General features: G+C 35.9%; 19 protein-coding genes, 1 long non-coding RNA gene and 1 other non-coding gene across 25 annotated transcripts in view; 7 read left to right on the top strand and 14 right to left on the bottom strand.

Annotated features, from left to right (window-relative positions):
- Positions 1–596: 596 nt before the first annotated feature.
- LOC125200956 (uncharacterized) lies at positions 597–8184 on the top strand. Of its 3 annotated transcripts, XM_089064671.1 has the most exons (10): positions 598–985; positions 1084–1478; positions 2184–2372; positions 2952–3044; positions 3398–3580; positions 3663–3765; positions 3854–4039; positions 4497–6898; positions 7089–7752; positions 7828–8184. In XM_089064671.1, exons 2-9 carry the CDS (start codon positions 1251–1253, stop codon positions 7674–7676), a joined length of 3972 nt encoding a protein of 1323 aa, XP_088920797.1. In that variant the 5' UTR covers positions 598–985; positions 1084–1250; the 3' UTR covers positions 7677–7752; positions 7828–8184. The 3 variants fall into 3 exon arrangements, with proteins under 3 accessions (XP_088920798.1, XP_088920797.1, XP_088920796.1); XM_089064672.1 differs by having other exon boundaries at positions 597–1478; positions 7092–7752; XM_089064670.1 differs by having other exon boundaries at positions 598–1478.
- An 11239-nt stretch (positions 8185–19423) lies between these two features.
- On the top strand, positions 19424–20479 carry LOC125186049 (uncharacterized). The gene is made up of 3 exons (XM_048082367.2): positions 19424–20008; positions 20075–20107; positions 20279–20479. Exons 1-3 carry the CDS (start codon positions 19553–19555, stop codon positions 20474–20476), a joined length of 687 nt encoding a protein of 228 aa, XP_047938324.2. The 5' UTR covers positions 19424–19552; the 3' UTR covers positions 20477–20479.
- A 6916-nt stretch (positions 20480–27395) lies between these two features.
- LOC125224406 (DEAD-box ATP-dependent RNA helicase 31-like) lies at positions 27396–32256 on the bottom strand. The gene is made up of 10 exons (XM_048127805.2): positions 30969–32256; positions 30417–30523; positions 29993–30048; positions 29579–29803; positions 29212–29418; positions 29060–29146; positions 28874–28969; positions 28168–28383; positions 27903–28085; positions 27396–27824 (listed from the first exon to the last, which is right to left on the bottom strand). The coding sequence occupies exons 1-10, from the start codon at positions 32141–32143 to the stop codon at positions 27597–27599; spliced, it is 2580 nt and encodes an 859-aa protein (XP_047983762.1). The 5' UTR covers positions 32144–32256; the 3' UTR covers positions 27396–27596.
- Positions 32257–48256: 16000 nt separating this feature from the next.
- Positions 48257–52661, top strand: LOC125200994 (uncharacterized). 2 transcript variants are annotated; one of them, XM_048098852.2, is made up of 9 exons: positions 48257–48563; positions 49674–49738; positions 50051–50203; positions 50320–50425; positions 50523–50705; positions 51007–51172; positions 51286–51611; positions 51716–51805; positions 52286–52661. In XM_048098852.2, the coding sequence occupies exons 2-9, from the start codon at positions 49724–49726 to the stop codon at positions 52354–52356; spliced, it is 1110 nt and encodes a 369-aa protein (XP_047954809.2). In that variant the 5' UTR covers positions 48257–48563; positions 49674–49723; the 3' UTR covers positions 52357–52661. The 2 variants fall into 2 exon arrangements, with proteins under 2 accessions (XP_047954809.2, XP_088921467.1); XM_089065341.1 differs by having other exon boundaries at positions 52289–52661.
- A 101-nt stretch (positions 52662–52762) lies between these two features.
- On the bottom strand, positions 52763–56272 carry LOC125200993 (long chain acyl-CoA synthetase 4-like). Its single transcript, XM_048098850.2, has 17 exons — positions 56093–56272; positions 55958–56021; positions 55780–55869; positions 55583–55688; positions 55371–55447; positions 55253–55292; positions 55081–55175; positions 54833–55000; positions 54621–54731; positions 54445–54532; positions 54305–54371; positions 54124–54199; positions 53925–54042; positions 53586–53831; positions 53344–53483; positions 53095–53277; positions 52763–53013 (listed from the first exon to the last, which is right to left on the bottom strand). The coding sequence occupies exons 1-17, from the start codon at positions 56245–56247 to the stop codon at positions 52858–52860; spliced, it is 1980 nt and encodes a 659-aa protein (XP_047954807.2). The 5' UTR covers positions 56248–56272; the 3' UTR covers positions 52763–52857.
- Positions 56273–56842: 570 nt separating this feature from the next.
- On the bottom strand, positions 56843–57255 carry LOC125202634 (non-specific lipid-transfer protein-like). Its single transcript, XM_048101080.2, has 2 exons — positions 56930–57255; positions 56843–56849 (listed from the first exon to the last, which is right to left on the bottom strand). The coding sequence occupies exons 1-2, from the start codon at positions 57253–57255 to the stop codon at positions 56843–56845; spliced, it is 333 nt and encodes a 110-aa protein (XP_047957037.2).
- Positions 57256–58478: 1223 nt separating this feature from the next.
- On the bottom strand, positions 58479–62950 carry ATG6 (AUTOPHAGY 6). Of its 2 annotated transcripts, none has more exons than XM_048100446.2 (10): positions 62667–62949; positions 61836–62200; positions 61503–61673; positions 61049–61173; positions 60827–60875; positions 60459–60617; positions 60292–60377; positions 60007–60078; positions 59448–59597; positions 58479–59064 (listed from the first exon to the last, which is right to left on the bottom strand). In XM_048100446.2, the coding sequence occupies exons 1-10, from the start codon at positions 62815–62817 to the stop codon at positions 58830–58832; spliced, it is 1563 nt and encodes a 520-aa protein (XP_047956403.2). In that variant the 5' UTR covers positions 62818–62949; the 3' UTR covers positions 58479–58829. The 2 variants fall into 2 exon arrangements, with proteins under 2 accessions (XP_047956403.2, XP_047956404.1); XM_048100447.2 differs by having other exon boundaries at positions 58880–59064; positions 59448–59524; positions 62667–62950.
- Positions 62951–69725: 6775 nt separating this feature from the next.
- LOC125201403 (Ubiquitin-like superfamily protein) lies at positions 69726–71996 on the top strand. Its single transcript, XM_048099489.2, has 3 exons — positions 69726–70611; positions 71032–71593; positions 71706–71996. The coding sequence occupies exons 1-3, from the start codon at positions 69869–69871 to the stop codon at positions 71850–71852; spliced, it is 1452 nt and encodes a 483-aa protein (XP_047955446.2). The 5' UTR covers positions 69726–69868; the 3' UTR covers positions 71853–71996.
- A 252-nt stretch (positions 71997–72248) lies between these two features.
- On the bottom strand, positions 72249–73402 carry LOC148931510 (uncharacterized). Its single transcript, XR_016135903.1, has 2 exons — positions 72722–73402; positions 72249–72598 (listed from the first exon to the last, which is right to left on the bottom strand). It is a non-coding gene; the product is annotated as an uncharacterized LOC148931510 (long non-coding RNA).
- Positions 73403–73636: 234 nt separating this feature from the next.
- Positions 73637–74981, bottom strand: LOC125186057 (putative RING-H2 finger protein ATL21A). The gene is made up of 2 exons (XM_048082376.2): positions 74271–74981; positions 73637–74152 (listed from the first exon to the last, which is right to left on the bottom strand). Exons 1-2 carry the CDS (start codon positions 74959–74961, stop codon positions 73710–73712), a joined length of 1134 nt encoding a protein of 377 aa, XP_047938333.2. The 5' UTR covers positions 74962–74981; the 3' UTR covers positions 73637–73709.
- Positions 74982–75499: 518 nt separating this feature from the next.
- Positions 75500–76910, bottom strand: LOC125186068 (putative RING-H2 finger protein ATL21A). The gene is made up of 2 exons (XM_048082386.2): positions 76254–76910; positions 75500–76100 (listed from the first exon to the last, which is right to left on the bottom strand). Exons 1-2 carry the CDS (start codon positions 76867–76869, stop codon positions 75640–75642), a joined length of 1077 nt encoding a protein of 358 aa, XP_047938343.2. The 5' UTR covers positions 76870–76910; the 3' UTR covers positions 75500–75639.
- A 3681-nt stretch (positions 76911–80591) lies between these two features.
- LOC125186078 (putative RING-H2 finger protein ATL21A) lies at positions 80592–81748 on the bottom strand. The gene is made up of 2 exons (XM_089064812.1): positions 81133–81748; positions 80592–80812 (listed from the first exon to the last, which is right to left on the bottom strand). Exons 1-2 carry the CDS (start codon positions 81746–81748, stop codon positions 80592–80594), a joined length of 837 nt encoding a protein of 278 aa, XP_088920938.1.
- A 596-nt stretch (positions 81749–82344) lies between these two features.
- On the bottom strand, positions 82345–84754 carry LOC148931511 (putative RING-H2 finger protein ATL21C). The gene is made up of 4 exons (XM_089064813.1): positions 84145–84754; positions 83997–84062; positions 83370–83450; positions 82345–82763 (listed from the first exon to the last, which is right to left on the bottom strand). The coding sequence occupies exons 1-4, from the start codon at positions 84752–84754 to the stop codon at positions 82345–82347; spliced, it is 1176 nt and encodes a 391-aa protein (XP_088920939.1).
- A 1149-nt stretch (positions 84755–85903) lies between these two features.
- LOC125186098 (putative RING-H2 finger protein ATL21A) lies at positions 85904–87697 on the bottom strand. Its single transcript, XM_089063555.1, has 2 exons — positions 86980–87697; positions 85904–86442 (listed from the first exon to the last, which is right to left on the bottom strand). The coding sequence occupies exons 1-2, from the start codon at positions 87695–87697 to the stop codon at positions 86012–86014; spliced, it is 1149 nt and encodes a 382-aa protein (XP_088919681.1). The 3' UTR covers positions 85904–86011.
- A 1750-nt stretch (positions 87698–89447) lies between these two features.
- LOC125213201 (putative RING-H2 finger protein ATL21A) lies at positions 89448–91445 on the bottom strand. Its single transcript, XM_048113608.2, has 2 exons — positions 90722–91445; positions 89448–90036 (listed from the first exon to the last, which is right to left on the bottom strand). The coding sequence occupies exons 1-2, from the start codon at positions 91443–91445 to the stop codon at positions 89624–89626; spliced, it is 1137 nt and encodes a 378-aa protein (XP_047969565.2). The 3' UTR covers positions 89448–89623.
- Positions 91446–92273: 828 nt separating this feature from the next.
- On the bottom strand, positions 92274–94613 carry LOC125213208 (putative F-box protein At3g61730). Its single transcript, XM_089063650.1, has 5 exons — positions 94470–94613; positions 93599–93912; positions 93158–93321; positions 92606–92776; positions 92274–92461 (listed from the first exon to the last, which is right to left on the bottom strand). Exons 3-5 carry the CDS (start codon positions 93216–93218, stop codon positions 92307–92309), a joined length of 387 nt encoding a protein of 128 aa, XP_088919776.1. The 5' UTR covers positions 93219–93321; positions 93599–93912; positions 94470–94613; the 3' UTR covers positions 92274–92306.
- Positions 94614–102708: 8095 nt separating this feature from the next.
- Positions 102709–115999, top strand: LOC125201394 (protein REDUCED CHLOROPLAST COVERAGE 1-like). The gene is made up of 25 exons (XM_048099480.2): positions 102709–102929; positions 103243–103349; positions 103482–103543; positions 104000–104092; positions 104445–104517; positions 104611–104970; positions 105487–105554; positions 105626–105757; positions 106194–106235; positions 106356–106880; positions 106973–107130; positions 107365–107893; positions 107972–108034; positions 108114–108215; positions 108626–108943; positions 109569–109661; positions 109766–109867; positions 110129–110233; positions 110363–110496; positions 111148–111331; positions 111697–111828; positions 112065–112177; positions 112772–112862; positions 113114–115406; positions 115737–115999. The coding sequence occupies exons 2-24, from the start codon at positions 103289–103291 to the stop codon at positions 115280–115282; spliced, it is 5709 nt and encodes a 1902-aa protein (XP_047955437.1). The 5' UTR covers positions 102709–102929; positions 103243–103288; the 3' UTR covers positions 115283–115406; positions 115737–115999.
- A 2724-nt stretch (positions 116000–118723) lies between these two features.
- On the top strand, positions 118724–118796 carry TRNAA-CGC (transfer RNA alanine (anticodon CGC)). The gene has a single exon. It is a non-coding gene; the product is annotated as a tRNA-Ala (tRNA).
- A 373-nt stretch (positions 118797–119169) lies between these two features.
- LOC125201377 (dynamin-related protein 5A) lies at positions 119170–124524 on the bottom strand. Its single transcript, XM_048099459.2, has 16 exons — positions 124222–124524; positions 123403–123466; positions 123213–123317; positions 122861–122962; positions 122550–122600; positions 122371–122432; positions 122109–122199; positions 121859–121923; positions 121479–121673; positions 121227–121346; positions 120928–120998; positions 120599–120824; positions 120307–120357; positions 119910–120138; positions 119697–119836; positions 119170–119493 (listed from the first exon to the last, which is right to left on the bottom strand). Exons 1-16 carry the CDS (start codon positions 124348–124350, stop codon positions 119365–119367), a joined length of 1830 nt encoding a protein of 609 aa, XP_047955416.1. The 5' UTR covers positions 124351–124524; the 3' UTR covers positions 119170–119364.
- Positions 124525–132050: 7526 nt separating this feature from the next.
- On the top strand, positions 132051–136043 carry LOC125202267 (uncharacterized). The gene is made up of 12 exons (XM_048100636.2): positions 132051–132490; positions 132804–132932; positions 133103–133195; positions 133298–133377; positions 133746–133859; positions 134061–134134; positions 134274–134350; positions 134447–134530; positions 134618–134710; positions 134798–134905; positions 135014–135088; positions 135452–136043. Exons 1-12 carry the CDS (start codon positions 132101–132103, stop codon positions 135869–135871), a joined length of 1737 nt encoding a protein of 578 aa, XP_047956593.2. The 5' UTR covers positions 132051–132100; the 3' UTR covers positions 135872–136043.
- Positions 136044–136240: 197 nt separating this feature from the next.
- LOC125200846 (putative linoleate 9S-lipoxygenase 5) overlaps positions 136241–139594 on the bottom strand; it is a 5484-nt gene continuing 2130 nt past the window's right edge. Inside the window, exons 2-8 of the mRNA XM_048098644.2 lie at positions 138923–139459; positions 138416–138757; positions 138250–138335; positions 138022–138129; positions 137640–137944; positions 137282–137545; positions 136241–137186 (exon numbers count right to left, since the gene is read on the bottom strand). Of these exons, the coding sequence (XP_047954601.1) occupies positions 136433–137186; positions 137282–137545; positions 137640–137944; positions 138022–138129; positions 138250–138335; positions 138416–138757; positions 138923–139459 (2396 nt within the window). The 3' untranslated portion in view covers positions 136241–136432. The remainder of the gene's footprint in view (positions 137187–137281; positions 137546–137639; positions 137945–138021; positions 138130–138249; positions 138336–138415; positions 138758–138922; positions 139460–139594) is intronic.

A 139594-nucleotide genomic window follows, 5' to 3' on the forward strand; every position in this document is an offset into this window, starting at 1 on the left:
AAAGTCAATGTAGCAGATTACGAATTTAGGCTTGGTACAGTTAAAGAAAATTGAGCACCTAAACATTGGGCATCCACATCCCATTTTAGATAAGCACTACGAATTCTTATCTCCATTTCTTTAATCCTTGTCCATTAAAAAACACTGAAATACATTGTTGAAATTATAAATACATAATTTCATAAATCTAGATTTTTTTTTTAATGTTAAACTATTTTTGACTTAAAAATTCCTTAGTTGGTTGTAAAAGAAGGACAAATTTGCATCCTTTTGCATGCACACAGAACAAAACATTCTTAGGGCTGTCGCTGGCCCGCAATGTTGTGCTTAACTGCTATCGATGTCCTTACAAATTAAGAATCACGAGATTGATCCATCCAATTTAGGATGATTGTCAAATGCAATATATGAACTATGAAGGGAAAATAAGAAAAAGTTAGAAAGCCCATCCCAATTTTTTTTAACAAAATAGTATAACAAAAGAAATTAAATTAATTTTGGCAGTAAGTATTTTTAAAATGCAGTTAATTAGTTTAACTATATATGTGATATGCAGTTAATTATGATGTTATTCTATCTCAAACTGTCTATACGCTTCTCGCCATAATTTTACCAAAAATTGTTCCCCCATTTCCACACGCACATTCAAAAAATAATTAAATTCCTCACAACGTCATACCAGTTTCAACAGTTTCCCCTCGTTAACAATTCCCAATTTTACACACACCTTTCACAATTAAAACATCCAATCCAATCCAATCATTTTTCATCCGTGTTCGATGCTTCCTTTTTCTTCAAATTAAGTATTATCGAATGATGTTATTCGATTTTTCGACCGCATTTCCGGATTTTATGTGATTCCGGGTTTGAATTAGGGTTTTGTTTCAGATTACTTGATCCACTTTATCCTTTTCTTTAGCTTTTGGGTAGGGTTTGGTGTTTCTTGAAGTAATAGCTTTTTGGGGATTATGATATTTGCCATACGGTATTGAATTTCTTGTATCATTTATTGAAATTTTTTCCAAGTATATACAGTATATCTATCATAAAGTTGACGCCTAGAGCTGCTTATTTCCACATTAGGGTTAGATTCTGCATTCTGCGGGAGAAAAGCTCCATTTTTGTTGCTTCAATTTCATTGGTGGTTTGAGGAAAGAAAGGTTGGCTCAATATATATATCTGAAAAGGGATTGGTGGTCCTTGTTTTTGTTGGTGCAAATATTAGTTCTGTTTTAGAGAAGGTGTTAGTGATGGGAGAACATGAAGGATGGACTGAGACAGATGAGCAATTGCCCAATGGGCTCTTACCCGGGGCGGGGTCTGTTATGCGTGCCCTGGATACAGAGCGGTGGATGAAGGCGGAGAAGCGGACTGCAGAGCTCATTGCCTGCATTCAACCCAACCAGCTATCCGAGGAGCGCAGGAATGCTGTTGCGGATTATGTGCAGCGGCTCATCATGAAGTGTTTCCCATGTCAGGTTGTTGGAATGAATGCAGAGTTCTGTTTTGTTGTATTGCAACTTAAAGTTTAAAGCGGTGCTAATCGATAAATGCAGTTGGTTGTTGCATAATTTGTTGCATGGCACCGGCAATTCATAATTTGCTAGTCTTTACCTTGCAACGTTTTCTATTTTGCATTTTCTTATGTTGGTCCAAGTATTTGCTGATATAATTTGATACACGTTCTCTGAAACTAGGTTAAGTTATGAGTGAGCCCATGGTTATCAGGTGAGGTAACTGATATAGGAGTATAAAACAAATCTGTTATCTTACTGAGTGTCTCTCTGCTGGAGAAAATAGGCTCAGGTAGATTTACAGCACACAGGGTGGACCTGAACTTCATCTTATCATTCAAATAAGCTGCTTTTCTAGATGGGAAAAGCAACAATATCTGATGCTGAATTGATAGAATAAGAGGTGTACAGTATCAGAAACCCAGGGTGACTATTTAGTGTGTCCCAAGAGCCATGAAATATAGAAGTGAAATGCAATTTTATTTCTTTCATGATTCTGACAAAGTATCAGCCTCAGGATACTTTTATGATTCTGACAAAGAGTCATTCTCAAAATTTCTATTATGACTCAGACAAAGTATCATGCTCAAAATGCCCTATGTTCTCTCTAAGGATATTTGTAGTTTTTCCTTTGTTTAGGTCTTTTTTAACCCTTTTCCTGCTCCATAGGTCTGCACCTTTGGTTCTGTCCCCTTGAAGACATATCTGCCTGATGGAGACATTGATCTGACTGCTTTCAGTCAGAATCAGAATTTGAAGGATACGTGGGCCAATCTGGTTAAAGATATTCTGCAGAGAGAGGAAAAGAATGAAAATGCTGAGTTTCGTGTGAAGGAGGTTCAGTATATTCAAGCTGAAGTACGTGCTCTTTCTAATCCCTATATACTTTGATATTTTACTTTTTGTCTTTGCTTTTGATAGTCAATTTCTTGCCCTTATCTAAAACAAGTAAAAAGAATAGTTTGGATTTTTTCTAATTCTTTCCAACTCTCCAAATCCTTGCTTGCTTTGTTTGAACACATTGTATCAGACATGTAATGGAAGATTCGCACAACTCGCACCGCACACATGGATTCGGGGCCAGGGTTAATCATCTAATTTTCTCCTGATGGTCTGGTGATCTTTTGGTGCATCCAGAGTGTTCCTAATTCAGTCTTTTTGTTGGGGATTTGTCACTGTTTATATAATGCAGTGTGGAGAATGAGCAGTTAAATGGGTATAGACTTTTAATTTGCCTAACACGGAGCCAATTTAATGAGTGGCATATGATGATGGTGGATGTTATATCAGTTTAGTAGGTTTATAAAGATGGAACTGGTTATTGTACTGCGGTGAATATTTTCATGTCAATGCTGTCTTAAGTTAGTAGTTGCTATTCTGTACTAATGAATTTACTAATGAATGTCCTTTTCTTTTATGTCCCCTTCTGCATCCTAGGTCAAGATAATTAAATGTCTTGTGGAAAATATTGTGGTGGACATATCTTTTAATCAAGTTGGTGGCTTGTGTACACTCTGCTTCCTTGACGAGGTAAGTATTTTCCGATTTACTAACCGTTATAGTACTCCCTCCATCCCTGAAAAGATGTCACACTTTTCTTTTTGGTTTGTCCCAGAAGAGATGGCACTTTTGTATATATGGAAGAAAAAAACATCATTAATACATCCAACTACTTTCTCCCACTCTCTTCATTATTACCTCAAATTACTTTTTTCTCTCTCTGCATTAATATATTCAAATATCTTTTCTCTGTACACTTAATACACTAAACTACATCTCTTGAAATCCTGAGCCATTCCTCAAGTGTGACATCTTTTGACTGACGGAAACCTCAAGACGAATACTTGTTGTCTCACCACATTATTCCATGTTTGGTTTCCCAGATCGATAATCTGATAAGTCAGAATCATCTGTTCAAGCGTAGTATTATATTGATCAAAGCATGGTGCTATTATGAAAGCCGCATATTGGGCGCTCATCATGGACTCATATCTACTTATGCCCTGGAGACTTTAGTTCTTTACATCTTTCATGTTTTCAACAATTCCTTTCATGGACCACTTGAGGTGACTTATTTCTTTTGTTTGTTTGTATCCAAGTTTATTCTCTCTCGATTGTTCTCCTGAGCACTTATGTAAAACTTTGCAGGTCCTATATCGTTTTCTGGAGTTCTTTAGCAATTTTGACTGGGAGAACTTTTGTGTTAGCTTATGGGGACCTGTAGCTATTAATTGCCTACCTGATGTAACTGGTATTAAAAATTCAGATTTTTTTTATAATTCATGCCCTGTACGCCATTTCTTTCCTTGGTACAATGTCTTGTGTGCTGTATTTTGCAGCGGAACCTCCTAGGAAGGATAGTAGGGAGTTGCTACTTAGCAAGTTGTTTCTTGAAGCTTGTAGCTCTGTGTATGCTGTTTTTCCTGGTGGCCAGGAAAGTAATGGTCAGAAATTTTCTTCCAAGCATTTTAACGTGATTGATCCCTTACGAGTGAACAACAACCTTGGACGAAGTGTTAGTAAAGGTAAGTTCGAGTAGTTTTAAGGTTTAATATTTCCTAAGTTCTCTCTCTTTTTTTTTTGAAATGTATATGACCATTGCAGTTGCAAAGAGTATGATACTTATAAATATCTGTCCAGTAATATTTCCTTGGAGCCAGGCTGAATCTGTTTGTAACCTGAGAGAGCTGTATCTGGTATATAATAAAGAGTTAAGGATGAATTGATTTTTTTCTTAATAGATGTACGCCACTAAATTAGGGCACTTTTAAATAAATCAGTTTTCTGATACAAATTTTCTTTCATATTGGGTTTATTGGAGAATGAATGTTATGTATAATTTGCTTTATTGTGATCCTTAAGTAAATTGACCTCTTAAAATCTTTTGTGTACAATGATGGCCTCCAACAGTTAGCAATGTATTGATATTCGTTTTCCTGACTCATTATAATTTCATGGAAATGATACGCTGTCTATTTCCAGGTAACTTTTTCAGAATACGAAGTGCATTTGCTTTTGGAGCTAAGAGACTGGCACGGTTACTTGACTGCCCAAAAGAGAACTTAGACTTTGAAGTCAATCAGTTCTTTATGAATACGTGGAAGAGACATGGAAGTGGTCATCGCCCCGATGCACCAGGAGTTGAGTGCTTGATATTGTCAACTCCAGATAGCCCCCATGAGCTTCGTAATTCCAATAATGGGAGGAAGGCAAAAGAAAGATCTAATGCTCATGGGGTAGAGGTTCGGAGCACTCATAGTCACAATGTTTCCTATCAACACGGTGAAAACTCACATAGGATGTTTCCCATGACAAGTGATTTGTCTTCAGCTTCACACTCACTCGGCTTAAAAAGTCAATTCAATTTAAACAGCTTGCAGGTCACTGATCATACTGGAAATAATACTGTCCCTGATCAGGTTGTACTTACTGATAAGAACCAGAGAGTTCTAAGTGCAGATCATTCGGCAAATGACACTGAGGGAAGGCGTCTTTTTGCCCGAACACACTCTAGTCCTGAACTGACTGATAACTATAGTGATGTCTCATCACAAGTACAACATAGCAGACATGGAGAAAATACAGATGCTCGTGCTGCTCATTCTAGATTGGATTCGAGTTGTAGGAGGAACGGGTTTGGACCAGAGACTTTGTTTACCCACAACAATCATACTTCAGTTGAAGATACAGTGGCTAGATCACATCAAAGTCTTGATGCTTCTGCCGCCAATAGTGTTTCAAATAGCTACGCCCTAAGTGAAGAGTGTTCAACCACCTCTGGAACACAGCTGATGCACCCGGAAGATCAAGATATTGTGAATATGATGGCGTCTGCTTCACTTCAAGGGTTCAATGGCCAAGTTCAAGTTCCAGTTAATTTAACGTCAGGTCATCTACCTTATTCTATCCCTCCATCCTTTCTTGCTTCTATGGGGTACAATCCACAGAATTTTCCAGGATTTGTCCCTGCAAATATCCCTATGATGGACCCATCATTCACACACTTACAATTTCCTCACGGTTTGGTATCACCCCAATTGACTCAATATTTCCCGAGCATTGGACTTAATTCATCTGAAGAGTCACTTGACCGAATCAATGAGAATTTTGGTCGCATAGACTCGGGAGAGGCCAATAATGAGTTTTTGCAGGAACAAGATTCTAGATCGTCTTGTCCGTATGATCTCGAGAATGGAAATTTAGAGACACTCCAAATTCAAGAAAAACCATCAGTGTCACCGTCGGGTTTAAAATATATTCCTCCACAATCTCGAGTAACTGCCTCTAGAACTCAGCAAAGGCATGTGAGGGAAAAACGGGGAGCAGAGAGGGATAATATTGACAGTTCTCTGGAGCAGGATATCAATGCTGGTGAGGTTCATACTGATGAAAAATCAGGCAATTCAAGGTTCTCATCAGCTGCCCATAGTAATTCTTTGAGAAGTAGAACTTCTTCAGAGAGCTCCTGGGATGGATCATCAGGGAAGGCACCTAAATTTTCGAAAGAGAAAAGGGGAAAGAAAATTGCGACAGATCTAATTAACAACCACGTAAAAGGTAAAGTTATGTCTGAGCACGCATCAAATGACACAGATGATGACCAGGAGCGGGGTTCACTGTCAAATTTGGGGACTGAAGTCACTGAAAGATACCCTGAGTCTGAGCCGGATGTGTCTTCGCATGTTTCTAGGCACCGTATGCCCGACTCTGAGGTTGCTCAGACTAGTGGATCAGACTCAATGATGCCCTTTGCCCCAGTATTGATTGGTCCTGGCTCAAGGCATAGAATGAGTGAGAATTCCGGGGTAGTTGCATTCTACCCGACTGGTCCTCCAATCCCTTTCCTTGCGATGCTTCCGGTTTATAACATTCCGCCCGAAGGTGGTATAGCGGATGCATCAAGTGGGCATTTCGGAGGTCATGAGACTGTGAATGATAGTGAATCTGTAATGAACATCAATCCCAAGGGATTAGATCAATTACAGGAGTTACATTACTCGAGATCCTTACTAGGAATCTCAACTAATGAGGCATCCAAAGAACGGAAGCCTGATATTCTTAATAGTGACTTTGTAAGCCATTGGCAAAGCTTACAATTTGGAAGGGTCTGTCAGAATCCTCGGTACCAAGGGCCTTCTGCATTTCCTTCACCTGTCATGGTTCCACCATCTTTTGTACAGAGTCAACTTCCATTCGACAATCTTGGTAGACCACTTTCAACCAATGCAAACTTGTTCTCTCAGCTTATGACAAATTACGGCCACCGTATGGTTCCTATTACTCCCCTTCATTCAGTTTCTGGGCGACATCCCAATATATATCAAAGCTACATGGATGATGTGCCAAGATATCGTAGTGGAACCGGAACATACTTGCCTAATCCTGTAAAAAACACTTCTTATTATGATTCTATTTTTTTTTCCTTTTTCTTATAATTTTCACTGATATGTTGTCATTAAACAAATTGCTAGAATATTATCATCTTGGGTACTATTTTAGGTCCTTGCTTGCTTCTATGTTTTAGCACTCCCCATCAAGTATAGTATTTTAACGGTTTTGTTTTCATTGTTTCAGAAGATTACTAGTAGGGATTACCACTCGTCAGGCAGCAGAAGAGGGAACTATAACCATGACAGAAATGATAACTTGGACAAAGAGGTGAAGTGGAATGCTAATTCAAAATCAAGGGCTGCTTCACGTAGTCACAACAGAAACCAGACTGAGAAAGCTAACCCTCGAACTGAACGATACTCTCATGGAGAGGCTCGAGGTGACCGTTTTTTGAACTACAGGAATAACTCAACCCCATCTTACCAGTCTCAGAATCTTCATTTGCACTCAAATTTTGGTCAAGATGGTCCTCAGAATGTGGCATATAACATGTACCCTTTGGCAGCGATGAATCCTAATGGAGTTTCAAACGGACCTTCGGTTCCACCAGTTATGATGCTGTATCCATTTGATCATGATGCTGCCTATGTTTCTAATAACGAACAGCATGATTTTGGTTCTCTTGGTCAATCCAGCTTGCCCGATGTAAATGAGCAATCCCAGCTAAATGATGGCAATCGTGCCAGAGCATCTGAGGATCGTAGACTGCATGGGAGCTCTGCACACTGCTCCCCCCCAGATCAACCATCTTCGCCTCACCATCATGGGTAATGCTGCACAGGTTTTGGTGTTCTTTTAACTCCAGAAGAATACATGTTTCGAATCACTGCTACAAATTAATAAACAGGTTAGCATCATTTAGTATCCAATATACATTTATTCCCTATGTTTTTGTGGTTATAGATCTTTCCTCTCCTAACAGGAGGGTTCGATAACGCGCCCAGCTACACTGTCTTTAAGGAACATTCTGTTGAAGGATGATAATATTCCAGTCTAACTTTGGTTCCGACAGCAATGGCTGGAACGGGTGCAGCTCCCGTATTGTTGCTCATGTACAGAATGCTGCTCGGCTTGGACCTCATGTCTCAGTAATTGTGCTCAAGAATGGGCCTTCGATGTGGTTCTTGTATGTAGAATAGAAAACCAACTCTGACCTTTACCAATTTGGTAACTGGAGCTGTAGTTAGTTACCAACACATTTTTGCCTTTTTTCGGTTTGCTCTGCCTTAGCGTATCACATTATTATTTCATATAAAAGTGATCTAGAATTAGAGTTCCATTTTTAGACTAATTTTTTGTTTTATGCCCCTAGGTTTTCCTCATACGATTTTAATCATAAGTTCTGTTTGTATCAGTTTCATCTCCAATACCAGGAGTAGTAAATTTTGGACGACATTTCCTCTCTATTTTCAACTCCAGGTTCTTGTAACTTAAAACGCGTATTATGAATTATAATTCCATCAAATTAACTCTTTTTCACTTTTCTGCAAAAGAATGGGGATTAGAAATGTTTCTCTACAAATAAATGAAGTGAAAAGTTCCCTGTTGAGATTGAATTTACGACCTCTATCAAGAATTCAAAAGTTCTGCCACAAAAATATGGATGTAGGTGGCCATTATTCATGATATTATGCAAAAAAAGAAAGACAGAATTCATATAATTATACAGAATAATTAACCTAAATCAAAACTTATAGTATTAACAAATTTGATTTACATAATTATGCAGAGTAGCTGTTAACTAATACTACCTCTTTCTAAAATAGCGGATCCTAAAATTAAGCTTGTTTCTTTGCTATTAGACCAAATAGTAGGCCTGCTTATTCGGCCGGTTTCGATTTTAACCGGATCGGTTAATCGATTTCACTTTTTTTTTCATAAATCTTAGAGCCAAAACCAGGACCGGAACCGACCGAACCACCACAAAGTTCATTATTAAATAACTGAGAGTCCATTGTAAGATCGTTTTAGTTCATTCTTTCTAGAATGAACTTAAACGGAATGAACTAAAACGATCTAAAAATAAACTCCGTCTAAAAATGAGCCGCACAAAATTAAGATTTGCTTGATTTATTTTATCCACTAGATTAGAGAAATGGACGACTGAGATTTGGTATCTAATTCAGCGTTAGGAATTAGTTCTGCATTGATCACTTGTGATCATTGTTCGACTAATTCCTAATGCAGAACTATCATTATTAGATAACATTAAATTCATTCTTAATTCATATAGTTAATTTTAGAAAATCTGATTATAAAATATGAAAAACATTTTAGATTGTTTATTAAGGCCATTTTGCGTCAGTTTTTAGTTTATTTTGGAAAGGGTAATCTAAAACAATATAAAAATATTTTTCTTATTTTTAACGATTAATTTCATTAAATGGTCACCAAATATCAAATTGGTTATTAAAGTTTATTTGTATCAAAATGGGGTACTAAACTATTACTACTTTATTTAATTTAATTATTAGCTCCATGCACAATTAAAATGAGAGCCATCATTCTTTATTGGACGTTTGTGTATTCGTAATCAAAATTTTCTCTTTTATGTACGCAAATAGAAGAATCTCAAAGGGCCACTTCAAAGAATCTACTCCAAGAACTGACCTATCTCTCTCTTCAATTCCAACCCATCAAATTCAAGTACTTGGACCATGCGTTAATAGAATTGAGGACATCATGTCAAAAAAAAAAAAAAAAAACAATAAAAAAGAATTGAGGACATAAGTTTGAGACTAAATATAACTAAACAGTTCATGTTATATAATAATATGAAAATGATCAAGAAACAAACATTAAAATCTAATGTCTCAACCGAGTGTAGGAACAATGTAGAGTACTTTAGCTTCATTTAAAGTCAAGAGAATATAAAAGCAACTCATTACTAGTATTAGGTATGAGTTTGATGGCCGCATTGGTTGCATCCACATATTCTCTCAAATTTCTGAAATATAAAGCTTAAGAGATGTTAGAACTGTCTTTAAACACAAAATATAGGCTAGAATGAATGATACATCACCTTGAGTCGATGAAGAGCGACGCCCTCTTGATAGCGAGCAAATGCCAAATCATCAATATTTGCCTTAATTGATTTTGTACGCGCTAAAGCAATGGCAGCATTTGCATCCGCTAAAGCAAGGGCAGGGTATCCAAGATTAATCAAACATTGGCTTCTATTTGAGCGATAGCTTGAAGAAGTTGGGTCGAATGTAATTGCCTTGTGAAATCAAAACACAATGCAAACATAATAAGATAATGAGGTAATGTTCACAAGAACTAAATATGCTATGATTAGCAAAACCTGTGTCCAACGGATGTAAGCTATCACAAAATCGTTTTCCCGGAATGCAGATGTTGCATTTTGTGAAGTTCTAAAAGCAAAATCCTTAGATCCATGTATCGTAAAAGAAGAGCATGGTATCCAATTCTTCTCCTTCTCTACAACTTGTTCTTGTAAGTGGACAAGATGATGAATATTCAGCTTCTGCTTCTCCTTCTCTGCAGCTTCTTCTATCTGGACAAGATGATAAATCTTAGGATCCGATTTTATCTTATTGATATGAACAAGCAAACCTCTAAAGCTTTAAGTTCTCTTTCCCTTCTCTTCCTTTCGAATTCCTCCATCTTCCTCTGGAAAAAATGATAGTATTAAATCGCAGCAATTGGGATATACTCCATACCAGATTTTATCTTAATAATATGAACAAGCAAACCTTTAAAAATTCATCATAAGTCTCTCCAACTTTCACTATCTCCTCCTTCTGCACAAAATGATAGTAGTAAATCTTAGCAATTGGCATATACATACTCTATATTTTATCTTAATCTTAATGATATGAACAAGATTACAAGAAAACCTTTAAAGCTTCAAGAGATATTTCCCTCTTCTTCTCTCCAGCTTCCTCTATCTCCTCCTTCTGCACAAAATGATAGTAAATCATATAAATTTAAACTTAATGAAGTGAACAAGCAAACCTTGTCTGCTATCGGAATGGTCACTGGAGTTTCTATCTGAATTTGAGTCGAGGGCTTGCTCTCGGGCCGGTCAAGTAGTCGAATAAATTCAATAACTTTTCGGGTCCATCTAATACTTTTCTGAATTTCATGCACATCAAACAGATTCATCCTCACATATATCTCCAGCAATGCAAACAATACAGTAAATAAAAAGGGGCCTGCATTCTTGAAGAATTGTGCAAATTCATCGTTAGGTTTCTTAGATGCAATCACGGTCGGAAGAATAACAACAAGGCCGAATAACAAGAGATGCATCAATCTCATCATCTTGAATACGAAACCATATTTCGCTATCTTGCTCGACACATTTATGGCACTTATATGCTCTATCTTCAACTGAATTTGCTCAATCCGGTAGTCTGAATCGTCGGAGACGCGTACATCTTTTAAGATATTTATGACAGAACGGATAGTTTGAGTATAAGCCATTTTGCACTGAGATGGAACGGCGTCGTAGTCCATCGTCCGGTCAATTTTCAACCTCTCTTCAAGCAGACATATGCCCCTCTCTATCACTTTATTTGTATCTGAACATGTAATCATCGGCATTCCGCCGTCAAAACGCACATAATCTTCGAATTCATCTGCCAAACTCGAATGAGCCATTCTGCAAAATCGTCGTAGGGTTTTCGGAAGGAATTAACATATATACTTACATTTATTTATTTAATTAATTAAGAGAGTATAATATAATCAATGGGGAAAGCCCATAAGCTCCAAACAGTCATAAATGTTTCGCTGAATATTCCTATTAATTAGCTAAATGAATTTTTTTAATAAAGTTAGTTAATCCCTTTGTCCCAATAAATATAAAATATTTTATTTTCGACACAAGTTTATGTAGGGGAGAATTACAAGTCTATCAACATAACTAACAGTTTGTGACCTATTTTTCGAGTGTAAAACAAGTCTCACTAGCATACTCTTAATTTGTAAAATGATTTTACAATCCTCCGGTGACAAACTCTTGATCTACGTATGACTTCAACTCATTGCACAATGGAGTGATCACTTCTACAAGACATATCAACGTAGTCAATGAAAAAATATACATGCAAATCCAAATTAGTTTCAAATTGGAACTACATACACTAGCAACTATGTTAACTTGTATCTATAATATACTCCCTCCGTTCCATAGTAATGGAGGCAAAACTTTTCGGCACGGAGATTAAGAAAAATTGTGTTAGGTGAGTTAAGTAAAGAGAGAATAAAGTGGAAAATGAAAAAGGTAGAGAGATGAAAATAGAAAAAAGTAAGAGAGAATAAAGTAGGTGTGGAAAAATGTGTTGACTTTTACTAAAAAGGAAAATGACTCTATTACTATGGAACGGGCGGAAATGGAAAAACGCCCCTATTACTATGGAACGGAGGGAGTATCAATTATGCACTAATAAATATAATGTCAACCCCGCTATATATAATTGTCAACTACATCTTGAGTGATAATGTCAACAGACACTAGCAACAATGTCAATTTGTATCAGAGAAAATATCAACTATACCCTAACAAATACAGTGCCAATTTCTTCGATGTATATAAGTGTCAACTTCTTTAGTTATTCAACATACACGAGCAACAATGTGAACATTATACTAGCAACTATGTCTACTTGTATTTATAAAAATATCAATTATGCACTAACATACAGTACAATGTCAACTCCGTTTATATAAATGTCAACTTCTCTAGCAATCATGTTAACAGATATACTTGAATATCGTATTGACATTTTCAATTTTGTCATAATATATTGACTTTATTTTTATTTACACACCAAGAAAAGCAAATGCATGGTTTAATATTATGTCAAAATGTATTAAAATTTAAGTAAATTCTCATATCACTTGGGTCTATATTTTTTTTTTATTATTTCTCATTTTCCATAATGGAGTATCATATTTATTTTTCTCTACACATATAAAAATCGATATTTATTGCTACTACAACAATTCAACAAATGTGCCGTGAGAAAAAAGTATGATCCAGTAGTCATTAATATTGCATTGTGTAGTATAGAAATATGACGAGAAATAAGATAAAGAGAGAGAAGGAAATTCATGCAACTGGGTGGACCCAAGTAGTAGTAGGGAGGGGCTTAAGCCCTCATTAAAATTATTTTTTCAACTTTTTTCTATTAAATTTTGTTAAAATTTATTCAAATTTAATGTAAATATAATTATGTGTAAAAACCCCTATAAATAATCTAAATCACCTAAAAAATACTTTGAAATAAAATTTTATAAATTATAGCCCCTATTGATATTTATTTCTGCGTCCGCCCATGCCGATGTAAGTGATAAGAACCCCTCTTCCTCCTCAAGCAATAGTAATTGCGGAGTAAGCCAAGCAGCAGCTTCTTTACAAGAAAATATTGCAAGTTCTAAATTCAGTTAAATTAAAATCGTTTAAAACAATGTCGTTAAGTTTCAAATAATTACACTAAAGTAATTAATCGAATCGAGAGAAAATGAAGAGAAATATTGTTTCCATAATCACCAATCATATTGAAGGACCATAATACTCTTTTCTTATTTCTTAAGTAGTTAAAATTCCATTTCGAAAAATTATGGACTACTAGATTTTAAATTAATGGTATAAGATTGGTAGTAGTTAGCAGTTAGTTAGCAATTGATCACATATATATTTATATCCTTTTTATTAATATATATCCTTTTTATTAATTTATCATGTTCTCTACTAATTCACTCTTTCGCATGCTCGATTCTCGTGGTGTTCAAACATTTCAATTGGTTGTTCTTGTGATTATTGTTCAAATTGTTGTAGAGGGTGAAGGTGTCTATTGCCCCCGACCATGATCGTCACTATCTTCTATGGGCTAGATTTAGCCTTATTTCGAATTAGTTGCTTTCAAATTGAAACTTGGTTTGTAGTTTACATATAATTATTTTCTTTAATTTTACTTATCCTATTATTATTATTTGTAATTTTTGTTTAAAAATGAAAAGATTTTAAACTTTTTTTACCAATTAGTCTCTTAAAACACCACAAAGTGTGTTTGTTTCCGTTTCTTTCGAATCCATGCTAGAACCTCAAACTATAAAAGAAGTGATTGGCGAACAAGAAGCTATTGCAAGGACTCAGCCTTTTACTTATGTTAAAAACCTCCAATTAGAAAGATATAAAATGACGGAAATGATAATTGAAGATAAAGATGATGAACAAAATATAAAATTACAAGAATATCAAGGGCCAGATATAGAAATATTTTATTTTTCAATTATAGATTATCACCAATTCAATCTCTCAAGATCCCAATTTTACTTATAATAGGAAAAATTATCCGGATTAGGCAATTTTTATGGATTTTGTAATTTTTAGTTTTGAACTCACACATACATGTATTATATATTTTTTTAATTTTTTACATATAATATTTTAGTATCTCTTTAGATATATAAACTATGAAAAAAATTAAATCTAGCCCAGCCCAACCCACATACCATGTGGGCTTTGGCTGACTTAGATATATATCTCACCAGGGTTTGGCTCGGACCACAAGCCCACTTAACATATATTTCCGATGTTTTTGCCAAAGTTATTTCTTGTGTTTTTGCCAAAATTATTGGTAATAAAAGTTTCCATATTCAACTTCTGAATCACTCTAGACATGTACTAGAATGAGCCTATATCTCACCAGGGTTGGCTCGGACCACAAGCCCACTTAACATATATTTATGATGTTTCTGCCAAAGTTATTTCCGGTGTTTTTGCCAAAATTATTTGTAATAAAAGTTCCCGTATTCAACTTCCGAATCGTTCTAGACATCAACTGGAATGGGCCTATATCTCACCAGGGCTGGCTCGGACCACAAGCTCACTTAACATATATTTTTGATGTATTTGCCAAATTTATTTCCGGTGTTTTTGCCAAAATTATTGGTAATAAAAGTTCTTGTATTCAACAATTATTGTTGGTTGAGAATTAATTAGAGCAAAGTGAGTTAATATAATTATTTCAACATAATAATTACATTAAATGGGAAACATGCAAAACCAACAAAATAAGACCAATTGGACTTGATAAAAGAGCACGTTAACAAATAAACTAAAATAAAACTCACGTCGGCTCTAACAACAAAAGGAGCCAAGTCCAACAACAGTAGAAATTTCACATGATCTTTGATTTTGGTGATATTATTTTCAAACCTCTCCAAATGAAACATGGCAATAAGTGTAACCTTTTCCAGTTTAATATGATGCATGGCGCCGTCCTCACAATTTTCACATCGATATTGATCTGCTCTTGATAGTGTATGAGTTTCCAGAGCTATAGTGAGATCATGACAACCTATAATAGATAATTCCAGGCCAAGCGATTCATCACCCCTCCGAGAAACCCTTTCACATGAACAACATTCGAACTACAAGTAACAAAACCATGTAAATGTTAGTGCTTCATGGAAACTTGTCAAACAAAACAATGCTAAAATCATACACGGTTGACATCAATGCTACCAAAATCACAAAATCTGTGTATCATGCATTGCAAAATAGCATTCATGAAACAAGAGTGATTTAAATTGTCCAACCTTGCTCCCTCTAAATAAAATGTACTCATTATAACCAGATAAAACAGCAGAGCTAATATTATTTAAGAAATTAGATTACTGTAAGTGTGTAATCAATGTGCTCATTTTTCTTCACGACGGATTTGTTACTGTCGTCGGGGCTCTCATATGGAACGCATTCCCAATAATCATGTAAAGCAATTTTTTATTATTCATCTTAAAACCAAAAAAACAAATGGCAGATTGCCTAAAAAGTCACAAACTTTGGGGAAAGTTTGGTTTTTCCAACAAACTATAAAACTTTTGCCAAGTCATGCATTTGACATGCCACGTGGTATATGTTTTTAGCAGAAATATGTTGTTGGGTCGGGTATTTTGGTAAATTTGCACGACTCGGTAAAGTTCGTGACTTTAGGCGCAACTTTTATAGTTTGTGGAAAAAACCAAACTTTGCCCAAAGTTGGTGACATTTTAGGCAATTTACCTAAAACAAAATAATTTCAACAATATTCAATGCATTGCATTTTCAACTACGGCTATGGATGTCAATTGGGTTAACCCGCTCGGGTTCGGGCCAACCCACTCGGGTTGTCGAGCTATTTGGGTGCGAGTTATTTGAGTTGTGAATTTTTCGGGTTATAAATTTTCGACCCTAATCCTAAATCTTCGAGTTTCGAGCTAACCATGGGCTATTAGGGTCAATAGTGATCTTATGTGTTACTTTCTATCAAATCCAATATTCTAACTTATAAAAATATATATTGTCGCAATAGTAAATTATTATCAAAGTTATCAAGAGAAAGAAAATAATAACAATTGAAAAATGAAACAAAATACATTAACATATCGTGAATCTGACAACAATTAAATGAAAATCATGCATTTCAAAGGAGTTGAATGACATTCTTAAATTGTGTAACCAAAAATAAATTCAAGTAGTTAAAAAAGATAGTATATAGTAGTATTTCAAAGGAGTTGAATTTCATTCTGAATTATGTACCCAAAAATAAATTCTAAGTAGTTAAAAAGATATACTCCCTCCGTCCCGGCTAAAATGACACATTTCTTGGCCGGCACGGGGTTTTAGGAGTTATTGGTTAAAGTATTTAATTGGAGGGAGAAAATGTGAGTGTAAGAGTATCCACAATGAATGCCCTAGTAGAAGTCCTAGTGAGAGCCCTAGTGGTTGCCACGTCAGCATACACTATCTTTCTACAATGGTGGAGCCCTAGTGCATGCCCTATCTCTTATCCACTTTTCATTTCAATTTTAAATCATTGTTTTTTAATTTTGTTTTTATTTAAACTAAAATACCAAAATATATTATATTAAACACCACAAATGCAAAAAATAAAAAACTACATTACTTAATTTAAAAGTGAAACTACATCATATACTTAGCTTAAAAAACAACTACATTAAAACTAACATACTAAATTAAAAAAAAAAAACCAAACTAGTCATCTAAATTTGGTGTGTGAAAAGTGAAGAAAAATGGAGTATTTATAGTGTTTTTAATTAGGATTTATATAATTTATATAAAAAAAAATAAAAAAAAAAAACAGAAAATGATAGGGCTCGGGCTCGGGCTCGGGCATCGGCCTGCAATGGGCGCCCGATCTCACTCCCGACGGATCGGGCGAGAGATGGGGCGCGACCGAACTTTCGGTCGTCCTCGGGCATGCCCGAGACTTGCAATGGATGCCCGATCATGCCCGAGCCCGATCTCGACCGATCGGGCGTGAAATCAGGCATCCATTGTGGATGCTCTAAGTATTAAAATAGAAAGATAAAGAAAGATGAATATTTTAATATGAGTGAGAAAAAGTGGTTGGGTGTATTAATTGGAGAGAGAAAGTTTCCAAAAAAAGAAATGTGTCATCTTAGTTGGGACAAACTAAAAAGGAAAACGTATCATCTTAAGCGGGACGGGGGGAGTAGTATAGATAGTAGTATGTCAGAAAATAAACTCTATGGAGTTGAGTGACATTCTTCTACATCAATAACTTTTGAAGCTTCAACCGAATCATTGTCTTCGAGAGGAAAGACGTAATGCAACGTTTAATATGAGTACATATTAATAACATCTATATTCCATAGAACCCTAACTTTCAATTTGAGAGAAAAAAGACATAATTACCATATATACTTCGTATCAATGTTGCTAAGCATATAACCCAAAATTTTAATTATATTTTTATTTTAAATGCTCAACCCATGGGCTAACCCGCAACCCACCCGGGCCAGCCGGCATAACCCGCCAACCCGAACGAGTCAGCTCGTGTAGCCCTATCTTGCATTTGGGTTGCGATTTTCCTGCCCTTACTCTATGATTTTACCGGGTTATTCGGATCAACCCGCGGTTTTCGGACTAAATTGACATCTCTAAGTCTACTGCCGTGGAAATAGCTTGAAACTTGAATAGTATATTGAAAACCTCTTCAATTTTTTCCTTTTCCTTGAGACCGTAAATAACATGTTAATAAATATTTGTTAGTATAAACTATAAAGTAGTAATTAATTAAGTATAAGTAAAAGGAGTACACTCTGTACTCTATTTTAATTACTTGGGGTAACTGCTTTTAAAATAATCAATTTTCCAAAAATTCTGGTTTTTCCCACGAACTTTAAAAAGTTCGTGTAATATCACGAACTTTGTCGGGCGTTGCGATTTTCCCATTTGACCCGACCCGGGATTTTTCCGGCAGAAATAGTGCTGACGGGGCATGCCTGAAATCTGATGTGGCAACCGTCTAAAATATGTAAAATTTCAAAGATTTCAACCTTTAAAACAACGTCGTTTCATAGATTCAACCTTTAAAATTTCATAAGTTTTATAATTAGATTTCAACCTAATTTCTTCAGAATCAATCGCGATATTCAATCGCGATATTCAGAATCAGAGATTCAATCCCGCTTTCACTTCAAAGATTTCAGAATCGCACAAACAACGTTCCGATTTGGCACCATGGAAGGAGAATGGCTGCTGCGGTCTAATTTCAGTGAATGGGGGTAGGAGAGACTTACGGGTTTGGCACCATGGAAGGAGAATCGTTGCTGCTGATGTCTCCTGTGCAGCGTCTCATGTGTTGCTGCTGCTCGTGCGGCTCGACGGCGGCGAAGAGTCGTCGGTTAAGCGGCAGCGTGAAGTTAGGCGGCTCTCTCTCTCTCAGAGTTAGGCGGCGGCGTGAAAGTTAGATTGGGGATTGAAGAGGTAAAATTGGGTAAAATTATAATTTAGGTTAAGTTAATTTTGCTGTAAAAAAAATAAAAATTTAACATGTCATTGCCACGTAGAAAAATAATCCACGTGGCGACCTACTCTGCCGGAAAACCCGATATGGGAAATCGGCAACCAACTACAAAGTTCGTGATATTACACGAACTTTTTAAAATTCGTGGGAAAAACCGGAATTCTTGAAAAGTTGATGATTTTAAAACCAGTTACCCCTAACTACTTTAAAATTTGTTGAGATTAGTCCATAACAGTTTATAATCAATATATTAATACAAAAACAAATATCTTAAAGGAGATTTATTATTATTATTATAGTACAGTAAAATATTTTACTTTTATCTAGTTATAGTGATTTATCTATCTTTTCCTATCCATTTGAGATGTGTTTTCATGTTAGGATTAGTATATTAGTATTTTTTTGATACCACTACTTATTTTGTTAAAATTTCAGAATATATCATTTAAATAAACTTAATTAACTCATTAATTAGATGGGCCTAGTAAATTAATCTGATCATTCGGTAAACTTATTCAATTATGTTTATTAGCGAGTTAGTTAGTAACTAACTTTATTAGAAAAAATCATTTTAGCTAATTAATAGGAATATTCAGCGCAACGGTTTTGACTGTTTGGAGTAAATAAACGTAAGTATAGTAGTAATAAATAAACGGTTTTGGCGAATTTGCAGAATGACTTATTGGAGTTTGGCAGATGAATTCGAAGATTATGTGCGTTTTGACGGCGTAATGCCGATGATTACATTTCCAGATACAAATAAAGTGATAGAGAGGGGGATATTGTCTGCTTGAAGAGAGGTTGAAAAGTGACTACGACGCCGTTTCATCTCAGTGTAAAATGGCTTATACTAAAACTATCCGTTCTGTCATGAATATGTTAAAAACTGTAAGCGTCTCCGGCAATTCAGACTACCAGATTAAGCTAATTCAATTGGAGATAGAGCATATAAATGCCATGAATGTGTCGAGCAAGATAGCGAATTATGGTTTCGTATTCAAGATGATGAGATTGGTGCATCTCTTGTTATTCGGCCTTGTTGTCATTCTTCCGACCGTGATTGCATCGAAGAAACCTAACGATGAATTTGCACAATTCTTCAAGAATACGGGCCCCTTTTTATTTACTGTATTGTTTGCATTGCTGGAGATTTATGTGAGGATGAATCTGTTTGATGTGCATGAAATTCAGAAAAGTATTAGATGGACCCGAAAAGTTATTGAATTTATTCGACTAGTTGTGGAATATGACCGGCCCGAGAGCAAGCCCTCGACTCAAATTCAGATAGAAATTCTGGTGAGGTTTACTTGTTCACTTCATTAAGTTTAAACTTATATGATTTACTATCATTATTTTGTGCAGAAGAAGAGGGGAAGAGCTCTTGAAGCTTTAAAGGTTTGCTTGTTCATATATATCATTAAGATTAAGATAAAATCTAGAGTATATATGTATGCCAATTGCTAAGATTTACTAAGGTAGAGGAATTTGAAAAAGAGATATTGAATCTTTAGAGGTTTGGTTGTTCATATGAATAAGAGATTTATCAGATTTTATCATCTTGTCCAGTTAAATGAAGAGAAGGAGCAGAAGTGGAGACCATGCTGTAATTTAAGGTTGGTTGAAGCATACAAAAGTGCAACCTGTTTTTTCAGGAGAGACGATTTTCACTGGACAGATGTTATCCCAATTTTAATTCCTGTCCTGTTGGTGATTCTTATTTGTTTGTATGTTGTGGAATTTTGGGATATTGCAACACATCAATAATTTAATATGCATGGTTATTTTTTAGTTGCACAATTAAAGTGGTTCATTAAAAAATAATGAATTTGCCTTGATTAATGAATTGGGAATTCTGAATCAAGTTTATATATGCAGACTTATGAGTCCAATTAATTGATGAATTAGTTTACCAATCCAGATTGTATGTTTTCGTTAAGTTTTCTTTTGTCAATCATTACGTGAATTTTTAATTTTGTTAAATTAACTGTATTGAGTCAGGTTTCTTAATGCTACTCCTATATGCATATTGAGATTTGAGAATTGCATACGTACCTAATTACTAATTTGAATGCTTTTGCAATGCTTATAGTAGTAACTTTAAAATTTGATAAGGAAATTCGAGAAGTCAAATGAGGGTTTGTTTTTTGCATACCGACTTACGGAGCCTATAATTGGCTGATAAATTCGTGTTCGCATATTTTGCCAAAAAAGAAATATAAATCCTAGTGTTTGGTTCATAATAAATAAGTTCATTACAAAATAGAAGAATTCTATACCCCTAAATGGGAAGATGTCAAATTTGTAGAATGACATAGATTTTTTGAGATTATGTTTTATGTATTAAATGGGAAGAAAGTATATATTCCATATTAATGTGAGATATAATTTTGGCCAAAAGAGTGTTATGTTGTCGATAAACATATTAATGATGGAGTGCATTAAAATGACAACACCTCTTAAAGTAACATCATACCATCATTCCTAGGCAATCATTTGTCATGTGGACGAATAATCAGCTGTCATGTGGCAATCATAAAAAATACTCAAGGGTAAATTTTCTCGGCCAGCAATATCCACTACGCTAGACAAATTTCTTTTCGACCAGCAATATCCAATACGCTTGACAGCAATATGTAGATTACTGTGTAGCATTTATAATATTATTAGATACGTGGTGTCACAGTGTCACTTTAAGAGGTGTTGTCATTTTAACACAAATCTATCCATGAATATACAATTTCAATACAATCAATAAAGAAGTCAGCGTATTGCTTAGATACCTGATACACGTTGAAAGAGTGAGAGTGAGAGTGAGAGTGTTCATTTGTAAATTTGCATCCTTATCAATAAGAGAAGCACCAAAAAGGGACATTTATGCCATGAAAGAATTTGGAGCTCAATGAAAGTATGAATTTTGCTAGGATGTATACATGAAAGATTCCAAATAGTCCAAAATTAGAAAACGAAGAAAGAGTACTAAACATAAACAAAATTAACAAAATTCAAAATTTAGTACTTCCACTATCCCCAAATAATTATCCAATTTAGTTTCAGGGTGGATTTAAAAAAATATTAAAGGATGTGAATTGAAAAGTTTAGTGGAATATGATGAGTCTCAATTTTATAATTATGATTACATTGTGAGTGAAATGGAATAAACCTACTTAACATTTATATGGCAAAATAGTGAACATGGATAATTAATGGAGGACGGAAGGAGTAGTATTTTATTTTTAAAATAAAACTAATCAAAATCAAAAATAATATTGTCCCCGTCTATCAAGAAGTCATTTTTTTTCCTTTTTGATTCATCAACCAAAATTAGTCTTTATCTATATATGGTTTCGAATTTGATGCCTAGCATTTTTATAGTTCAATCATTTTCATAATTAATATTCGACCTTGTTTAGAATTATAATTATAATTGAATTGAATTTAAAAATGAAGGTTCCAATTCATAATTCGCACTTTCATGGTACGAATGAACCCACATAGTAGATAATTGTTCCAAACCTCGTAATTAGAATTTTTCATACAAGAAACTCCTTTGTCTGCCCATTTTCACTAATGTTTAAAAATATTTACTTCAATTTGATTTTTATACTTATTTTTCAGTATTTTAGAGCCCTAACAAGTCTTATATATGTATCCCTACCCTAATGTTAGAAATTAGAGACCGGTCACACATTCATTTTATTCCCTAATAATTTTGTGCTTAACAATACAAGGGTATACAACAATTAAATTGATAATGTACGTATTTTAATTTCTTGGACGGGGGAGTAAAATGGATTTGCATCTTTTTATAGTAAATATTCTCTCTTTTTTTCCTTTCCTTTGTATTATATGCAATATTATCCATAATTGTATTTGCATTATAGTAGTAACTATAGTGGTCACCTTATTCATTCGGAAACCTACAGATATTATAGATAATTCATTATTAAAATATATTAATATTAAGGATTGAATTTTGCACCTGTTCATGAAAATTCTCTGGAAAGCAAGCTCGTCTTTTAAAATTTCTTCAATGTGAATTGCTTATGCTAATCTTATTGAAATAAATACCCATACTGGGTTCAAACCCTGCCACCCACTAGAGACGAAAGACTTTCGGCTTTAATCCACAAGCCTAATCGAGCAGGATTAGTTGGATTCTGCCAAAAGGCGGATTCGATACACCCGTGGTTAAACAAAAAATAAATTACCCACACCACCTTTGGACAAATATATATGTGGAAGGTTGGAGAATTATGTAGCAACTAGATATTAATAAATAATCTAGAAACGTAGCTTTAATTTTCTAGTCTTTTTTAAGTTGATTCTTAACCGACTTAGACTAGCTATAAATATTGGAAATAAGTGCAGGAATATGCAGAAGAGAGAAATTAAGTAGATGAAGTGAGTATAGCACTCATCTAATTATTGCAAATTGAAATATAGAACTTGGAAAAGTATATTTTTCAAGAATTCAATTCAAATATTGAAATCAATTGACCATCATTCACTATAGTTAGTAAAAGATTCTAGATATACGAAAAGTAGTTGAGTAACTCGAAAAATATGATCATGTCAATGACAATCAAATGATACACATCCCACCCTACATACCATTACCTAATGTTATTATTTCCCATGGCCTCCTTTTCTTTCTTAAACATAAAATCACCTTATGTCTTGCTTTTGAGTTTGATGTCATTAGGTTTGAGTTAGACACGCTTAAGGTATCATTAGCTATATTTTTAAACTAAATAATTTGAAGGATACAAATGGTTAGAGCATCTCCAACCATTCCACTAAACTCAAACTCATTTTAATGTAAATCTCACACTAAATATTGATTTTACTCCAACCATTTACATTAAACTCAACCTTAAAAGAATATTCTCTATATTATACTTTTTTTACTCATAAAATTTGAAAAACTTTTAGGTATTGGTTTAGTGTAAACCTAAAGATAGATATTTTTTTTTCAAAAACTAAAAATAGGATTGGTTTTTTAGTACTATTGGAGCTAAATACCTATCCCAAAAATAGGATTGGTTTTTGAGTACCCTTGGAGATGGTCTTAGAACGAACTAAACACAAAAAAGAGAAATTACCTCAATCGGCGAAATGCAGTACCCTCACAAAAGTATGCCATCGCCCAAGTAAATTATTTATAAGGTTTTTCAAGATAAAGCAAATAAAAACTTCTGTTTACATATAAATTTGGAGAAGTTTGGTCTAGTCAATTGTCTTCAATCCAAAACTAAAAAAAAGTACTACTATCTTTGTAAACAAAATGAACAGAAAGTCAATCAAAACACAATTTTTGCAAACAAAATGAAAACATACACAAGAATTAATAACACACAGACATATACAAAAGAATTAAAAATATGCAACAGACACATGCAATATACACAAGTAGCTAGTGGGTCAATAGAGAACTATAGATGGCATAAAACATACCAGATGCTCCAAACTTATACACTATCCGTCCCTGAAAAGTATGAATTATTTCATTTTTAGTCCATCTCTGAAAAGTATAACTTTCTGATTTTGGAAACTCATTTTCTCTAATGAAGTATGACTCATTCTCCACTAATTTTCTTTCTCTCTCTTATTTTTCCAATTATGCATTAAAATGTGTGGCAAACTAAATGTTCATGCTCTTTGGATTATGGTTTGTGCTACCAATTCAACCACTTCTCACACAAGTATACTCAAAGAATTAGATACATTCAGTATGGGATGTGTTAAAATGACAACTTCGCTTAAAATAACACTATACCACCATTCTTAGCCAATCATTTGTACACGTGGACGAATAATCAGCTGTCATGTGGCAATCATAAAAAATTCGCAAGGGTAAATTTACGCGGACTGCAACATCCAATACTCTAGACTGCAATATCCAATACTCTAGACTGCAAGGTGACGCGACCTGCAATATCTAATACGTTAGACTGCAATATCCAATATGTTAGACTGCAATATATAGATTGTTGTAGATTGCTGTCTAGTGTTTATACTATTGCAGTCTAGCATATATAATATTGCAGTCTTGCGTGGTGTTACAGTGTCATTTTAAGAGTGTTGTCATTTTAACGCACTCTCATTCAGTATACATGAAGAATTATGAGCTAAACTTTAACTATGGTAAAATAATACACAAACTTAGTTTGTTGTCAATTTACCACGATTCAGTCGGTGAAATTAAATCCAACATGGCACGCCATGATGTATAAATAGTCGGCTGCATAGGATTTAGTTTAACGGAAAACTAGATTGTGTTAAATTGACTACAAGTTAAGAGTTAGTGTACTATACATTTCACCACATTTAAAGTTCATATATTTTTTGCTATTTGCCCAAGAATTAAATATGTCAAGATTAGCAAACGAACTGAATTGGTGTCAAGATTAACAAACAGACTGTGCGTCATCCCTAGAGTTGGTTGGTCATGTAACTGTCGTGGAATGTGGTCACCTTCCGGTTCACTAATGTTATAGATATGGTAGTTTCTAAATGCACTTAGATTTGTGCAATCAACTTTTTTGTACGAAATGATTTTAGTGTACTTGGACCTTTTAAGATAAACTGTGCGCACACTTAATTGATGCCTTGGCAATACTAATTTTGTTAAACTTATATTTTCTACAACTATCTACAGTGTACCAAGTACTCAACCATGCATATATTTTAAAGTATGTAGGTTGAGTCAGAGGCGGATCTAAAGAGGGACATGGGGGACCCATGGAACCCCCAACTATTTTGTGAGTGAGTATATATAATTCATATTAATGATAATGCTAAATAGTTCAGTAGCACGGTTGGCTTCCTTCACAGCCATAACAATGATATGTGCGACGAGTTCGATTCCCAGCAACACAATAGTTTGGTGTTTATTTACTTTTTCTTACTGATTCTACTTACAACTTTGTTTTTCCCTATTTTTATTATTTACAGTTAAACTTGAGTTTTATCTTTTTTTTTAATTATACTTGACTATAACAGAAATTACTAATTTTTTTCTTACATTTTACATTGAATTTTGTATTTTATATTTTATGTGCTGATATTTATAATATCACTTTTTTTTTCTATGTGTTACATTGCTACGGTCTAAAATTTAATCAAGTCTTTCTTTTTTTTAATAATTTATATTTTATTTTATTTATTTTTCAAAACTCACTTTTCCGACAATGTTTTTTTACGTGGGCATTGCATCTATCAACAATAACCTTACACATATCTCTATTTTTTATAATTGATGCTCTAATTCGTTAGTGCTAAAAATTACCACAATATTAGGAACACTAATTTGGACCCCCCACCATCAAATTCATGCGTCCGCCACTGGGTTGAGTAGTGATGATCTTAAAGCTGTTGAGCTGAGAGGTGAGTGTCTTTTAAAGCTGTTGAGCTGAGAGGTGATTTTAAAGATGTCATTCATTTTTATGAACTCTTCTTCTGCAATTTAAACTCAAACTTATGTTCGATCTAGTTATGTACTGATAAGCCGATACTATGATACTTTTAAGTCTAGTCCAATTTATTCCAATTTATGATAAATTATGTTGATATTCTTCTTTCTTCCTTGTTTCTTTAATCCTTTCTCAGTCACAGTAACACAAGCTTACTATTTTTTGTAAGTACAGTAGAGACAAGTAAATCTATCCATGGTATTATAGATGTACGCTCAAATGATACCGCCAACCATGATGTTTTGATGTGGCAAATTGAAAATTGAGGATAGAGCATATATAAATGCCACGAATGTGTCTAGCGAGAAAGGGAAATTTGGTCACTCATTCTTTACGTGGAGTTGGCATTTGGCAATACCTCTTGTTACTTTGTTGTGTTGTTATTATTCCAATTGTTATTCAAATGAAGATATCTGATGACAATTATGCACAATTCTTTAAGAATTTAGGCCTAAAATATTTACAGTGTTTTCGTTATTTTTGTTGATGGAAGGTAACGTGGATAATAATCTACTGAATCTACACCAAAATCAGAAAATACTAAGAGAAGCCAAAAAGTAGTTGCACTTACGACATACTTTTGTTTTGTTAGATACCTGTTGGTTCAAAGTAGTTACTGAACCAACAAGAATTCGACAAAAGTTTTGTGTGAATGCACCTACTTTTCTGCTTATCTTAATAGCTTTCTTACTATCTCCGTTCGCATTTGCTTTTCTGCACTCGTTTTGTAAAATTGATAATAAATAGCTAAAGTGGACAAATAGTAAGAGAGAGACTATTTCTCCACTTTAGCTATTTATTATCAATTTTACAAAATAAGTGCAGGAAAGCAAATGTTACACTTTGTGGGACAGAGGTAGTAACTTTCATGCAAATTATTATTCACATAAACCTCCAACAATAGAAATACTACTATTATACTTCCTCTGTCCCATTACGTCATTTTAAGTAACTTGTGTGTTATAAAATTCTAGTGGGCTTCACTTTGTTGGGTTGTTGCTTAGTTATTTATTTTTGTTAAAGTGGTTTATGGTTAGAGTTGTTTAGGTGTAAGCCGTGTAATTTTGTGGATTATGATTGGTGTTTATATGCATTTTATAACAAATTATTATCTGTGATTTTTGGGATTTAAGGAGAGATGAAGCTTTTAATTATGTTGTAGACAATATATGTAATTGCGGGAACCGGGGAACGTGTAATATTAGGCTAGATTTCCATCAAATTATCTTCGTTTACATTTTTGCAAAAGCATATGCATTAGAAATGTTTCTCTACAATGAAATGGCCTACAAATTTCTCCGCTTAGATTGAATTTACAACCATTACCGAAGTTGTGCCACAAAAATTTAGGTTAATGGTGGTCAGTCTCCTCGCATAAAACTAATGTAAAATGAAAATTTGTCTTTCACTATCTACTTCGATCTCAGCCCAGGGATGTTCTTCAAACCCATCTTCCCGAGGACTAGCTTCGGAATGGCCGGAGGGTTGTCCAGACACATGCTCCTGCTGAACTCATTTGCAAGCTCCACGAGCTTATATTTGTCTCGACCAACACTTTTGTTAGAGTTGTAGTACCCGAGCCACGCCTGGTATGCTGATTCTTTGCTCTTCATCTCAACTTGGCACAAAGCACGTTCGACCTGCCACACAACACCAAAACTAAGAATAAAGAATGAAAAAGAAATAATTCTATCTACGGTTATGAATGATTTACTTACCCTTTTCGTAGTATCTGGATCGACCATTGGTTCGGATGCCTTCGATATTGGTAAGTCTTTGATAGTGTTCAAGAAGAACTCTTCCCAAGGTGCCAACAACAGCACACCTTCCCCTTCTTTTCCTTTTCGGCCAGTTCGACCCAATCGGTGGATATACTGCTGTTTATCTGCTGGAACACCGATCTAGACAAAAGCAATGACAATTCAGTCAACCTGTACAATGAGGAATTTAAAACCAAAGGAATAGGATCGAGTAATGAATAACCTGTATAACGAGGGTGACATCAGGATAATCAACACCACGCGCAGACACGTCAGATGTGACGAGAATTAGGCCAGTCGACTTTCTAAATTCATCCGAGACTCTAGTCCTGTAACTTTGTGGTTTTCGAGAATGTATCTCTCTGACATTCAAGTTAAGCTCGTTGAGAAGCTCAGCAACGAGCTTTGTCATCATTGCAGTGGTGCAGAAAACAAGGACCTGATACACAATAAAAGGTTGGACCACATAAGTAAATATTTTCCACGGATTTAGTAATGAATTACAGAAAAGTGTAATTAGGCTCCAATCTTCTAAGAATACATCACGACCAGTAGCTCTCTCTTGCGGGTCATAAATCATAACTCAAACCTGTCTTGTCTGTCACTTTTTTGGATCAGAATTATAATTAACATTCCAATCATGGAGATACAAATAGATGCTAAGAATTGTTGGAGATCTCCATCTCATAAGAATTCTAGAGTTATTCCATTTGACAACAAAGTGATTTTTATTTATTTCACAATGGGCTCTTCAAAGAACTTCAAGGCCTTACTCCCCCAAAAAAACATGCTTTAATTCCTCGTAGAGAATACCCCGTCACACTCCATTTCTAGGCTCGCTATTCTAATTCTTAATGTGATTTGAAGAATACCTAAATCAGAGTGAGGATGATTAAGGAGAATACTACAGAGTTAGTAGATATGGATACCTTGTAGTTAACATCATCTGCAATATGCTCTTTCAGCATAGTGTAAAGAAGTGAAAAGTGTTTGTCCAAAGGAGCGACTAGGTGTGTCTGCCTGACCTGAAAAGGTTGGAACGCTACAAATCATCACGACTCTGATTTACAAAACATCAGATATAGCAGTGAGAAGAATAGCTCACTCCAACAAACCTGTGCATGTGTATCTTCACTTCCTTCTTCTACTGTATTTATGTACTCATGGTCGCGTTTTAGGGCAACATGGCAGATTTGACGAACCTGCGTGCTATAAGTTCAGAATTCACCAATTCACAAGATACCACATGACCAAAGATAAATATTACCTCTTGTGGAATTGTTGCAGAAAATAGAAGTGTCTGTCGTTGTTTTGGGACAGCAGCTATTATTTTCTCTATTTCTTTGCGGAATCCCATATCTAGTAAATGATCAGCTTCGTCAAGGACCAAGACTTTAACTCCCATGAGTCGAGTTGCAAATCCAGCTGTATTCTCTACATGGTCCCTAAGCCTTCCAGGTGTTGCCACGAGTATCTGCATTTTCAAACAGAAAAGATGATTGAGCCAGACATAGCGAGATCTGATAGAGCCTTACAAGCTCTTATGTATTATATGACCAACTGAGAACAATATAGAGTTAAAACAATAATAACTAAACCAAAGGATAGCACACACAGTGACATAGAAAAATCACCTGGCATGCATTTGCTTGCATCTTTTTTTGCTCCATAGCTAACCGGGTACCTCCTATGACAACTTGAACACCAATAGAGGAATGATACTTCAACAATTTGTTGGCCTCGGCAGCAGCCTGAGTAGCAAGCTCTCTTGTTGGGCATATAACTAGCACGTGTATAGGGGATCTTTTTTGATCGCGGTCAGCAGGAGGTAATTTAGCTATGATTTCAATTGCAGGAAGCTGAATTGACACAGCAATCATAAGCATTGGCAATTTTCATCATTATCTACCAGCATTATAAAATGACGTAAAATTTAATTCGATAACCTTGTATTGAAGTTCATAATTTACAGGTGAAAATGTGGATCTTTCATTTATTAAAATTACTATCATAATAGAGAAACTGTAATGATAAGCCAAAACCATTACCAGAAAAGCAACAGTTTTCCCTGTGCCAGTTCTTGCCTTGGCGAGGACATCCTTACCTGGAAACAGATCATTAGAGATTTGCAAAAAAAACATACAAAAATAATAGTATGATGAATTAGTCAGACACTGAAACTATATAGTTTGCTTATGTATGTTCTCATATATGCAATATAAGTGTGCAACTACCTATTAAAATCACAATCCCTAGATGTCCTTACAAACATACTATTACAACTATAATTTTCCTAAATGAAGAATCAAATAAAGCATTAGATGATCCTTGCTTAAGTTTCAACTTGAAAAGTATATGCAGTAAACAGAAGAGATAACTGCTGGCAAAGCATAAAGACTGCTAGTTTCAGTTTGTGGGTACTTCCGGCACATGTCAGATTCACAACAAAGTAACTTCTAAAGCTTTATTAACCTTTCAAAATGATAGGAAGAGTTGCATCTTGCACCATAGTCATCCTTTCATAACCAGCATCTTTGATTCCTTTAAGTGATAAAGGTGAGATGGGACATTGGTCGAACCTGTGGAGCATACCCATTCAAAACCATTAAAAGAACACACACACTACATAAAAAGTGATAAAGATAATGCTTAGGCCCTTCAATCTTAGGCAATTTTCTTTTGCTAACTATTTTGAGAAACCGATATTTCACTATTCAATGATGCTGTGTTTTAACCTCCCAGCTGATATTCTTCTCAACCCATATACATTTTCCAAATGCCAAACAATAAGCAACTAAGTTAGTGGGATCTCTATGAATCACTGTTAACATAATTTTACTTAGACCACCCTGACAACATTTTTTTGATTTGATCCATGATCATTATACATTAAAACGACAACGCTACAGTTATAAATTATACTGGCACTATATGCTTATTTACATCCAATACTGTGTTCCCACTCGAAAACGATCATCCAACAAAGGAATTGTGTATGTACAACTGGAAGGATATAAAATTCACCTGCTTTCACTAAGGTATGATTCGCTACTTTGGGGTGAGCTTTTAGCAGAGCTCCCTTTCTCAAGCTTGGCTCTCACCACTTCCACTTCTTCATCATCTCTCCCTTCATCTTCATCGTCATCGTCATCATCTTCATCTGCTTCATCACTGTTAAGTAAATCCTTAAAACTCGTATACCCCTTATCATTTTCCTCCTCCTCAGCATCATCATACACATCCTCATCCACATCCTCGTCATCTGTAACAACAAACCCTCTTCTTTCCGTCCCTCTTCCTCCTCCTTTCGTAGCCAAACCACCTCGATCCCCACTTCTTCCTCCTCTATTTCCATATGTCATTCCTGAACCTCTCTCACTCTGTCTCTTCTCTTTCCACTCTCCACCCCCCCTGCTCACGTAGTCATTGTTACGCTCTCTCCTCTCATCCGAGACACCCCCGAATCTCCCACCCCTACTAAATTTACCAGAATCACGCCCCCCACCTCTGCCACCATACGAACTACCACCACCCCTGGTAAATTTACTCGCTTCACGCCCCTCGCCTCTCCCACCATACGAACTACCACCGCCCCTACTAAATTCGCGCTCCTCACCTCTCCCACCATACGAACTACCACCACCCCTACTAAATCTACCCGAATCACGCCCGCCACCTCTCCCTCCAAACGAACTACCACCACCCCTGCTAAATCTATCTGAATCACGTTCCCCGCCTCTCCCACCACCCCTACCACCAGAAAACCGCCCTCCACGTCCACCACCGCCTCGTCTACCACTAAAGTCAGAATCTTTATCAAATTCACCATCTCGCCTTCTCCTCCCATCCCCACCTCTTCCACCATCATCCTCACTATCGCTATACACCCGAGTTTTCTTGAATGAGCTCGAATTCAGATCACTAACCCAGTCACTCAGATCAGCCTCATCCTCAATCAAACTCTTGGAGGCCGAGGCCCGCGAACCCTGGCCCATGCCCGAACTCATCCTCTCCCGAGACGAACGAGTCGAGAATCTGATATTACCGAGTGGGACCGGCCTAATTGCTTGAACCGAGGCTAACAGCAATCTCCTCTGCAAATTTGCGGGCCTGAGAAATTGATAATGCAGCTTGTGAGGGAAAACATCGCACAAAATGGGTCTCAAAATTGGGTGAAATGGGGCAATTCGGGAAGCCATGATATGAAATTACGTGTCAGCGAGAAGGGTGTGATGGGAATTTGAAAGCGGTTTCAGGGGAAATGGAGAGAGATAGGGTTTAAGCTCTGCCTCACCCAAATCTGGAAGGAAGAGATATCAGGGTTTAAGCCTTTAACGAACGGTTGCGTCGCCCTTTCGCTTAAACGATGCCGTTTAACAAACATGACCTTTTTTTTGGGCTGGGCCTAACTGTAATTTGAAAAATAGGAGTATGTACAAAAAAAATGCTAAATTAACTTTTTGTAAACAAAATATAAATCGACGCAAGAACAAGTTATAGTAATTTACAAAACGACATTGTTAATCATAATAAAAGAAAATTAAATGTGTACAGACTTGTGTAGTTAGTAAAGTTATACATATAATTATATAAACATTTCAAATGTCTCTTTGAAATTAAAAATTCTCTTATGATTACTTTTAGATTTTTTTTTAATCAACCAAAAATATGATCAATTTGAAGGTATTAATACAAACATAAGGAACGTAATCATTAATGTCGGTTCAACATTATTCAATTTATACTATAATTTAAATTATAACAAATTAAATATATTTCGTTAATTCGTTATTATATTTTAAATGCAAGTTAATATATTTTTCTAAAATCAAAATAAAATGACATTGTTTTACCTCCACGGTTTTTGGCAGGAAATACATACCTCAATTTAGATAAAAAGCCAATAAGTATATAAAAAACACAACCTATGGATTGACCCGCAACCCACCTGGGCCAGCCCGGATGGGATGACCCGAATGGCCTGATTGTGTATTCGGATTACGAAAATATAACACTAACCCGCTAATTTTATCGGATTATTCGGACAAGCTCACGTGTTTAGGCAGGTGTGAACGCCCTCTTAGACAGCCTTTGGCCTTTATGTGTTCTTGTGTGGTTGAAGCGGGAGGGATTCGCGCTCTCCTCAATGGGGATCGGCTAGCCTGTGTTCTGACTTGAGCGTGTTCAAGTGCTTGCAGTTGTCGTAACAGTTCAACAATATGCTTTTGCAAAATGTGGCCTCTGACGAGTTCTTAGAACTTAACCAACGCTTTCAATGCTCGTAAAGTTCTTCTCCACAACATAGGTGATCAATAATGATTAACAAAAATCATTAAGAGGTACATATGTCTTTGGATTGTATTATTTACAAGTAATTACTACTTTAACAACACAATAACCATCTGATTATCCATATTCACTGAGACATAATCCGCATAACCATCTGATTATCCATATTCACTGAGACATAATCCGCATTATTACTAACCAAACTATCGAGTTGAAGTCTATATATATCAACATTTTCTGATATATATGACCACAATCTTTATCCATATTCCATTTATTGTAGATAACTTAATATATAGTCTTAAATCATTATTGATAATTTTAAAAAAGTTGTTATGCTTACAAATTATCACAATTTTGATCTTTTTTAATTGTTAGCCTGAATTTGCCTATCTCCATTGTTCATTTTATAGAACGAGCTAAATTTTTAGCCAATTAATGCTAACATATATATCGTTGAAGGGTAATGATAAAATGCAAATTCGTATATTGCACAAATTACAAACTCAACACAGTATCAATACAACGTCAACACAATGTTAATACAGTATAAAATTTCAAGATTTAGATGTCCACACAATTTCAACAGAGTATCAACCGCTGATATTGTGTTGACATTTTTTATTGCTATTATTTTATCATCTATTGATATTTTCTAACGGTTCAGATCATAGTTTAGAGTTTGTACAATATTTAGAGTTTGTATTTGATCACATTCCTATTGTTGAAAAATATCTTTATATCGTAATTCAAAACTAATGAAAATTTACCTTTTTATTTTCTCTTAGAAAAGAAGAAAATTGAATTTCAATTTAAAAATTATTTAATTTCAAGTGTGTTATAATATCTATTTATTTCGATTTCAGCGAGACCCCCGTTCGGCTAGCGGCAAACTATAACGGATTCAAGGCATACTAACATTTTTTAATGTATTTTTTTAATAAATTAATGAGGAGTAGAGTGGGGCGGTGGCTCGTGTGTGGAAGCCCGGATTTTTTTTTATTATGTAATTTTTTTGATTTTTAGTTAATGTACTTTTTTTTATTTAAATAAAATTAACGAATTTTTTCCGTATATGTGTCATAAATTTAATTCAGAATTTTGTGTTTAAATCCATTAATGTACTCCCTCCGTTCCATAGTAATAGAGACATTTCATTTTGCACACTCGTTTTGAAAAAATAATTATAAATAGTTAAAGTGAAGAAAAAGTAAAATAAGAGAGAGAATAATATAGAGAAGAAAGTAAAATAAGAGAGAGAATAATATAGAGAAGACTCTTCTATATATTATTCTCTCTCTTATTTTACTTTTTCTTCACTTTAACTATTTATAATTATTTTTTCAAAACGAGTGTGCAAAATGAAATGTCTCTATTTATAATAATATAGAGAAGAAAGTAAAATAAGAGAGAGAATAATATAGAGAAGACTCTTCTCTATATTATTCTCTCTCTTATTTTACTTTTTCTTCACTTTAACTATTTATAATTATTTTTTCAAAATGAGTGTGCAAAATGAAATGTCTCTATTACTACGGAACGAAGGGAGTAGTTGTTTTTGAATTATTTTTATTGCGGCTGGCCTAGGGCTAGCCTATTTGAGTAAAATGTTGATGTGGCAGGTGGATTTTTAGTACTGATGACGTGGCAGAGAGAGAGAGTAGCTGGTCTATAGCTGGCCTATTCTTATTTGGATGCTCTTAGGCGATGCAAATTCTCTCTCTCAAAAATTTGCATCTCTCTCAAAGACCCTTTCTCAATTCTTCAAAATTTGATTATGAATATTTTTGTCCCCTCTTAGTTTAATTTATGAGTCCTCCTATGCATTTAGGCTCTAGCTCTCGCATTATGAATGACTAAAAGATGTGAGTGCAACACATGTGCAAATAACTTAATAACGACCCTTTTGGGCATAGAGCCGCAGGAGAGGCTCGGGCCGGCGACTCTATCCCTTGCAATGGTGGTGGCTAATGGCAAATTGGAACGACTAGCGTTGTGATCCATCTATACATGTTCTTATGTAAACTTTTACTCCCTCTGTCTCGGATAATTCGTCTCATTTTGACTGGACACAAGTTTTAAAAAATGCAATAAAAAGTGAGTTTGGAAAAGTTAGTAGAACGTAGGTCCTACTTTTATATATTAGTTTTATAATAAAATGTGATTAGGAATGAGTTAGTAGAATATGTGGTCCACTACTAAAAATGATAAAAAGTGAAATTGGATAAATTATGTGGAACGGATTAAAATGGAAAAATGGGACAAATTATCTGGAACGGTTGAAGTAATAATTTACTATAATTGTTAAAAAAAGTAATTTAAAACTTAGTAACCGATATCAGTTACTAGGTCCACTCAGTTTATCTAACTTTCATCCAAGTCTATCTCATTTAATGATCTTGACCCTATATCACATGCAACTCAAAATTAAATACATCAATTCATATATCTCCTATGCCTATCAATGACAAATACATCACCCTCGATAGGTTTTCATGGTTTGTGCCTCCACTCCACACCACTTTCACAATTTAATTGAAATCCGAGTTTGATGAAAAATCCATCCTTATCGCATTAAAATAAATCCATATTTTTATGACTCAGCATATCCCCATGTTCTACATTCCACTTTTATTTACATCATATTGTATATGCAATTAACATTATGATTAGGTAGTAAAAATCTTCCAATTCACACGCAAAGCTATATAGTACCACCTTATTGTCATTAGCAGTTTCCTTTCTTTTCGATATGAAATTTAAAAAATATTAAAAATAATGAATAAAAAGATTAAGTCAAATATGAGTTCCACTTGTATGTATTAGTTTCAAATGAAATATTGAAATAAGTTAATGGAATTGGGATTCTTATTTATGGACGAACTGAAATGAAGAAATGACACTCCTATTTACATACGAATGGAGTAACAATCAGCATGAAATTGAACCTAACACGTTTGATTATAAATTTATAACGACTTTTATAATATATGACATTGATATATTTTGTAGTGTACATAAATTATTGTTCGATAATATCTACTACCTAAATCTATCATAAATAGTTCTAGTAGTATAGATGATACATGTTTTAACTTATTATTAAAAAAAATTATTATAAATAAATAGAGACTAAATTTAGTGGACAATTCAAAATGGAAATCTTAGGAATATTGTATACTCCATCCGTATTAAAAAAAATAATCCAGAAACATTAGAAATGACACAAATTTTAATGCACAGTTAGTAAAGTAAGTGAGAAGAATTGATAAAGTAAGAGAGAAAAAAAATGAGGACGGTAAATAAAAATGTATAAAATAAAATTAGTGGATTATGAGATCTATGTCCTAAAATAGAAAAATTTTAAAAGTTTTTATTTTTAAGGAATGACCGAAAATTAAAATAGTTGTTATTTTATAAAAAACGGAGGGAGTATATTTTGTGGAGGGATGTACTATTAATCTATTATTTTAATATGATTCTTTAACAGTGTATGAGGGAGACATATTTTAATGACCAAGTTATTGGTAAAATACATTCTTATTTTATAAAATAATTTTTTTTTAAAACGTCATTAGTCATTACCGGAGTTTGACTTTAGAAACTGACGGCCCAACAGCCCATTTAACGTCCTTGGACTTTTGGGGTGAAATGAGGCCCAGAACGAGAGTGTGCACGGGCGGTCAGCTGCAAGCCACGACGTACCACTCACGAATAGACACGTGTCGGGAGACAGCCCGACTGTGACGGGTCGGGCGGATTTTGACAGAGCTGTCACTGTCAGGATAAACACGCTCATTGGTTGGTGTGTTGTAGACAACAAAAACATCACCAAGTGTCACCTACTCATTATTTGTCACTCTTTTTATTTTTAATATTAAATGTGTGAAATAAAATTATTGCTCGTGATTTCTTTCTTGAGAGCGTTCCTATTCGTGCTCTTAAATAAGAGTACGGAGGTGAGACCGGGCCCACTTTTACTCCTTGTCCTTAGGCAAGAGTACGACACCCACATCTGTGTTCTTCCGTAAGGACAAGCTCAATGGTCCCACTATTCTATTATTTAATTTAAATACTTCAATTACTAAAAATATTTTTACAATATAAAAATATATTAAAATATAAAAATTACATAATTAAATCCTAAAAATTAAAAAATGCAAAATTAAAATTCTAAAAAATAAAAATACATAATTAAAAGTGAATTTTGGGGGGGAAAATTGAAAAATAAATTAAAAGTATGTAGAAAATGGATATAATTTATTGAGAAGTGGGAAAATATTTTTTTTATAATTAAAAAATAATTTTTAAAATTAAATTCGAATTTTTGAAAAAAATTACAAAAAGAAACGAAATTGCCGTTGGCCAATCGTGTGCCGTCACGTAAGGCTGCTCAGCGGCACGGACGTGCTCTTAGCTAAGAGCAGCGCCGTGCCGCTGGCACGGACGGACAGCTTGCAGCGACAGACGGACGAGCTCGTGCTCAGCGGCACGGACGGACGGAGACGGACGGTCGCCACCGCTGTGAATGCTCTGAGAAAAATTGTTTTCGACTGATTAGAAATTATAAGTATTGAAAATAATTTATAAATCATCTTTCTATGTCATGATATGTGTATTGCAGTAATTAGTGTAAGTATGAAATTAAAAGTGGATTACACGTAAAAAGAGAATAATAGAGATTGTATTTACATCATTTTGATTATCAATAAATATCATCCTGAATATTGCTGTTTCAATTAACAAGGAGGGATTCTCAGGCTACATGGATAGATTTGATGAAAATATAAAATATTTAGGCTTCTGAGAATTTTAATGTCCTATATATTGAAATCTAGAATAATAAGATTGGGACTTATATGAAATTAGGTAGTTTTATTTCTATTGGTATGGTTAATACACTTCAACTAGTCGCATGTGTTTGAACTTTGAACTTGCATTTTTGTAAACTAACCTATGGTAACATTAGCTCTTATTTTAAATGGTCTAATCCTCGACAAATATAATTATATGAGCGAGTCGGAAGGGGTTATAGAAATTAATTTATAAGCTTCGTTCGACCACCCACATATTACTATTATTAGTAGTAGTATTACTTGAGACATGTTTAGTAGGGGTAATAACTCATTTAGGGATGGAATTTTATGAACAAAAATGTTGTTATTTTACCATCGTACTCGTACTCCCTCTCTCCCATGTTATTTTAGTTATATTCTATTTTAATTGATTAATCCAAGTTACTTGAGTCAGTTCCCTTTTTAGTTAAAAGTAAAACATCTAATCTCACATAGTTTTATTCTTTGTTTACTTTACTCTCTCTTCACTCTTTTATTTTATTCTTTCTTATACTCTATTTTACTTTATTTAACTCACTAAACTAAAAAAAATGACTGATAGAATTCATGGATTTCTATCATGATATTAGAGTGAGTCGCCTATTGTAAATTAAATTTAACTAATTTTAGTAGTATATTTGGGTTGAAATTAAAAAAAATAATTGACCTAGCAATATCTCTGAGCTTAAATTTTGGTCAATGGTCCAACCAATCGGGAAAAAATTCAGTCAATCATCCAACAATCAGAAAAAAGTCCAATCCCTCCAAGGTTCATTTTGAAGGGTTTGAGAGAATGTGTTGGCAATGGACACTAAAAAATACTCCCTCCGTCCGCGAATAAGAGTCCCGTTTTTCCATTTTAGCCCGTACGCAAATAGGAGTCCCGGTTCACTTTTACCATAAATGGTAATAGGGTCCCACTTTTCATTAACTCATTCCACTCACATTTCATTTAAAACTAATATATACAACTGAAACCTCTATTCCACCAACTTTTTTCCATCCACTTTTCTTAACATTTCTTAAAACACGTACCGCTTATACATATGACTTCTAATGACGGACGAAGGGAGTAACATATAACTATTTCACATCACTTTCAAGATAAAAACTGAATATAAATTCCATGGACCCATCATAGAAGTGACCCATAAAATTTATATACAATTAGTTTTGGTAATAGGAGCGGCCATAAAATTTATATACTAATTTCAATTATTTTTAACACTAACGTAGAATCATTGTATTATAGTATTTTTTTTTAATTTTAGTTGCCAACAAAATACATATTCAAATTTGGAAAATATTAAGCTAAGTCTGACAACGGAAATAGCTTGAACAAGTGGAATTATATACTACTCCTCCATTCCATAAAAATTGTCACACTTTCCTTTTTAGTTTGTCCCACAAAAGATATTACATTTCCCTTTTCGAAAAAAGTTCTCTCTCACATGAATATAAAAATTATATTTTTTCTCAATATTTAACATATAAAATAAAACTTGCTAAAATCCCGTGCCGTTCAATAAGTGTGATATCTTTTGTAGGACGGAGGGTGTATCTCCACGTGACTCTGTGCATGATTCCATCAGCCTGTTTTTCTTTTTTCCTCTACTTTTTGCACTTCGATTTGAGAGAGGGAAAGAGAGTGGAGTAATTTAATCAATAAAGCAGAAAACGAAAAATACAATTAAGAAGAAAAAGATAATTGTGCGCAATCCCCAAAAGGAAAAAAAAGGCACTTTTTGCCTAGGCGTGTAACCAAGTACTACTATTCAATGCAACAGCGACAATCACTATTTTCCATAATATTTTTATTTGATGAATAAATGAAGTTAAAAGAAACCGACACCATTTCAATCCAAACCACATATACAATAATACAAATGCTTACAAATTTACAACAAAAAAGAAACAAATATTGATCTACACACAACTACATGAGACAGTGAATATTTGAAAATAAAATCACTTCTCATATAGTAGACATTATCAAACATAATAATATTGCATGTTGAACCGAGAAGAAAATTATAATAGTACGAAAAGGTTTTTAATTTAGCATATAATCATTGTCCATTGATTACACATCAACCTACTGTTTCCGCACATGGGATAATTAAAACTTTTCCAATTAATGTAACACGACCAATCAACGTTTCCAATTAGTATAACACCATTAATAAAATTTTCTTTCTTTTTTTAATCTTTTTTCTCAGATGCAACTAGAAGTCTAGAACAATGTTAAGACTTAAGAGTCACGATGATTAAATAATCAATCAAAATTTGGATCAAACATCAGTTTAAATTTTGATATAAATAACCATTTGATCGGATTTGGACCTTAAGATGGACTATAACTCAGATCAAGACATAGCTATAGATAAGTATGGAAAAGAGAACAAGACTTAAAGGGCGAAAAATAAAGTCCTAAGTCTTATGTGGAAAATTTCTTGCTTTCATTCTGGAAACAATTCAACTTAATAAATTTTGTCATTTAACATTAATTTTCGTTCACTTTCCTAATATTTTCCATAATATTTGTAAGAGTGAGATGCAAATTGTATACAGGCCATTATGTTATTCCCCTGTCGTGTTCTAAGCTTCTTTTTTTTTTTTTTAAATTAGATTTCATATGCTATATAGAATCACATATAGTAGTACATATCATGTGTTTGATAAAATAGATTTACCATAGGTTCATACGGCTGCATTGGACAAATTACCTATATGACATTGTCTTATAATTTTTGGTAGAATGTGGATGATACTTGGCATATTTCCAGATGTCCGATTTTGAAATCGTGCAATCTAGATGAGTTCTTGGTTAGCATATAAGACATGATTAGTATTTGAATATATAGTCGTCGGGTTTTGATCTATGCAAAACCAGATCTTAATATAAAAACGGAGATCAAAATACGGAGGGCACTTTTAGGTCATTGTTAGTGTATTTTTAGGTCATTTTAATAATGGATGACCTAAAATGAACTAAAAATGACATTAAACTCAAATTTTGTAAAATGACCTAAAATTGATTAATAATGACATTCCGTGTTTTTGTCAATTATTGGCCATTAGATCACTTAATTCTAGAATCAAGATTTGGGCTGCATTTCTGAATTTAGATGCATTCTTGTTTGGATAATCTCCCCATAGCTATATAAAATTTTGCACTTTTACGGCACCTCATATATCATAATGTTATCCTCACCGTGAGTTAGATCAACACAAATTTTACCAAATCCAACCTACGATTCTATCGTGTCCGACATGTCTATACCACTATGTCGAAAGAGAATACTATTGTATCACCAAAAATTACAATATCAGTCATTTCCACATGCAAGTGCACCCTTGATGAAATTATGCGCATCCAATAATTTTCATACCCATATTAAGTTCAAAATAACAAAAATTAACTCATCCAAAGCCATAATAAAAATAAAAATAAAAATTATACTTTCTCCGTCCCATTAAATATGCAACATTTGAGAATCGGCACAGATGTAGTGTTGTTTTGTGAGTTAATGAGGAGAGAGTAAAGTAAGAGAGATGAAAAAATAGAAATAGAGATGTTTCCATTTTAAGAAATATTTTATTTTAAATGGAACAAACTAAAAAGGAAAATATTTCATTTCTAATGGGACATAGGGGGTATTATATTTCGTATAGTATGCAAACTAAATCAAGAAATTGACTGAATACATCGATGTCACTCTTACTTCTCTTTCCCCACTCCTCTAATCACCATTATCCCCAATATTCTGAGAGTCGAGTTCACTTTTTTACTTTCATTTACTCTTTTTATTACCTGGGACATCAAAATATTTTGTATTCGATTTTATGCGTAGAAATGTTATTTCGTTAATCTATACTCTATTTTCCCCCAAGTGCAAGTAAAACTGTGAAAATGACACCTGTTTTTTGGCCCAAGAATCTGAAGTACCAATTGGGCCCAAACCGACCCTTCTAACAGATTGACGCAACAAGTTACATGACTGTGAATATGTTAGTACAATTTAATGGTAAGTGAATTTATTTGGAAAAATATTTTTACAATATTGTCTATTATTAGAGCAGTGGTCCATACATTCTGCTTTATTTCATACCTTAGGATTTCTTAATCAAAGTCAGTTTGATGGGCAATGAGATATAGAACACGGGACCACACAAACTATGGGCCCAATTCATATTATAAAAAAATTGATTGATTTTCCTATATTGTGAAGAACATTGTGAAATGCCAAGAATATTATTGGCAAACAAACAAACAAAAAACAATTTGAGATTGTATTTACAGGCTGCAAATAACACAAAGTCATTTTCTAAGACCCCTCAAAACTGAAATAATTGTGTTACCTTTTTCAAAACAAAATTATAATTTTAATTGATGTGTTGAAATAGAGGAAAAAACTTAGTTCAAATAGCTACATAGAAAGAGCTGGTACTTTCCAAACATCTATTTATATGGCCTACATCTAATATTCTTTGCCCACAGCTTTTCTTTTCTTCCTCCTTTTGTTCAAATTTGAAAAAATCTGAGCAAAAAGTGACGGAAGCTTTTCAACATTTATTTTGCTTCCCTTTTTGGTGATGCACTCCCACATGCATAAATCACTATTCTTCAACTGTTTTAAGTGATCTACTAAATGTCCATATGAGTTTCACTTATTCCAACACTTTTATTGTTTCATACTTAATCACAAGGTTGCATATAACAATAGAACCAAATAATATTGGAATAACTTAACTGTGGCCTGTGGGCATGGTCGATTTTCGATCCTATTTGAATTTGGTATTGATATATACTATGTACTCATATAGTGACATTGAACTAGAACAAAAAATGCATGTGATCGATTTTAAAATAATCCCTGCAACATGTAATTGTATTACTCATATTTATTTATTAGTCTGAATTGTGTATGGATGAATTTGGTTACAAAAAGTATTTTGTTATATTAAGACAATTTCCAATGTTACAATGAAAATCAATATGGAATAGGCAATTAGTTTCAGTGGTTTCTAAAACTAATTTTATTTTTGAGTAAAGTATACGTATTTTTAGGTTTACATTAAAATAAACTTAAATTATTTTTTTAAATTTTGTGGGTAAAAAAGGAATTCTCTCTGTTCCAGCTAATTTGAATCGTATTCCTTTTTGCCTTTGGAATATCCCAACAAAGTTGATTTTTCGGAAAAAATAAAACATTTAATCACTCTTACTTTATTCACTTATTTTACTCTGTCTTTATCTCTTCTACTTTATTCTTGTGGTGGAGTAAACCATATCCGACATCGAAGAGTGAGCATATATGGGCTATCCAAACTCCATTAGTATGAGGCTTTTTGGGGAGTATCCCAAGAGCAAGTGGACAATATCATACTAATGTGGAGTTCGAGTGTGCGCCACTGATCCCCAACAATGGTTTTAGAGTCATGGTTCAGAGGCGGGGCCTGTGTGCCTCGGGGTTCGGTGGATTGCACTTGCAAGTTTTCCAATGTCTCTATGTGAACTCGACCAATACCTGGGGTAACCTGGTGACCTGTATCATGTGTGAACGTGTGGTGTACATCGGAGAGTGAACAAGAGTTGCAAGTATATATATGGATTACCCCAACTTCATTAGTAGGATGCCTTTTGGGGAGTATCCCAAAAGCAAAACCGTGAGGGCTTTACTCAAAGTGGAAATATCATACTTATGCGGAGTTCAGGTGTGCACCATCGATCCCAAATAATTCTTCTCTCCTACTTTTCAATATGTTTCTTAAACTTCGTGTCCCAAAGTTTTGATCCAACTTAGTTGGGACGAAGGGAGTATAAAATAGTAGAGAATATTCTTTTAATTTTGAGTTTAGTGTGAATAATTAGAGTAAAATCACTATTTGATGATATTTATATTAGGATGGATTTGAGTTTAGTGAAATGGTTCGAAACGCTCAAAATAAGACATTTTTAAGTTTATAAATTACTTCCCTAGTCTAGAAGTCTAATTTAAAAGTTAACAAGATACCAAAATTTATATCTAATTTTTTTCACAATTTCAAACTTTACTTTCTTTTTCCTTCACTCTCTATATCACCTACAAGGAATGCCCATTCAAGATGGACCTAACCTAAGGTATATGTTGCGGGTTGGCGTTAGAGGTGTCTGAACACGGGCCACACATGAAGAAGATGACGCGAATCGTGTTGTGCGTGCGCGAACAATGCCTTCACACTTAAGAATGATAAGGTGGGTGCATGTATGAGTCCTGCCTTATTTATAGAACTCTAAAAAAATTAAGGAAATAAATATAACATTTACTATACTTTTAAACTTCAAATATTTACGCTAAGAAGACTTCTAATAATTAAAGATAACTTATGAGTTTACAACTTTCTAACTCTTCATTCGTATCAATTTCACCGCTATTGAAATAATCTGTCCTCAATGCTGGGTCATGACTCAAAAAATGGCCCAAGCAAACTCCCTAAGATCTGAGTGGCTTCCGAAAATTGCAAATTGATGTATGAAAAAGTCGAATTATGACTTCTAGATGGATGTCGTCAAGCTTTGCCTCTATTGTTGTTAGGCAGTTGACTTGTTCCTCCATTGTCTTCTATTCTCTCCGTCCCATTGAAGAAGACTTTTCTTTTTAGTTTGTCTCATTCAAAATGACTCATTAATAAAAATAGAAACATTTCTCTCTATTTGTACCATATCTCGTACTTTACTCTCTCCACCTTAAACACAATATAAAGTTACACAAATTCTCATGCCGCCCAAGGAAGAGTCATCTTTCTTGGGACGGATGGTATAACGCTTCTAGACACACATCCGTACTTCGCGTCACCACCATATCCACGTTCACCGCACCAAATTGTTAGAGAAAAGAAGTGATGAAGGCTGACAACGAATAATATGAATATAAATATACTCCCTCGTCCGCCATTAGAAGTCTCGATTATCTTTTAAGTTCGTCCCCTATTAAGAGTCTCAATTCACTTTTACTATAAATATTCTTCATTCATAATGTCCCATATCTGACCAACACGGGTTTTAAGAAATTATTTAACCTTTTTAAGTAAAGTGAGTTGTAAATGTTAGTGAAATGTGAGACCTATTTTTATATATTAATCTTTTAATAAAATGTGAGTGCAATGAGTTAGTGGAATGTATGGTCCACTTACCAAATATAGTAAAAGTGAAATGAGACGTTTATTGGCGGACGGACGAAAAAGGAAAAAAATGGGACATTTAATGGCAGATCGAGGGAGTAATAGGTAGACCTCACATTCCACTCACATTTTATTATAAAACTAACTCCCCCGTCCCATAAAAATAGTCTTTTTTTCCATTTTAGACCGTCCCACAAAATAGTCATATATCTTCCAATTGTTGGCAATTTTTTATTTCTTACAAGGCGGGTCTAATTTTTCGCTAACAATATTTCAATCACCTTTTTCTTTTTACCTCTTTCTCACTTTTATCAATTTTGTATTAACACTCATGTCATATTCAAAGTTCAAATTTTTTTGGGAGGGATGAAGTATAAAAAAAATGTCCAACAATTCATTATCTTTTTTATCAACTTTTCTTTATATTTTTAAAAATTTGTGTCTAACCCAAATGAAATTAGAGGACTGAAATATACTCCAATTGGAACAAAACAAACGATAATTCTCTTACGAGGCCAATATTGTAATCCTTTTATTGAATTCAAGCCTTGACCGTCCTCTCAAATCTGTAGGAATTTATGTACAGGACTCTCTAAATAAAAATAGATAAAGAAAATATTTAATAATATACTTTTAACATTTTAATACAATATATTTTATACTTCTATTTTTTCCGTTTATTAGTACATGGCCAATTTGTCTGGGTATAGGTTTTAAAAAATGTACTCTCTTTGTCGTACCCAATATCTTCATTTTTCCTTTTAGTTTGTTTCACTCTAAATTTCTACTTTCTATATATGGAAATAAATATCTCTTTCCTCTCCTTGTTGAAATATTCAATCACATTCTTCACTTTACTTTATCACACTCAATTACTCCACCTAAAATCTCATGTCATTCAAGAATGTAGACATCTTGAATGAGATAGAGGAGTAGTACAAAGTAAGTAGAAAAAGTTAGTGGAAAGTGGATCCTACATTTATATATTAATTTTATATTGAAATTTGAGCGAAATAAAATTAGTGAAATATGAGGTTCATTACAAAAAGTAGTTAAAAAAGCAAATGAGATATTTATTAATGGACAGATAAAAATAACAAAATGAGACGTTTATTTGTACTGATAGTTTACCGATTCTTCAGACCCATCATAATGTATGATATGATTTATTGATTCATCGTTGGCTAGTATAATAGGGTATCAAAATCACGTGTATCTTAATGTATGATATGATTTGTTTATACATCGTTAGAAAGTATAATCCGTTATTAAAATCACATGTATCATAATTTATCATATGATTTGTCCATTCATCGTTGGAAAACATTGTATCAAAATCACGCGTATAGTGCTGGCAAGTATAATAAGGATTAAAAATATATATAAATAGTAAATGTATACCATGAGTACACTCCACGAAATCTATTAATTTCTCCGACTCATTAAAATTGATTCGTATTTTTTTTTTGGATGTCTCATTTACATGGACTCATTTAAAACATCTTTATTACTATCTCCTATTATATCTTGACTTCTCTATTTTATTTTTTCTCCTATATTATTTCCACTTAACTTAATCTGGGTGTATAATTTTTTATAATCTCATACCCAAAAAAATGTTTCTCCTTTAATAGGACTGAGTACTAATATTAATTCTATAACAACAAAACTAGTATTCCTCAATTCTAACTAAGTTTGAATTGTATTCCTTTTTGAGATGTCCCGATTAAGTAGCGTCATTTACTTTTTCGAAAAAAAAAATATTCAATCATTCTTATTTTATCTCATCACCTACTTTACTATTTTTCTATATTTCTAACTTTATTCATTTCTTCTATTATTTAACACAATTTCTAATCTCCGTACCCAAAAACTTTAAGTCAACTTAATTAGAACGGAGGGAACACATTTTATCTCTTTTTTAATAGGACTGAGGAGTACTAATATTGATTCTATAACGACAAAACTAGTATACTAGTAACATATTATCTCAGTCCAATTTTACTAGCTCACACCTTCACTCTTTACTATTCACAAGCCTATCAAGTCTCGCTCTCTCACTCACCCAACAACAACAACTAAACAGAATAACTCCCTCAAATTTATAAGAACTTATTTACACTCTATAAATACAGATGAAATAAAGATGATATTTAATAATAGACATTTACTTTTAAAATTTAAATATAAAACTTCTATACTTCTAATAGTTAAAGATATAGTACTTAATAGTCATATAATTTACCAACTTTTCAAGAATCGTATCATAATGTACAATATGATTTATCGATTTATCGCTGATAAATACTATAGGGTATCAAAATCATGCGTATCATAATGTATAATAGTATTTGCCGATTTATCACTGGCAAGCACTATGAATATCAAAATCACGCGTATCATCACGTATAATATGATTTGTTGATTTATTGTTGGCAAGCACTACTTGGAATCAAAATCACGTGTATCATAATGTATAATATGATTTGACGATATATCGCTGGCAAGCACTACTTGGTATCAAATCACGTGAATCGTAATGTATAATATTGTCAGTTATCGCTGGCAAGCATTATAAGGTATCAAATTCACGCGTATTTTGCTGGCAGATATAATAAGGATTAAAAGTAACTGATATGCGAATAGTAAATGTATATCATGACTACACCAGGACGCAATCTATTCCTATCTCGAATTCATTATAATTGACTCATATTTTTTTAAGGATATTTCACCTAAATAAACACATAATTATTTAGCATAAAAACATCTTTACTATTTCTTATTTTATTACTTATTTATATCTCTATTTTATTTTCTCTCCTGCATTTTCTATTTCTATCATTTTGTAAAACCTTGTATACAATAAAATATAAATATCTCTTTTAATAGAGAACTGAAGAGTACTAATATTGATTTTTTAACAACAAAACTTGAGATTATCTTTGTCCAATTTTACTCTCTCCCACCTTCACTTTCTACTGTTCACAAGTCTATATAAGTCTCGCTCTCTCACTCACCTTTATGACAACAACAACTAAACCACAATAAAACCCCTCACAAGATTCAGCATATCCACCATTTTTACCAAAGGCAAAATCCTCCATGATTCTGACCAACCACTACTTTCTTAGTTTCCTCTCCCTCAATTCTAATTTTGCTTCTTCAAATTTTCTCTCATTATATAACCAATTCAAGTTTTCTGCAAGAATGCAACTTTAGATGGACTCTTGGGGACGAGATTTCTTGAACTTTTAATTTTGAATTGCACCTTCAAGTCTGAAACTTTTCTGTGACCTCCTTGCTCATCTCAGTGTTCTTGGTTCAGCTCGTAAGTTTCTTTGTCCTGATTAAATCTGCTTTTTTCTAAACTGGGTGTGCATAATTTGTCAAAAAAATCATAAAGTTTGGATCTTTTAGGCGTTTGAAGTTGAAAGTTTCTTCAAAAGGTAAATAACTTCTTTTATAATTATTTTCTATTATTCGGTGATGACATACGCCTTTTAGATTCTGTGGATCTTTTATAAGAGTGAGCTGGTAAATTTGTGTATTTTGGTTCACAAAACCAGTCTACATTTATACTTTATCAAGTAGAATCAAGTAATAGATAGGACAGATTTGATAGCCAGCTCTGGATTATGAAATTTTCTGAATTTTGCCACATCTTTTTGCTGTGGAAGTGCTATTTAATTCAGTTGCTTATTTTTTCTGGTTGAATTAATGAAAGTAACTGATTTTCATTTTAAAGTTTGAATCTTGGTTTAAAATGCGCCAAATCTTTTCTCTTAAGTTCTGCCAAAGTAATTCACCGAGGCCAATGTATATTCTTTTTCGTAGTGCTTTCATCAGTAATTTAGTTCCTCGCATAAATAGTTCACTGGCCTTTTTCCTTTCTCGATTCTTGTTCAATGATGTAATTTGTATGGTTGAAGGTAGTGGTGCTGTTAATGTTGAGATTTTCAGATGCAAGGCAGTAGTTTATTTCTTTTCAATATAGATTGGATAAATATCTTGTGTAATTTGTATGCTATAGTGGTTTGAAATCTCTGGAATTGAGTAATGGAATAATTCTACTAAGAGAATGAAGGCCTAGTTTGTTAGTATTAATGAGGATTGCCAACTCTCTTAAGCTCGGGTGTGATCTATATGGCACCAGTGCAGCTTTCATAAATTAGAAGTTGTACATCATCATGTTGATCTCATAATGTTGGCTTACGCATGCATCTTGAAATCCGAAGACCAACTAGTGAATTGCTTGAACATACTTTTCTTACTTCAGCCTGTTGTAATTTGCATAATCCTCGAACTGTATTTTGATAAAATGAGTCCTAAAAGATTCTGTATTGACCAAAATATGGTAACCGTGCATTTCTCTATAGGTGGCAACTGGCAAGTGACAATGGATGTAAAAACTAGTTAACACTTGAATTTTCTGTTTCAGGTAGATAAACAGTTTCCTGAAACACTGCTCCCGTCTTGCTTGTTGTGAAAATGAAGAACGTGCAGGTTTGAACTCTTGCATTTTAATAACGTTTTCTACTTTATGAAGGATATAAGAAGTGTTACCTGTTATTACAAAAAGTGTTTCAGATTACTATGCCATATAATGCTTGTGATGTGGTTTCTAGATTTTCACTTATTAAGTTTGAGATTGTTTTTGTTCCATTTCATGCGTATCCTCATGCATGATCTCCCATGTAAAGGTGCCTAGTCGATTTTATACAGCTTATATTCAGATTCCAATCTGATCTCAGTTAGGAAAGGCCCTAGAGAGAGAGAGAGAGAGAGCTCATTATCTTTCTCTTTTTGTCTTCTCAGGATCAACAGCAGGACATCAAGCCTAATATTATTTCGCATGATTCCCAAACTGAGCTGCCAAATAATGCCACAGAGGCGGCTATACCAGACTCAGGTTCAGTCTCGGCATCAAGCAATGACAACAGAAAAGTATCCCGTGAGGATATCGAACTTGTAAGGCTATAATTTTCTCGATTCTTTTTCCTGTCTCTCTTTTCCTCCTCTCCTCAGGGCTTCAACAATTAATTCTGAGCTGCATATTGATTTTTTGTTGTTTTATTCTTCTGTAGGTGCAGAATCTAATAGAACGATGTCTACAGCTGTACATGAATAGAGATGAGGTGGTAAAGACCCTACTCAATCGTGCTAGAATTGATCCTGGTTTCACAACATTAGGTAGGTATTCTGTTTAACGCATTGTTAATTAGACATTATACTTATAATGGCTTAAATCTATTTACTCGTTTACCAATATATTTCTCTCTATTGACAGTGTGGCAGAAGTTAGAGGAAGAAAATGCTGACTTCTTCCGATCCTACTACATAAGGCTTAAGTTGAAGAAACAAATAATCTTATTCAACCACTTGCTAGAGCATCAGTTTCATCTAATGAAATACCCCGGGCCTCCGAAGGTTCCACTAGCTCCCATGCAGAACGGAATCCATCCAATGCCTGGTAAACCTTTTCTTCTGATTTGGAGCATCATAACCTCAATTTGTGACATATTTTGCTTTAGTCCCATCAGAAAAATTCAATTGTGAAGGTTTAGAGACAAATTAAAGTTGCCCCGTTTGGTCTTTACTATCAATGATGTTTTTTTTGGAGCATGGCTAGCTTTCTGCTGGCTGTATATTCAAATAGAGTAGGATATCATACAAGAAAAAACAAGGCAACAACCAACTGGAACAATGGTCTCGTGTTGTATTTCCTATATTTTGTCGTCATCATTATTCAGTGTCACTTCTTTGCAGTGCAGTCACCAACTTGCCAATGGGATACCCTGTTATACAGCATCCTCCCGTTCCAGCTACCGGTCAACCTCATATCGACCCTATGGGCTATTCAACATCTAGCTGTCACATTGTCAATGGTGTTCCTGCCCCGGGAAATTTTCATCCTATGCGAATGAACTCTGGGAGCGAGTGAGTCCCTATTCTGAACTTCATTTTCTTGTTTGGCGTTTGGGGTATGAAAATAATTCTCAAGTTTCAGAATTTTGTTTTGATAACTTCTTGCTCTCATCCTTTCTCTGCAGTATGGTGATTGACACAAATACAGCTGATGTGTCCCCAATTATGCCACCAAACAATGCGATGTCCTCGATGTCGGATATACCAGTAAGCCCTACATCAGTGGCATCAAGCGGCCATTTCCCGTTTAGCACATCAGAAATATCAGGCATGGGGGTTGATGCTTCGGCACTTGACACAGCTTTTACATCTGATGTGGCAAGTTCAGTTGGATTGCAGCTTCCTCCGGATAATGGAGTTGGAAATTCTAGAGATTCCCTCAGATCCTTGGCTCAGATTCCCTGGAACTTTAGTCTTTCAGACCTGACAGCAGATTTATCAAACTTGGGAGGTAATTTCTGTTTAGTTTGAAATCTTATTCTTTATTACAAGACTGTAATGATCATGAGTTCTCATATTTTATGTGATTCTTGTTGCTAAAAATAATATATGCAGATTTAGGAGCTCTCGGAAACTATCCTGGCTCTCCATTTTTGCCTTCTGATTCTGATATTCTACTTGATTCTCCAGAACAAGAGGATATAGGTGAGTACCAAATCGCCCTTTGCTCTACCCTTTGTAGATCAAAACGCTATTTTCGATTACGGATGACATAGAAGTGCGACTTGATGATACCTTTTGCAAAAAACCTTAATGATCTTCAAAAGTTAACGTTGTAGACAATAACTCTTTTTCATATTCCCAACTGCATGAACTTACCTTTCTAGTCATTTCTTTTGGCACCATTTGCAAGAGTTATTTGAACCCCCAAAGTGTCCTGTAGAAAGTCTATATGTTGGTGCATTTCTAGTTTTGTAGACATTTCTTGCATATAGTCGTTCATTTGACCTAATGCTTGATACATCCCACATCGGTTATCACGAAAGTGGGTAAGCATATAAGTGAGTCAACACTTTACATTTGATCATGGTTTTGGGTTAAGTAAGGGCTTTCTATCTTATATGGCTATCATGTTTGCTTTGAATACTACAACTGGTTCCTTACTCGTGTTTGCCTTTGTTTCAGTAGAGGAGTTCTTTGTTGATTCTGATTCTGTGCCAGGGCAATGCCCACCATCAGATGAGGAGAAGTCGTAGCTGGGGACCTCAGTTTGCTGAAGTTTGCCAAACTTTAGTCTAAGACTCTAAGTTGAGGTTATGTTTACAATAAAATCATTAAAGGAAACAATCTTTATCTATATTAGGATACAACGATGAGGGCCTAGTTTATAATAACTTTTAGACACCACCAGAGATATCGGATAACATTAACCGCTCCCTCTCTGTTGGCGTTGTAGAAGCAGGCGTTTAGTTCCCACCCTTTTGTGGTGGATGTTGTTGTCCTAATTTTATGTTTTGATGGATTTTCGCACCACAGTTTTTTATAAACCAAGGTTTTATCATGCTGTGCTTACTTTATTTTTCTCTACTGGAATAATGTTGTTGCATTTTGGCCGTGTTTCATTTCATATGTTACATGTAAAGTGATGATGTTATGAAGATGTTGTAGAGGTGTAAATGCGTGGTATTTGAGATGATTGGTATGTTTTCTGATCTATTCTAAAAGGTACATAAATCAGACTCTTATCTGCATCTCTCTCATTTGGTGTTCTTGTACATATCTTCAATGGGCTTCTGGTAATACTTGAGAAACTTGTTCCTCTTCTTCTTGTAAGTGGGAGTTATAAGGTCGCGTTCCATGTCAAATGGCACCGGCTCTAGATACACGCCTTTGATAAACTCAAATCCCTTCAACTGCAAAAGAAAAAAACATCATTTTTCACAAATAAGTTTCCTAATATCTTCATCCTTCAACAATCATGGTCATAGACAAACCTTGTTCTCTTTCCCAGTCTTTGTCAGCTCTGTAAGAATGTAGTCTATAGCTCTTGTATCTTTGCATATGGCACTAACATCTCCATCAACCTTGTTCTCTTCAGCCCAACGCTCAAGGGAATCGAGGTTGGGGTTGACAACAGCAACGAGGAATGACTCGTAGCTGCTGCCATATATCCATATCTGTCGATAAACATGCATCAGAATAATCTGATCATGCAAAATACTGTGATACAGCAGGGAACTCACCGAGTCTATGGTGGACGCTAGGGAATAGATGCCTTCCAAGTTCTCGACTGACACGTACTCCCCCTGTGAGAGCTTGAAAATATTCTTCTTTCTGTCAATGATCTTTAAGCTCCCATCTGGCTGCCATTCGCCAACATCCCCTGTGGTAATGCATTGCCTTATTAGTACTAAAACGACGAGGTGTTTTTTCAAGAATCTTGAATGATTTTGGAACTAGCTAGGTAGTGAATCTGTCTACCTACCTGTGTGGAACCATCCATCAATCATGACCTCCTTGGTGAGATCTTCGCGCTTGTAGTAACCCGAGAACAAGCATTTCCCTCTTATGCATATCTCTCCACGAGAAGTTGAAGATAGTGCGTTATATTCCATATCAGGAATAGATTCTAGGCGTATGTCTACCACAGGGAGGGGAGGGCCAACTGTGGCCACCATACTTAGCTCATCGGGCCTTGCAACGAACGATCCTGCGCAGGTTTCTGTCAAACCTGCATCACATTACCACTCTTTTGTCAAAATTCTTAAACACACAAGTTTGTGACTTTTGTAGTAATCATAAACATTTTATACGCCCAATCTACCATATCCTTGTAAGACATGAGCACAGGTAACAACGCGTAGATATGTCTCCACGTTGGGAGAGAGGGGCGCTGCTCCAGATAGGATAAGGCGCAGTTTTCCTCCTAGGCCTTCTCTGACCTGTATATTAGGGTGTAGTAAGTTTGTAGAATTTGAAGGCGACAGAAAAGATTCATACGTTGCATTGTACAATCAAATCACCTTCTTGAATACAAGTTTGTCGATTTTTGGAGCTGCCTCAGAATGCTTGTACCCTTTGCTCATGTTATGCAGCTTGCTGCATTTTTTTTTGTCAAATGCAGTGTTATATGTAAGAACTACTATTAAAGTTTTGTTCAAATTCTATAAGTGGATGAATGGAGTGAGCACATTCAGTACTTACTAGGCATAGGCCGCGTTGAAGAGTGTTTGTCTGATTACGCCAGCCGAAGAAATTTTTTCCATCAATCCTAGAGTTGGTTGGCCAAATCATTCTACATGAGCTTCTACTCTTTCAAGATTTTAGGACATGATTTGTTATACCTGTGTATATCTTGTCTAGAACGCGTGGAACAGCACATAGGACTGTCGGTTTGAGCTCTTTGATGTCGTCTAGAAGCTTTTTGATATCCTGATGAGACCACTCACTAACATCAGATAAGATAATTTCAAGAGATGCTGCAGTCTATTTTGATTTTTTTCTATTTTCTAAAACTTGCCTTATGCCAAAATCCAATCGAGGCGCCCTTTGAGATGAACAGTTCTTCAATAACACGGTCAAATATATGCGCCAGTGGGAGATAGGAAAGGAACACATCTGCCTCACTGAACTGTAAATGCAAGAGAATAGGTAAATAGAAGAAGATATTATGCTATCTTCTGTACCAAATTATTTATTTTTATATATAAAAAAGTATGAAAAATGTCACACTTCTTCATTTATGCTCTCTAAATGGTGATTCACTCCAGAAATAACTGACAGAATGCTCTCATTTGAGATCATCACTCCCTTTGGATCGCCTGTCGTCCCACTAGTGTACATTATTGTGCAGATATCGGTTTTTTTCTTCAGCGGGATGTCGTATCTCTTGCTCTTTCCCTGAGAAAGCCGCATCGTATTACAATAAAACTCTTGTTTGGAAATCATGAAGAAGATTATTAGGCCTAGAGGAATTGTACCAGAAGCAAAAATTCACTCCAAGAATATATATTTGTGCCAAAATTTGCAGCAACCTCCCTTTGTTCTTGAGTTACCTCTCCAAAGCTTACAATAGCTATACGATGTTGTGAGTTTCTGATTACGTATCCTTCAAAAATCACACACTTACAAAATTCGAAGGAAAAAACTTACTTTTCAAGTATTTTTCAGAGCTGGGAAAGGTTTTCAACAGCTGCAGTATGATAGTCAAGATCAATCAATTATTTACCATAAGTAAACAAGAAAAAAGTGAAAAAAAAAACTGCATTACCTCAGAGATTTTGGTTTCTTCTACGAATGCAATTGAGATCTCAGCATGGCAGATGATGTATTCCACTGCACCAGCACCTGGAGTAAAACATAGAAGAGACGGGAGAGCCCAAAATTAGTCGAAAGTTCAATACCATAGAGTGTCGTATAATATGCAACTACTTTTCTACGTTGATTTTGGAAGAAGAGTGAAGGAGATGGAGCGGAGCTTACCTAGAGTGTCGTATAATGGCACACAGTAGAGACCGTGTGCATTGCATGCCTGCATGCTTACAACCCAACGCGTGCAATTTGCACCATAGATGCCACATTTGTCACCCTGCACATGTTTAGAAACTTCTGTCATAATTTAGCATAATTTTTTTTATCTTGAACTCAACATTTGGTAGAATATATGTAAAAATTCTTACTTGAGTGACACCACAAGAACGGACAGATGCACCGACTGCTAGGACTAAATCGTACACTTCTTTGTAAGTTAACCAAACGTATTGGCCCGCCTGCCAAAACATGCTTAAACAAACTGTGACAGTTGAAATACAAAACATTTTTTGAGAAAATGCATAAAAAATCTCCTCATGCTACTACCTTTCCATCTACCATTTCTCTTTCGCCAAGCATTTGGTTATGGGGGTATTTCTCCACAGATTGGCTGCAAAATTTGCATACATTATCAAGTAATTATTTCTATTTTCTCTATTTGTATACTGATAAAGTCCTCACCAGAAACTATCCCAGCAGCTCTCCAGGCCTTGTGGCAACGGCCTGAATCCATCTTTGACAATCGCGTTTCTGTAAACTGGCCCAATTGATGGCTTCCCATCTTTAGCTTCTCTTGCCTTCTCAATCTCTATGATGAACTTCTTATTTTCTGCCATCTCTCTCTCTCTCTCCCTATCTAGTTTTTTTGTATGCAAAAGTTGAGTATTAAAACTGCCTTCTTATAGGATGGATAAACTGAAACTTCAGTGGAGCCTTTTCAAGATTCTTGGTGACCAAAACATAAGTTTCTGTTTTTATATTTTTTCAAAGCCAACCACCCAACAATAAATTGACAGTAGTTTGCTTCAAGAAGAAGGAAACAGATGTTTCGTCCATGCATACGAATAATTCATCGCGGCTTACATGAGATAATCTAGCTAAAAAATTAAAATTAAAAATACAGCAGATATATTTGATTCAGTTCCATAAATGTTAGGTAAATCTGATCAACCCCTTTTTATCATCACCAATATTTATTCTCTTATTGGTTTACTATTTCCTCATAGTAGTATAATTCATAAGACATAAGCACTGCTTATACATGTAAAAAGAAGAAAGGAAAAGGCAAATATCTTTTATCCAAATGTTTATTCTCTATCTCAACAGGATCTATTACATCATCATATTACAACTTGTTTGATTTATTTATTCTTTTTCCCAAACAACTAAAGATTTATCACCTCCACCAAATCATATCTCCATCTTCATAATCTAGGCCCTGCAATCATCATCCAAACAAATCACAGTCAAAAGTGAAACTGAACATAGTAAAAAAAAGCAAAGAAAATTGTTGCTTACTTGGAGCAATCATAGTCTTTATCAACGGGCGGTAACTCAAGGTTTGATCCACATTTCTTAGGAAGAAGAGGGATAAGCTTGGGATCATACTTATAGGAAGAAAGAGCTTGCTTCACACAGTTACAAATGGCGGTTCGATCTTCTTTGGTTTTAGCGTGGCCACTTAAATCATTCACCCCTTGGCAGCACTCAGGGGAGGCACCTTTTCCCTGCAGGTACTCGAGGCAAGGCGCTACATCCTTCACAACCAGCACACATGAAGGAGCAGAGACGACGTATTTTGAGACGAACAAGAGGAGGCCGAGTATGTGAAGGAAGCGACTCATTTTGATGTGGAAACAGAGGAGTTTCCAGTGAGGCTTATATAAGTAGCTACATTTGTTTTAGTTAGTTGAGTTTGTTTAGTAATACTATGTTTCTTGTGCGGCTTTTTTTATGTGATATTTGCATGATCCTCTGATTGTCACTTTTTTTGCGTTGTTCCAGAATTCAAGAAAACATGGTTTCGTTTCAGTCACTAGTATCTTATTTGTAAATTTCACCCTTTTCAATCTCGACATAGTTACATATCATCAAACTTTTACTCAATAATTAATTGCTAACGTAGATCAAGTTAGCTCTCATTACAGCCTGAGCCAATCGGGATACAGCCATGCCCGGCCCAAAAACTGGCATGGCCATTTTCTGGGTGTGTAAGTCACTTATCCCGAGCCTTTTGTGCCAATACATATAACCAAGGCTTGTTGTATGGCAACAAAAACGGCACCTAACTCGGCTAATGCTAATCCTACCACATGAGGTCCGGCTAGAAGCAACCACTAGGCCTGCAAATTTAGTTCGCGGGTTTCGGGTATACCCGATCCCGACCCAATACCCGACGGGTTTTGGGTACCCGACTCGAAATTATGGGTTCGGGTACGGGGTTTGGGTAGTTATAATGTTAGGATTTTTCGGGTTTGGGTGTGTTAGTATAGGGCCTATGGCCCGTAGGGTAAATCCAGAGTAAATTTAGTTAATCACATGTAGATTTATGCCAAAAATTTCTTTATTTTAAAATTAAGTAGTGTCTATTTATCTAATTATAGTATAGTCATGGAATCATAATCTAGAGAAAGCTAAAGTATTAGAATTGAAGTTTAGACTTTTAATAATAGTCAATAAATAGTATTATTCTGTTATTTTTAATAATTTAATAATTTCTATTCTCATCACAATATAATTTATATAAAAGAACAAATTTGAAATACTAATTTCGGGTTTATGGATACCCGATTAGTTAGGTTCGGGTACCCGCACCGGGTATTAGGATACCCGAATTCACATACGGGTTGGGTATTGGGTATAATATTTTTGAAATTTTGGGTTCGTGTACCCGCGGGTACCCGAATTTACAGGCCTAGCAACCACCCTTGAAAGAGTGCATAATAGATCACCGTTGAGCATTCTTAACCCAAAGATAAACGGGATTAAGCGATCTGTGGGATGTAAAAATATATTGGTAGAGAAGCAATCTTTGAGGAAAGCTTATTAATCATAATAAGTATGGATATGATAAACAGTAAGGTAATCATAAATTTCGAGTTGAACACTTTAAACACTAGGAAAACTTATCTGGTTCCTTTCAACTATACATAACTATGTAATACTCCTACCAATCAGATCAAATCATAGCTCGATTACTAAATCGAGCATGATGAATTCAAACAACGAAAACTATTAAAATTAGAGCAATCTTATCATGTCAACAGAGAAGAAGTAAGATTACACCGTGCTCGCAACTCAGAAACTGCATTTGTGGTACAAGTTGGAGTTGCTACGCCTATTTATATAACAGCTGTTTAATCACATTGTGCACTGTACAATCATTCTGGTCTCTAACCTTTCTATATGAGCAGAAGATTTACTTTGACTGTAACCTGGTATCGGCTGGTCTTTTATTGTAGATCGACCCAGCGCTTGAGACGTCTGTATGGGTTGCTACGGAGGCAGTGAGCGGCTGGAAGTTTGTATTCCCAACAAACCAGTAGAGAGCCCATTTGAGATCACAAAGGGTGTATTTAAGAGCCTTGGTCCAATACTCCTGCTTATTGAAGCTCTGTGTTATGGAGTAATTTTCCACTTTGTCATTCTCAATTCTGTAAATACATCATGTGAAAGTCAGAAACCAGAGTAGATTGGTAAAAGCTCTCGCACAACATCATTGTTCTCATTAAGCTTTAAAAGTAATTTTAGGCCCGACTAATAAAGCTGCACCGCAACTGATTGCGATTAGTTGGTCGGATGAAAGCAAGCACAATAAACTACGTCCACTTAACGTTAACTTAAGAGAATCAGCAGAGGAAACTAGAGACAGCAGCGCTTCCGGAAGTATCAAGGAAATGCAGGAATGGTATGCGTTTCTTGAGATTGGGGATGCTTCTGATTTTACGAATTCAGTAGCTAGTAGCTACTTGCCTTTTTTGAATGAACAGTTAACTGATACCACCAATGAAAGACATGTATATTCAAATCAACTTACTTGTAAGGAAGCTTGAAACATTTCTCTGGAGGTATGTTGTTTTCCTTATCCTTTGAGTTTGCAAATTCCGCAAACTCCTGTAGACACGTTAAGAATAACGTCATAGCTTTGTCATAACGAGTGCTCCAGAATACATTAACAGGGCCAAAGCTGGTAAATAATTAACATTAGATGTGTCAATATCCAAGTAAGATCAAACAATTGTGCTTAATTAAATATACAGTAAACCACGTGTCCCGTTAATTTAAAAAAGAGCAGCAAAATTATGGCAGGCTACATCTGTTAGGTATAAGAAAGAATGAGAATATACCTAGATATGCACAAATAAATGGAACTAAAGGCACAGTCTACAATTAGACAATTAGATTCAGAGAAGGTCGCAGAATAAAGATGCAATTGGAATTATTGGATTCTGACAGCATGAATCATTATGAATTTATGATATGCACAATAATCAACCCCACTACAAAGTATTATCAATGTTTTACTTCCCTTTTGGATGTGGCCAAAGAATAATGTCAAATTTGGTAAACTGATATGGGCATCATTTCCAACTTACAGCTCATAAGTATTATTGCTGCTGTCCATTATGCGAGGATAACTTCCCATTGGAACTATTTTAATGCGATATCTGAAAGCAAGAATTAAGGAATAACCATTGAAAAGGCAGAGATTTCATTATTTCAGTTCTATGAAAATAACACTCAGATATGCTTGAGCAGAAAATAAAGGATAAACCAGAAAGGTAACATAAAATTTTGAACTCAAAGTTCATTGCTAGATACTTTTACAAAGTAGAATATCAGAAAATAATATGCAGGCATTCGATATTATAGAAGGATACAGAAACTTTGGTCTGAAGTATTGTGCCATCGTATGAAGGAGAAGGCAAGCTTGCCCCCAAGCAGCATTTATCTCATCCCACTCGACCTAACAATATTCCACAGGCCGGGTGAAAAAGGTGGACATTTAAAGAGAAAATAACATTATTCATTTACACCATTAATATACCTGAACTTTAGGAAGTCTTCCCAGGCGAAAGTTGTTAATAGTTCCAAATTCTCCATCATACCAGATCGGGAAGGCGTCATTTAGCACATTGGTGCGCTTCAACTGCTCTAGGTGAGCTTGTGAGACCTCAATCTTCGCCAGAATTGCATCCCGCTCTTCCTAGTGACCATACATTTGAAGCTAAATAATTTTACAGAACATATTCTGAGAGAAAAAAACTAGGACAGATAGGAGAAAGGGATCTTTTCTTTTCATGCATCTCTATCTTCTAATCTTAAGGAAGCATGGCAAGTATAATGCTCATAAGGAGGGCTGCGAGGAAGAGCATGAATAGAAACTAAGATTCCAGAGGAGCAACTGAGACAAACCTGATGAGAGATCAACTGAAACTGGAAGTTATTGAACTCCTGCCAGTATCTGTAAAAGATAGAACACTATATGAATAATCCAAAGGAATTGCAAGAAATATGGCAACAAAGAAATGGAAAATGAAGAAGAATGAATGAACAAAAATATGCACATTTTTCTCAGACATCACCACAGAAACAACTCAAAGGCACATGTCCAATAATGAAGTTTATTGGCATTACCGTTCTTCTAACTCTTTGAACCGGCTAGACTTTAACTCCAGCTCATTTAGTTCAGCAGTTACTTCAGCGCATTGTTTCTCTGTTTCTGCAATTGCTGCTTCGAGCTTTCGTTCTTCTTCTTCTATCTTATAAGTTAACCAAATATGACATAATCAGTCTTTGAATTCTAGTTAGATACCAAAAGGGCACACTTCCCACAAAGTTAAAACTTCAGTACCTACAGCATAAAGTGATTAACTATTTCCCCTTTGACATTGATTACATAATTTCTGGAGATACATAAGCACGAACTACAGTGGATTTCCATCATGAAGATTTAACATCAACAAATAACTTGAACATTCTGCTAGATGAAAGACAAACTGGTAAACAAATATAGCACTGAGCTCCATAAAATTCACATATACAAAACAAACATGACATACTAATTTCAATATGATCATAGAATAAGCACCTTCAGTTTCTCCTTAAGAAACTCTGGTTCGCTGAGCACAGTTTTGGCTTCTCCTTCCAATCTTTGAAGACACATTTCATAAGATTTTATGTCCCTATTCACATCTTCAACCTCCTTATCAAGTTTATCAGACAAAACACGCATGCACTCCAGGCACATAGGCTGCTCAACCTGAACATAAGATGTACAGAACATAAAGGAGTTATGGAAACTGTTAATTACATGCCACATGCAGAACATGAAATGTTTGAAGTCAGAATAGTACAATGTGGAATCTTAGACAATATGCCACAAACTTTTGCAATAAACATGAATATCATATATTATGTGGACCTGCGTTTGCGTAGTGGCAATATCAAATGCACGATTCAGGACTGTTATTGTGGAGTGGAAGCCTGAATTGTGTGGTTGCGTTGGGGAGCTAGTGGGTCCACCCTCAGGTGATGACAAGTTGGTCCCACCTCCATCACCTCCAGGTTCCGATTTATACACTGAAGCAGCTGGCGGAGGTAACACAACAAATGACTCATCTATTGCCTTCCCAGACTGGCTAGCATCTGGGTTCATTGCTCCACCTCGGGGGCGAGGAGGAACACCTGGGGTCTGATTCCTTTGCTTTGGCAACACAACAAATGAGTGGTCCATCCGTGTTGAACCAGAAACACTACCAGTTCCAAGGATTGAAGAACCTTGCATACCTGCACAACACACACCAAAAATCTCAATGCAGAATACTTATACTTATCAACTTGCACCTAAATAAAACTATGCACTTCCGATAGAAGAGGGCTTCATCTACATAGCTGACAAAAATCGAACTGGGAGAGAAAAATAAGGCTAAATTCACATATGAGCTAAAGCAACTACACATCATGCTATGCCCTAGAAGCACAATAAAGCACATACTTATACAAACAATGCACTAAACTACAAACTTCTCAATCAATCCTGCTCAAACAAAATCTCGATCACTCGAAAAAGTAAATACTAAGAAAACAACCAGTTTAGCTACAAATTAAGCATTTTTTTTCCACAAATCCCGTTCTCCATCACTGTACAATCTAAATATAATATTCCATCAACCACAATTTCGACAATCAACTCGAGTGGAAAAAAAAAACAAAAAGAACAAAAATTGAAAGGCGAGAATCATAAAATTGAAACCTGAGCCGGGGAATCTGTCGGCATAGGAATCGACGCCGACGATGCAGAGACTCTGGCGGCAGTTCTGGCAGAGAAACCGCGGGAGATTGGGGTCGACCGCCAGGATCCGACCCTTATCAGAAACGTTGCTCGCGCTTCCGTTTTTCTTCATATCAAATTGAATTTTGTGTATCCCTCGAGGCTCGATCACTTTGAAATTCTTCAATCAAAATTTGGATGATGAATATATTTGTTTAGTTCGCAAAGCAACAGATTAGTGAGATATCGTGCATCCAATGGAAATATGTTTCCCTAAAACGTGGAAATAAAGAAAATAAAAAGATAAAGTTTAACGAGTAATTTTACATTTTTAATTCTTTATTAAGAATTGTGTATATTTTACCCATTTTTAACCTAATTAAGATTTGAGTATATTTAATTCTTAATAGTAATGGGATTTAATATATTTTTAATTTATACACGATGAATCGATGATGCATTAAATATACTGAAAAATAGCATAAAGCTGGTTGGAAAACTATATGTCAATATGAAGACTCAATTATGATAGTATATGACATGAGATTTCATATCTTTTGAAATTGGAGATTAAATTTGTTGAACTTTCAGAAATTCGAGGCATACAACTTTTTTAGAATAAGAGATTTTCTCATTTTTATTTTCTTTTTATTACTATTTCCCTCGTACTAAGGGCATTGGCAATGGTTCGGACGATACGCCGGACGATGCATCATCCGTCGCATCGTCAGCCACTGCAGCATCGCGGACGACGGGTTAACCATCGTCCGCAGACGATGCGCGGAGGATATCCCATCGTCCTTTCGCATCGTCCGCCACTGTGGACGACGCGGACGATGGGTCGGACGATGCTCACGCGTTTTGTTTTGTTTTTTTTTTTTGTTTTTTTCCAAATTTTTTTCTTATTTAAACACTACAATTCTCTACCATTTCACACACTCCAATTTCACATCTCTTCAATTTCTTTTCAATTATTCTCTCTCATCGTCTCAAAAATGAATCACGACGACTACGATTTGAGTACATCGGATGGCTGCAGATGGCCTTGACTCGAGCCTTGTTCAATGCCGTTAATGAAGCCAATGCGGAATGCTTGACACAAATGCAGCGGGAGCAGGCGGTGGCGGCGGTGGCGCGGGTCCCTCGCCCGATACGACGTTGGACGTATGTCCCCCGCGAGCACGACGTAGCGCACGAACGTCTGTTTGCAGATTATTTTGCCGAGAATCCAAGGTGGGGCCTGAATATTTTTCACCGACGTTTTAGAATGAGCCGAGATCTTTTTCTCCGCATTGTGCACACGTTGGAGGGACGTGATGAGTACTTCCAGTTTCGGGAAGACGGGATCGGCGGACCCGGACTTACGCCGTTGCAGAAGTACACAGTTGCGATTCGCCAGTTGGCCTACGGCACAACAACGGATATGTTCGACGAGTACCTTCACGTCGGGGATACAACTGACCATGAATGTCTCAAGAAATTTTGTAAGTTAGTTGTGGAGGCTTTTGGCGACACATATTTGCGACATTCGACTGCTGATGATTGCCAGAGCCTGATGCGGATGCACGAGACGGTGCACGGCTTCCCTGGGATGCTAGGGAGCATCGACTGTATGCACTGGCAGTGGAAGAACTGCCCGACGGCGTGGAGAGGCCAATTTACTAGCGGTTACAAGGGCAGGCACCCGACGATGATCCTAGAAGCCGTTGCTGACCACCGCCTTTGGATCTGGCATGCCTACTTTGGTGTAGCCGGGTCGAACAACGACATCAACGTCCTCAACTCGTCCACCCTATTCGCCAATCAGTGCAGGGGTCGCGGTCCGGCCATCCAGTTCACTGCCAACAGTCGCACACATCATATGGGGTACTACTTGGCCAATGACATATACCCAAGGTGACCTGTTTTTTTTAAAGACGATCAGCTGCCTAATTGGTGAGATGAGAGTTTTGTTTGCGGCAATACAGGAGTCCGCGCGGAAGGATATGGAGCGGGCTTTTGGGGTGCTCCAATCGCAGTGGGCAATCGTGAAAGGTCCGACGCGTTTCTGGTACAAGGAAGTCATCACCGACGTCATGTATGCGTGCATCATCATGCATAACATGATAGTCGAACAAGAACGTGGACATTTCACTGATTGGGTGGATGATGAAGCCGGATCTAGCTCCAGCACGACGACCTCGTCTGTCACTCGAGGATTACCGATGGGCTTCGGTGCGGTTCTACAGCGACAGGCCTCAACGCGCAACCAACAAGACCATACTTAGCTCATGATCGACATGATTGAAGAAGTTTGGAACCGCAACCGCCGCCGTTGAGAAATTGTAGTTTTTTTATTGCATATTGTAATGTTTTAATTATAATGAAATGAAGCTTTTTTTTCCAAATTTTGAAGTATTTAAATATTCAAATAATAGATAAAATGCTTAGGGCGGGTTATAGTCCGTCCCACTGCAGGTGGAATGAGAGAAGAATAAAATGCTGACGTGGCGGTGCATAGGGCGTCGCTTAGGGCATTACACTGTGAATGCCCTAATATTTATGAATTGATCAAATTACCCACATAGTATAATTTAAAACCCCAATTTTGAAACTCTTCTACCGATCGCGTATGTGATACACTGATACTCCTTAATTCTGAAATTCTGTCGCAGCCACCCTCCTCCTCTTCCCCTTCACCGCGTCCACCCTCCTCCCCTTTGGTTCCGGAGTATGTGTGTTTTTGTTATAAGGAAAGGAAAACAGTCCCAAAAAGAAAATAACATCCACGGCAAAATCTGCAACTTCCTCTCATATAGGAGTATAAATTTTGTGGGATTATTTTTTTTCTTGCTCTAACTTGTAATGCATTTTTTTAAATTCATCATTTCTTGAATAGAAATTTAATCGATAAAAGAGTTTCAAAATTGAACGTATATACCTCTAAAAGAGGAAAAAGCTTTAGGTATAAAATATATGAAATTGTCAAAATGAAATGATGCATAATCTCGCATTCTCGCTCTTCATCTGCTCGTCTCCGGCTCTGGCTATGCTACGGTCACACTTTGTCTCAGTTTTCTTCACCGATTATGTTACCTCCATGAATTTCACCACTTACCACATTATTGTGAATTATTAAAAGACTTTATTACTCATGGAATGAACTCAAATAATCTTAAAATGATCTCATATATTGAAAATTCTAAGATTTCTAAAACACAATCTCTTCCACCCCATTTTATTATCTAGTGATTGGGATTTACTCTCTAATTATGCACTAGAGGGGTGGCGGCTATATAAAGTTACTCTCGATTTATAGACTTTTAATTATAAACAAAATATTTTATTTATTAAAAATATTTTTAAAAATAGAATAAAATTATAATTTAACAAATGGTTTATACTTAAGTTGGATCAGTGGATTAATGGAAGATTAAATTTTGTAATTTATAATCCTTTACATTAGAAAAGTGAATTTTGCATCATTTGATAAAGTCTATTTATAATTTTTTTGATTGCAACATTACTTGTGAGTTAGATATGATCAGATAAATGGATTTGCACTTGATTTTTTTTTCTTGCTTACTATATATAAATATGTTGAGTTTTGATACAAAATCAATACCTAGTTTACTAAAGCATTTTGGTAAAACCTAGTGAGTTTAAAACTCAACTTCATCAATTTTTTATTTCTGATTTTATTGTATTTGTCCATATTCACTGTCTTCATTTTTCTTTTTTTAATAACATGTTTACATTTTTATCATCATGTGAATTTCATTAGTATGAATATTAATTTCAAAGTTTAATATAATTAAATTTTATAATAAATACATTTAAATAAAAAATTATAAAATAAAAATAAAAAGGTAGGACTCATAAATAATTAAAGAAATAAATGATGAATATTGTGAATTCTGTTTTTAACTTACTCGTATAAAATAACATTTAAAGTGCTGTCGAGTTTATGAATAATGCATTTAACAAGGGTTTTAAGAACTTTTATAACTTTTAGTTTTATTACAGGAGGGGGAGGGGGAGGGGGAGGGGGAGGGGGAGGGGAGTGTTATATCGTTAACTCAATACTTAATTGCTAACTACAACTAAATAATAGTCATTAGATATTTAAATTAAAGGCCTACATCATCAACCCCGAAATGTCAATACGATCAACAAAAAATGTCAATAAGGTCATAGGATTAATTCCAAAAAATATCAATAGGGGTATTAATGTTAATTAACCACAAAATTAGTTATAACTAACTTTTAAAAGAAATCACAAAACTTTAAATTCATATAACATATATCAAATTAAAGATAATTTTGTATCCCAACGATAACTATATGCATATGTTCCGACGTCAAAATTTGAAATTTTTTTTGAAAATTTTAAATTTTTTCGTATAGCAGAAATGTCAATATACTATATAAAATATGTCAATATAATACATGTAGAATGTCAATATAAGCAATGAGTTAACATTCTTAAAGCATTGTGTTGACATTCTCAAAGCATTGTGTTAATATTTTCGAAATACTATATTGACATTTTTCATTCAAAACCCTAATTTGGAGTTTTTTTAAGTATCTTTTTCGATTTAATTAATAAAAATGAAAATTACACGTGGCAAATTATAGACCACGCGTTTTCTAAAATCCTATGGCCTTAAATTAGTTGTAGTTAACAATTAAATGATGAGTTAACAATTCATCATTCCCCTACTACATGAATATATCTATATATTTGCAATTTTAATACAACTATTTAAAAAAAAAAAAAAACTTTTAACACGAACCTAAAGATTGGATTTATTTTGGGTGAACTAATTAAAAACTAATCAAGATAGCGATTTAGAGCATCCGCAATGGTGCTTAGGCCAGCCATAGGCCAACCATTCTCTCCCCTGCCACGTCAGCAACACTAAAAAAACCACCTGCCACGTCAGATTTAGGCCAGCCATAGGCCAGCCGCAATAAAAACAATTCAAAATATACTACATTTACGGAATTAAAATTGCGATATACGGAATTAAATTTACGACACATATACGGGAAAAATAATCCATTCCATTAAAAAAAAAGTACAAAGATTTTTAAAAAAAAGTACATGATTTTTTTTAAAAAAAAAGGGCTTCAACACACGAGCCCCGCCACTCTCTACTCCTCATCGTCGTCGCCGTCGTCCTCGTCGTCGCCGCCGCCGTCTCCGCCGCCGCTGCCGCCACCCGTGGTATCTGAGCCCACGTCGGAACCCCCCAGCCGTGACCTCGCGATCTCTAAATCAGCACGCATGCTCTCGAGCATCTCGTAAAGAAACCTCTTCTCCGTGGGGTCAGTGGCGTTCTTCCACTCTCGGAAGACCTGTAACATCTGAGCCCGCGTTTGGTTACGCGAATGGAGAGTGTACTCGAGTGGGGCGGCTGGGAGGGCGGAGGACTGGACCTCGCGGGACGATAGGGGGGATCCGCCCCTCGCAGCCCGCTGCGCCCGCTTGTGTCCAACCGGGCGGGGGCGACCAGTAAATGAAGGAGGGGATGGAAACTCCTCAACATCCGGGGGGAGGTCGTGGGATCCGCCGCTGCTGCCGCTGTAGTCGCCGCTATAGTTACGTCGCTGCTTCTTCGGCCACCCAGCGTCGCACCCCGCCCGGAACTTCTCGGAGTCCTTCAACAACAAGAAGCACTCCCAGAAGGTGAACTCCTTATACTTCCCCTCCAAGGGGAACTGACTCGCGGCGATCCTCCGGGCGTCGTCCTCAGTCTGCCCACTTCTGAGCTGACGGAGGGCGTTGGCGTACAAATTCGCAAAACGGCCCACCGCGGCCCTGGTGCGCTCCCACCCTTTCCGGACCTCCTCGTTGCTGAAGTCCTTCCCGTGCGGACAGTGGCTCTTATAGGCAGCCCTGATCTTCGCCCACATGTTGACGACCCGCTGGTTGTTCGCAACCAGTGGATCGTCGCACACCTCCAACCACCCCTTGGCCATCGCGGCGTACTCATCCTCCGTCCACTTCCTCCGGCCAGTGGCAGCGGGCTGCGATGACTCGCCGACCGCCTTGCCCTTCCCCTTCCCCCTCGTCTTCTTCTTCGGCGCGGCCGGCGTCGCTGGAACGGGAGTATCATCGTCTCTGAGATCGATCCCTATATCATGCAATGACAGAAGGTCATCGCCAGAGAACTGCGTCTCCACCGGGGTCGACGTGTGAGACGAAGCCGTCAAAAAATCAAGCGAGGGCCGATATACCGCGTCCACTCCCGGTGACCCCTGCACCCCCCCGGCATCCCCCCCTGCCACATCATCCCCATCATCTGCTGCAGCATCATCTACTGCTGCATCTGGGGCATACCCCCCCACCCGGGCGCTGACTGCCCGCCGCCCGGCATCCCCCACGGCATACCCCCGGCATACCCCCCTGGTTCCCCCCATCGCCCCCCAGGCGCACCAGCCATCATCCCCATCATCTGATTCCAAGGGATGTTAAATCCCGGGCCCATCTGCCCCCATCTAGATCCCACGGGTACTGTGGGAGTCTGAGAGCCGCTCGTCGCCGGACTGGACTCGTTGTTGTGATCCATCACTCGATGATGCTCTTGAACAGAAAGTTAGAGAGAGAGAAAACTCGTTACAACAAGCGGTGCAAATGAAAATGAAACGAAAATCGCGTTTATATATGATTTAAAAAAAAAAAAAAAAAAAATTCAAAAATCGGCGCTGGCCAATCGCTGGCCGATCGGGCCTCCACAATGGCGGCTAGCCGATCGGCTAGCGCTTCGGCCAGCGACGAGCGATCGGCCAGTCCACGCCGATCCGCTCGCCGAAATCGCGTTTGCCGATTGCAATGGTTCGGCTAGCCGATCGGCTAGCGCGACGAATCGGCTAGCCGGTCGCTAGCCGACCATTGCGGATGCTCTTAGAAATTAGAACGAATCTTTTAATCAAAATTTTAAATACTGTAATGGTTCTTACTGGGCTTACAGTCTCGCTAAGAAGCCCAACCAACTATCAAGTTTTTGAGCAAAGCCCAGATATATTTTGAGTGTTCATATAATCGGAGAAGCATAAATTGGTAGCAAAATTGGGGCGTGATTTCAAGATCATTATCCAGTTTCCTCCTTCAATCAGATTCCAAGTGCGCAGACGTTAGCAGAGAAAGAACAACCGTAACCTCATCAATCCTTCGAAGATCGTTCATCACAAGTTATTCAATGGATGCGTTTGACTCCGAGATTCACCAGGTGTTTGTCAAATTGCTAGATGGGAGCCACCGGATCTTGAATTTTGACGCGCCTTCCGTCTCCATCTCCGCCCTCAAACGCCGCATCGAAGCCCTAACCTCCATCCCCTCCGACCTCCAGCTCCTCCTTAACAGCTCCCGTATCCTCGATGACCACCAAACCCTAATCCTCGGCCAGAATTTCCAATCTTCTGAAACCCTAATACCTGATTCCAGTTCCGAATTGGATCAAAATCGAGGCTTTACTCGATCCCGTTCTGATGGATTTGGGAAGTTTCCTGTTGTGGTGAATTTGTTGCTGAGGCTAAGGGGTGGGAAAGGGGGTTTCGGGTCGTTGTTGAGAGGGGCAGCGACCAAGGCTGGGCAGAAGAAAACGAACAATTTTGATGCTTGTAGGGATATGAGTGGGCGGAGGCTGCGGCATGTGAACGCCGAGAAGAAGCTGGAGGAGTGGAAGGCGGGGGCAGAGGAGAGGAGGTTGGAGAAGATGGCAGATGAGTTCCTGAAGAAGAAGGCCAAAGAGATCAAGAAGAGTGGCAAGGGAAATGGGGGTGATGGTGCTGAGAAGTATGTGGCTAAGTATAGGGAGGATTCCGAGAAGTGTAGGGAAGAGGTGGAGAGGTCGGTGCGTGAGTCGGTTAAGGGATTGATGTTCTCAAAGAGGAAGAACCAGGAGGAGGGGAATGAGTCTGCTGCCAAGAAGTTTAAGATATGGTATGGAATTTCTGAAACTCCGGATTATGATGCATTTGCTTTTTGATTATTTGCATTGGGTTGGTATGAGTAAATTTATTTCTTGAATTTCTTCAATTATAGGGCGATTAGTTAATACTAGAACACGTGATTAATATTCTGCAATGGAGTGTTTTCTGTGACCTGGGTTATCGCCTTATCAGTGAAAACATAAATTTGTTTAGTTCATTGCAGCTTAATTTTTTGGCCTTTGTTGGTTGTGTGAAAGAAGATTATAGTCTTGGTTTCAATACCATTCGTTTGTATATGAGGCTTTTGTTGTAGTTTGAAAACATATATGTTATGAATACAAAGTGTGAGGAACCATGCCTGAATATCGAGTAGTTTATGTGTTCTGTCCACAACATTGGTCATAATTTGTTATTGCACTTTGTTCCTCAGGTATGGTAAGAGAAAATTGGGTGACAGCGACAGTGAAGAGGATGAGGATGAGGACGAAGATGGTACATGCGTAAAAGAAGAGAAAAATGAGGGGTCTGTGATAATAGATGATGGGAATCATTCAGATTCAAGCAAAGAAGTAGGTGGAAGTTCAGGTTCAGTTGCCGGTGAGGAACTTGGTGCTGGAACTATTGAGCAAGGCTCCTCGGGGATTTGCTCAGAGGAAGAAGGTAGCGAGGAGTCCTTAAAATCGACAAAAGGTCTCGATGGATGTGGTGAAGATGGCGATAGTAAAAGTGGGGATACCCCTGTGATAATGATAGAGAGTCCCAATGAAAGTAAAGACAATAATGGAGTTGTTTCTCCCAGCAAATCTCACCCAAGTGAGGTACACGAAGTGGTTAGCCAACCCCCTGGTACCTCTGGTTCAGAGGATGAAGTGGTACTAGCTGCAGAAACAAGAGAAGTTTCCGCAGTGGAATCAGCATCTGCTGCTGCAAGTCTTGAAAATGTAGAGAAACCTCTTAACTTTGATGATTATAATTCAGCTGCTATGATGGAGGTGCGTTTCTGTTTCTCTTCTGCTGATGATATGTCAACCTCAATTATCATGTATTTCTGTAAGGTATAAATGTTGTTGGCAACTTATCCTTTGTTTCATGGATCCGTTGCAGGTTCTTGGCTTGGAACGGTTAAAATCAGAACTTCAAGCCCGTGGGTTGAAGTGTGGTGGCACTCTGAAAGAACGTGCAGAGAGGCTTTTCCTTCTCAAAACCACCCCGTTGGAGATGCTTCCTAAGAAGCTGTTTGCCAAGAAATGAAACCCCTAGTACTACTCCCCGTCTTTCTATGAACGGGGGCTATTCTACTGCTTGTATCGAATAGATGACGAAGTCGTCACTATTTACCGATGATGTATGTGAATTTTCTGTGTGAGCTGTTCAAGAAATGAACTTTCTTCTTCATATCTATCTTGTTCTTACAAATTAAACTTGCTAATATTTGGCTGATATAATTATTTATTATTTATTTTCTTGTACATTTTGGAAAAAAAAGGCTGCTTTTATATTGCAGCTTTGCAAAACATTCAAGAACAGGTATTAATTTTCAATTTGCTTAAAATAATGTATTTGACATTGGTCTTTCAAATGAGTCTGTTATATTATTGTTAGTTTGTTACTAGAACATCTTCAGCATATAGTTGTAGTAAACCTGTATTTAAGCAGCAGGGCTGCAATCACCAGTCACAATAGTATAATTAAATCAGAAAATAGTTTACAATTTTAATCAAAAGCAAGTCAAGTCGGATGAAGAATCATCAGAGCAGCTGTGGCTTGAATCGAAGATATGACTGAAGAGCCATCAATGGAATCTGTCACCACGAGCTGCAAGCATGCTCAAGCCATGACTGAGACTGCCATCAACTACATCTGCAGCCACACTCTGACTTGTAAGAGTGGACTGCAGCAGCGACACTTGGAGTCACTAGCTGCAGATATGCTCGAGACGAAGCCATTGGGGGCGTCTGCAACCACACTCTGAAATGACAGTTGAAGTGGGTTTGACACTATTGCATAAAAAAAGCACATTTCAAATGTTTTTTAAGGAATCGACTGTTCAAAAAGTTGTTATATGATCAACTTTCTTTCCCAAAAGAAAATAAAGACATAACTTCTTATTAAGAATTTACCAGATTGGATGCTAAAACATTGTAACACTGTTATTGGACTAACTCACTCCTAGAGTTCCGTTGCCAAAAACGTGATGAAAATGCAACAATATATCAGCAACCTCTGCTGTTTCCTGTGGAACTAGGATCAATCCATGCCAACTGAAGATCACCATGACAGCCATTGTACACAAACTCTAAAACCTGCGAAACCTGGAGTTGCAGACTGTACATCCTTGATCTTATCCATCATGAAATTTCCGATGCAGGTGCGACTGAGGAGTTGAGTTGCTCAAGCAGCATATCCCAGTGAGATTACGAGAAATTGGGCTTTCGAGAGGGCAGCTTAAGAAGGTATAATTCTGATAGCTCACGGCAACAAATGGATAAGACGAGAGGCTCAAGAGCCTCCATGGAAGGAAGTTGTTTGGATCTTAGAGCCCTATCTGCTGCTGAAAATAGTCGATATCTGGAAAGTAGAATTCCCCAGAAAAAAGGGTGGTTCAGGGAATTTCAGATCATAGGGGGTTATGTGATGAGGATTTTCGAACAGAAATCTCGAAATAGGCAGCAGAAACATAAACAACTTGAGTTGCAATAAGCCCATATTGTTAAGCCATCGGTCACATTTTGGAAAAATAGCAAAGATATGAAAGTTTAAATGTAGCACAGATTTTTAATACTTTAAGAAGAATCTTTACTATGATTCCACTAAGCTTATGCGTTAAAGCGTTCGATGAATAGAAGATAAGAGGTTTCTCCATCAGTTAATGCATTTTTGTTTTAATTTTTATACTTATCCAAAGATATGTGTAAGAGATGACCCATTTATAAAAGTTCATTTGATAAAGTTGCAAGCTTTGGTGGTGATAAAGTTACTTTCACTCTCTTAAGTGGATTTTCTTTTCAGGACCTGATCTTGGAATGCAAGAAAGCTTTTAATACAAATTTGTAGTACTGACTGTCTGATATATAACATACACTTATATAAAGAAACGCACACACAAACTTAGAGAACGGAAAGGGGAGTTCTGCAGATTGGGCAACTATTGCTTTTCAGTAGCCATTGATCTATGCATTCAGCATGAAAAAGGTGTCCACATTGACCCAAACTTCTCACCCTATCTTTGCCATGGTATTCTTCAAGGCATATTGAGCAACACATCAATGCTGTATCTTGATTCCCTTCATCAAGAACCATCACTTGTGAGAAACTTTCCACTTTGGAGGCCTCGGCGCTGGCGGGCCCGCCTGGCGGTGGTGGTGCTACGGTGGTAGCGGTGGAACCTTCTGGGATGTTTCGGGCCACTGTGGTAGTGGTGCCGCCACCGGCTATGAGCTTCAGAAGGCGAATGATGCAAGCTATGCTGAAGAATGTTGTGAGTATAACAGCTAAAGGAATGAAGACAGATGATCCTGTGATCAATTTGACCCATCTGCTCTTGGTTTCACCTGTGAGAATTATTGATTTCAAAGAAGATGATTATACCAAAACCAATTGTCTTACATCATGATAAAATTTCAGAAAAAGTTTAAGAAAGTTGAGAATAGATAATTAACATAACTTAACCTTGTTTGTCTTGACCATAAAGCAGTTCACAATGATGTTGGCAGCTAGGAAGATTCCATGTTAGTTCAAGATGATCAAGATTCTGCCAATCATTGTCTTCATCTGACAACAGGACAGGGATCATCGAGCTAACTATTGGCCGGCATCCTAGCCCTTCAAAATGTCCACTTGAATCTCTAGTCATCGCCACAGTTGCTTTAGTGGAGTTGCTCAGGCATCTGATCTCATACCGACGTGTAAAACGATTTTCGTCACACATGAAAAAAGTGTAATTCTCAACAGAGAAGGCAGCTAGAGGAGACACAGAAAAATTTGTCATGAGCATTCTTGGAAGGCAGTTTTTTGCATATGTCAGAGCTATTATTCTGAGATTGTAGTTGATATCAGTGACATAAAAATCACCAAAATGAGGGAGATTTATCACGGTGCGGCCATCATCATCACATCTCAGATTGATGGATTTGTGACAGTTCATTGGTGGCTCGTCCGTTTCTAGCTTGAAAGGGTACTTTATTGGGAAGAAACTGCTTCCACAGCTTGAATTCGGGCACGAACCTTTGGAGTGGATTATAACAGGGGAGATTATGAGAATAATGAGAAAAGTATGCTTGATTGTAAGATCCATAGTTCCAAAATCTGGAACTATTTTCTGGGTGATTAAGCTGCAAAATATGGCAGCTGAATAATGCATGTGGGAGAGAGCAAACTAGAGACAAAATAGACTTCTGGGGTACTAATACATATCATAATCTTAATGTTATATTAGAAAAAAGCAAGCATTGACTGATCATGCAGTGTTTTACTGTCATCTTAAAAAGAAGAAGACAAAAGTATCATCTTACAATGCTGATAATGCACATAAAGTTGCCATTTTATCTCAACTTTACATCAACAAATGGAAGTCAGATACTTTTCAATGCAATGATCAAATGAATTTAGTTAGCATGAAAATAATGGCGACACCAAGTTAAGACCATGTCCATCTAGAGGGCCAAATTCTTTCCAAATTTTTACATTCGGGCTGCTAACATGATGCACGGAAAGCATGAGATGCGCAGGAAGATGAATGCTTTAGTAAAACTTTGTGATGTTTTAGTTTTATAAAGTCACAGCCGACTAGTGCCCCAAACAAGGCCGCACACAGCACCAGCCCGAGCCGGATGGAACCTGCCTCAAACACCAACGGGTACCACACCAGGCTCAGGGCCAGCTGCGCCAGGGACTAGGAATGAACTGCAAAGATAAAATTTACATATCCCAAAACCAACAAAGAAAATACATGCGCAAATTACAACGTATCAAATATAATCTACATATATTTCACAGTCTCTCTCTCTCTGTCTGACACACACACACACACACACACACACTATACATCAATGATTGAGTTCCTGCAAACTGGACATGTGTTGTTATCTTGGAACCACCTCTCAATGCATTTTGAATGGAAGTAATGGTGGCATGAAGGTATGCACCTGATTACATCTTGTGGACTATATTCTTCAAGGCATACAGTGCAGCAACTACCTTGATCATGACCCTCTAAATTTCCATCATTACATTCAACAAACGTCGAAAAATTCATGGTTTTCAAGCAGGCTTGCTGACCATCAGGGATCATCATAGCTTCAACGCTAACCAATCGTGGCTGAACTACACCATCACCAGCGTTGGTGGCGGTCGTAGATTGTTGTGTCAGAGCCACATCCCTACTGGTGGATCTTGCTGCTGCTACTCTTTTGAATGATGCAACCAGGAATGCCACCACTATGGCCAAAGGAATCAATAAGACGAATTCAACGTGTTTGAACGTATTTCCATTGGATCCATCTGTCATGATTTATTATTATATTTAAATATCCCAATATAGATTTTGGATTCAGCAAAGTTAGTTGTACAAGAAGTCAATAACTATGTAAATTTTTCGGACAAAATTAGTTTATAGAAACTTGCTCTAGAAGTAATATAGATAAGAGTTACTACCTTTTCCCCGAGGTCCAAATCCTTCACAATCAGCACAACTTGGAACATTCCATCTCAACTTGAGTTCACTAAAAGTATCATTCTCAAGAAGAGGGAATTCCTCAGTACTAATTTTGCTGCAGCCATAGAATTTCTCCATTTCTGCAGGCGAAAGCTGGGAGCTAACAACAGTAACATTCGGATCGATGCTGAGGCAATTAATCACTCTAAAATTGTACATTGGCCTATCACCAGGGCAGTTATAAAATGTAAAGTTCTGGTAATCATATACAGGTGCAAAAGCAGAAGAAGAAAGGTTCAATTTCATCAGCCGCTTTGCAAGGCAGTTTTTCGGATCGAGAAGTGTGACTGTTCGTGCAGAATAGTCAACAGAGTTGACATAGAAATCTCCTGAAAAAGGAATACTCAGAACAGTGCTGGTCTGAGAAATGCATGTTAGGTCTATGTAGTGACTGCAAACTTGAGGCAGTTGGCCTTTTAATATGAAAGGGAATTGTATGGAGTAAGGATTGCTACCACAGCGAGAATATGGACAGTTTATGTCGAGGGCATGGATGACTGGATCATCGAGGAAGATGAAGATGAATACAGAAAAGGAAAAATTAAGGATTCTCATGTTGTTAACTGATCTTTTTACACTGTGTTTTTTATTGTATCTTTTTTTCTACAAGGGAAGATATGTGCAGTGCCAAAAACATTGACTGTAAAATTCCCTAAAGTCAAGTTTCAATGATATTGATTCATTACATAAGACAAAATGGTGTCATGTTCCGACTATTTTACCTTGAGTTATAACAAGGAAACATATGTGAAAGACAAAATCAGGTCTTTCTTTATTCTTATTCTTTCTTTCTTCTAGAAAATATATTATTCTTTATTCTTATTCTTTCTTTCTTCAACAATCAAAAAGCTACACGCACCATATGGTAAAAAATATATATTTCGGGAGAGATAGTGTTTTCTTGCCAATGTTACACGTGATGTTGGGAAATTTGTTGGGAAATTGGGAAAAAACATATAATCTTAATGTTATATTAGAAAAAAGCAAGCATTGACTGATCATGCAGTGTTTTTCTGTCATCTTAAAAAGAAGAAGAAGTGTGACTGTGCGTGCAGGATAGTCAACAAAGTTGAGATAGGAATCTCCTGAAAACGGAATATTCAGAACAGTGTTGGTTTGAGAATTGCAATGTTAGGTTTATGTAGTGACTGCAATCTAGAGGAAGTTGGCCTTTCAATATGAAAGGGTATTGTATGGAGTAAAAATTGCTACCACAGAGAGAGCATGCACAGTTTATGGAGAAGGAGAATTTAAGGATTCTCATGTTGTTGACTGATCTTTTTACAGTGTGTTTTTGATTGATCCTTTTTCTACAAGGGATGATACTAGCAGGCCTGGTGTTTTTATGTGCATTAATGCCAAAAGTATTGACTGTAAAATTCCCTAAAGTCAAGTCTTAATGAGATTGAATCATTACATGAGACAAAATGGTGTCATGTTTCAACTATTTTAGGTTGAGTGTTAACAAGGAAACGGATGTGGAAAGACTGATATCAGAACAAGAGGAATGTGGCATTTGAGTCTCTGCCACATCTGGAGGAGTAGCCGATAGGCATCAAGTTGGAACCTATTATTTTAATTAGTTAGGATTTTATTTCTGAATTTATTGATTAGTAATAGGACTATTTCCATAGCTCTATATATAGGTGGAAGGTATCTTCAAAATCTTTACAAAAAATTAAAATTGTTACATATTTGTCATGTTTCACAACTTGAAGAAAATGCTACAGTTTCTCATCCAAGAGAGACACTCTGCAAATAGGACAAGTGCTATTCTTTTGAAACCAATGATCAACACAATCAGCATGGAAGTGATGTTGGCACAGATTTATCTGCCTTACCTTCTCGTTGGCACGGTATTCTTCAAAGCAAATCGAGCAGCCATTCTTCTCACTCTGACCTTGAACTACAGTTCCATTACTCTCCACATCTATCAGCTCCGAGCATGACTTAATTTGAGTATCATCAAGATGTGTTGCATTAGCAGCAGCCAGAACTGCATTCAACGTTGTGGATGGAGTTCCTACTTCAACCATGATACGAGCAATTTCCATATCTATTTCTCCAGCGTAACAGTTTATATTGTGCACGAAGAGGTAGACCACCATCAAAAGGAAAAATATAACTGGTGAAATAAGTATAAAAACAAGTATTATTCTCTTCAAATTCATCACTCACATCCACCTGCAAAAAAAAGTTTAAAATACTCAAGAACATAGATTTACTTTAAAAATCCACAAATCAAATATCATATTCATAGTCAAGATTCATGGTATAACATAGAAAAATGAACGTATTAGGTGGGCTGAGCTATTTTGGAGTAATAATCACCCTTTTTATTCTTCTTGGAACAAGCTTTTTACTTATGCATATACACTTATTCTTTCAAAATCAAATGAATTTGGACCATCAAGTGCAGTTCCATATGTAATGAAACTTATTTCTCATGCCTCGTTGTATGTTTGTGAGGCTGTCGGCCGTATAGAATCTTTGGAGTGTGTTTGCATTGTTTATATCACTTTTTGGACACTGACAGTTTAAGGGAGTCTGGATGTATCATGAGATTTGAACAGCAAGGAAGGAGATTAAGCTGCACTAATAGCTCATTGCTATTAGTTGTGAGTTTTCCAATGAAATTGATACGAGGGAGAGTAGGACAAGATTACCTTGTTTGACAAATCTGATACCAAGAAATGTTATGCATGCAGTTAGCTTGTACTTCCCCAAAATAGATGAGGAAGTATGCTGCTTCATCAAATAATAATCTTACATCAAGTAGAGATCAATCTTAATTTGTTTCTTGTTCTCTACTTCAGTATAGTGAATAAACCACTAGCTTTCCTACATAACATATCCAAAATTGTTGGTTAAGACAATATGGCTCTGTCTAACACCTTCAAGAAATGCATTTGTCATTGTGAGAGTGGAATTGAAACATTTGACAGCAGAAATTGTTTGTAGTTAACATGTTGTCATGCACAAAAGGTCTGGTTGCAAGAAAACTTATTTATTCTAATATCCATGATTTTGTTTTTTAAGCACTGGAGCCTCATGAATTGATTTAACTTCTCTAAGAACTACTAATGATTCAATTCATCTAGTCCACTGTCATATCATCGCGGTGGCTCTGTGGTGGTGGTGGCAGATTCAGGCTGTACATCAGCTGCAGGGGGATGGTTCTAAGATCATCTCACATGCAGTGAGAAAATGAAAAGAGAGAGAGGAAGGAAAATTTGCTGGATTATGAAATAGTAATGCTTAACTCTTCAAGAATATGTACTAGTAATGATCTGCTAAGACAAAAATGTCCATATCCCAAAACTAACAAAGAAAATATATACACGTGCAAATTACAACGTATCAACTTTAATCTACATACACTTCACAGTCTCTCTCTCTCCCTTTCTCACACACACACATACTATACATCAAAGATTGAATTCCTGCAAATTGGACATGTGTTGTTATCTTGGAACCACCTATCGATGCATTTTGAATGGAAGTAATGGTGGCATGAAGTTATGCACCTGATTACATCTTGTGGACTATATTCTTCAAGGCATACAGTGCAGCAACTACCTTGATCATGACCCTCTAAATTTCCATCATTACATTCAACAAACGTCAAAAAATTCATGGTTTTCAAGCAGGCCTGCTGACCATCAGAGACCATCATAGCTTCAACGCTAACCAATCGTGGCTGCATTACACCATCACCAGCGTTGGTGGTGGTCGTAGATTGTTGTGTCAGAGCCACATCCCTCCTGGCGGATCTTGCTGCTGCTACTCTTTTGAATGATGCAACCAGCAACGCCACCACTATCGCCAAAGGAATCAATAAGACGAATTCAACGTGTTTGAACGTATTTCCCTTGGATCCATCTGTCATAATTTATTCTTATGTTTAAATATCACAATACAGATTTTGGATACAACAAAGTTAGTTATACAATAAGTCAATAACTATGTAACTTTTTCGGACAAAATTAGGGCTAAATTCTATAAATGAGGAGTTCTACAAAAATGGTTCCACCAATAGGCTAGTTTTTTTTTTTTTTTTTTCTGCAAATGGGTGATACGCATTCTAAGAATGCGTATTCGAAATACGCATTCTAAGAATGCGTATCTAAGTCGCGCTTTTTCGTTCGCTAAAAATGAAAAGAAAACACGGAGGGGAGGGAAAAAACGCATTCTTAGAATGCGTATTTGAGATATGCATTCTTAGAATGCGTATTCCGAATACGCATTCTCAGAATGCGTTTCTTCTCTCCATAAACTTAGTCCAGAACAGAATCGAGGGCAAAAGCATTCTGCCCTCTGCGCGAACTCCAGCCTCCTCTGTGCGAATTCCTTCCAAGAATGCCACATTTTCGTCCACATTTTCGGCGGCGGCGGTGGAAGAACGACGGGACCGGCGGCGGCGGCGGAGAGGCAGCGGCGCACGGAATTCGCAGGCAAGGAGGCTGTATTCTTCGTGCAGCTTCTGCCCGATTCTGTTCTGTTCGTCGATTTATGAAGGTGAAAAACGCATTCTAAGAATGCGTATCTCAAATACACATTCTAAGAATGCGTTTTTTCCCTCCCCTCCGTGTTTTCTTTTCATTTTTAGCGAACGAAAAAGCGCGACTTAGATACGCATTTTTAGAATGCGTATTTCGAATACGCATTCTTAGAATGCGTATCACCCATTTGCAGAAACAAAAAAAAAACTAGCCTATTGGTGGAACCATTTTTTTAGAACTCTCCATTTATAGAATTTAGCCACAAAATTAGTTTATAGAAACTTGCTCTTGAAGTAATATAGATAACAGTTTCTACCTTTTCCCCGTGGTCCAAATCCTTCACAATCTACACAACTTGGAACATTCCATCTCAACTTGAGTTCACTAAAAGTATCATTCTCAAGAAGAGGGAATTCCTCAGTACTAATTTTGCTGCAGCCATAGAATTTCTCCATTTCTGCAGGCGAAAGCTGGGAGCTAACAACAGTTACATTCGGATCGATGCTGAGGCAATTAATCACTCTAAAATTGTACATTGGCCTATCACCAGGGCAGTTATAAAATGTAAAGTTCTGGTAATCATATACAGGTGCAAAAGCAGAAGAAGAAAGGTTCAATTTCATCAGCCGCTTTGCAAGGCAGTTTTTCGGATCGAGAAGTGTGACTGTTCGTGCAGAATAGTCAACAGAGTTGACATAGAAATCTCCTGAAAAAGGAATACTCAGAACAGTGCTGGTCTGAGAAATGCATGTTAGGTCTATGTAGTGACTGCAAACTTGAGGCAGTTGGCCTTTTAATATGAAAGGGAATTGTATGGAGTAAGGATTGCTACCACAGCGAGAATATGGACAGTTTATGTCGAGGGCATGGATGACTGGATCATCGAGGAAGATGAAGATGAATACAGAAAAGGAAAAATTAAGGATTCTCATGTTGTTAACTGATCTTTTTGCAGTGTGTTTTTTATTGCATCTTTTTTTCTACAAGGGATGATATGTGCAATGCCAAAAACATTGACTGTAAAATTCCCTAAAGTCAAGTTTCAATGATATTGATTCATTACATAAGACAAAATGGTGTCATGTTCCAACTATTTTATCTTGAGTTATAACAAGGAAACATATGTGAAAGACAAGATCAGGTCTTTCTTTCTTCTAGAAAATATATTACTCTATCTGGTGTTTGAAGGATTCAACAATCAAAAAGCTACACGCACCATATGTTTTTTCTTGCCAACGTTACATGTGATTTTCGTGGTTCTCATTATATTTAAATCTATGTAGAAAATAGTTTTATACATTTGGAACATTTTCTGAGCAGTTTGTCTGTCACAACGGGAGCTAGTTCATATGTTCTCCGAAGAAAATTCAAAAACTAATTAGCAATACCAAAATATAAAGAAAAGGCAAAAAAAAGGAAAGAAAGGGAATGCCTTCTCCTTGCTCTTGAATATCAGATTATTCACAATCTTTACACAAAAAACTACAATGGTTACAAATTTGTCATGTTTCAAAACATGAAGAAAATGCTACAATTTCTCATCTAACAGAGACACTCTGCAAATTGGGCAGGTGCTATTCTTTTGAAACCAATGATCAACACAATCAGCATGGAAGCGATGTTGGCATAGATTTATCTGCCTTACCTTCTCGTTGGCGCAGTATTCTTCTAAGCAGATCGAGCAGCCATACTTCTCACTCTGGACTTGAACTCCACTTCCATTAGTCTCCACGTCTATCAGCTCCGAGCATGACTTAATTTGAGTATCATCAAGATGTGTTGCATTAGCAGCAGCCGGAGCTGCATTCAACGTGGTGGGTGGAGTTCCAAATTCAGCCATGATCCTTCTACGAGCAGTTTCACTGTCTATTTCTCCGGTGTAACAGTCCATTGTGTGCGATATGCATGCCACGCAGAGGAAGACCACCATCATAAGGAAAGTGATAGCTGGTATCATAAGTATAAAACCAAGTATTAATTTCAGAATATTCATCACTCACATCCACCTGCAAAAAAAATTAAATTTTCTCTCAATACATATTCAAGAACATAGATTTACTAACAAAATCCACAAATCAAAGATCATATTCATAGTCAAGATTCATGGTATAACATAGAAAAATGGACATATTAGGTGGGCTGAGCTATTTTGGAGTGAGTAATATTGACCCTTTTTCTTCTAGGAACAATCTGCTTACTTATGCACATACACTAGAACAAAAACAACTACTACTATTCTTCCAAAATCAAACAATTTTGGACTATCTATTGCAGTTTCATATGTAATGAAACTTATTTTCTTATGTCTCGTTGTATGTATGTGAGGCTGCCGGCCAAAGTAGAATCTTTGGAGAGTGTTTGCATTGTTGATATCACTTTTTGGACACTGTCGTGAAATTTTAACAGCAAGGAGACTAAGCTACACTAATAGCTCATTGCTATTAGCTGTGAGTTTTGCGATGAAATTTACGAGAGAGAGAGTGAGACAAAATTACCTTGTTTGACTAACCTGATATCAAGAAATGATATGCATGCAACTAGCCTTGTACTTACCCAAAATAGATGAGGAAATATGCTGCTTCATCAAATAATCGTACATCAAGCAAAGATCAATCTCGATATGCTTCTTGTTCTCTGCATCAATATAGTGAATGAACCATTTGCTTTCCTTCATAACATATCCATGATTTTTGGTTAAGACTATTTGGCTCTGTCTAATTCCTTCAAGAAATGCATTTGTCATTATTACATAGTGTGGTTGAAACATTTGATAGCAGAAATTGTTTGTGGTTAACATCTAGTCATGTACAAATGGTCTGGTTGCAAGAAAACTTCTTTATTCTAACATCCATGATTTGTGGTAAACAACTAGATATTCTGTCTCAAAACTGTGCATTCATCTTCAGACAAAATGGGAACTTGGCAAATATGCACATTTTAGACATCTCATTATAAAAATAGATTGTTCTGATCTTTCAAGTAGTTTTACAATAAGCTTCTCCTGTAACAAATTCAAGCAATAGTCCGCGATCTTTGGGGCAAAGCCTGAAAACAGCTAAGGTGCATTTGAGATGCTAGTAGGTGCATTTGAGATGCTAGTAGGTGCATTTGACCTGTTCTCCTTGAGTTCCTTCCTAAACAATGAGATGAAACTCACACAGCAGCCTAAGCAGATTATACCCGGCACTATTATTGTAGAGTAAACGATCATAGCTAAGGCCATCCAAACAGGATCCGACACCACTCCTGCAAAAACAAACTAAAACACTTCATTCCCAGCTGCATTGATGGTTGATGAAGGTAAACACTGTGAAAAAACAATGTTTACCTGCCTTATAAGGGCAACTCACACAGCTACCGGCACGCCATTCCAAGGCGAAATCAGTCTCGTCTCCAATAAAATCTGGCGGAACGCGCCCTGCAACTGCCACGGATGAGGTAACAATCTCCTTGCAGCTATACATATCTGTCATCGTCTGCCTTGAAATTGCGCGAGTAGCTACTACAGCACTTGAGGAGTTGCTCAGACAAGTGATTGTCGGAAATCCTTTCTGAAAAATTTCTTCAGGAGGGCAGCTGTAGAAGCTGTAGTAAAGAAAATATGCAGCCTCCCCAGGTTTGAACGACGAATAGTTTGAGGCCATGAATCGTTTAGGGAGGCATTCCTGAGGATCATAGAGAAATATCAGAGGGTCTTCTTGTCCATAACGTATGTCTCGTACATAGAAATCTCCGAAGTTAGGAAGGTTAAGGATCACTGCACCTTCACTGCTGCATCTGAGATCAGTATAGTTGCACTTTGGAGTGTGATAGCCTTGTATTCTGAAAGGGTATTTGACAGGCAATGTGCTGTTTGGACAATGTGAAATTGGACATAGGTTGTTAGAGTTTCCTGATAAGAAGAGATTGAAGAAAATCAAGAGTTTAAGAATATCCATATGCATAATTAAGATTGAGGTTTTAACTGGAAGAAGAGTAAGAAGGTTGTTGTATAAGTCTTCATCATGAACATTTACTAGTACTACTTTACATGTAAACTTGTTTAATATTTTGTCTCATGCCCCATATTTTAGTAGTGAGGCCTGCTTAGAGGGTAAAGACAAGGGAAGGAAATTGTTGAGACATTGTCAACTTTTGCTTTAGTCTTTTCTCCTTTTTATTTTTTCTGAATTATATTTTTCTTTTCTTCAGTTGGAGAAGTGTTCTGCTATTTGCATGCTGCAAACTAATTTATTGAACGTTTTAGTAAAACTTAGTTGGGAAAAATTTATTCTGGGAAAGTGATAAGACATTTTCTGATTGCTCATTTCAAAAGGTTGACTATTAGTATTATCAGTCTTCTATTCTTATTGAGATTTAATTCTTGCTTTTACTATTTCGCAACAGTAGAGAGCGTGGCTCCCATATTCATTTGATATGAAAAACAAAACTATATTATATTTTATTAGAACTTCTAATAAAACATACTCCTCTAATTTAGAATTGGGAATATTGTGAGATGTTGATTTAAATAATATTTTAATCTAATATGATAATGGCCCGTTATGGTGTTGAACTGTTAGTTGATGAGCATGGATCGTGCCAGCTTCAAACTTAATGCCCTTCACTTTTTTTATTATCTTCTTAATTATCTGATCATGTAATTCGCTTGTTATAAAATAAGCTCTCCAAATCTTCATTATATTCTAACATTTTATATTAGAATATTTATTCAATTATACAATATGAATCACATTTCACGGTTATGGATATAAATGAATTGAATTGAACTCAATATCGTTAGCGTATTAGAGAATATCGAATTGAACATTTGATTCGTATTTTAAATGTAAACGTAAATTAGAAAATACAATTCAAATATTCAATTCTTTTAGCAATTTTAAATGAGAAAATTCATAAAATAATTAAAATTTCAATAAATGTGGAATGTATCCAACACATGTACTATAAAATTTATGTTTCTCAACCTATACTACTACTCCCTATTTACCTTTTCTCCTTTAGCTGATCATGTAAAAAATAATTGTAGCAAAATAATTCAAATAGTTGAATAGTCAAATCCAAAATAGACTAATAGCAAATAGTAGTACTAAAAACAAACTTATACTATATGTTGTTATTGATAGCTCTATATCCTTTTTTAACATGGGAGAGTGAATATGGCTGCATTCTCATTTTTAATACAAGTGAATATATCAAACATTCTCAGACACTGCTTCTAATTGGTGTAATGGCGAATTCCGACAAAGAGGGCAAGTGACATTCTTTCTCAGCCACTCATCAATACATTCGGTATGAAAGCAATGTTGACACTCTGGTATGCACCTGAGTTCATCTTTTGGACAGTAATCAACAAGGCATATCGGACATTTAACATCATTAGGTCCGGTAACGCGTTTGCTTTCGCCTAGTACAATTTTGTCAAATGACTCGATGGTTGACTCGTCGAGACCCACTGTCACCGGTGGGGACCGCGACTCCAATATGGAAACCATAAGCCGCCGAGCTAATTCCCTATTCCGAGCTGCCCTCCTTGCCTCCATGCATGCGAAGCATAGGATGATTGGTATCACTATTGATATTGTAAGAATGGTTGTGAATAGTTGAAGCCTTCGTTTACCTGTGGCTGTAGTTAGATCATAATTTCCCACAACTTGGATAATTAAAAATTACTAATCTAACAACAAATAAATACTGACATACTAAACTACAATTCAAAGTTGACAACAGGAATTAAGGAAGAAGGCAATACTATATCATAAATTAAAACTTTCATTGATTTGAAAAAAAAAATCTAGTAAAAAATTGTTCATTCAAAGAACAAAGAGTCATAAATATACAAACACAAAATTATCAATGTGTGTGTTTTACTTAGTCACCTAATGAAAGAAAATCATTACAATATCAATCACAGACTCATAGTTCCTCAATCCTACATCCAACATTTGATTTTGCTTGAATTCCAACAAATTAAAGGCTCAACAAAATCATATCCAGAAAGAAATACTTATGTATTAGTACTTGTATTATCCTCCAGTCTGTCCATAAAAAATACTAGTAGTTTAATTTTACCAATTCTAAACAAAGAAAATTTTATACAACTGATATTTTATAACATCTTTTACTTTACCAATTATGCATTAAAATTCGGAGGGAGTATTACCTTTATCGCTTTTGCACGTAACCCCTCCTCCGACGGTGCTGTTCCGATCATACCCACAAACTCCGCCCCGCGCCTCACATCCTTTGCAGTCGGGAAAGCTCCACGTCAGCCTCAGATCTCCGCCAAGATTCGACGACAGCAAATCACCACTTCCTCTGCTGCCGCTGTTCCATGACACGGGGATCGGGAGCGTGAACATAGTCGTGCACATGCTCAATATCGCCCCTGCGAGGGTCCCCGAAGTGGTGGCCACGACCGAGGACGTGGAGTTCCCGAGGCAGTCGACGGTGATGAAGCCCTTCCCGGCCACCACAGAGCGTGGGCAGCTAAGGAAGACGAACTCGTCCATGAATACGGGCTCGAAGGGCGAGGAGGTGAGGTTCAGAGCCATGAGCTTCCGCAGAAGGCAGCCGTCGGCGCCGTAGAGATGGATCCTTTGCTTGAGGTAGTTTATTTGGCGGACTGAGAAGTTTCCAGAATGTGGGAGGGTTAAGAGAGGGACTCCCCTCCCTTCAATCTCGCCGGAGCAAGTGAGGGAGAAGCCGGGGTAGCCGCTGCAGTTTTGAGGTTGCTGTTGTCCCTGCAGTGTGAATGGGAAACGGATAGGTATGTTATTGCCCCCACATTGTTGTGGTGGGCAAGGGTTTGTTTGAGCTTGTACATTGTGGGAGGAGAGGAGGTAAGTGAAGAAGAGGATGATTTTTATGAGAACTTCCATTAGTCAATATGATTTGAATTCGACACGTTAAAGTTCTTATTAATCTAAATACGAACCTGATCTGTTACCATCAAATTTGAACACGGCACGAAACAGTTAACGACCCGATATAAATATGGGTTGACACAATGCAATAACAACACGATAATGACTCTAACCTGATTTATGCGATGTGAACCCGATATTTCATAATTATACTTTATTTACATGATTAAATATTATTTTTAAACGTAGTTTACATTATTAAAACCTGATTTACAAACCTTATCTACACAATAAAAACCTAATTTACATTATTAAAATCTGATTTACAGTTAAACTTGATTTACGCAATAAAAATCGGATTTGCACGATATAAAACCCGATTTACACAAAACTAAAGAATAAATTATATATTATTTTTTTAAAAAAAATAAAAATAATATTATTATTTTTAATGGGTTATCCGAACTCAACCTCTAACTGTACTTGAATCCAACACAAAATTATCGGCTCCCAACATGTCAATCTTATAAGGAACTAAACCAAATTCATTATTTCTGTGTTTGTATCAGATTTTCATGCCATATTAAAAATGGTCGGTCTTAGGAAAATGATGGATTGATAATCGTGTTTTAAGTTTTGACCCAAGCAAATAAGTGGACTTGGGTGTTATTTGAGAATGAATGCAATTCTAGAGAGCACATAGGGAAAAATATTGGCTACCGCATAGTTAATTAGACATTAATTAATAGTATTTCTATCAAAACGCTACAAAGTTTTTTAAAGCAATTGTCTTATTTAGAAAGCATGTTGCCTCAATTTAGTACTACATAGACCATAAAAATATAAAATTACATAAGTCCCAGCAGCTAATTTGAGAAGGTTGGCTATTCTCTCTGTCTTCTTTCTTGATCTCCTATCACATGAGATTTGTTTCTTGTTTTTATATTGCAGCAGTTTAGCGAGCCGACCACATTCCTTTGATATTAAATGTCATTGTTATTGTACTCCAATTGAGTTTGGAATCAAAATTATGGAGTATGCTTTTTATTAGAATTAGGAATATCGAAAAATGTTGATTTAAATAATCTTTTTGTCTAATAAAATAATGGGCCGATGAGGTTTTGAATAGTTCTTCGTTGATGAGCTTGGATCGTGCGGGCTTCTAAGTTAATGGAGTATCATCTACTTTCCTTTTTCTCTTCTTAATTATCTAATCATGTAATTGCATGTTATAAAATAAGCTTTCCAAATCTTCATTGTATTCTAACATTTTAAATTAGAATATCTATTCAATTAATATGAACCATAATTCACGGTTAGGCATCCACGTCAGTGGATAAAAATTAAACCTGCCCGAAAATCCGTCAATGTGGATGCTCTTAGGGAGGTAAATGAATCAAGGTAAATGAATCAAGGTAAATGAATCAACTCGAACTAAATATCTTTATACTGAATTTGTTAAAGGGGGTGAATATACAAATTGATATTCAAATAATTTACAAATAAATTTTGCATTTCGCGGTTTGTATTAGATTCGTTCAGGTATTAGGGAATATCAAATCGAGCATTTGATGGCTTTTTAAGTTTAATTAGAAAATACAATTTTAATATTTGATTCGTTATGCAATTTTGAAGGAAAAAATTTATAAAATCAATAATATGAAATGTATCCAACACGATTACTGTAAAATTTATGTTTCTTTATATTTACCTTTATCTCTTTCAACAAAAATATTCATTGAGTGCAACAACCTGTGCAATCATATACAAAGAATCATGGCTAATTAATTTTTTACATAACTAAATAGTCAAAACTAAAATAGACTTGATATTAAAATATACAGAAAAAAAAACTATCATGCCCTTATTGTTTATCATGTATAACTCCAGAAAATTTTATTAACATGATGTATCCTTTTGGAACTTACAATCGATCTTCACTCACACTGCTTCTAAAGGGTGTGACGGTGAATTCCGGCAAAGAGGGCAAGAGCTATTCAATCTCAGCCACTCATCAACACATTCGGAATGAAAGCAATGTTGACACTCTGGTATGCATCTGAGTTCATCTTTTGGACAATAATCGACTAGGCATATAGGGCAGGTGACACCATTAGGTCCGGGAAGGCGTTTGCTTTCGCCAAGTACAACCTTCTTGTATGACTCGATGGTTGACTCGTCGAGGCCCACCATTGCCGGTGGCTGAGGTGGAGGCGGCGCCACCGTGGCAGCCCTATTCCGAGCTGCCCTCCTTTCCACTATGCATGTGAAGCATGAAATGCATATGGAGCATATGATGGCTGGTATCACTATTGATAGTGCAATGATTTTGAATACCTCAAGCCCTTTTTTACCTGTGGGTAGTTGTTAGATTAAATTTCTCACAACTTGGATAAAAAGTATTGCAACAACAAATAAATACTAACATACAATACAAAGTTGACGGGGTGGGATTAGTTTATTAGTCCAATTAAATTAAGACATTTGAGTTTACCAGGATTTTAAATATAAGAAAGTGGAGGTTCATAAGATGTGTCATTGTATTTTAATTTGTGATATATATAGGCAATGAAAGTTGGTTATTTTCTAATTTCGTGGCTTGAATTTTGGTTGAATACGCTAACTAGGCTTGAAAAATACAACAGTGACAAGTGGAAATAAAGAAGACAATATATCAGTAATTAAAATCCTCGCTACTTTGATAAATTTCTCGTAATGTTCAATAAAAGAACAAAGTCCTAGTTATAACAACTTCTTAATTGTAAAAATTTCAAAAATACGAGAGTTTCAATAGGAAAGAAATCATGAAACATAAAATTATCAATGTGTATATTTACTTGGTCACCTAATTAAAGTCCATTCTTTTCTTGAGGGTTAAGTTAAAGTCCCCATTTATCTGTTTAACATGCTCACTAAAAACAAATCATTACAGTGATATCACAATCCATCAATATCCTACATCCAACAATAATTTTGACTTTGCTTGAATTCCAACAAAAGGCTCAACAAAATCATACTACTAATCAATGATTATATTACCTTTTCCGTGATCAAAGTAGCACGTAATCCCACCGACGGTGCTGTTCCGATCATACCCACAAACTCCGCCCCGCGCCTCACATCCTTTGCAGTCGGGAAAGCTCCACGTCAGCCTCAGATCTCCGCCAAGATCCGACGACAGCCAATCACCAGTTCCTCCTCCCCCGCCGCTGTCGTCCCACGACACGGGGATCGGGAGCGTGAACATAGTCGTGCACATGCTCATCGACCCGGCGAGGGTGCCCGAAGTGGTGGCCACGACCGCCGACGTGGAGTTCCCGAGGCAGTCGACAGTGGCGAGGCCCGTCCCGGCCACCGCGGCGCGGGGGCAGCTGAGGAAGACGAACTCGTCCATGTACATGGCCTCGAAGGGCGAGGAGGTGAGGTTGAGAGCCATGAGCTTCCGCGGGAGGCAGCCGTCTGGGTCGTAGAGTTGGATCTCTTGCATGAGGTAGTTTATGTAGCGGACGGAGAAGTTTCCAGAATATGGGAGGGTCAAGAGAAGGGCTCCTCTCCCTGCAATATCGCCGGAGCAAGTGAGGGAGAAGCCGGGGTAGCCGCCGCAGTTTTGAGGCTGCTGTTGTTCCTGCAGTGTGAAGGGGAAACGGACAGGTGCGGGATTGATTCCACAGTATTGTGGTAAGCAATGGTTTTTTTGAGCTTCGATTTTGTGGGAGGAGAGGAGGAAAGTGAAGAAGAGGATGAGTTTTATGACAAGTTCCATTAGTCAAAGGAGTTGGATTTGTCATTTGTCTGGGGTTTTTAAAGAGAGAATTCATGTATGTGTAGGTTGCTAATAAAGTAAAAAAGTCAGATGCTTGCTTGGTGGGCTAACCAAATGATCAAATTCAACTTGAATATAAAATTGATGATATTAATAACATGTCACTGATTATCTCACTAAATTGATTAAAATGGCCTGAAAGGAACAATTGCAAATTTGCAATCTTGTTAAGAACCGTAAGGCATTTTACTTCTAGTTTCCAACATTAATTATAAAATATTTAAGGGATTATATTAAATTACATGCGACATGTATCCCTATATATGTTTTGACTTTTGCAAAAAATATTGATTTTACTCTTTCAAGTTGCAGCCAGGGAGTTGACATGAGCAGAGCAGAGCAGGGGATTAGATTATTGGAGAATGATGGATTGACAATCATGTTATTTTGAATGAAGGAAATTCTCGAGAGCAAAAAAAAAAGGGAAATAGAGGTGACCTACAACTTCTACATAATGTTGTCAACAACTGTTGTAGTACTATTTGAGTATTTCAAATAAGAAATAGGTTCAAAGGGCAGGAAATAAGGTAGTAATACAATGTGCAAGAATAAATTACAGGGCTACATGCTTTAAGATAAGCCTAAAAATGGTTATATTTGCTGAGACGTTAATGAGCTTAAAGACAAACACTCTTATTCAGAAAATGAATAGGCTAGGGGCAAAACTTAAAGCAGCTGCTGAGGTATACGAATCGATACGATTTTGCCGTCTTTCCCAGCCCTCATAGCGTGGTATTTATCACAAGTAGCATTCTTATCACTATTTTGAGCTGTTGCAAAATAAGGCTTTTGTTTCAAATTTCAAGATGTGAATGATGCAGTACTATTACCAAAAATGGAAATAGTACCTTCATTATCTTGCAAATTAGTGTTTACTGCAACTGCGTGAAGAGTTATCACAGCATTTGGTTGCCAGTCATTTCTTTTTCCTACCCAGGACTTGAGATCAAAGTTATCTGGAATTTTATTCAAAATGACACAGGCTACCTTAAGGTTTATTGTAGTAGTGGATATAAGAAGACTAAGCAGAATGTAGGAGGATACAGAGGATTGGATGAATAAATTCTCAAAAAGGAAATGTGATGATATGAGATATATACCAGAAGTTGATTCATCATTGAGATATTTGACGTCGAAAATCCCACCAAAAGCCCCATCAGCCTGCTTGTTGACATTATGGGATCCGAAAAGGTGGTAGTCCCAGCTCCCACTACGATAATCCTCACTCAGGAAGAGTTCAATATGCCTAGCGTCCGACGTCTGCATTGTACCTGCATCGAATACTTGTTTAGTTCAGGGACAGATCTTTTTTATAGATGAGCATGCCAGAGGAGATAATGACTAATGGTTTCACTTGTTTCTCATATTTCTAGACATCTAACATAGAAAGTGCTAATGCAAGCTGATCAAAGATTTTGGCATGTGTTCTTGAATCAAACCATACTAAGACAGTTTGAATGTAAACTGATAAATGATATGTCGAAAGTTTTAAGTCACCATCACAAGTATCAAGGTCACAAACGGGGCATCGGACAAGCTGCAAGTCTTCAAACAGAAAAGCAGTTGAACAAAATGCAGTTAAGACACACATTTTATATGCATGATTGATCAATATAATTAGAGAAAGGAATGGTGCAATTTGATTGAATTACCAGTAATCCAGATTCCAGTTTTAATATTGTTTAACAAACAGTATCCTTCTTTCTTCACCATTTCTCCGATGTCTGCTCTTTGGGAGTTTTTATGCTTTCTATTAAACTCTCAGTCAGGAGAGCATCAGGTGAGTCAAACAAGAATCCTTCAATTCGCACCCAATCTGTTACCAGACAAAGCTAATGAATTTGGACAAAAGACTGTTTATTGTCCTCTAAAGCATGAAAGTGGAGTAAAAATCATAGTAGAATGTCATAGATAGATATCAAGTTGAAACTTGAGGGAAGAGATAGCTAATCATGTCATTCACTGAAAATCACTACCCTAATAGATTACATTTTTGCCTAGTCATGGCACTAAGAGCCATCAACATTGTTCAAACACTTCACTGTAAACAAATTTAAAGAGAAAACAGGAAAATGTACACAGAAATGCATTACCAATATGTTTCTCCTGCTGACGGAACATGTATGTGTGACTTCCATCTGTAAATTAAACTCTATACATCAGGCAAAACAATTTCTCTGATCCCATGTATAAGGAACTGAAAATACAAAACGCTGTGGTATAGAGTTCGATCCATTTGAAAGTGACTTTTCCAGGGTCAGGAACATGAAGGTCGCACAAGCATGCATACTTCCATACACTGTCCTCCATCATAATGCGACGAAACCATTTGCAAGTTACAGCAAGCATCACTAGAGATCTCCCATCCAACAATTTGGCAACCTCGGTCCATATATCCTCTTCATACCTATTCATGTTAAAGATAAATACGAGTCAGAAGGATTTCAATTAATATACCTTCAGATCATAGAAATGCTACTGCATAACTAGTCATATTTCAACTCATGGATAAGCTTGGTGCAATCTCTGTATTATTCAAAGTGATGCTCAGCACACTGCTTGAAATTGATACTGAAGCAAAGCCAGTTTTCAAGTTAAAAACTCACGGTAAAAGTGAGGATCAGCAAATGTAACTTATGAGACATCTTCTGAAAGCATAGAAGCAGTTACAATTCAGAAAAACTGAAGCGAATCCAAACGCAGAATGAAGCTCTCAACAGAAGCAGTGATTATGTATCATGAAAACATTAAAGCTGAATATAAAACACAACAAAAACACTCAAACACAAATTAGATCCACATATCTCACTCGATTGTAACCCACACTCAAGCAATACATTCTCACGTACTAGAACTCAGATCAACAATATTATTCATCTTCAAGTTTAGAGACTCCAAAAAAAATAACTACAAAACTAAAACTCGTAACACAAACATTGAAAAGCATCTGAATCAGATACGCACCAGCTGAAAATCGCGTGAGGAGTCCGGTACGATGACCGTGGGGAGGCGCAGCAGCAGATTGATCGCGCTTTTCTCAATCTCTTCCCCATTTTCTGCAGTTGCAATTTGTAAAATAATTTTATATTTTAATTTCTGGTTGTTATAATTCAAATTTTTGCCGGTGTTTTTACAAAAGGATCTTACTCGGGTACCGTTTTCAGGATTCGACATCTTGAATTGGGCCTATATGATTACCTTTTATTTAGCCCTTCAATTGGATAAAGTAGAAATCGTTTTAGCCCATTAATTGTTTTAATAATAAAGTAAAAAATACTACTCCCTCCGTCCCAGATAGTTTGTCGCATTTTGACCAGACACGAGTTTTAAGAAATGTAATGAAAAGTAAGTTGAAAAAGTTAGTGGAACATGAGTCCTACTTTTATATATTAGTTTTATAAAGTAGAAATCGTTTTAGCCCATTAATTGTTTTTAATAATAAAATAAAAAATACTACTCCCTCCGTTTCAGATAGTTTGTCTCATTTTGATCAGCCACGGATTTTAAGAAATGTAATGAAAAGTGAGTTAAAAAAGTTAGTGGAATGTGGGTCCTACTTTTATATACTCCCTCCGTCCCAAGATAAGCGACTCGCATTCTATTTTAGGACGTCTCAAGATAAGTGAGTCATTTCCTTTTTTGATATTCTCTCTCTTACTTTTTCGCTCTACTTTATTAACTCTTTTACCTTATTCACTTTCCACTTTACTAACAAAACCCCATTTCCTTAAATCTCGTGCCGAAAAGTTTGTGCTAATTTATCTTGGGACGAAGAGAGTTTATAATAAAATGTGAGTAAGAATTAGTTAGTAGAATATGAGAGGTCCACTACTAAAAATAGTAAAAAGGTTAAATGAGACAAACGGTGTGGAATGGATTGAAATAGAAAAATATGACAAACTATCTGGGACGGAAGGAGTATTTGGTAATGTAATGTGCATCTCTCGTTTTTAAAATATTCGAATTGTACATATAATTTCTGGTGAGGAGGCCAACTATATAAAATTAGGGGTCCAAATCTCTTTAACATTTAAAATTGAAAAAGTTCCAAAAAGGTGTATATATCTTAATTATAATCTTTTTCTATTTTTCCTCTTTTCAAATTGGATATGAATGCGACATCCTATCAAGAATTAACTCCAATAAGACGACTCTAGAAAATGTCAATCAAAATATAAAAACACAAATTGTTTTGTATGTATAAGGCGCACAATCAGTGGAATTTGTACAACTTAAATATTTTTTAATTAAATGCTGTATCTTAGTTAAGCTCTTACCTCAGCTAATCCTCAACAGAATTCGGACTAAGCTCCAACCCCATTGGTGAATATTTCCCAATCGTATCCTTCAAATTAAGAGAACGTGACATATTTAATGTTTTGAACTAGTGATAGCAGTCACAAATATATAAAATTACCCGATTTTATCATTCTTGCATGACAAAGTAATTCTCATATCGGTGAACACTGATACGTTGACACATATATTATTCACTTATTTTTATAGTACTATCTATAACCTCTAAGCATTAAAAAATTTAGCACTTACATAATTCATGTGTTTTTTATTAATACATGTATAATTCTTTCTTAAGTACTAAGAAGTAGAGCATTAATGTCATGACAAACTCTAATTGGCAGTGCAATGGTGTGCTCCTAGAGTGTCCATGATAGGGGAGCCGCGGCGGCCGACGCATCGTCGGCGGCACCGTGGCTCCCCATTGCCGAGGACACGGGCAGGCGTGGTGGAGGGTGGAGGAAAGCCGTGAGCAGCATACGCAGCGTTGACCGCGGCGCCCTATTACATGGCTTTGAGAGCCGCGGTGGCGGTTTTGACTTCTAATTTTTTTTAAAAATTTTTAAAATCTTTATCTATAAAATATATATTTCTAAATCATTTTTTTCATTCCATTTCATTCTATTTCTTTTTGTCCATTTAATTTTGTTCCGGTCCAGTTAAAATATATCAACAATTGATAAAATAGTGTGATTTGTGGCGGTGACGTGACTACTATTGGGCTGGACAAGTTTTTGTGGTTGTGCCTTGAGCGCCTTCGTGGCTGTGCCACATTATTGTGGACACTCTTACACGCTACAACACGCTTAATTGTCCCTCATGCGATCAAGTCATGCTTTGCGGTAGGGAAAGTCGGTACGTGCTCAGAAGTAAATCTTCCATGTCGTTCCGGGTGCCCTTAAAAGTTTCAATTAATTATATTCTTTAGCAATAAAGTAATTAATCATTTATTTCTAGCAAATTTTTCCTTAAATCGATTGTCGTATTCATGTTTTTCACTTGTAGAGATATATTCATGTTGCTATGGGGTATGATATAAACTCTGAATGTAATGTTAGAATTCAACCAATTTGCAATATTTAATGATGAGATACCGAGGTGACAAAAATATGTGTCAATTTTTTAATCATTTGACTAAAACGCGGTGAATTAAATTATGTATACTAATGTCATATTTAAGGATGAAAGAATAAATTAGTAGTACTAGGGTTTCTACTTTCTACCGCCCCACTAATTAAATTAATCATGTTGTAATAATTCGTTAATTGATTAGTGGGTATTGCGCATTAGTTGACTTCTTCCAAACTTTTTTCCTAATGTAATGCTAGTGCGGTTACATATAAATGATAGTGATTAAGAATTACGTAGATGCATTATGGAAGCAGGACATACAAAAAAATAGTTCAAAGCGAAAATTTATGGTGAAGTAATATTTGTATGCCCATTGATATAAACTGAATTCTGTGTGCTATGTAGTCTATGTAGACTTACGAAAAATGAACCCATTAATCAAATTGCAAATTAGTGACCTATAAGAATACATAAATGTGACGCACCTTTTTATTTGCACGCATTTTCGATAAATTTTACTGTTGCTAAAGGTTCTGAATACGGCTCTGTATTTTATATTAAAAATGGAAATAGTACAAATTAAAATGCAGAATATAATAAGAATGCATTGCTGGTGTATGATGCAATATTTATAATAAGAACACATTTATAACAAAGTACCCTCTGGATGTATGTGATTTCGAGCTTAGTAATCATATTTGAATGAAAGTATATTTTTAGCAATTTAAAGGATAAAATAGTCAAACTAGCTCAAATCAAATAATTCATCAAAATAACAATGAATTAATTTAAATTATTTCTATTAATTCATCATCGGTCATACTATTTTCCTAAATAGGAATGTCAATTGGGTCAATACATTAAGTTTCAGTTCAACCCTATTTGAGCTGCAGGTTAATTGGTTGGTTGATGCTATAATTGAGTTAGAAATTTATCAGATTATAAATTTTTAACCATAAACCTAAACGTTCATATTAGGGCTAGCCTGATGAGCTAATCAGGATAAAATTAAAGCTAAATATTAAAATAAATATTCTTATTTTCTCCTAAGAAACTTAAATTTATAATGTATAAACATATACAAAAATTAAAGATATTAATCATGTGAAAACCATAAACACAAATCGGATTAAGCACTACAAGTATAAATATAAAAAGATATGACATTGGACAAAAATGATGTAAGTATATTAATTCTTGAATTGTTGGATATTGATATGTTAAAAATATTAAGTTTTATAAAATTAAAATGAAACATAGATATATTTTGATAGATTTCAAAACATGTTTTATAATTTGGAATATTCTTTATTGGTCAATTCATTTATACTCCATCTGTCTCACTCTAAGTAGAGCATTTCTATTCTGGCATGAGCTTTTATATAGTGTTGTTAGTGAGTTAAGTGGAGTGAATAAAGTAAGAGAGGAGGAAAAGGTAGAGAGAGTGATGTTTCTATTTTTAGAAATGTGAATTTTATATTTGACCGGTGTGAATTTTATTCCATATTTGACCGATGCGAATTTTATGAAATTGTTTGACTTTATGAAGAAATGTGTGTGGAAAAAGTTAGTGGAATGTGAACCTCACTTTTATAAAGTAATTGTAAGTAGAAAGGGTTAGGGAAATGTAATGTCCATTTAGTAAAAGCAGTGAATATGAAATTCGATATTTATTGAGGACTATCCAAATAAGGAAACATTTAATGGAGACCGGGAGTAATTATCAGTCTTCCATTAATATTTAATAATTTTATTATTAAATTTTGTGAATCATAAATTTAATTTAGTTAATTTATAACGTTACCGGGAGTAATTATCAGTCTTCCATTAATATTTAATAATTTTATTATTAAATTTTGTGAATCATAAATTTAATTTAGCTAATTTATAACGTTTTCCATGTATCCTAATTCTCGTTCCGATTGAATTAGGCGAACCATATTATTGAATGAGCATATGCGATTCAACAAATCGTTTGACAACAGTAACCATTTTTATAAAATAAGGCGAAAACTTTCTTATAAATATCTATTTTATTGATCTCAGTACTTCGAGTTCTATTATTCTCAACACAACATTTACTTATTTAAATCCACAATTACGAGAGTTTTTTAAGTACATGCATGTATATTTATTGATTATTCGTTTATTACGACTTTACGAATATTCCACATCCAGTTCACGAATTTAGTATTGATAGAAGTGGGTTTCCCGTTTGTGAAAATATATGCTCCTCAAGTCACATAAAAATAAAAACATTTTTTACTCTGGGATGTCCCAAAAAAAATACCCTTCTATTTTCGGTAATTAAGTTGAGCTTCATTCTCTATTAACAATACTATAATTATTTTTCTTTTTTATAATTGTGCATTAATTTTCTTATTACCCCAAATGTCTAAAATTTTTATAGAACAAAGGTAGTAGTAATATTCACACAAAAGGAGAGTCATTAAGTTTATTGTGCACTTGTCATGTAAGCAGTTTGTTTGTCAAGATTTGGTCTGAGAAAGTAATACTCCTTGCGTCCATGAAAAATAGTCATATTTGTAGATGACACGGATTTTATTGAGAAATTGGTAAAGGAAGAAAAAGAAGAGAAAAAAATATGAGATAATGTTTTCATTTTTGAAATGAGACTATTTTTTTTGGACATTACAAAATGACAAAAGATTATTTTTCGTGGACGGAGAAAGTAGTGAAACACATAAAATATTTAGTTACACAAATTTGAGATAACGAAGAAAATTAAGAATGAAATCAATATCGTTTAAAATAAAATTTTTGTGCGAGAAATGATAAACAATAAATTAAGATAAGGCTAGTGGTCCTAAAATAAAAAATTGTCATAATTTGGTATTTCCTATTAACTCAAAATTTGATCGGAAAAATTATGAACTTATCCCTTGTAGTGAATTTTTATGAATTGGGAAAATACCGACTTAGTGGGAGATTTACTACAAGTCTAAGTTTTGGATCAACTTAAAAGTTCACAAGATATATCAAATTTAAGTCGAAAATTGCCATTTTAGGAACCAATATCCTTTAAATTTATAATTAATTAATTAAATAAATTTTGGTGTTTGATAAATAAAATTTGGTATAGAATAAATACGTATGATACGACCGCAGCGTATGAACTTTTTTCCTATTTATTATTGAAAATCGTAATATTAGAAAATGAAGTTCTAACAATTCAAATAAAGTTGCGTGTAAGGTACAATAAATAAAGGTCGCAATGCCGTTATGAAAATCGAGTTGATTACACCACATAGAATTTTGTCTGTATAGTTCATTCATCCTTTTTAGTCAATTTCCGATAATTGACTATTTGTTTCTTAATTCGTAATTTCAAGAAATTAAAAAACTTGTGGTGCAAATTGTATTATCCTACAGTCGTAATTTTCTGCAATATATATATTTATATATGTGTGTGTTTTCCTATCTCGTGAAACGCAAGAAGAATCTACTAGATTCGTAAGATTGTATCTAGTAGTGTGTTTCCCTTAAGGGGTGTTCGGTTTGCAAGATTGTATCCGGGATTAAATTTGTAGTGTGTTTGGTTCATGAGTTTCAATCCCACAACTCAATCCTAGATAGATAATCATGGGATAATCAGTCATAGCTAACTCCTTATGACTAAAATAATGTTACAACTCAATCCTAGATTATATCTTGATATTATTTTATCTTAGAAACCGAACACTACTTAAAAGGTCATACATTTGAGTGAGGATTTTTTTGGTATGAGAGTGCCACTATGGTTTTTTTGTATAAGAATGTCACTATGAGATAATACGAAGGTTTTTTTTTTATATATATAAGAGTGCCACTATGAGATAATATGAATTTCGTTTTGTGAAATGAGTAATGATATAGTCATTTGAAAAAGGCGAGGAAAATATTTGCACAAATCAATTGTAAAGAATCTCTAGATACGTAATATGTAATTAATACAAAGACAAAAAAAAATAATGGCCATATGTTAATATAGCTGTCCAATATTGATTCACATTCTTGTACATGTTTTCCAAGTTGCAGTTGGGGAAATTAGCTACATCCTGTCATCTGATCAATCTCCATCATTTCTTTTTTTCTTATTGTCAAAAAATTATTTTCCATTTCCTTTATCTCTTTAATATTCAAAGAATAAGAAAAGAAAAACACAATAAAACAAGCACAAGACGTGGATACATTTTCTTAGTTTTAACTGATCATTAAGATGTTTCTTTTTTGGTTTTATTTTATGCACTGAGCACATTTGAGAGATAAACGTAGGCAAAGTATGATATGTCTCATTTTATTTTAGTAAAGTTTAATGAGTTTTTCATTGATATTTTAATACAAATTTTGTAAGAACTTGGTGTCTTTTCTACTGACCAATTTAAACTTCAGTAATTAATAAGAAAACGCAACCAAGTAATCAGATAATTTTGACAAAAATAATTTTATGCGTGATCAACTCAAATAATTTTTTTAATTTTATAGTGTCTTGTCTTTTACTTGATCCTTTCAATATGAATGACGTGTTTTCTCTATAATCCCATTTTAAAATGATGTATTCAGAAATTAAAAAAATGAAATCATAGCTCGAATATATACACGCTTGATGAATTTATGGTAGTACTTTTATAGTTAAAATTATAATTTTGTTTTATCTTAATTTTATTTATTATATAATTAAAACATTTGGTAATCATATATAATTACCATTAATTAGTTAAATCTTATAAATATTTATGTTTTTAATGTTGCGTCTGAGACTAACTCAAGTCTCTTTGAATGACAAATAAATGTTTTACGTTATTGATATACTAACAAAGACGTAAATATAATAAAACTTCAATTAGATAGTACAAGATTTATAGTATGTGTCGAGGTTATCTTCATTAATCGTATAATAATAGTAATAATAACAAAAAAACTATTCAACAAGTGGTACCGTCCCATTTGTGGGGTAGATAAACAATAAGTGGTCCCTTTTTCTCCTCTGCGATCTGCTAAAGTGTTATCTGCTCCCTCTTAGCGGTATAAATAATAGTTATACTAGTAGCATCATAAATAAGTAATAATAGTAATATATAATTAAATAATAATAATGCGTCTAAAGTGCATAAAACTAATACTATATCATGGAGTGTATAGCAATTCCAGCAAACCAAATGGGTTAAATAAACGACCAAGCACAATTTAATTGACAAAACATTTCTCCTCTGTTATAAAGTAAAATGACGAACCATTATATATAAATACAAAATTCTACACCACAAAATGTTGCTTATAATAAGCATGATTTAGTAATCTTGAGCTGAGTATGTGTACAAAATGGAGCCGTTCGATTTAAAGGATTATATCTCATAATTAAATATGTGTTTGGTTTATAAATTGAATCTCACAATTTAATCGTAGATGGATAATCATATGATATGAGTGATAGTCATTCCTCCAACTAAAATAATCTCACAACTTAATTTATAAATAATTATATAATAAATCATAGCAATTGAACAACAATATAAATACTAGTAGTATTAATTTTTTAACCCAATTAATTAAAATTAAGAATCGTGCAGTTAATGATACTCCTCAAACAGTTCACCACTGCGACAATTCCTACGGCCGAATTGAACAATATGTACAAATATTATTGCTCGGCATACATATAAATAATAATCCTATATTTATTCGCTATATAATTGGGAACATAAATTTAGTAATATACTTACTATAAGAAAATAATTTAGGTGGAAATGAAATAGTATAAGAAAATAAGTATATAATGACTGCCTATGGACAGAAGCTGCCACAAAATGCCACTATAATTCTGACTGTTAAATCTCAACCCTTCCTTCCTTATCACACCCCACTTCCCTCTATATCTCTTCCTCTTGCTCTTCTTCCATTCTCTCTCTCTCCCTCTCTCTAAATACGTGAAAAAGCTTCAACACAAACTCTCTAATGGTGCACTTTTTTTCCATTACCATCTAAACTCTTAAACCTTACATAAACCTCTGCAAACTGCAACAGCAATACGCAGCAGGTTACAACCTTCTGCTACTGGTTAGTACTTTTCTTTCCTTATTCTTACTTTATTGGACATTCAAAGCCACATTAAATAACTTGTTACATTAAATTTTGGATTCTAAGTTGTCAGAATCTCATCTTTTATTGGGTCCTGCTATAATAAATTTGAATTTTCGATTTTAAACTTATTGTTTTCTCCTCAGCAAAAGTACTAGAAGTACTAATTAATACTGTAACAATTTAAATTTAATGTGACGTATATTGTAGATTATTGCAAATAAAATTTCATGCAGAATTACGCATATAATAAAGATATCTTGCAATTTTAAGTAATATGCAATTACTCCAGTGAGCCTTCCGTCGTTCAAGTAAACAAGTCGAGCTCGAGCTTGGAAATGGCACCGAAGAGTGGGCGAGGCAAGACCAAGGGAGACAAGAAGAAGAAAGAAGAAAAGGGTAAGTATTATATTTACAATATATAGGACTATAATTTTTAATTGCTACTATATATTGTAAACCAATAATTTTATATTTTTGCTACTATATCACATGTTTATTAAATAAACCAATAATTTTATACTTTTGCAGTTCTTCCAGTTGTGGTGGATATAAAAGTGAATCTGCCGGACGAGACTCATGTTATTTTGAAGGTTTGTAGAATGCTATTATCTGTTACGTAAATGTATTCAAATCAATAGAAAAAAAGTAAATAATTAAATAAAATCAAGTATGCGAACCGATATATTCTGCAAATTCGAATGACCAATACAAAGTAAACGTTACTCGGGTGTCTTCTTCTTTTTCTTCTTTTAATGTATTTTTCTTTATTATGATAAAATATATTGTACATGAAAATTAGTTTTAATAGTGCAAGAATTTTAATACGTATAAATTTGATCAAGGAAGAGCGAAAAATAACTACTCCTATTATAGGATGGTCATTGGAAATTTGCCTAGTGCCTACACACCGGTGGTGAAAAAAAAACACAAATAGAAAAGGAATTAAGCTTAATTTTAATGTAAACAGATGACATAGTTGCCTCAAATAAATATTTTATCTCAGCGATTCAATATATAATCTTAACTTTTTTTTGAATTTAACGCAGGGAATTTCTACGGACAGAATTATAGACGTTCGTCGATTGTTATCCGTTAGTACTGTAACGAGCAACATCACTAACTATTCCTTATCTCATGAGGTAATTAAGTGGCTTATCATGTTTTTATTCTGTACAATTTTTAATAAAAATATGTGTTTTGGTTTATACGTTGATTTATATATTTGATTATTGTTATTGTTATTTTAAATTAGTTATTTTTATATTGATATTCTATATTCATCATTGTGTTCTAGACTTCTAGTTGCATCTGATGGTCTGTTATTCTTCATTAATTTCCAAAAATATTAAAATAGTATCCAACAAATATATACCTATCTATGAATATCCCAGTTAGGATTTTCTGAATTAGCTAAATACGTCATTCCATATCCCAAAGTGGAAATTGTAGGAAAAAAAATTCTTTACTTACATTATTTTGTTATATAAATAGGTGAGGGGCCCACGATTAAAAGATACGGTGGACGTGTCCGCGCTCAAACCCTGCACTCTCACGCTTGTGGAAGGTAGTATAAAAAAATTGTAAAAATAAAACATGAAATTATCAATACGGCGTCGTACCAACTAAAAGGTGCTAATTCTCTTTTATGCCCTCGCAGAGGACTACGATGAAGGTAGCGCCACGGCGCACGTTAGACGGCTGCTGGATATCGTCGCTTGCACGACGTCGTTTGGGCCGTCGGCGGAAAAGGGCTCTTCTCCCGCCGCATCTCCCAAGGGCGGAGAAGAGGGAAAGGATGGCCGTGGAGCTCAGGACGGCAAGGTTTCTAAGAAAGCGATCAAGTCTCCCCGCGCTAAGAGTAAGAAAGAGAGTTCTCCGCCGCCGCCGGCGGAGTCGGAGGCGAAGGACGGATCTGCAGCTGCTGTTGATCGAGAAGGAGAGATGAGCAACACTTCTCCGAAGCTCGGGAGCTTCTACGAGTTCTTCTCTCTCTCTCACCTCACGCCTCCTCTTCAATGTAATGTCTGCCGCTTTTTCTTACGCCGTCTCTTTGCATTTTTATCAGCTGGAATTACCTATTCAATCACTTCAACTTTGTAGTTTTGTTCTGTTTCGTTTGAAACAGTTGAACTTGATATTATGAAATCCGCGCCAGAAATTGAAGCACATGTGATTGATAATACAACGAAATTTGTTTGGAGATGCATAATGATACTGCATAGTGGTGTTTGTATTAGAAAAAACTAAGTATGATCGGAGAAATCGATGTGCAAGTAATGATAGATAACATAGCTGTTTGTTGGTGTATTTCATCATGAATTATGCAAAGCATATGTTAAGATGTGAAAACGAATTCAAGTTCTTCCGTGCAAAGTTGATGCATTGTTCTATTTTGTTAAATTTAACACAGATTTTAACTAATGATGTTGCTTTATGTGTGTCCGGCTCTTTAGTTTCTTGCTTTTTCATAGACTTCTTCTTCTTAGAGATTTCGACTAGTATATGAGGTATACTTATAAAATCCTTTATGCAGTTATAAGGAGAGCGGAGAGGAAAAGTGTCGATGAAGTTTCTGGTGATGATCACCTTTTCTCTCTTGAGGTGAGAACTGTTTCTATCGCTTAAATTTGCTGAGGTTTTAATGCATGCATTTGAGCAACGTTTTTTTGCAGGTAAAATTGTGCAATGGGAAATTGATTGTTATAGAAGCTTCAAGGAAAGGTTTTTATGGCACTGGAAAGCAGCAGTTTTTTTGTCATAATCTGGTTGATCTGCTGAGACAACTCAGTAGAGCCTTTGATAATGTAAGAACTCTAACCTTTATTGATGGGACTTAAACTATACATGCATGTTTAATATTCCAATTTTGTCTATGCACACAGCATATAAGAGTTTTTGAGTGTCGTAGCTCCTGTCAACTTTAAATTGAGATGGATGTAAATCTTTCAGTTATGTTTCATAGAGTTGAGATGTGTAGACTTTGCTTCCTTATATCTGAGGTACTTGGGGTTCCAAACAAATTTGGTGCACCACTAAAATGGGGTTCCCAGAATCGTTGTAAGAATGGCCTCAGCTAGATAGTACTTTCTTGCCAGGTTGACAGATGACAGATCAAGATGACTAAATATATGTTTCTGGTCAACAATGTTCCACTTGTTGTCTAAAAATTTGTGTAACTGTTCCCTTTCAAAGGCTGGAAATATTTATGAGATTTGACGTACCTTAATTTATCCATTTCAGGCTTATGATGAACTCATGAAAGCATTCTCAGAAAGGAATAAGGTAGAGGGCATACTACTCCTAATTTCTCTGCAGCTTCACTGATAAATTGTCATCTTAAAAGATTTTCCTTCGCAACATTGTATTGCAGAATATGTGTGACCTGATATTTTCTTACTGCAGTTTGGAAACCTTCCTTTTGGCTTCAGAGCCAACACGTGGCTTATTCCGCCCATAGCTGCACAATCACCATCTACATTTGCCCCTCTGCCCACAGAAGATGAAAACTGGGGAGGGAATGGAGGTGGTCTAGGCAGAGATGGCAAAAGTGACCTGCTACCTTATGCAAATGAACTGTTGTTTCTTGCATCTATGCCATGCAAAACTGCTGAGGAGAGGCAAATTAGAGATAGAAAAGCATTTCTTCTTCACAGTTTGTTTGTTGATGTTGCAATATTCAAGGCCATTGCGGCTGTGAAACATGTAATGCAAACTTTAGAATCAGCTAATTCTGCTTCAAATAGTCGAATTGTCTTGACAGAGAAAGTTGGAGACTTGAGCATAACTGTCATGAAAGATGCATCTAATGCTAGTTGCAAAATCGATACTAAGATTGATGGAGAACAAGCTATAGGATTGGATGACAAGAAACTGGGAGAAAGAAACCTGCTTAAGGGGATCACAGCTGATGAAAATACGGCTGCTCATGTAAGAAACTCAGGGGAATGATAGAAGTACTGCTGTTGTCCATTCTTATCTTGCTTTTTTTTATTGGATTTTTATTAAATAAGTATTTGCAGGATATTGCCACTTTAGGTGTTGTGAGTGTGAGGTATTGTGGCTATATTGCATGCGTGAAAGTTCAAGGGATTGACAATGCCAGAGCAAATACTCCATTGCGAAGCCAAGAGCTTCTTGACCAGCCTGATGGGGGTGCTAATGCCCTAAATATTGATAGGTTGCTATACTCTTTTCTTGTAATTATGCTTAGTAGCACATTAATTACTTTTGATACTTGTCTTACACAATTTGTTCCTTCACCTCCACCTTGATTCACAAAAGAAGTTGCTTATGCAACCATGGATGTTGTTCCATGCTTGCATTTAAAGTATCTTATCGCGTATCTTATTTGAGTTTTCTCTCTTTTTGTCTTTGATTTAATTAGCCCTTACTTTGACCTTATATTTTGCAGTTTAAGGTTATTACTACATGAAAATGCTACAACTGAACAAAATAAAGCATCAGCACATTCTCGAACATTAGAATCTGAGCAACTTGAATCTTCCCAAGCTTTTGTTGAGAGACTGCTGCAAGACAGTCTTGAAGAGCTTCGGCAAGAAGAACATGATCTGGATGCTTTTGTGAGATGGGAACTTGGAGCCTGCTGGATACAGCATTTACAAGATCAGAAGAAAACAGAAAAAGAGAAGAAACCGCCTAGTGAGAAGACCAAAAATGAAATGAAGGTTGAGGGACTAGGAACACCGCTTAAATCCCTTAAAAACAGAAAGAAGACACTGGACGGAAATACTGCAGACCAACAGAATGAGAATTTAAAATCTTCTGCTGATGAAGTGAAGGATGAAGCTGAAAAAACATTGAATGTGACAGAATCTCAGCTTGATAACGGTGAAAGTGAAAATGAGGTTATGTTAAAATCAATGTTATCTGATGCTGCATTCTCTCGATTAAAAGAGTCCGAGACTGGACTTCATTCAAAGGTAGCGTTTCATATATGTGGGTTGAGTATACTACTTCCAATGTTGAAACATGTTTTTGACTGGCATTTACCTTGACAGTCGCTGCACGAACTGATTGAGTTGTCCCAAAAATATTATGATGATGTAGCGCTACCGAAACTGGTAACTATATATATCCTTCCATAAAAATCAAATTGGTTGTACCATTTATATTCCGAGTGACACTTGTCATGGATAACAGGTTGCAGATTTTGGTTCTTTAGAGCTCTCACCAGTAGATGGCCGGACATTGACAGATTTCATGCATACTAGAGGTCTTCGGATGCGATCCCTTGGACAAGTTGTACGTTTTTACAGTTCCTTCTGATATGTTTATCACTAGGACATTTTCTATTAGTATCACCATCGAACCCAGGCTCAGATGCATGAGTTGTCCTTTAGTCTGCAGATGTTATTATCGTTACTTGCTATTTGGATGAAGAAGATCCTGGCATATAATCTTAGGGGGTGTTCGGTTTGCAAGATTGTATCCCGGGATTAAATTAGTAGTGTGTTTGGTTCATAAGATTTAGTCTCCCAACTCAATCCTAGATGGATAATCATGAGATAAATAGTCGTAGCTAACCCCCTATGACTAAAACAATCTCACAACTCAATCCTAGATTATATCTTGGTATTATTTTATCTAGGAAACCGAACACCACCTTACTTGAGTATAACCTAATTATTATCACTTAATGTTTTTTTTTCCAGGTTAAGCTTTCAGAAAAGTTATCACATGTGCAATCCCTTTGCATACATGAGATGATAGTACGCGCTTTTAAGCATGTCCTGCAGGCAGTAATATCTGCAGTTCAGAAGCCTGAGAAAATGGCAGCAGCAATTGCAGCAGCATTGAATTTAATGCTTGGAGTTCCTGAAAATGTACAACCAGATCAGCCTTCTGGTGTCAATTCCGTTGTGTGGAATTGGCTTGAAGTGTTTCTTCTGAAGCGCTATGAGTGGAATATAAAGAATTTAAACTATGAGGATATCAGAAAGTTTGCAATCCTTCGTGGTTTATGCCATAAGGTATATTATTAAGCCTGAAAAATGAACTATGATCTGTTCCATTTAATTTATTTTGGATTGGAATGCAATCAATGCATAACTTCTTTTTTTTTTCTTCATGCATGATGATTTACATAGTAAAAACTGTCCAGAAAACTAAATATGACCTGATCACCAGATGTAATCGGTGGACATACAGATTTTCTTGCTACCTAGATTTTTTTTCCAACTTTTACATTGTTCTGAATCAAAGATAGATATTCCCCTATGCCGACGTGCATAAATCTGTAGGGTTCAAATCCAGCAAGATATCTAAGTCCATTCAGAGAATACAAGATGGAAAAGTATTTTTATGCATATGCTTTACAAAGCATAAATGCTGATGTACCCATCAAATACTCTTATGTAGATAGTTTTTGCAGCTCTGAATCAGATTATCTATCAAGAACACCAGCCCAGAACAGAGATGTCAAATTAGGTTGTTTGGTTAGATCAACATCACAAACTAAATTACTAAGTCAGCCCCTCTATTAGTTGGCAGAAAGAAACATTAAGAAAGAGGCAATATTTAGTTTGATTCAGACAATATAGGCAAGAGTTCACATCATAGTATTACTTTGAAATCCTGACTTGCTCTGTTCCTTAGGTGGGTATTGAGCTTGTACCAAGAGACTTTGATATGGAATCTGCACGCCCTTTTCAGAAGGAAGATATAGTGAGCCTGGTACCAGTGCATAAGGTGAGCTTGGATCCCTTATCCACCATAATGAAGTAGATTTTGAAATTTCACATTTCCATCTATGAAGTTTTCACTTAAAAAGAAATGTCATATGTTTACTGTAGCAAGCAGCCTGCTCATCTGCTGATGGACGGCAGCTCTTAGAATCCTCTAAAACAGCCTTGGATAAAGGAAAACTTGAAGATGCTGTTAGCTATGGAACAAAGGTACTATTTCATATGTAACTTGACAAGAAATCCTTTGGGGATTATATGTGTGTCAGGCTTCCATGAAAATGTTCTCTACATGGAGATCAGATCAGCAGTCGGGTCAAAAATTACGCATTGCCTTTTTTTCTCCTATCTTGTTGATAAATTCCGAAAACACAATTCAGAATAAACAATCTGTAAAACCTGATTCAAATTTATATCTACTGCTTTAGTTTTTGGTTAATGAGTTAAACAGTTGTAATTTATCAATCACTTTAGGCCCTTGCAAAGTTGGTAGCCGTATGTGGTCCTTATCATCGCATGACAGCTGGTGCTTACAGCCTTCTTGCAGTTGTTTTATATCACACTGGAGATTTCAACCAGGTCCTTGCTCAATCTTTTGTACTATATTACGATTCCATATAGAGAAATATTGAAGTTTATTTAACGAACTATGTTTGCATGTTACATGTCTATTTCGAAGTACTGAAGTCTTTTGTTCATTATGTACAGGCCACTATCTATCAGCAAAAAGCCTTGGACATCAATGAACGAGAGCTAGGTCTTGATCATCCGGATACGATGAAAAGTTACGGGGATCTTGCTGTTTTTTATTACAGACTACAACACACGGAATTGGCCCTCAAGTATGTTAATCACTTAATTGCCTGGTGCCATTTGCACTCTGAAATTATTCCACAAATTCCTACCCCAGAAGTTCCATTTTAAAAATTTGGAAGAACTTTCTGCTTTTTTTCATACAAAGATGAACCTTTTGCATTTTCCAAGATTATATATGACTCCCAATTACATCATATAAGTATGATTAAACAACAGGGACAGTTCCTTTCCTTTAAGTATCTTTATATGTGAATTTACTTCAGTGCATTTCTGATTTTTGGCAACTACTTAAAAGATTAAATTAATCTGAGTCTGAATGATAAAAGTCTAATAAAATACTGAGACATTGATCTCTCTAGGTTTAACCTATAATTATACTTCCTCCGTCCACGAAAAATAGTCCCATTTTGCCATTTTTGGATGTCCACGAAAAATAGTCCAATTTCATAAAATGGGTTTCTCTCTAATACTTTTCCCACTTTTTCTCCTCTCTCTCATACATTACCCACTTTTTCTCCCTATCTCTCTTACTTTACCAACTTTTTCTTCTCCTCTCTCGTACTTTACTAATTTCTCATTAAAACCTGTGCCATCCACAAATGAGACTATTTTTGTGGACGGAGATGTTTGATGATTGATACATGGTAATGATAATCCTTTGATTTTCTATCATTTAGATACGTGAAGAGAGCATTGTATCTCTTACATCTCACTTGTGGCCCATCACATCCAAACACTGCGGCTACATACATAAATGTGGCTATGATGGAGGAAGGCCTGGGTAATGTGCACGTTGCACTAAGATATCTTCATAAAGCGCTGAAATGCAACCAAAAACTTCTTGGTCCAGACCATATTCAGGTTTCGTGCAAATTCAACTAATCATTTTAAATTCTTATTATTGTATTCTTCTTGTATACTTCTGTGATTCTTTTTCCTTTTACGTGGTGATAGTAGCCACAATTAGAATATGTACTCTTTTTGCTTCCAAATGATATTTTTATAATTCCATTGGCCCAATACTAGTGATATTTAGAAATCACCGTTCTTACTTTCTTTCATTGCTGAAACTTTGTTTGAACCATCTTTCCTATCAACTGAAAACTTTTGGTGTGTTTTCTTTTACTTCAAAATATGCACATAAATTAATAATATTTCTATAATCTTTTTAAGCTTGAGATTTGTATGTTTCAGATAAAATATGCTTAATTATTTAATCATTTCAGACAGCTGCAAGTTATCATGCCATTGCCATAGCCCTCTCATTGATGGAAGCATACCCTTTAAGTGTTCAGCATGAACAGACAACTTTACAAATACTTAGGGCAAAGCTGGGACCAGACGACCTCCGGACACAGGTATTAATGTCTTTATGACTCCTCAAGAAGCGATAAGTTGATACCAGTTCTTTTGCTATTTACATTGCATTTTGCTTGGATAATTAACGAGACAGTTGATGCTATTTTGCACAGTTTTACCTTTAAGTTCCAGAGATTCTTGATCTCTGTACTATAGTTTCTGGTTGCGAATATATCTGTGACAAACTTTTCAGAAAGTTTAATTGAACACTTGGTTTTATTTGTGTATTTTACAGGATGCAGCTGCATGGCTTGAATACTTTGAATCCAAGGCTTTTGAGCAGCAAGAAGCTGCTCGAAATGGGACACGAAAGCCAGATGCTTCTATAGCCAGCAAGGGCCACCTAAGGTAAATCAACTTATGGGATCTGGCATATAATCAATGCATGTAATTTTTCTGCAATGCTGACCCCTATTTGTAGAGCCATCTTTAACACCCTTAACTGAGTATAGTTAGAGCACTCCCATCTGCAGATATAATTCCTTCCTTCCGTTCTTTAATTTGGATTGCATAATTATTGATTTAAGCATCTATTTTTGATAGGGATAACATTGGCGTCAGTTATACTTAATGGGCGACTTAGTTTTGGTCATTCTTTGTAGTGTAAGATCAAGACCAATAATATATCCTAAGTTCGAATTTAAGGACTCAGTAGCAAAGTAACTCTTATTCACATGGTGGTTCACCAATTAGTGTTGCTAACTATTAAATGGTCATCTTCGTTAATAGTTTTAACTTTTGGATTTGGTGGTCATGCAAGAGCAATAATGGTGATGCAATAGAGAATACAAAGCCTTCATTTTGTAACTTTCTTTTAATGTGATATGCATACATTTTCTCACCAATTCAAAATGAACAAGGTTTCTTGTATTGGATAACGATCAAACTAGAAACCTAGATGAGATCATGAGTCTCTCAATTACTCACAATTGTTATTGCCAGTGTATCAGATTTGCTTGACTACATAAATCCAAGTCAGGATGCTAAAGGGAAAGATGCCATTGGATCAAAGAGAAGAAATTACATTGCAAAGGTTTTATTTATTCTAGTTGATTGTTTTATGCAAGTGAATATTTCCATCCAGATAAGGCAGATAAAATCTTCTCTATAAAATTGAGGGTTTGTGGCTGCTCACACTTCTAATTAGCTACCCAAATAGCCATTCCGACTGAAGAAATGCAGCTATTCTTTTTAGCACAACAACTAAATATGCTTTTCATATAAGGCTATCAAATTTCTATGTAATAATCTTATTTCCATGCTTTTTATCTGGTTGATTTTTAGGCTAAGGAGAAAGTCATCCATGACAATCTAGCCATCTCAGATACTGAGGTTGCTTCGACAGATACCTTTGCTGTGGAGGCAAAGGAAGGTAAACAAGTTCATGTCTCTGACACTGATGCAGCAGTGAACCATGCTTGGCCAGTTCAGTCTGAAGACACTGTGGAAGTATTTCCTGATGAAAATCCTGTCCAGCCTGGAAACCTTGAAATCAGAATTCCTGAGTCCAGTGATGTATCACTTGAAACACATGCTGAAGGAGAAGACGGCTGGCAGCCAGTTCAAAAATCAAGATCGTCCGGCTTGTTTGGAAAACGGCTAAGGCAGCGACGTCAGCACGGAACTAAGATTTTTAATCACCAGAAGAAAGAACTTGTTGCTGAATTGGATCATGCCACACTGAAGAATAACCACCAAAGTGGAAAAATTTATGTTTTAAAGAAACGAGCAGTTCCTGCAGGAAGCATAGCAGAATACTATGTAGCAAAGACTTCTATGCCAGGGGCCAAGTATGGACGGAGAGTTGTGAAAACTGTAGCATATAGAGTGAAGTCGGTTTCTCCATCCACCATGGATGGTGCAGGGGTGAACTCTAAAAATGAAGATGAGACATCATGCTCTCCAACAGACTCAAGGCCGGTATCTGCACAAAAAGAAGTTGGAACTGTTGCTAAGAGAAGTTCAATAGTAAGTCTGGGTAAATCTCCCTCATATAAGGAAGTAGCTCTGGCACCACCTGGTACCATATCTATGTTGCAAGTGAGACATCCTGAGGATGATGCGCATTATAACAGAGTACTTGAACCTGAAGAACAGAACAAAAGGGCCCAGGAAAAATCCGTGTCTGTGGAAATAAGTTCACAAAACGACCAGGAAGGGAACATTCAGGATACAGTCATGGGTTCCACAGATCAACTGAAAAATGAAAATGAAGCTCTTGAAGAGAAAGAGGAAATACACTCAGATACTGCAAAGAATCATGAAAACTCGATGGTTGTATCTGAGTGTATGGTACAAGTGCAGTCCAGCAATGATGAGTCCAGTCAACACGAAGAGCTAGGTACCCACACGGATAATGTGCCAAATTGCGCTGGTTCGTCATTGGAAACTGCTACTTGTACTGAAGATCTATTGGTCTCTAGATCGAATGGTGATTCGGAAAGCACTTTGCAAGGGGTGGAAGAACAGAAATCAAAACTTCCAGTGGCTTGTCAAAGTGACTCAAGAGAAGTTTCTAACAAGAAGTTGTCAGCTTTAGCAGCTCCGTACAATCCATCAGTCATTAGTCCATGTGTTGCACCATTGCCTATGAATATTTCTCTCTCTTCTGGTCCAGGAGCTGTTCAACCAGTTGGTCCTTGGCCAATGAATATGGGACTTCATCAAGGTCATGCTACTCTTTTACCCAGTCCAATTTCCTCTCCCCACCACCCCTATCCTTCGCCACCAACAACACCAAATATGATCCACCCCTTACCTTTGATGTACCCTCCTTACACACAGGCCCAGTCCCTACCACCTAGCACTTTTCAAGTTACCAGCAACCAGTTTCATCACGGTCAATTTGCTTGGCAATGCAATATACGTGCTAACACACAAGAATACATTCCTGTCACACTTTGGCCTGGCTGCCATCCATTAGAATTTCCCTCCCCATCAGTGGTTGAACCAATTGCTAAACCTTTTTTGGAGGAAAAGGAACAATCCATCATCTCAGAGAACCTAAATTTGGCATTACCTTTGGATCTTGACTCTGGGAATGAGTCTAAGAAAGAAATAGATCTTCCTGCATCAGAGGCAGTGGAGAACTTACGTGATATAGATGTGGTTCAATCAGGTAATGGGGAAGAAATTGAATCCAAGTTCCATGGTCTACCGATCCCTGTTAAACTTCTACATAGCAGTAATGGTCCAACTGAAAAATCCGAGAGATGCAATGATTATCATGTTCAGAGACAGCAGTTTAAGGCTGACAGTGAGAAACGATTCAGTGTTTTAGTTAGAGGGAAAAGGAACAAAAAGCAGATGTTGAGAATGCCATTAAGTTTGCTCAAACGACCATATAGTTCACAACCATTCAAAGTTGTGTATAGTAGAGTTGTTAGGGATACGGAACTTCCTAATTCCCCGAGCTTTAACTCCAAAGAGACCAGTTCAGCAAATGCTACATGAGTAGATTTATCATCTTATTCACATAATACAACACGATGGCTGAAAAGAGATAGAAGTTACATTTCAGAAAATCCAAAAGTGATACGCATATCACAGGCCTGAGCATGTTGATCAGCTGATAAAGGTTAGTTCTAATTATACCCTTTAGTTCTAACTGTCCTGTATCTGATCTGCCTTAATAATTCCCCCCTGAAACTTCTATAGCAGATATCCTTATCATTGGTTTCAATTGTTACATAGATTAGTCCCGTAGCGTTATTTTATATGAGCTGAAAACAGCTCCTAGTTTTGAGATAGGGCATTACCGTCCATCTGAAGGATTGTTACTTTTAGTTGTTTTCACAAGCTCGGCTGTTCAATATAGAATAGCAACTTTTCGGGAAGTAACAATTTCCTCAATTTTATTCCAGGAGCTTTGATCTTGTGCTGATCGTTGTGATCTTTAAATGCGCAGGTTCCTTTTGAAAATTGTTCTTGGTTTGTGTGGATGTGGTGATCCTGGTATATGCTTCTTCCACCATTCAGTAAAGGAGTTGGAGTCATATTGGTGCATTCTTTCCTTTATTTTGAGATATATTTTGACAGTGCGTAACAAAGATTTTGAAGTCCCGGTTAATTCTTTCATAGAAAGCAATTCTGATATCGATATTTTGGATACTATGATTTGATTCAGTACTTGGTAACTTGATATCCCCTTCCATAGTTAACTTTTCTATATGCTATGGTTTTCCATTTGAGGTTCAAAGCTGAAGATGTTTTGAACTTATCCTACTCCTTCTATGAACTCTTCATGAAGATAATTACTAAATGTTACATCCCCTTCCATAGTTACCTCCTATTTACTATGTTTTTCTTTTATGTGATAATTAAATGTCGTTGTGTAGTTTATGTGATTGTGTGAATTGTTAACTTGATGAATTATGTATGATTAATCACGTGATAAGGAATTCATGGAATAAAATATAGAAATATGATGAGCGGTAGAATGAATTGGTAATGAAATATGAAAATGAAAGAATATGAGTACATGGGTTGTGCCCCTATGCCTGGTCAATTACATTGGGTATAGTTGGCATATGCCATAGGACTGTAGTATTGCTATCGTCGTATATGATGGTATGTGATGATTATTCATCTTATACGGGTTTTCGGCATCCGAACATGAGTTCTACATCCTCATATGGGTTATCGACACCCTCTTATGTGTTATCTACACGCTCGTGTTATTGTCGCCCACTATTGGGCTGTTGCTGGTGATTGTTCGTGTACTTGTGTTTTGAGACCAAACACTTTATTGGGGCTATCGATGCTACATGTGATCATATGATGATATTAATATTTTGCTAATTTGCTGTTGTTATTGCTACTTGTGCTGAATGGTGAATATGATTGCCAATGATTTTGATATGTGTATAGGTGCTTGATGCGAAATGTTTGTGGTTATGTCGAGTTATACTGAAGGTAGACATTGATAAATAAAATAAGAACTTATTATAATTACTATACTATTTGCTTATAGAGAGTTTTGACTAAATTGTTGAGTGTGCTACTTGCTAGTTGATTGATTATTTGTGTGTATATTCGTTCGCTTCTTCGTCAACACCGATTTACGTATATTACTACCTCCGTCACACAATAAGAGTACATTTTGTCATTTCGGTCCGTCCCACAATAAGAGTCACACTTTATTTTTACCATAAATGGTACGTACGTTCCACATTCTACCAACTTATTACACTTGCATTTTATTCAACCCACTTTTTTTACATTTCTGAAAATTCGTAACCACACCAAATGTGACTCCTACTTTGGGATGAAAGTAGGATTTTCCATCAAGTAATTTTTGTGGCATGTAAGGTATTGTTTAGTGTTTTACTATTGTGTTGCTCATTTCTGCTGCTATGTAAAGTAAGTAGAGATATTGTATTTCTATAATAAATAAGAATAAAATTTGATATCTCATATTTGGTCAATCGCTGCTTGGGTAGGGGGTGCTACACACACAGCACACCCTGGAGCTGGTATATTGGAAAAGTTGGTTTTGAATCGAACTATTGCATGTATAAGATAAACTCCAAACTTACTTTTACCCGCTGTGAAACGAAGAAGTTTATCACGTTGTGCTTGCTTATTCATTTAAGATAGTATGCTTCATAAGCATCAAATGGCTAAAAGCAAACAAATCTAACTCCTAACTCACTTGTACCCGTCTTGCATGATTGTTGTTTATATGCTTCATACATGCAAACAAAGTTAGAACCCCAAGAATGTGAAAAGTTTATATGGAGTATCATATATGATTTGTGGCATGATTGTTTATATGTTCTATCATATAACATGATTGTTTTTTATACGTTCTATCATATATCTGTAATACTAAAAGAAAATAATCTCTTTTTTGTATGGGAACTATATACACTGGAAATAAAATGGATCAGATTCTTATTGCTAAATGTTTGTAAAGTTTCACCAAATCATGTCCTTTCATTTCTTCAAGAAAGTTCGAGATACATCTTGAATTAATCCTATTGCAATTGATAGAAAAGGGAATCAGAATTTATTAAAATTCGTCACAATGATGATTTTTTCTGGCAATCTAATTGCCCTTCATTTTTTTTTTCGGTTTATGAGTTTCCCATTTATTAACTATAGAATGAAAATTGACATTGCCTCTTCCAATTTCATTTCAATTTTAAAGGAAACTACTTTATTTTTGAAAGGTGAAAAAAATATTCTTGCCCATAATTGTGAAGACTATTACGATAATTCTATCAATTTAATACTCTCTCCTCCCCCGAGAAAAAATTCCATAGACTTGACATACCAAGGTGGAAATGTTACGTAGTGTGTCCTACCACTAATATATTGACAAATGGATATTTAGAGGGCCCCAATTAAATTGAGTCATTTCCTTTTTAGATTAAAAAATAAAACTTCCAATCAGTCTTACTTTATTCCATCATCTACTTTCTTCTCTCTTTATCTTTTCTATTTTATTTTTCCTCCTATTTTTCAACACAATTTCTTAATCTTCGTGTCCAAAAATTGACTCAACTTAGTTAAGACGAAGGAAATATATAATTTTATGCACTAAAATCATTTTTTCAATAAGACAGTAACAACAAACATCAACATCATATCATTTTATAAACATTCTAATATAAATTTTTAGTCTTTGATATAATACCATGCAATTAGAATTTCGTTAGAATCGTCATAAAATTATCTTTAATTTGATATATTTTTTGTAAAAAGATAATTTATATTTTAAAAGTTTTTTCAACAGAGGATCCTTTGTTTTATCATAATAATGAGAGAAAATAAATATCGCATTTTTCATTTTCTGCAACATAGTTCACCGAATATGTTTCTTACGATCTCGCACTCAGATTTATCTGGCTATGTTATTTCAATAAGTTATCCTCCACAAAAAAAGCAGAAGGGGGTGTAGCTCATATGGTAGAGCGCTCGCTTCGCATGCGAGAGGCACGGGGTTCGATTCCCCGCACCTCCATTTTTTTAACCATGGACGGGCTGCCACGTCGCTTTTAGCACAATAAACTTTGTTTAACACCATATTTACCTCAATTTCATGTCGCATCTTAAAATATCATATTAAACTTGGACACATAACAAATTGAACATATTGAACTTGGTTTAAGTTTGGAATAACGTAATATTCTGATAAAAAAAATCCCAAATTTGCTGACTTCTATTATTCATTTAATTATACTACTAGTATATTTCGTTTTTTAAAAGCAACAAAATTATTCACTTTCTGTAATGATTGATAAGTCAATTTACTGCAATCAAGTAAGAATTTAAGAAAACAAAACTCAGTTTCGAACTTCTCTGAAACCCCAAACCTCGGTTTCTGCAAAGAAAAAGAAGTAAAACTGGAGTGCAAAGAACCCCAACATACAATATAAAAAATAGTAAGACAAAATTATACAACAAAACTGGAGTGCACGCATTACCTAAAAATCTGTTGATCATACAAAGAATAATCGGTCGCACCAAGAATGAAAGCGCTATATATGTAATGAGATGGCAAAAGGCGCAATATTTTAGCCATCAACCCACTATTTTGACCATGCGACTGAATCGATCTCTGCCTGAGCAGCTCTGTACAGCTCCAGTCTCTTGGCCAGGGAGAGGCGTCGTTGCATGATAGCCGGATCCTCATCCAACAATTTGCCCAACTGCTTCCCCTGTTCACCAAGTACGTTAATTTTTTTAGTAAAGAGTGAAAACAAAATGGATCACATTTTAGATGTGATCCTTCTAGGAGAAGGTGATCCTGACAATATTCCTAGTTACTACTTCATTCTCTATTTATATTTCAGAGAATCCTAAGCAAAAAGCATTATGTTTTTTTTTTTTGGGGAGGGGTGTGTGTGTGTGAGGGGTTTACCTCTTTTTTGCCTAAATCAGTGAAGAAGTGATCAAGCAAGCTCCGTTTTGCCTCACGGACTTGGCAATACACGATAGACTTTGGAATGGAGTTTCTCAAGCTTCCACATACCATGTTGACATAAGACAGCACAGTTGTTCCTGATACATTAGATAAAAGAACGCTGTTAAAATTTGAACATGCTGAAGTCACTAAGAGGTTATTTTCGCTCACCAATTCTGCGAAGATATGAATCATTGTATCTGTCAAAGATTGAGTGAGTCGGATTGCCACCCTTCTCGACATCCTGAGGAAGCTTCCGGAAGAAATCTACAGTTAAGTAACTATTTTCCATCTCTACGAGCTGTAGAGTTGCTTTCCTGCTCTCTTCCTTCATCCTATCTAATGATTCAATAGCAGCATTCCCCACCTCCACTCTGAGAGAGGGGTATTGCTTTAGCTCCTGTGAGGAACAGAGACCAAGTGATTCTATCGTAAGACTAATTTCTATTTATGAATTATGAGGGAGAAGGAAAAGATTGAAGAAGATTATTGTGCCAATGCGCTTATAACTTTGTATAATTATATAAAAGCCAATTATAACAGACTACAATGAAGTTGGAAGACTTACTACTGTCTCATTAATAGCCTTGTGAACCAGTTCCTTGAGTATTCCATGAACCTTTAAAAGTAAGAAAAGAAAAAATTATATGAGCACTGTATGGTCATCTGCTTCTGACAAAAAGACATTGTAACAAATACTAGATGGGAAGACTTAGTTATCCAAAGGAAGTATAAGAAATATGACTTCTTAGCACGAAGATATATAGTATATTTTAAAAAAATACATAGAAAATTCCATCTATAAAGCTAGGAAAATCAATGAACTCTGGATATAGACGATCTGTAGTTAAAATGCATACCGCATCAACAGCAGCTTCAGCAGGACCTTTGATAGTGATCACGGCAGTTTCAATGAGACGGCGATAACCTTGCTCGGGTGCTATAAGATGAGGTTGATACCCATCAGCTTGAGTTATTAACTTGCGTACATTTTCCATGGCAAGATGCTTATCAAACTGCAAGCGCTTCAAGGCCGCTGGCAGTTGGTTATCAAAGACATTGTATATTTTATCACCACCAGGTCGACTGCAAAAATGAGGAATGACATGAAAAAAAATCAAATTACAAAGCAATAAAAACATCTGGCAATGCATGCTAACGAGGACAAGTAGAGCACATAAATACATACACTCCATCAAGATGCTCTTTAAATATTCCATCAAATGTACGGCAGATTTCCATGATCATGTACAATTTTCCCTGCAATGCAGTCAATATTAATAAAAATGTAGATCATCAAGGGGACCAGCAATCAACAAAATTAAAGAAGGCTGCTTGGTTGCCCCCTACTTAAAAGGAAAATACAAGATTGATCCTACATGAAAAATATTTACAGAAAGGATCACGAAGGTCTACTAAAAAAGCTTTATCGCGATATATTAATGACAATAATTGTACATATATAAATGTAATAAGGTAAAAGCTTACTCCAGCATCAGTTGCAATGGGCTTTCCTAGACGGCTCAACTCAGATTCCAGCTCAATCACAGTTTTGTTGATTAAAGACTGAAGGCCAGGAATTCGTGATTTGATGACTGTTTCCAAATGCTAGAAAACAGCAGCATAAATATAAATATTAGACGACAAACGATGCAAGCGAAGGTCAGTGTGAGAAATTGATAGAACACTCAAAAGCTTATGCCAAGAATAAGTCGGTAAGGTTTAAGCTGAGTTGCTCACTTTTGATAAAATTTTCCCTAAATGCTCCGAACCCATCCTATGTGCAAGATGTTTGTATTCTGGAGTTTGAGCAAAATACTCTCGCTCTCTACGCCTAGCAGCGATCATGTCAACGTTTTTGTTAATGTCTTGTTGAGAACGATTAACAACACCAATCCAAGGGAACTGCAGCCTGTATGCTTTCCCTTCCAAGATCTGCATAGTGCATATCCAAATAAATTAAGCGAATGTATAGGGCAAGACGCGCACACACTAAAAAATCAGTTTAAAACACATAAGATGGTAGTACAATATGCCCAGTATCAAAACTAATAGTATTGTTACTTGTTTAATTATTTTCCTACAATATATAAGCTTGATATCATCATTTGTAAACTTACATCTACAGCATCAGTACCCTTGTCCATAAGATCAATCTTCGTTAGAACTCCAAATGTTCTCTCCCCTGAAATACGATTAGTTGATTGTCACTTTTCAAAACGTACTACCATAAAATATCAGAAAGTAGATAATTTGGTGATTACAATAATTTGGTTAAAAGGTGTAACTCAGTCTATCTGAAAACAACAATCACATGCAAGAGAATGACACATAGTCCCACAGTTTTACAACAATACCGACAGATTATACCTTTTGGGTCCACTTCGCGAGAAATTTTAATTGCATCTGATGTTGCAAGATCTTGGTTGGCAGGAGAAATAGCCAAAATAATACAGTTGGGCTGATAAAAGAAATCACATAAGCACGAAACTGTCAGCAATTATGCCTTTCAAGTAAAACCAAGCAGGGACTAACCATATCGTGAATAATTTCAAGCCTCAGAGGATAAGATAAAAATATATGCCCTGGACATTCTAACAATAGTGAAATCCAATGAAAAGATTGACAATACCTTTTCAATGTAAGACCTGACCATGTTCTCAATATCCATAACAATGCTATCTGGCTGACCATCTATGAAAAACAAACAAATAACCATTTTGTCAAAATTGAAAGGTTGTTACGCACTTAAGCTAGAACTAACAATAGCTATAACAAAAGAAAGAAGAAACATGAAAACGGCAAACTCACCAACAGCCACTTTTGTAAGTCCAGGAAGATCAATCAAAGTTAGATTTACCACTGCAATCACAAAATTTAGCAAACTTAATTTTTGCTCTCTGAACATTAGATTAGAATAAGAAATCACATCTGATTCTTATTTAGGTAAACTTTATTTAGAGAAAAATAGATATAGGATTGTAAGGAAGTAGAATAAGAGCTGCTGCATACTTCTTCTCAAAACTAATAAAGTATAAAATCAGCAGCCATAAATGCTGCTCCTTTTGAAACTCATGTGGTACATAGACACATGACAAATAATCAAGATCAACTCGACTTACCATTTGGTGAATAAATGCTAAGATATATTGGGACAGTGGAAATTTGCTTAGAACGTCCAGTCTCTCTGTCAGTTTCATCAGCAATCTCCTTTCTCACAGCAGCTGTGCAAAATATGACAAAGATCAAGCAAAAACCAGAACTGTTAAGCATTTGAAGACAAGTATGCAAGAAACAATCATGTAAGAAGTGTGGAACAAAGGAAAGAGAGGGTTAGTCATTAGAGCTATTTTAGTTCAGTGGTTTTATTGGCTTGTAAAAACTATTGTATTGGAACAATCAAAGAGAAGTATGAACAGAAATTTCATATCAGAGCAAAATCCAAAGTTCAGTACCAGCAATGAAGAAACTTACCAAAATCAGTAAATCTCCTTCTAGGGAGGTGTCCAAATTCCGCATATTCTCTACCTTCATCAAGCCGATGAAGCTGCAGAACAAGAGGGCGTCGAGTAACAATACCTGTTTGTATCAAGGCCATTGACGTGTCAAAAATGGAAGTAATTCATGATTATTATAACTATAAAAATGAAAGCCCAAGCATTACCAGATCCACGAGGCAAAAAGTCTTTCCCGACAACACTTTCAAGTACTGAAGACTTTCCAGAACTCTACAACATTTGGATCAAAACAGCCAAAAATGCAAATGAGTAAGTTAAGAAAGTCAAAATTAATCATAAATGATGAGGTGCAATTGATTTGTAGCAATGTCACAATAAGATCAGAAAAATATCTGAATGCTATTGAATCATTCAGAAAACAGCTGGGGCAAAATCTTAATTGAGCTATAATGTATATGAATCATCAGAAATATTCAGAACAATATGGCTATACATTTTTTTGTAGAAAATCACATAAACTCGAACTTCCAAAACACATGCTGGCATTTCCTGTTAATTTTCTATGCAAATTTCTCTCCAAAAAGTTCCTGTATGGGAAAAAGTTATTATCGTAACAATTTTCATTGAACCGTTATATCGTTTTCCTCTGTATATATAGAGCAATTAACGATGATTTCAGGGCACTTAATCGTCTAACATTTTCCTAAAGCGCAATACAGTAAAAGCCAATAGCACACCTGAACATGAATTAAACAACGATCAAACAAGCAGGTGAAATAAAATCTTCAATATCACAATAAACGAATTCAATTCGAAAAACAGCTGATAAGCAGATCCAAACTCCGATCCTCACAAAAAAACGCGTCAAATAACCGACAAATTCAGCATTAACTACGATCTACAGAAACAAAAGGCAGATTCACTTGAAATAAATAGACCTTATTTCCGCGTAGATCAAGACAAAAATAGAGTTTAATCGAACAGAAAAAAAGGGAAAATGGTTAAGTAAAAGTAGACAATCAAACCTGACCGCCGACGACGGCGATAGAAGGCAAGGCGTCCCAGAGAGTAGGCAGCGCGGTCTCCTCCCCGTGATCTCCGAGAGCGGTGCACGCTCTCTGCAGTCGGTTAACCAATGAAATCAGATTCTCCATATCCCCAACTCAGCTCGGAGTCAATGATCCTTGGACTTGGACTGCACTATAAAATCGCTTAGTTATGAAGCTAATTTGATAGAGGGAACAAGCCACAGGTTGATCTCGAGAGAGAAATGAAGAAGATTAGAAGGCGAGGAAATTGAATTTGAAAATGTTATGTATGGATACATCAAACATGAGGGTGATTACACGCTTTGCTTGTTTTTAAAATTTCACAGGCAAACGGAGCCGTTGGACCAACGCGTCGGCCCTGAAGACCCAGTTTGAAGGATTGGCCCAACACACATTTAGCCCACGAACTTACTTTGTTATGTTGCGTTTAGAATCTTACCTGTGCCAAAAATAATATCGAAATACCGATGTATAAAAGAACAAAAGAATACAAAGAGATTTCGGTACGATGAGTTTTCATACATAGCGATATACCGAATTTTCGATATATTGTGCATATACCTACTTCAGTATATACTGCAAATACAAAATATTTATATAGAGTTGTAATTAATTGTTAACTCTCTCTGGAATACTAACTAATGGAGACCTTAGGATTTTAGATATCAAATGATATGTATTAGTGATATAATTTTGTTTTTATTATTTAATACTCCCTCCATTCCATAAAAATAGGCCATTTAGTATGAACACGAGTTTTAATGTATAATTAATAAAGTAAAAGAGAAAGATAAAAGATAGTTGAAATAGTGAGTGGATAGTGGGTCCATTATAATAAAGTAAAAGAAAATGGGAAAAAAAGGTTATCATAAATGCATATGAGCTATTTGGATGGGAAGAGCGAAAATGAAATATGACTTAATTCTATGGGACGGAGGGAGTAATAACTACCAAATTTGGAGCATAGGATTGCAATATTAATACAGTAGGGTCATATTCTAATGCTTATAGAACCCTAATCCAAAATCAAGACCAAATCTCCACCCTTAGATTTTAAAATGAATGGATGAGATTAAATCTTACGAATCTCAATAAATAGTAGACAAAATATCAACAAAGGGGTAATATCGTCATTATGTTATCATATGAAAATTTTCGTGAATGTTTTTTTATATCAACATAGTGTATTACAAATATCAACAATATGACATAAGAATATCAACATTAGTACAAGAAAATATGAACACATATTTATTGAGATTTTTACATGGTTTTATTGAGATTTTTACATGATTTTATTGAGATTTTTTGATGTATTTGTTGATAAAAATCAAGTTATCAACATTTACGAAAACTAAAATAAAAAATATCAAATTTCATCATCCGAACGTCGTCGGAACATATGCAATTGAGATCTCGTTGGAATCCTTATAAAATATTGATATATTTTTTGCGAAAAAATAATTTATATCGAGAGAGTTACGTAAATTTAAAGTTTTAAGATGATTTTAATTAGAGAGAATTGAAATTACCTCTGATTTTATTTATTAATTTTCTTAATTAAAAATATAATCCATGTGGCATTATTTCAACCACTAGATCTTCTAATCTAATGGCTAAGATTTAGTTTTAATTTGGGATTGCTAATTAATTAGCAATTGATCACCTTCCTAATACAGTATATTAAGAATATCAACATAATTTAATATTAACATTATACATGTACTATATTATATTATATTTGATATATTATGATCGGTATTTTGATTTCAATTGATTATCAAAATATATAAAACTCATGAAAATATTATTCCATTAAATTTTATCATCTGAACATATACAATCAGAATTCGTTTAAAAAATAAAATAAAATTAATATATGTTTTGTGAGAAAAATAAAATAAAATTGAAATGTTATATGAATTCGAAGTTTGAGATATACTAGCTATATTTAAGGTGGCGTTCGGTTGTCATGACTAATTATCATAAGACTATCCATCTAGGATTAAGTTGTAGGATTATTTTAGTTGGAGGGGGAAGACTATAACTAATTATCATGAGACTATCCATCTAGGATTAAGTTGAAGGGATCAATCTTATGAAACAAACATGATACATATTTAATCATGAGATTTAGTCTTGCCAACCGAATACTCCTAAGAGAGCGAAAATAGTTAGTTATATCTAATGAGTTGGTAGTTAACAACAGTTGTTGTTCATCTTATTGGTACTTGCGGAGATCATCTTGATTCTTGAGCATTGATTTCATGATCTAGGCAATTTAGTTGTAGTAGCATACTAAGGATGTATTTGCATTTTACATTCACTCAATTTAGATTACATTGAAAATATTTATAATATTATATTATGGAATAACGGTCTTGCAGTATTGATGGGATTGGCAGCGGAAGAACAAATAAATCAGAAAATTAGATCTATTTAGCAGATTATTTAGAAAAATTTTCCTCGCGGAAGTATCACATGTATCATGCTCAAAACTTGAATTAAAACATGTTTTTGATTAATTGAAACATATAACATGTTTTTCTATAGAAAGGATTTAACACCATCTTGATTCTCCAAAGTACCGCAGATGGCTCGCTACTTCTCCACGTGACGATCTTCAGTATTAAACTATAAATCTTCTTACTGGTTCCTGAACTATATTTCAAAATGAAGGTGAGCTGATCTTATCAAAATATATAGGACTTGAATAAAAGAAGACAGAACTCCCACACAAAGTAGGAGAAGAAAAATCGGCGCCCACTCAGAGAGTGAGGGGAACGAAAATTATGAGAGTATTGTGTGTTCTGTCTCTCCTTAATCTCATATTTATATTAAGTTACATATTGAGAATAGTCAGGGATCTATGGAGGTTTGGATGAGGCCACACCCAATTGGCTCATATCTAATTAAATTGAACCTCAATTTTGATTCAAGCTCAAATTGGAATATTATTATCAGTCACTACAGTGATAATATTGAATTACCTTTCCAAATCCAAAAGTACAAGTAACTCGAGTTTTCACTTTTAGAAAGTTATTTCTCGCGCTAAAGATATAAATGTCCATTAATTAATTAATGTCTGCTATAGATTTAATTAATTAATAATAGCTTGTTAGTTCCAAGAGTGGACTTAACAAGATTCGTTTATTTATTATTCATGGAATAATTAAATTCCAATTAGCTAGGTTCCGAATAATAAAAATTTGTTTCGAGCTCCTCTTAAGGACATTATCAAACCAGACTCACCAGGCGTGTGCTCAAATATAATAGCAATCCTAGCACCGCTAGAAATTAATCACCACTATCCAAGATATCAGGATTATTGGGTTGCGAAAAACCTACTAATACGACCCAAGGAACCGCACCCAAGGAGCGCACCTCGTTCAAGATGCAAGGGGGACCTGTGACGAGAGCCAAGGCAAGACATCTCCAATGAGAAGTCTCCAATCTCGTCTAAAGGGTGTTGCAAAAAGAATCGTCAAAGTCCGGGGTTGAACTTGCTGCGAAGACCACGCTCTTAGCCGCTCAAAGGAATCGTAGCTCCGCTTCGCCCGACTGACTGGACGCTGGGGCGGAAGGCGTGTGAGTTCCAGAGAGTTTTGGCCCGGTCAGGCGAAATAACGCTTCCGAACACCCGACCGGGCGATTGGGCATATGCCTTGCGAATTCCAGAAGGGTTCGCCCGGGTCCGGCGATTTACCTCTGTCCTAACGCCTATCCGAGTTTTATCCGTTTGCCTTAATTTTTAGATTTTGTGAACCATTTTTTTTGGGGGGATGAAGCTCTAACTATAAATACTCTTTTGTATCATTTTGATAGCAGCTTTTGATGAATGTTTTAACCTCTTTTGTGAGTATTCCTCTTTGAGGATTTTATCTAATACCTTCTTGAAGGTTACTTGTTTATTTCCTTAGATAGATTCCAGTATAGGTATGCATCAATGGTAGTGTATCCATTGAGTAGTGGAGCCAAAGAGTGATTAAGATTAATGAAAGTTGCCAAGGGTTGTCTCCATCTATTTGGTTAAGGTCCTATGGTTTTAATCCTAGTTATTCAACATTTACAAAGTCTTCCATTTCCAATCTTACATCCATATCAAGTTTGGATCTAGTTTTTTGGCTAAATCTACCCTATTTTTATTTGTTTTGTTGATCAACACTAGAGGCATATTCCTTGGGTAAAACATATGGATTCAATCACAAAGATCCTTATCACCCGCACCACTTGATAAATCAAAGTAATGTATAATCAATAATGTATGCTCAATGCTAAATGTATTGATCAAGAAATGATTATTTATCAAGACTTGGTCTTTGAGTAGATAGCATAAAGATATGTCTTGCTATTAGATCCATTCAATGCTAATCACATCAATGTCATCTTATTTCAGTACGGATTAGAAATATATGGAGTGACATTGCAACCTTTCACGATAAATAGTCAAAGCCTATCTAAGTTGTGAAATTGTGTTTTCCTTTGTTCAGAACTGGTCGTGTTACCTTAAAGTGGACGGCGCTCACAACTGGTCTACTAAACAAAGACGTAGACTTGTTATCTTTCTTATACATTTAAACATGTAAAACAACCATTAAATGTAAAACATAACATCATTATGACTAAATAATCTATTTTATTCTTTGAAAAATAAAATAAGAATTTTTACAATATTCAATCATTCAAAATGTGATTTTTAGTATACAAAACTCTAATAAGTTATATCGTCATAGAATTCTGGTACATAGAATTTCAAATACGACACGTGAAAATGAGGTACAATATTGTATAGAGTTTTTTCTTACCGAAAATACAATATACCAAAAAAATTGGTAAGGTATATGTATTGTTTTTACTTATACTTTCAATTTGTTGTACAACATATTGTATGGTATATTGAAAAAATAAAATAAACTAAAATATAATTGGTACGTTATATCTCGCTAACTCACCCCGTGGTTTAGGTAAGATATGATAAGTATGTTGTTAGTTAGATAAAATTAAATCAAGATAAAAGGTTTTGATAAATTCGATTATGTTGTTGCTAAAATGTGATAGTACTCCTCTTATTGGTATTGTGATGAATTTGTATTATGTTGTAGCTAAATTCAGTTACGAACAAAATCGAATCATTCATAATTGAAATTGTATTTCCTTTATAAATAATATGTAAAATAATAAAATTATTTATTAAAAGTAATCAAATAATATTGATAAAATCTTTTAGATATCTAAAATTCCTTATTCTCACTCTTTGTATAAAAAATTCCAAATTAATATCGTCATGTACATAACTAAAATATTTAAATAATACTAAAGTATAATTTAATTGACACCAATTTCTTTATTTTGTCCATTCACAATCAATTGACACTCTTATTTTTTACTCCCTCCGTCCCAGATAATTCGTCCCAATTTTTCATTTCGGTCCGTCCCACATAATTTGTCCCACTTCACTTTTACCATTTTTGGTAGTGGACCCCATATTCCACTAACTCTTTTCTACTCACATTTTATCATAAAACTAATATATAAAGGTAGGACCCACATTCCACTAACTTTTTCAACCCACTTTTCATTACAATTCTTAAAATCCGTTCCCGGTCAAAGTGACCCGAATTATCCGGGACGGAGGGAGTACTACTTTTAGTAATGAACTATTCCACTGACTTATCACACTCACATTTTATTATAAAGGTAATATATAAAAATAGGATCCACATTTCATTCAATTTTTCAACTCACTTTCCACTATATTTTTTAACACTCTTGCCAATTAAAAATGTGCAAGTAATCATAGATGAAGGGAGTACCACGTAATATATTGTCATGAAAACATAATCCAGTTTGTGTGAGTTGACCAAGCGGTAGAGAGGTTAATAATGTCTGAGGCCAAAGGTCTCGAGGTTCGAGTCCGCCGAAGTCACCGTCCCCTCCATCCCGTCCACGCCGCATACACGGCTCCCCTCCACCGCAGTGCCCCTTGTCCAGCAATAGACCGCCGCGGCGGCGGTCCTATATTGGACTAGGGATGTCAATCGGGCCAGCCCACCGGGTTTCGGGCCAGCCCTATTCGGGTTGCGGGTCAATCGGGTGCGGGCTAATCGGGCTGTGATTTTTTCGGGTTATAAAAGTTGAACCCTAACCCTAAAAGCTCGGGTTTCGGGCTAGCCCAACGGGCTAATCGGGTTGCTACCGACAAATTAGCACGCGTTCAATCCAATAAACAATTGTGAAAATTAGTTATATTTATAAAATGTAAAATATTTAATTATGATAAATTTGAGATATATACTTAAATTCAAAAATAAACATGATCAAATACTAATATTTTGAGATTTATACAAAATAAAACGTAAACATCAAAAAATTTTAAAGCATGTTTTAGAAATTTAAATATATTTTTCAGTGAATTTAAAGTTTCTAATTTATATATCTATTAATATGTTAATAAAAATTTAATATTTAATTTATATATTTAATATATAAAACTGAAAGTTATTTTTTTAATAATTTATATTATAAAATAGCCAATGAATTTCGAATTAGACTCAAACAAATAGAACGATAGAAATTTTATCGGGTTTTCGGGCCAGCCCGTCGGGTTTTCGGGTCTGGCCCTAACGGGTTGCGGGTTAATCGGGTGCGGGCTAATCGGGCTGTAATTTTATCGGGCTAAAAATTTTCAGCCCTAACCCTGTAAATTTGGCGGGTTATTCGGGCTGGCCCACGGGTTGCGGGCTACATTGACATCCCTATATTGGACACTCTAATATGACACTATTTACACTTTTTTTTTTCTAATAATTTCGAATCTATCTCAACCTTTTAAAAATATCAAATCTTTCAATTTTTTAATAATATCAAATCTATCTCAACCTTTTAAAAATATCAAATCTTTCAATTTTTTATTAAAATTTCACCAAATCAAATTCTGACATAGTAATTGTTAATATGACATGCCGGAGATTGCATGTACTATGAATTAGTAACCGTTTATTTTTCAAAGAAAATAATAGTATAAATAATCTGCCACCAACGTGATATCAAATTTAACTTATCGATAAATTTGAAGAATTAAATAATAATAGTAGTATATACTAGGATCAGTGTTTTAAAAACCAGACCGGACCTTGGTGGGGATCGAACTCATGACCTCTTGGTCAAGAAGACCAAGTCCATTACCACTCCACCACAAGCATTTCTTGTTAATAACATGAACATTAGTTATTATTATATTAAAATATTTTTTTTATTTACTCAAACTAATTATTCAAGTTTAAATTTATATTATAGTGAGTAGGTATTAATATGATAATATATTTATCATCTAAAATTCACTCTTTTTTACTAAAATTAACTATTATTTGTATAATATAGATACTTATGTAAATATAAGTAGCTATACCTAAGGTTTATAATAAATTATTTACTATATAGTATATTTTCATCAAAACTAATTAAACATTCATATTTATTTATATATTTTGTCATATAATTTTTTTGAATTATTATGAATTATTTTTTTTATATCTAAAATATTAAAAATTTTATCCATACTAACTTGTAATTTGTACATTTAATAATTATGGATAAAAAATTTAATAAATTTTATCATTCATTGAAATTGAATATATTTTATATATTATATATAATTTGTAACAGTAAAACGGTTCGACCAGTGATTGAACCGGTTGGACCGGTTGAACCGTGAACCAGTAGCCTCGCCAGTTCACCGGCCGATCCGGTTTGTAAAACATTGACTAGGATTAATAGAACTGAAACTAGAATGACTCAAAATTACGATGCTTGATAACCCTAACAAAATCACGAAGAAATTCTAGGTGGCGGCAAGATGTTGAGAGAGGAAAGCGATGGCAGTTGTGTAACGGCCACTGTGAAGGAACAGGAACATGAAATTGCTAGAGAGGACAGAGAAGCAAGCTGTGAAGAAGAAAAAAAAACAAATTGGGATGAGGCGGGGAGAGAAGAGGACTGGGAGGGAGAGGAAGACGACGATGAGCTTTACCTATCATCAGACTCCGAAATTGCGGAGGCTTTGGACTTTCTGGACTTGAGAGAAGATGCAGAGGGCGGATTACTCGATGGATCCTTCACGCCGCTGCACACGCGCCGCCCCAACGCTCACGGTGGCCTCCACTCGCGTCCCAACAGCTCTTCTCTTCAGCCCATCTCGAATAAATCGCAGAAACTTGCCAATCACATCAGGGCTTCGCCTTTGGAGGTAGCATTGCATAAAGATTGCTTTTTTTTATTTTGCGTTTCTGTTGAATTTGTGTTTGTGTTTTGCTGATTTTCTGATATTGAGTGTTCCGTGATTGATAAATTATCCAGGTTCTGTGTTTATGGATTGCAATTTGTGTTTATGGTTTGTTGATTTTCTGATGTTTGAGTCATTGTGTGTGTGTGTTGTTTAAATGGGATTGCCTTTATGTCGTTTAGAAATTGTTATGGATTGTTTTTCTACCGAGTATTTTGGTGGTTGCTTGTCCACTTTTAAGTTTGATATTTTGCTCATTGGTTGTGATGTTGTGCAGGAGTGGGAAGGAAGGTTTGATGTTGGGATGTCAAACTCTGTTACCACTGCAATTCGTGGCAGTGTTCGCGATATGGCTATTGGTAAGACAAAGACAACCGAGAAAGCAGATCGTGCAACGGTTGAGCAGGTATATGTTGTTTGCCAGAAACATTGAATGTGCAGGTTTTTAGATCTTTCTTCGTGCATTTCTTAGGTCTGCTCCCTTGTTTATTGATTAATAATTTCCTTTTTTTAGGGAGCTGATTGTTGGTTGAACTATACATACTGTTATGCTTAGAAATCTCTTCTTCCTTTCAGGCAATTGACCCTAGAACCCGTATGGTTTTATTCAAGATGCTTAACAAGGGTATCTTTAATGACATAAATGGTTGCATTTCAACTGGAAAAGAAGTAAGTGAAACACTCCTCTCTGGTTGAACTTTTTATCTCTCTCCTTAGTGAAAGTGCAGGTCGAAATTTGAGTCTCATATTGTTTATTCTCTGCTCCAACAGGCCAATGTATATCATGCTACCAAATCTGATGGCCAGGAGCTTGCTATCAAGGTGTACAAAACATCAGTCCTTGTATTCAAGTATGTGACCATTTTAGTTCATATCCATTGACTTTTTCTCATGCCCCTTGGTGTAAAACTTGTTATCGAATGAAAATGTACTTACCTTTTAGATTGATAAGAAAAGGGAAAATGATCAAATGAACCCATCAACTATTTTTATGTTTGTGGTATGAGCTATGAATCACTTTCTGGTTTCCTTCTTGTGGATGTTGGTCAGTGGGAGATGGTCTCACTATTAACCCATTTATTTCCGTTTAAATATTTTCCCTCGAAAAATCTTCATATATTCTTATGTTTCCTCTGTCTTGCTTGCCTTCTAACTATTGCATGAAGGTGATTAGTTCACCAATAATGGCGTATATCTTATCTCCTCTTGGAACCAACAGGGATAGGGATCGCTATGTACAAGGTGACTACAGATTTAGACATGGATACTGCAAGCACAACCCTCGAAAAATGGTTAAAACATGGGCTGAGAAAGAAATGAGGAATCTCATGAGGTAATCTTCTGAATCCTCCATTGCTCCTTTATGTTAAAATAGAGAACAAAGTGGGAGTTCTGTTCTGCACTTCAATCGGCAGCAGAATCCCTAAAAACATTCATGAAGGTGCTTCAGTAAAACTCTATGCAATTGAAGAGTGAAAAATACTAAAAACCATTTTTTTCTCTGATATGATTGTACTTCTGCCTAAACCTGAAGGCTAAAAGCAGCAGGAATACGGTGTCCAGTTCCAATACTTTTGAGACTCCATGTTCTGGTGATGGAATTTATAGGTACTTTTACTGTTTTTGGCGATTGTGGTATTTACATTACGTGTATTTATATCTCATCCCATAAATTTTATCAGATTTGGTTATCAGCAAAAGACTTTACTTAAATTGCCTAAATTTGTTTTATATTTCTCCAATACAGGCAAGGCAGGTTGGGCTGCTCCTCGGCTCAAAGATGCTGACTTATCTGACGACAAGCTACGTGAATGTTATGTCGAGGTAATTTCTGCTACTTTTTAAAATACTTTTAGTTCCTTTTCTGAAAGAAATATGTAAATAGAAAACTAAATGATGCCTTTCCCTTCTCAATGCCAGATGATTATGTCAATGCGGACATTGTATCAGAAGTGTAAGCTAGTGCACGGAGACCTTAGTGAGTATAATATACTTTATTATGAGGCAAGCTTTTGTTTTTCTCTCATATTGAATACCATTATCCGACATATATATCTATTACTAGTGCAATTGATTTATTGCGTTATGCAGGGCCACTTGTATATTATTGACGTGTCACAATCAGTTGATCTTGACCATCCTCATGCCCTTGATTTCCTTCGAGAGGATTGTATCCATGTTTCAGTACGCGCCTCTCAAATTATAGCCCTTGGTTATACTTTCTTTGTTTACTTGTACTGAGTTTCGTAACTTTCCTCCTCTTTCATACAGGATTTTTTCAAGAAACATGGGGTTGCTGTTATGACAATACGGGAATTGTTTGATTTTATAGTCGATCCCACTATTGATGATGATTCTATTGATAGTTATCTGGAAGTGGTATGGAAAATTTACACAAATACTTTAACCAAACAGATGCAATCTGAACTCGTATCTCTTTAATGACACGTAACATTCTTCCTATTGTTCATATGCACTATTCTATAGGTGCAAAAAAAGATTTTAGCTAGAGGTGATGAGATATCTGCTGAAGAAGAAATTGCAGATTTAGTATTTGTCCAGGTTTGTGATTTCATATCCCTCTTCATATACATCTTCACATATTCTGGTAAAAATCGGCCTTATTTTTGTAAGTGTGAACAAAGAATTATGACGATGTAATTAATTTATGTGCAAAAAAGCATAATTCTGTCTGAGAACTAATCTTGACCGTCTGTCAATCAAGATCTTTGAACAAGATTGGTTTCTAGTAAATAGAACAAGGCCTCAATCAAGATCTTTGAACAAGATTGGTTTCTAGTAAATAGAACAAGGCCGGTTTTTATTTGTTCTTTCACTTGTACATATATGTAAATTATTTTCTGGCGTTTGAACATTATATTAGCAATGTTGCAAATTACAAACAATTTCGCTGTTTGTCTCCAGACATACATTCCGAAGACCCTGGATGATGTAAAGCACGTGGAGGAGGACGTGCAACGTATCATCAGTGGGAAGGACACTGGAGAAATGTACTATCAGACTATCACAGGTCTCAAGTCGGCCCTTTCTCTGAACAATTCTTCCCTAGTAGAATCGGGGCAGCAGCAATGCGATGGTAAACTTGAAACAGAGGGCTGCGTTGATGGAGAATCAGAAACAGAAACGGAGGAGAGTGAAGGGGACTCTGACTCAGAAGATGGTTCCTTTTCTGATGGTGATAAGCAAACGCCGGCAGAGAGGAAATCAGCCAGAAAGGAGAATAAGAAGAAAGTGAAGGAAGAAAAGAGAGAGTCGCGCAAGAACAAAGTACCAAAAGCTGTTAAGAAGAAGAAGAAGTTGGCGAAAGCCAAGAAGACTCGATGAGAAACAAAGCCAAAGGCCTGAAGTTTTAGATAGTTTTGTGTGTTTCCGAGTGCTTAGATCGAACCTGCTACTTGTTTCGAATCCCGACAGCAGGTAAGTTCATTGTTGTAATCGCGGCATGTAAAAGAGACAAGATCATGAGAGCATTTTTGAGAGCCTTTCTTCTTTATCATATCAGTTGTCAATTTGTGAATCAAATTGCTCCATTCCACTAATAATTAACAAAAACTTATGTGAGGTTAAATTCACTATGACAGAAAAGTGTGTATCAATATCATTATGAATGAAGGAGATAGTGTTCCAATTTTCTAAGTAACAAGTAATTTTTTATGATTAAAAGAAGCAATAGTTTCCCATTAATGAAAAATGTACAAACAAATAGAGAAACACATTAATTATTTAGAAAGAAGTCATACATATTATTCATAGCAGGAACAAAGTTACATACAAAGTTACATGAGATAAATCCTAACATTACATACTAAATCTAGAATCCATTTATTCACGACCGATAGCAAGAGAAAATCCTAGATCAACATGATTAAAATCAAATAAGAGACTTTAGATAGAGGTACTATTAGGAATCCCTCTGCCAGTCACCCCCTCTTCACTCATGGGATACATCAAGGTATAAGGCAGCTTGGTAGGCCCAACTCTGTTTGTCCACTTCTCATCACTATTCATCTCCGTGATCTTCTTCTCCACCACACCCAACACCTTCCCGAACCTCTCAAACGCCACCAACGCCTCCTCATCCTTGGTCCACAGCGGGGTGTCCCTCTGCCCGAGATATATCTCATCCGAGGAATGCCTCGACAGTAGCTCGATAATGGAAATCCCCAGCAGCGTCTGCAGCCTCGCCGTGATGGTCTTCAAGAACACCCTGTCCGGGTCCGTCTTCAGCAACTCGTAGTCCTCACTGCCTGGCTCAGGCATGAACTGGCGGCTCACGGTGGGGCGGTTGGGCATGAACCCGGCATAGGGGTATTGCCCGAAGTTGAGCGCTGCATGCAGCGCGGATGCAATCCATATTATGATGGTGCAACTGTCAATGAGGTCCTTGCGGGTTTGCATTTTAGGCCACCACGGGGCATCCTTCTTGTCACCGTGCCCCTCCTCTCGGAGCTCCTTCCACCATGATTGTAGCTCGGTGTCACCCTTCACAGCCTCGTCTGTGGGATAGTACAAGTTGCAGTAGTCATCCACCCATGTGTTTATAGCCGACCAGATTTGGAGGCCGTCCACTGCGTATGGATAGTCCTCCATCACCAGGCGGATTCCGTGTGGGGAGTTTGAATCTTCCACAGCCATTCCTCTGCAGAGTATACATATCATATGATGAATCAACTTACTAAGAAGAATTTCAACAATAGAATAATAGCTAAGCTAGTACAACAAAACAATGGATACCTCTTGAGTAGATCAGCTGGGAGAGCCTGATCGGTGAAATTCCAGTCCTTGTAGATGAATGAAGATAGCTCCATAGCATATCGAGCAGGGAAGACGGTTGCCTCAAGAATTCCATTAGCATTGATCAAGATTTGTCGTGCAAAAGCATTGATGTTCATTGTGTCACGGAAGTGGGGTTGCAAAAGCTTATGAATAGGATGCATCACACTCAATTGTCTGTTCGTTGCAATCACCACTGGCTCTATCGCAGCATGAGTATTCAACCTGCATTAAAAAACCACATAAAATTTAATCAACATTTATCAATTCCACCAGTTTATATAAAAAGAAAGGCTGGTGAAGATGGTATCTTAGTTACCAATGGCTGATGAGCTGATGAACTCCAGAATCACTAACTCCAACATAGGCCTTGGCCAGCTGCCAAATCGAACCCTCAACGCCGTCTTGAGCAGGAGTGTACACCTGACTCACAGCACCATGTTCATCCCCATCCGGATGCGGGAGGCTGAGCTCAATCGCCAAGGGCCTCAAACTCCCGTCCTTCTGCAAGAAAAGCAGAGTCCTTGTGGCGTACATTTTAGTAGTGGTGCTGTTGATCCTCCTCAGATATGGCATCAGCGAGTCGTGATGGTTCAGTATGAACAACCGGTTTGTCTCCAACGCCTGCAGATCAGTCATAATCAATGCATATCATCCATGGTATTATTGCTGCAACCATAAATTGATACAACCATAAATACCTCTTCAAGAGTGAGCTCATCCACTCCATTCTTGATATGATCCCACGTTATCTTGCTACTCTGGTTCCCATACAGTTGAGTGTCAAGATTGCTCTTCGGAGGAAACTCCTGCAATTCAACAACTTCACATGTTCAGACAACAATATCATGACTCTAGAACAACTATTTTTGGTGTGTAAACAACAACAGAATTATAGTAATAGATGCAATAATTGGATTTGAGCATACCTGCAGACGACTAATTATGACAGGGTTCATCCCTGCAACCATCTCTCTAGCAAACTCTTCATCCGTCCTCCACGCAGTCTTACTCTCTGCCAAAACATATTCACATCAATCAATCAACACATTCTGTTTCTGATTGCGGTTGGGTGAATCAGATATGAAGGCGTACCTTTGATGATATCCGGCATTGGGTACTTGAAGAAACCATCATCATCTCTATGAAAAATATCACTGAGCAGCTCCACAGGGACATTGTCATATATGTTCTGAAGCAGGGGCCCCTCCGGCAGCTTGATTCCCCCCTCATAGATCTGGAGGACGTCTTCAAAGCTCGTGAACTCGTTGCTAAGGCTGGCACACAAATCTGTTAGCTCAGGGAGAAGGAACTGCGTGATGGATTTGAGGCCATAACCCAGAAAATCAGACAGCTTCAGATGCCCAAAACGCTCGTCTCTCGGGACGTAGATGTTCAAGCTCATAAGCAATGGGATCCTGCTCTCAGTATTAGGATCTGCATGCCATAAAAAACCAACTCCATCATTTCATATTCAATAATGGTACCCATTTATTCATATCCTAAATTGGAACACTCTGTCGTATCATAAAAAGAAAAAAACTGATATGATATGATACAGTGTTCCAATTTAGGATAGAGGAAAAAAATGAATTACATTACCTGTTTCAGTAGGAGGCCTGCCAGTTCTCCCCCGGCGAGGATAAGGGTACTGAGAGGATCCACCAAGAACGGGTCGGGCGGAATCCTCGCCACTATCAGGGTCGCCCAAATCATTGTAATAAGCGTAGTCATAGACTCGATCCCACTCCTGCAACTCTCCGGTGCCATCTCCTTGCAAGACGAGGAGCTCCGCCTCTCTGTAGGGCAGAAGTGGAGGCGGAGTTTGGGAGGGGAGATAGGCCTGGTTGGCGAAGAAGATGCGGTCGGATTTGTACTTGTCGGAAGGGTAGACCCAAGAGTTGCAGACGAAGTGGATGGGGGCGTGCTCGTGGCCGGGGACGTCCTCGAGGGTTAGGGTTTTGAGGAAGAACTCGCTGTGGTGGTTGTTCTTGATCAGGAATGCGCCCGGGATTCCGATGTCTTCTTCCCAATCGAACGTCACCTCGTATGCTGAATCTTCTGGTTTCAGAGATGTGATTGTTGTGATCCAGTTTTCTAGCTCTGCTCCTTTCCCCACCTTCCCCTTCAATTTATTTCCTGCAAAAAAAATTCTTGAGTGATCTTATTATATTGTTGCTGCTGGGCTGTTGGCAGTAGTGGTTTTAGTTTCTGTTAAAACCGTTGGATTTTTGTACTTCCTCTGTTCCATTTACGTTCAACATTTCTTTTTCT

This window comes from Salvia hispanica, chromosome 2 (genome assembly GCF_029641045.1).
Source record: "Salvia hispanica isolate PSC_SH4W2 chromosome 2, Shi_PSC_v1, whole genome shotgun sequence".
Taxonomy (NCBI): domain Eukaryota; kingdom Viridiplantae; phylum Streptophyta; class Magnoliopsida; order Lamiales; family Lamiaceae; genus Salvia; species Salvia hispanica.

Coding starts and splice junctions, on each gene's coding strand:
- LOC125200956 (XM_089064670.1), top strand. CDS start 1,251: ATGGGAGAACATGAAGGATGGACTGAGACAGATGAGCAATTGCCCAAT. Junction 2,373..2,951: donor TTCAGTATATTCAAGCTGAA/GTACGTGCTCTT, acceptor TCTGCATCCTAG/GTCAAGATAATTAAATGTCT. Junction 4,040..4,496: donor TGGACGAAGTGTTAGTAAAG/GTAAGTTCGAGT, acceptor GTCTATTTCCAG/GTAACTTTTTCAGAATACGA.
- LOC125186049 (XM_048082367.2), top strand. CDS start 19,553: ATGGCTTATACTAAAACTATCCGTTCTGTCATGAATATGTTAAAAACT. Junction 20,009..20,074: donor AAATTCAGATAGAAATTCTG/GTGAGGTTTACT, acceptor TATTTTGTGCAG/AAGAAGAGGGGAAGAGCTCT. Junction 20,108..20,278: donor GAGCTCTTGAAGCTTTAAAG/GTTTGCTTGTTC, acceptor CATCTTGTCCAG/TTAAATGAAGAGAAGGAGCA.
- LOC125224406 (XM_048127805.2), bottom strand. CDS start 32,143: ATGGCTTCCCGAATTGCCCCATTTCACCCAATTTTGAGACCCATTTTG. Junction 30,524..30,968: donor TCATACCTTAGTGAAAGCAG/GTGAATTTTATA, acceptor TATGCTCCACAG/GTTCGACCAATGTCCCATCT. Junction 28,086..28,167: donor ATGTCACCCTCGTTATACAG/GTTATTCATTAC, acceptor GCTTTTGTCTAG/ATCGGTGTTCCAGCAGATAA.
- LOC125200994 (XM_048098852.2), top strand. Junction 50,204..50,319: donor CCCGTGAGGATATCGAACTT/GTAAGGCTATAA, acceptor ATTCTTCTGTAG/GTGCAGAATCTAATAGAACG. Junction 50,426..50,522: donor TCCTGGTTTCACAACATTAG/GTAGGTATTCTG, acceptor CTCTATTGACAG/TGTGGCAGAAGTTAGAGGAA.
- LOC125200993 (XM_048098850.2), bottom strand. CDS start 56,247: ATGGCAGAAAATAAGAAGTTCATCATAGAGATTGAGAAGGCAAGAGAA. Junction 54,732..54,832: donor TAGAGAGCATAAATGAAGAA/GTGTGACATTTT, acceptor TTGCATTTACAG/TTCAGTGAGGCAGATGTGTT. Junction 54,043..54,123: donor ACAAACTTGTATTCAAGAAG/GTGATTTGATTG, acceptor CCTAATATACAG/GTCAGAGAAGGCCTAGGAGG.
- LOC125202634 (XM_048101080.2), bottom strand. CDS start 57,255: ATGAGTCGCTTCCTTCACATACTCGGCCTCCTCTTGTTCGTCTCAAAA.
- ATG6 (XM_048100446.2), bottom strand. CDS start 62,817: ATGAAGAAAAACGGAAGCGCGAGCAACGTTTCTGATAAGGGTCGGATC. Junction 62,201..62,666: donor CGACAGATTCCCCGGCTCAG/GTTTCAATTTTA, acceptor TGTGTTGTGCAG/GTATGCAAGGTTCTTCAATC. Junction 60,378..60,458: donor GAAGACTTCCTAAAGTTCAG/GTATATTAATGG, acceptor GAATATTGTTAG/GTCGAGTGGGATGAGATAAA.
- LOC125201403 (XM_048099489.2), top strand. CDS start 69,869: ATGGATGCGTTTGACTCCGAGATTCACCAGGTGTTTGTCAAATTGCTA. Junction 70,612..71,031: donor GCCAAGAAGTTTAAGATATG/GTATGGAATTTC, acceptor TTTGTTCCTCAG/GTATGGTAAGAGAAAATTGG. Junction 71,594..71,705: donor ATTCAGCTGCTATGATGGAG/GTGCGTTTCTGT, acceptor GATCCGTTGCAG/GTTCTTGGCTTGGAACGGTT.
- LOC125186057 (XM_048082376.2), bottom strand. CDS start 74,961: ATGCATTATTCAGCTGCCATATTTTGCAGCTTAATCACCCAGAAAATA. Junction 74,153..74,270: donor TTATGGTCAAGACAAACAAG/GTTAAGTTATGT, acceptor TAATTCTCACAG/GTGAAACCAAGAGCAGATGG.
- LOC125186068 (XM_048082386.2), bottom strand. CDS start 76,869: ATGAGAATCCTTAATTTTTCCTTTTCTGTATTCATCTTCATCTTCCTC. Junction 76,101..76,253: donor ATTTGGACCTCGGGGAAAAG/GTAGTAACTCTT, acceptor AAATCATGACAG/ATGGATCCAATGGAAATACG.
- LOC125186078 (XM_089064812.1), bottom strand. CDS start 81,748: ATGAGAATCCTTAATTTTTCCTTTTCTGTATTCATCTTCATCTTCCTC. Junction 80,813..81,132: donor ATTTGGACCACGGGGAAAAG/GTAGAAACTGTT, acceptor ATCGACGAACAG/AACAGAATCGGGCAGAAGCT.
- LOC148931511 (XM_089064813.1), bottom strand. CDS start 84,754: ATGGATATTCTTAAACTCTTGATTTTCTTCAATCTCTTCTTATCAGGA. Junction 84,063..84,144: donor GAGTTGCCCTTATAAGGCAG/GTAAACATTGTT, acceptor TTGTTTTTGCAG/GAGTGGTGTCGGATCCTGTT. Junction 83,451..83,996: donor CTCTACAATAATAGTGCCGG/GTATAATCTGCT, acceptor ATATTGATGCAG/AGAACAAGAAGCATATCGAG.
- LOC125186098 (XM_089063555.1), bottom strand. CDS start 87,697: ATGGAAGTTCTCATAAAAATCATCCTCTTCTTCACTTACCTCCTCTCC. Junction 86,443..86,979: donor TACGTGCAAAAGCGATAAAG/GTAATACTCCCT, acceptor ATCTAACTACAG/CCACAGGTAAACGAAGGCTT.
- LOC125213201 (XM_048113608.2), bottom strand. CDS start 91,445: ATGGAACTTGTCATAAAACTCATCCTCTTCTTCACTTTCCTCCTCTCC. Junction 90,037..90,721: donor CTACTTTGATCACGGAAAAG/GTAATATAATCA, acceptor AACTACCCACAG/GTAAAAAAGGGCTTGAGGTA.
- LOC125213208 (XM_089063650.1), bottom strand. CDS start 93,218: ATGGTGAAGAAAGAAGGATACTGTTTGTTAAACAATATTAAAACTGGA. Junction 92,777..93,157: donor AACTGGAATCTGGATTACTG/GTAATTCAATCA, acceptor TATTCGATGCAG/GTACAATGCAGACGTCGGAC. Junction 92,462..92,605: donor CAATGATGAATCAACTTCTG/GTATATATCTCA, acceptor ATAAAATTCCAG/ATAACTTTGATCTCAAGTCC.
- LOC125201394 (XM_048099480.2), top strand. CDS start 103,289: ATGGCACCGAAGAGTGGGCGAGGCAAGACCAAGGGAGACAAGAAGAAG. Junction 105,555..105,625: donor ATCACCTTTTCTCTCTTGAG/GTGAGAACTGTT, acceptor GTTTTTTTGCAG/GTAAAATTGTGCAATGGGAA. Junction 108,035..108,113: donor ATGTAGCGCTACCGAAACTG/GTAACTATATAT, acceptor CATGGATAACAG/GTTGCAGATTTTGGTTCTTT.
- LOC125201377 (XM_048099459.2), bottom strand. CDS start 124,350: ATGGAGAATCTGATTTCATTGGTTAACCGACTGCAGAGAGCGTGCACC. Junction 121,674..121,858: donor AGGGTACTGATGCTGTAGAT/GTAAGTTTACAA, acceptor TGCACTATGCAG/ATCTTGGAAGGGAAAGCATA. Junction 120,139..120,306: donor AGGCTATTAATGAGACAGTA/GTAAGTCTTCCA, acceptor TGTTCCTCACAG/GAGCTAAAGCAATACCCCTC.
- LOC125202267 (XM_048100636.2), top strand. CDS start 132,101: ATGTTGAGAGAGGAAAGCGATGGCAGTTGTGTAACGGCCACTGTGAAG. Junction 132,491..132,803: donor TCAGGGCTTCGCCTTTGGAG/GTAGCATTGCAT, acceptor GATGTTGTGCAG/GAGTGGGAAGGAAGGTTTGA. Junction 133,196..133,297: donor GCATTTCAACTGGAAAAGAA/GTAAGTGAAACA, acceptor CTGCTCCAACAG/GCCAATGTATATCATGCTAC.